Below are 144,179 nucleotides of genomic sequence, written 5' to 3'. Positions count from 1 at the left end.
CAGAGAGCTTCCTGACCTCTTCTACCATGTGAGGACACAGCAAAAAGGCAGTCTATGAACCAGAAAGTGGACTCTCAGTAGACATCAAATCTGCCAGCACCTTCCTCTGGGACTTCTCAGGCTCCAGAACTGTGATAAATAAATGTATGTTGTCTATAAGGCAACCAGTTTGAGGTATTCTGCTGTAGCAGCCTTTTTTTTTTTTTTTAAGAGACGGGGTTTCACCATGTTGGCCAGGATGGTCTCGATCTCTTGACTTCGTGATCCGCCCACCTCGGCCTCCCAAAGTGCTGGGATTACAGGCATGAGCCACCGCATCCGGCCCTATAGCAGCCTTAATGGACTCAGGATATTCACTATTATTGAATTTGATTTTGCCTCTGGTCTTTTACCATTATCTTTCTTTGATATCTAAATCTAAAAAAGACCAGAAAGAAAAATAAACTTTAGAGATCATCTTTCCTAGTGGTTCTCAACCCTGGCTGTTTAATAGAAATCACCTGACATGCTTTAAAAACATAGATATCCAACTGACATCTCCTAATCTGACTTCATTGTTCTAAAATAGGGAGCAAGAATAATATCATGTAAACGTCCCCAGGCAATTCCACGCATAGCCCAGGTTGTGGACTGATTTACGTAAACACATTTGCTATGAAGGTAAAGGGACAAAATCAGTCATCTAGAAAGTGGAAGTAGGATTGGGACCCAGGTCTCCTGATTGTCAGTCTGTAAGTCTGGTGTTTATTTCTCTGTATCATGTTGCTTTGACCCAGTGACTTGCCCTCTCTCCTGGTTTTACTTGGCTCTTTACCCAACTGTAAAGCAACAATCAAAGATATCAAAATGTGAGCAGCATGACTCTCATGTTGTCCACCTCCCAACACCTGTATAAGCCTAGCCATCTACTTCTGTTTCATTTGTAAGCTTCTGTGCATTGCTTGAGAAAGTCATTAATGGTACCTGCTGGCATCACTATGAATGCATGCTATTTACCCTCAGCGTGTCCTCATTCTGTAGGGCCATCTTTATTTCACTCTTCTTTGTTTTTCGTCACGTCACCCAGAAAGTCTGTTAGAAACCTTTTCTATGCTCCTTGAATCACCTGTCTTACTCTGTATTCCACTCTCAGCAGATAAAATTATTGAAAATTAATGCATCTATTTCCTAGCCTCTCCTCTGCTTGAATTGTTTCTGTATTTTTCACCTATCCTCTTTCCAAGTCTAATTTTTGCCTGTGATTGGATTTACCTCCTCTTTTTGTTTTCTAGGACATATTCTGTCTGTCCTCCTCTCTTCTGTCTCTTTTCTTCTTCACTAGAGTATTTTTGCTACTTGGGAGGCTGAGGCGAGAGAATCGCTTGAACCCGAGAGGTGAAGGTTGTGGTGAGCTGAGATTGTGCCAACCATTGCATTCCAGCCTGGGCAACAAGAGCAAAAGCCCGTCTCAAAAAAAAAAGCAATACTTCTCTTAAAGTTACTACCCTATTAAGCTACCAACCACTACCATCTTTCTCTGCTGAAATTTTCCACTGGATGGTTTACAATCACTGTTCAGTTTTTCTACCTGCTATCTGTAATCAGACCTCCATTATTCATCTACTTAAACTATTCTCTCATTTATACCTTTTGGCTTAATTGTCAAAATTAACAGCCTCAATTATTGTCCTTGCACTAAAAAGTCCTCTCTCTCTCTCTCTCTGTCTCTCTTTGGAGACTCTCTTCTGCATTTATTAATCATATTGCATTCTCAATTTCCATTTACCCCTATTCCACCCCGACCCTGAATTTTCTAGTCATGCCTTAGTACACCAGGTTGGAGGGCCTTGCTACTCCATGGCCATGGACCAACAATAAAGCAGTGGTCTGGGAACTTGTCAGAAATATGGCATCTCAGGCCCTTTCTCAGACCTGCTGAATCAGAATCCCAGGATCTGCATTTTAAGTATCTGCTCAGGTGATTCATGTACATGTAAAGCTTGAGACACATAGTTCTAAGGGAGGAAGCATAGTCCTGCTTTCTCTCTATTCTTGACAGTCTGATCCTGATCCAAAACTTCAACTAACCAGGCTGAGCATGGCCACTCACACCTGTAATCCCCACACTTTGAAAGGCCAAGGTGGGAGGATCACTTGAGCCCAGGAGTTTGAGACTAGCTTGGGCAACCTAGGAAGACCTCATCTCTGCCAAAAAAAAAAATTAGCTGTATGTGGTCAGGCACTCTGTGTTATAATTTTTAGTTAACCTTGATTCTTTCTTCTCTGCAAATGACCTTCATATAATAAAGCATATAATCTTGATTGGTTTCATTTTTAAATGTCTTTTGCATGTCTATTACTTAGCAAACATAGGCAGGTAGATAGATGGATGTGTATATATAATCACTTATTTTGAGTTGTCAGCCAGGTTATCTTCTAAGAGCTTTATGAATACAAACCTGATATGGTTTGGGTCTGTATCCCTGCCCAAACCTCATGTCAAATTGAAGGCCCTCCATCCAGGTGGGGCCTGGTGGGAGGTCACTGAATCATGGGGGTGGTTTCTCATGAGTGGTTTTGCACCATCCTACTAGTGCTGTTCTCATAATATAGAGTGAGTTCTCACGAGATCTGATTGTTTAGAAGTATATAGCACCTCCCCACTCTCTAACCTCCTTCTGCTGGGCTATGTAAGGTGTGCCTGCTTCTCCTTCACCTTCTGCCATGGTTGTAAATTTCCTGAGGCCTCCCCAGGAGCATAGGCCACTAGGCTTCCCAGACAGCCTGCAGTACCGTAGCCAAGTAAACCTCTTTTCTTCATAAATTACCCAGTCTCAGGTATTTCTTTATAGCAGCACAAGAACAGACTAATACAGAAAATTGGAACTATGGAATGGGGCATTGCTATAAAGATATCTGAAAATGTGGAAGCAGCTTTAGAATTGGGTAATGGGCAGAGGTTGGAACAGTTTGCAGGGCTCAGAAGAAGACAGGAAGATGAGGGAAAGTTTGGAACTTCCTAGAGACTTGTTAGATTGTTGTAATCAAAATGCCAGTAGTGATATGGACATAAAATCCAGGTTAAGGATGTCTCAGATGGAAATAATGAACTTATTGGGAACTGGAGTAAAGATCCCTCTTGCTATACTTTAGTAAAGAGCTTGGTTGGACCGTGCCCTGCCTGGGGATCAGTGGAACTTTGAACTTGAGAATGATGATTTAGTGTATCTGGTGGAAGAAATTTCTAAGCAGCAAAGCATTCAAGATGGGGCCTGGTTGCTTTTAGCAGCCTTTGCTTATATTTGTAAGCAAATAAATGACCTGAAATTAGAACTTATATTTAAAAGGGAAGCAGAACATAACAATTTGGAAAATTTGCAGCCTGACCACGTGGTAGAAAAGGAAAGCTCATTTTCAGGGGAGGAATTCCAGCAAGCTACAGAAATTTGCATAAGTAAAAAAGAGCCAAGTGCTGTTAGCCAAAACACTGGGGAAAAGGCCTCAAAGGCATTTCAGAGACCTTCACAGCAGATCCTCCCATCACAGGCCTACAGGTCTAGAAGGGAAGAATTATTTCCTGGGCCAGGCCCAAGGCCCCGTTCCCCTACACAGCCTTGGGACACTGCTCCCCTTAAATCCCTGATGCTCCAGCTCCAGCCGTACCTAAAAGAGGCTAAGATACAGCTTGGGTCACTGCTTCAGAGGGTGGAAACCATAAGTCTTGGTGGCTTCCACATGGTGCTAAGCCTGCGGGAGCACAGAGGGCAGGAATTGAAGCTTGAGATCCTCTGCCTAGATTTCAGAGGATGTACAAAAATGCCTGGATGTCCGGGCTGAAGCATGCAGCAGCCTGGGCTCCAGCCCTCACAGAGATCCTCTACTAGAGCAATGCAGAAGGGAAATGTGGGGTTGTAGCCCCCAGTGTCCCCACTGGAGCACTGCCTAGTGGAGCTGTGATAAGAAGGCTATTTTCCTCCAGAGCCCAGAATGGTAGAGCCATTAACAGCTTTCTCTGTGTGCCTGGAAAAGCTCAGGCACTCAATGCCAGCCCATGAGAGCAGCTGCAGGGGCTGAACTCTGTAAGGCCACAGGAGCAGGGATGCCCAAGGCTTTGGGAGTTCACCCCTTGCACCAGTGTAACCTGAATGTGAGACATGGAGTCAAAGAAGATTATTTTGGAGCTTTGAGGTTTAATTACTGTTCTGCTGGGTTTTGGAATTTCATGGGGCCTGTAGCCACTTTCTTTTGGCCAATTTCTCCCTTTTGGAACAGCAGTATTTACCCAATACTGGTACCCTCATTGTATCGTGGAAGTAACTAACTTGTTTTTTATTTTACAGGCTCATATGTGGAAGGGATTTGCCTGGTCCCAGATGAAATTTTGGATTTGGGACTTTTGAGTTAATGCTGAAATGAGTTAAGACTTTGGGGAGCCTGTAGGGAAGCCATGATTGTATTTTGCAATGTGAGAAGAACATGAGATTTGGGAGGGGGCAAGGGAGGAGTAATATGGTTTGGATCTGTGTCCCCACCCAAATCTTATGTCAATTGTAATCCCCAATTTTGGAGGTGGGATATGGTGGCAGGTGATTGAATCATGGGGGTGGTTTCTCATAAATGGTTTAGCACCATCCCCCTAGTACTGTTCTTATGATAGTGAGTTCTCATGAGATCTGGTTGTTTAAATGTGGAAAGCACCTACCCCTTCTCTCTTCCTCCTACTCAGGGCATGTAAGATGTGCCTGCTTCCCTTTCACCTTCTGCCATGATTGTGAATTTCTTGAGGCCTCTCCAGAAGCAGAAGTTGCTATGCTTCCTGTACAGCCTGCAAAACTGTGTGTCAATTAAAGTTCTTTTATTTATAAATTACCTAGCCTCAGACGTTTCTTCTTCTTTTTTTTTTTTTTTAAGATGGGGTTTCACCTGATGGCCAGGCTGGTCTTGAACTCCTGACCTCAGGCAATCCACCCACCTCAGCCTCCCAAAGTGCTAGGATTACAGGCATGAGCCACCTCGCCCGGCTCCAAATGTTTCTTTATAGCAGTGCAAGAATGGACTAATACAACCTATTTAAACTTGATTTTGTTGGACAACGATATCTTATTATCTTACCCTCTTTTAGACTTTGGTCACATTTTACCTGGATCTCTGCCATTACCCAGCTACTCTGGTTATGTGCCTACTTGTATACTCTCTCTACCTCAGGACCACCCATAACACTTATGACAGAAATACTAACTAATATTTGTGTAGTGCTTTATAGTTTGCAAAGTACTTTCACATAATCATCTTATTTAACCCTCACCAAAAACTATGAACATGATGTTATTTATATTCTCATCTTTTTTTTTTTTCTTAGAGATGGGGTTTCACCATGTTGGCCAGGCTGGTCTTGAACTCCTGACCTCAGGTGATCCAACCACCTCGGCCTCCCAAAGTGCTGGGATTACAGGCGTGAGCCACCTCGCCTGGCCTATATATATATATATATTTTTTTTTTTCTTTTTTTTGAGACGGAGTTTCGCTCTTGTTACCCAGGCTGGAGTGCAATGGCGCGATCTCGGCTCACCGCAACCTCCGCCTCCTGGGTTCAGGCAATTCTGCCTCAGCCTCCTGAGTAGCTGGGATTACAGGCACGCGCCACCGTGCCCAGTTAATTTTTTGTATTTTTAGTAGAGACGGGGTTTCACCGTGTTGACCAGGATGGTCTCGATCTCTTGACCTCGTGATCCACCCTCCTCTAATCTTTTAAATTGTATTTATTTTTTACTTTTTGTGAGAAAGGGGCTCACTCTGTTGCCTAGGCTAGTCTCAAAATCCTAGCCTCAATCAATCCTCACATGTCAGCCTCCCAAAGAGCTGGGATTACAGTTGAGAGCCATTGTACTCAGCTTCCATTTTATAAATAAGTAAAATGATACTCTAAGTATATATATGATTTGTTCAAGACCAACATCTGACTCCTTACACTTTGCCTGTGCAGCTTTAGCTTTCTAAAGCACAGATGGAGCCTCCTCTTAACAAAACAAAAAAATGTTAATGTCTTCTAATTACCTACAGAATGATGCAACCTACCTTTCCAGTTTTAACTCTTCCACACCCTATTCTACAATTACTCACTATTCTTAGACTGTACATGTGCTTTTTCAACTCTGTTTCTGTTCACACTGTTCCCACCACCTGTAATACCCTTTTTTCTATCACCATCTGACAAAATTGTACACATCACTCAAGGCCCTGCTCAAGTAGCCTTGCCTTTATGGAGTCTTTTCCCAATGAACTATGATAGATCCAATCAATGCATCCTTTCTCTCTTTTGCTAAATCATTCAGATCAGGGTGAATAAGAGTATTGCTTCTGGAGTCCAAGAACCTGGGTTCCAGTGTGGCTATGCCATTTATGAGCCTTGGGCTTCAGTTCCTATTAATAAAATAGGAATTATAACAGTAACTCGTTCAGATTTTGTTGAAATGCCAAACATACTACTAATAGATATACAATAGTTACCAAACTGGCAAGGTTTCTGTAGCTGTGAAACTTTATTTCAGAGGGGGAAATAATAAATTAGTAAACATAAATGTTGATATGTAATGTCTTAGCTGGTCACCTATCAAAAGGTCCCCTGAGAATGGAGGAATGAGCAGGGGCTGGCCCATTCAAAGTGCTGGAGGAAGTGTTCCAAGAAGAACAAAGAGCACGTGCAAAGGACAAGAATAAAAGAAGCAGATATGTTTGCAGAGCTGCCATGTCCAGTAACAGAAGCACAGCAAAGAAAGGGCAGAATAAAATAAGATTAAGATAAAATTGGAGTGATAAACCAGGCCTTACAAACTGTCATTAAAAAAAAAAAAAAATCATTGTATTTGATTTATTTCTATTTATTTATTTTTAGGATGGAGTCTCACTCTGTCGTGTAGGCTGGAGTGCAGTCATGAGATCTCGGCTCACTACAACCTATGCCTCCAAGTTCAAGCGATTCTCCTGCCTCAGCATCCTGAGTTGCTGAGTTGCTGGGACTACAGGCCCACACCACCAAGCCCAGCTAATTTTTGTATTTTTTAGTATTTCACCATATTGGCCAGGCTGTTTTTGAACTCCTGGCCTCAGGAAATCCACCTGCCTTGGCCTCCCAAAGTGCTGGGATTACAGGTGTGAGCCATGATGCCCGGCCATATTTGATTTATAATGGGAAGTATTTTAACATTTTAAGTGAGCAAATGACATGGCCCAATTTTTTTTTTTTTTAATTCTCTGGGAAAAGGGAAGGAAGGAAGGAAGGAAAGAAGGGAAGGAGGGAGGGAGGGAGGAAGTGAGAGAGGGAGGGAGGGAGGGAGAGAAAAGGAGTGCTATGGCTTATGTTTGTAGAAGTGAAATAAACTCGTTCAGACATGAGCTCATGGGCAAGTATGTGATTTTGGGCAAATTATATCTGGCATTCTACTGTCAAGAAGTGGGGTCTGGGCTGGGCACAGTGGCTTACACCTATAATCCCAGCACTTTGGGAGGTTGAGGTGGGCGGATCACGAGGTCAGGAGTTCAAGACCAGACTGGCCAATATGGTGAAACCCCATCTCTACTAAAAATACAAAAATTATCTGGGCATGGTCCGGGTGCCTGTAATCCCAGCTACTCAGGAGGCTGAGGCAAAAGAGTCACTTGAACTCTGGAGGCAGTTTGCAGTGAGCGGAAATAGGGCTACTGCACTTCAGCCTGGGTGACAGAGCAAGACTCCATCTCAAAAAAAAAAAAAAAAAAAAAGTGGAGTCTGATCAGGGGTGATGGCTCGGGCCTGTAATGCCAGCATTTGGGGAGGCCCAGGCAAGTGGATCACCTGAGGTCAGGAGTTTGAGATCAGCCTGGTCAACGTGATGAAATCTTGTCTCTACTAAAAATACCAAAAAAAAAAAAAAAGGATTAGCAGGGCATGGTGGCAGGAGCCTTTAATCCCAGCTGTTCAGGAGGCTGAGGCAGAAGAATCACTTGAACCTGGGAGGCGGAGATTGCAGTGAGCCAAGATCGCATCACTGCACTGCAGCCTGGGTGACAGTGTGAGACTCAAATAACAAACAAAAAAAGTGAATTTCATTAGGTTTTGGGAGAATTAAAGAAAAAATTTGGGGTCAGGTCCTCTCCCCTTGAATAGAGGTAAGCCTATGACTACAGTAACAGTAACACCATGTGACATCCAAGGCTGAGTCATAAAAAACAACACAGCCACCATTCTGTGCAGATGCCAAGAAGCTACAGAGAGGAGCCAGTGAAGGCGTTGCAGGCACTGCCCCCGTGGAGGGACCAGCTAACAGCCAAAATCAACTCCCAGACATGTGAGTAAACAAGATTTCAAATTATTCCAGCCTTAGTCTTTGAGCCACTGCAGCTGATCCCTGCCACAACGCAGACCTAAGCAAATTAAATGTCGTCATTGTTTTAAGTAACTAGACTTTGCAATGTTTTGTTGCACAGCATTAGATAAATGAAACAGCAAGTGTTAGTGTTAATATCATGTCTGCTAATTACCCAATAACCTCTCTCCTACCTTCTAAACCTCAGTTTTCTTTGATGCAGCAAAATACCCAGTTACAAAAACTTATTTCCCCGGATACCTCACAACATGACATGTTAGTTGACATGTAATTCATTTCTGACTAATGAAATGTAAATGAACATTTACTGGTTAGATCTTCCAGGAAAGCTATTTTATTCCTGACAAAAAGGGACAGAATCAGTTAGTATATACCTTTTGCCTTCAGCTTTTGATCTTCCTGCCCAAAAACAGGATTCAAAGTCTGGAGCCATCTTGCAACACTGCATCCTTTGGAAGCAACCTAAGTGTCCATTAACAGATGAACGCTTAAAGAAATGTGATACATGTACACAATGCAGTAGTATTCAGCCATGAAAAAGAATGAGATCTTGTCATTTGCAACAACATGGATGGAACTAGAGGACATTATGTTATGTGAAATAAGCCAGGCACAGAAAGACAAACTTTGCATGTTCTCACTCATTTGTGGGAGCTAGAAATTAAAACAATTGAACCATGGCAATAGAGAGTAGAATGCTTTTTACCAGAGGCTTGGGAAGGATGGTGGGGAGGCAGGGTAGGGATGGTTAATGCATACAAAAATATAGTTAGACAGAATAAACTTATTGTACATTTTTAAGTAACCAAAAGAGGAATGGGCACAGTGGCTCACCCCTGTAATCCCAGCACTTTGGGAGGCAGAGGCAGGTGGATTGCTTGAACCTAGGAGTTTGAGATCAGCATGGGCAACATGGCAAAATCCTATCTCTACAAAAAATACAAAAATTAGCCAGGGGTGTTGGTGCACACCTGTAGTCCCAGTTACTCGGGAGGCTGAGATGGGAGCATTGCTTGAGCCTTGCAGGCAGAGGTTGGAGTGAGCTGAGATCGTGTCACTGCACTCCAGCCCGGGTGACAGAGTGAGATTCCGTCCCAAGAAAAATAAAATAACTAAAAGAGTATCATTGGATTGTTTGTAACACAAAGAAAGGACAAATGATCGAGATGATGGACACCTCATTTACGCTGATGTGATTACTACACATTGTCATGTCTATATCAAAATACCTCACATATCCCATAATTATATATACAAAATGTGTATGTACCCACAAAAATTAAAATTTAAAATTAAAAAATTAAACATAAAAATATACTATACATCAAAGTGAAGAACATAACTGAGATATATTTTAATTACTCATAATTATACCAACTTGATGGTTATTTTTACAGTTCGCATATTATCTCACAAATAGGAATAAAAGGGAACTTCCTCAACCTAATAAGAGGTGTATAAGAAATTCTATCTCGCTCCAGTTAAAATGACTTATAACTTAGCCATTAGTGTCAACTTAGGTAGTGTCTGTCATATTAACGGTACAAGACTGAATACATTCCTTCTAAAATGGTGAACAAAGCAGGGATGTTGTATTAGTCAGGGTTCTGCAGAGAAGCAGAAACAAAAGGATATATATATATAAATAGATAGATAGATTTATTATGAGGAATTGGCTCATGAAATTACAAAGATGAGAAGTCTTACAGTCTACTGTCTGCAAGCTGGAGAACCAGAAAAGCCAGTGGTATAATTTAGTTCCAGTCTGAAGGTCTGAGAATCAGGGTAGCTGGTGGTGTAAAGTACCATCTAAGGCAGGAGAAAATGAGATGAGATGTCCCTGCTAAAGCAATGAGACAGAAAAAAAGAAATGAAGTTCTTCTTCTTCCACATTTTGTTTTGTTTGGGCCTTTAGTGGATTGTATAATGTCCACCCACATTAAGGAGGACAATCTATTTTATTGAGTTCATTGATTCAAATGCTAATCTCATTCAGGAAAAAAAAACCCACAGACACACTCAGAAATATTTAATCTGGAGACCCTATGGCCCTGTCAAGTTGACATAAAATTAACCAACAGCCCAAGGTGTTGGCTCACACCTGTAATCCCAGCACTCTGAAAGGCCAAGGCAGGTGGATTGCTTAAGCCCAGGAATTTGAGACAGGACAACATGATGAGACCCTGTCTCTACCAAAAACAAACAAAATTAATTAATTACTTTAAAAAATTAGCCATAGGCTGGGTGCGGTGGCTCATGCCTATAATCTCAGCATTTTGGGAGGCCAAGGAGGGTGGATCACGAGGTCAAGAGATCCAGACCATCCTGGTCAAAACAGTGAAACCCTGTTTCAACTAAAAATACAAAAAAAATTAGCTGGGCATGGTGGCGCACACCTCCAGCTACTCAGGAGGCTGAGGCAGGAGAATTGCCTGAACCCAGGAGGCGGAGGTTGCAGTGAGCCGAGATCGCACCATTGCACTCCAGCCTGGGTAACAAGAGTGAAACTCCGTCTCAAAAAAAAAAAAAAAAAAAAAATTAGCCATTACAGATGGTCACTCCCACTATTTCTATTCAACATTATCCTGGAGGTTCTAACTATACTAAGGAAAGAGAAATAAATAAAAGCAAATAGATTGGAAAGGGAGATATAACTCTCTGTTTATTCACAGATATTATCATCCATCAAAAAACCCTAAAGAATCTGCAAATAAGCTATTAGAACTGAAAGTGAGTTTAGTTAGGTGGCAGAGTACAAAGTCAATATCCAAAACCAATTGTATTACTTCATATTAGCAATAAACAATCAGAAATTAAAATTCATGTACAGTAGCATCAAAACTGTAAAATGCTTAAGAATAAATTTGACAAAAGATGATCAAGACCTGTACACTGAAAACTATAAAACATTGCTGAGTAAAATTAAAGAAGACCTAAGTCAATGAAGAAATATACCATGTTCCTAAATTAAATAACTCTATGTTGCTAAGATGTCAGTTCTTTCCAAATTGATCTGTAGATTCAAAGCGTCCTAATAGAAATCCCAGAAGTAGCAAGCTGAATCTAAAGTTTAAATTAAAGTGCAAAAGATCTAGAATAGATAAAACAACTTAGAAGAAAAAGAACAAAGTTAGAGGATATTTTGTGTGTGTTTGTGGTTTTTTTAAAAAGCATTTTCTTAGGAAGTAATTTTTTTTTTTTTTTTTTTTTGAGACGGAGTTTCGCTCTTGTTACCCAGGCTGGAGTGCAATGGCACGACCTCGGCTCACCGCAACCTCCGCCTCCTGGGTTCAGGCAATTCTCCTGCCTCAGCCTCCTGAGTAGCTGGGATTACAGGCATGTGCCACCGTGCCCAGCTAATTTTTTGTATTTTTTAGTAGAGACGGGGTTTCACCATATTGACCAGGATGGTCTCGATCTCTTGACCTCATGATCCACCCACCTCGGCCTCCCAAAGTGCTGGGATTACAGGCGTGAGCCACCGCGCCCGGTTTAGGAAGTAATTTCTAAAAGTAGAATTAATGTATAAAAGGCTAGAAGAAAGCTCAATTATCTTATTAAAATAAATGTCATAGCTCAAAAACTTTTTGATTTGAAATATTTTAAAAATAAATTTGAAGATCTCATGAGCTTGAGCAATGCCCAGGTGATTCCCCTGTTTAGAGACCAGGTGATAATGAAATGGGATGTGGCAGGAGGATGGAGTAGGATTATCTGCTGGTGACATATATGATGAATGAGAAAGAAAAATACTAATTTACTAACTAAATTAATATTGTGGTAAATTTACTAATAAATAAAAGGAGAAACATCCTATCGCATAGAAGATATTTTACAAATATTTGATGTTTATAATTATGCTTCAAGACAGTAAAGACTAACAGCATTAATTTTTCGAAACTCTAGAAAATATACTGAACTGGGAACCTGCTGATGTAAACTTTAGTGCTCTGCCTGCCAATAACCAGCCAATTGACTTTGAGCAGGACTTTTCATCTCTAGGTCCTAACCTTGATATTTCAAAAGGAGGTTATGAAAGGACTGTTTTGAGAGTTATACCACAGATTCTATTTAGGCTTCTCTATTAATATTTCAGTATTATTACATTTTGACATAACTTCCATTTATTTCTTCCCTATAGAATCCAATTCCTGATAATTTATCTTTATGAAAGAGCAGCACCATGAGATTATGTCCAAGGAATCAAGGGCTCCAAAATGGTCTTCCCTTTACCATCAAGGATCAGTAAAGAAGGCATTTAAGCCCAGCATGGTGGCATGCACCTGTAGTGCTAACAACTCGAGATGAACCCAGGAGTTCAGGGTTGCAGAGTACTATGATTGCACTATATATCCTGGGCAATATAGCAATATCCCATCTCTAAAAAATATTAAAAATTAAAATTTGAAAAAGAAAACATTTAGCATGTCTCTACCACTGGTTATGGAAACTTCTGTTTTTGCTTCTTTCTGAAGTCCTCCAAATGTAGTCCGATATATCACAGGCATGGAATACCACCACTATTTCTCTCTAGTGATTTCTAGAACAGTCTAGAGTATTGGAGAATACATAAATAAACTAAAAACAAGTTTAAGTCCACCAACTGATCTTTCTCTAGCTACAACTGCAAAGCTCTGTCTTATATTTTTAAGTTTGTATTGCTTACTTATTGGGAAAACTACTGGGCTCATAATAATTTTACTCCAAAAAGAGCCCTGTTTAGGCTATCTTATTTTAGTGTATAGAGTCAGACTTTAAAAAGATATGCAACATGAACAAAATTTTGCAAAGTCTTAAAAAGTACTTTGTTTTTTAGCTATGATAGAATGAGGTACACCTACATTAGTCTGCCCAAGGTAGGCCCCAGATGAAAGATCCCCCCATATTAAGTCTTGACTATTTACATAGAATTTAAGAGATAGAAAATCTCTCCTTTGAATATCATACTCTTGGATTCAGGAGCTTTTAAAACTTTATTTCCTCCCATGTTATTCCAGAGTATGCCATCAGCCCAAATGACCTGCTAATCTTTACTAGCATATGTGAGGCCATTTTGAGATATAAGCTTCATATAGTTAGTAAAAACTTCAGGGGTAGTCTCATGTTGTTGTAAGGGTAAAAGAATCTTTCTTTTCACCTCCTGAAGGTTTGAGAATTTGAATCTATAAACAAACTTACAATAGACAGATTAAAAGGAGAACAGGCATACAAATTTATAAATGTACGAGCACATGGAAGTCAGACAAACTATAAAACTCAAAGAAGAACCAGATTATTGAAGGTTAAATACCTTCCTTCTTTATAGGGCAGAGGGAAGAAGGGAATGTAGGTAATTTTAGAGGAAGAGTAGATAATTTTTAGGGGAGATGAACTGGCCCAAAGAACAGACAACAGCCTGGGACAAAGTTCATCTGGGCTCTGAGATAGATGGTGACGATTTATGAGAATGTGAGTGGCAGAATTGCACTGTGAACAAAGGCTTTATGCAGATAAAGTCTCTCAGGCAACAGTGCTCAGAAGAATAGATGAAAAGTGTGTCTGGGACTATGTGATGACAATCTTTTAATTTTTTTTGAGGGGTCTTGCTTTGTTGCCCTGGCTGAAGTGCAGTGGCACAATCACAGCTCACTGCAGCCTCTTCCTAGCTCAAGTGATTCTCCTGTCTCAGCCTCCTGAATAGTTGGGACTACAGATATGCACCAACTCACCCAGTTTTTGTTTGTTTGTTTGTTTGTTTGTTTGTTTGTTTGTTTGTTTTTGAGAGAGAGTCTCGCTGGGTCACCAGGCACCAGGCTGGAGTGCAGTGGCGCGATCTCTGCTCACTGCAACCCCCGCTTCCCCAGTTCAAGCAATTCTTCTGCCTCAGCCTCCCGAGTAGCTGGGACCTAAGGCGCACGCTACCAAGCCCAGCTAATTTTTGTATTTTTTTTTTAGTAGAGATGGGGTTTCACCATGGTCTCCATCTCTTGACCTCATGATCCACCCGCCTTGGCCTCCCAAAGTGCTGGGATTACAGGCGTGAGCCACCGCGCCCAGCCTATTTTTTTTTTTATTTGGAGAGATGGAGTCTCACTATATTGCCTAGGCTGGTTTCAGACTCAAAGTGCTGCGCTTATAGGCATGAGCCACTGTGCCCAGCTGATAATCTTTAATTTCTTCTTTGGTGATTAATCTTTCCTGGTTAGTGAGATTTCAGACAGGAGATTGAAGGCAATTGTGTTTCTTTTGGAAGGAATTCCCTCAGTCAGAACTTCAGGGAGAGCTCTCTCTGTGTGTGGGGGAAGAATACAAAGGAAGATCAGAGAGACCTTGATTCTGAGGCAGCTTCTCGGGCCTTCCAATTTTCTTTATTTTCTTTCTTTCTTTCTTTCTTTCTTTTTGAGACGGAGTTTCGCTCTTGTTACCCAGGCTGGAGTGCAATGGCGCGATCTCGGCTCACTGCAACCTCCGCCTCCTGGGTTCAGGCAATTCTCCTGCCTCAGCCTCCTGAGTAGCTAGGATTACAGGCGCGCGCCACCGTGCCCAGCTAATTTTTTTGTATTTTTTTTTTTTAAATGAAAATGATTTACAAATTTTATTTAATCTAAAAAAAATCATAATGTATAGGCCATACATAGGAGAGAGGGCATCCCCCCAAACTCTTATGTTTAATGAATAAAATCAATGTCATGAAGCAGAATGGTGGTTGTCAGAGGCTGGAGAAAAGAGGGAATAGACAGTTATTGTTTTTTTTTTTTTTTTTTGAGACGGAGTTTCGCTCTTGTTACCCAGGTTGGAGTGCAATGGCGCGATCTCGGCTCACCGCAACCTCCGCCTCCTGGGTTCAGGCAATTCTCCTGCCTCAGCCTCCTGAGTAGCTGGGATTACAGGCACGCGATTTTTTTGTATTTTTAGTAGAGACGGGGTTTCACCGTGTTGACCAGGATGGTCTCGATCTCTTGACCTCGTGATCCACCCGCCTCGGCCTCCCAAAGTGCTGGGATTACAGGCGTGAGCCACCGCGCCCGGCTCCAATTTTCTTTAATTCAATGTGTTCAACATGCTGTAGCACCACACTATGAGACATTGTTTTCTGAGCCCCAACATTATATAACCATCTAAGCACAGGTTTAGAGAATTAGATCACCTAAACTTGGAACCACTGTGATTATTTATACCGCTAGCCAAATCTGAGCACCCTCCTTCAAACCCTTCAGACCCTTCTCTTCAGTTTTAAATACAGATTAATGACCACATGACTTGTCAACTTTGTTTGTGTCTCCTAAATGTTGCCCTTTGGAAACCTTGACCAGCTTATTCTAACCCCCTTTGAGTTGAGCCTCCACATCAATATGCAACTGTTACTCTGAGTGCTTTCCTTATCTGTTCTTTTTAAAGTTCTTGTCCTTGATCTTTCCTAATAGGCTGTTCACTTACATGGTGTTCCTTAAGTTTCCCTTTGAACTCTTAAACTTTCTACTTCACAGGCATTTTCACTCAGACTTCAGTCTTAACAAACCCTTCAAACTCTTGGGGAGAAGTGTGAATTTTGTTAACTTCAAATGATCCACTCTGAATCTTTCACTATGTGGTACTGAAACTGGAAATAAGTAAATTAATAAGTTATTTATACTCAAATTCTCAAACATGTTTGCTGCTTTCTGTTGAAATTTTCAAATTCAGGCCAAGTGCAGTGGGGCTCATGCCTGTGGTCCCAAGCATTTTGAAAGCCAAGGCTGGTGGATCGCTTGAGCCCAGGAGTTCAAGACCAGCCCAGGTAACATGACAAAATCCTGTCTCTAGAAAAATTTGTGGTGCATGCCTGTGGTTCCAGCTGTTCAGGAGGCTGAGGTAGGAAGTGAGGCTGGGAGGTAGAGGTGAGCCATGATCCAAATTCAAACATTTTTTAAGTCTCATCTTCTGGCCAGGTGAGGTGGCTCACACCTGTAATCCCAGCACTTTGGGAGGCCAAGGCGGGTGGATTGCTTGAGGTCAGGAGTTCAAGACCAGCCTGGCCAACATGGTGAAACCCTGTCTCTATAAAAATAAAAATAAAATTAAAATTAAAAGTGTCATCTTCCCTTCATTGTCATCATAATCAAGTGGTATCTAGTCTGCCACACTTAGGGATAGCTGAGCAGAACAAATAATGTCTTTAGCTTAGAGTCTTTCTTAGATGGCAGTAATGTGGAGAAATGTATAAAATGACAGCAATATCAAAAGTGAATATAAAAATCTAAAATTATTAATACTGTCATTGTTAAAATGCGTGCATTGAATGAAGAGACCCCCCCAAACAGGCACTGTGTGAGCAACATGGCTGTTTATTCACCTGGGTACAGGTGGGCTAAGGCCAAAAAGGGCATCAGCGCAGGCCGGTGGGATAGGAGTTGGTTTTATAAGTTGGGGCAAATCTTTTGGGGAGGGGGCAGGGGTGTTATGGAGTAAGATCAGTTACAGTGGTGGGGGTAGGGGCAAGGAGTAGACATTATTATAAGTTCAGTTACAGTGGCTGGTGGGTAAGGCATAATAGTAGTTAAGATGGTAGGGTGGGGTGGAGGGATAGTCACAGAGTAAGAGCAGTTAAGATGGCAGGGTGGGGTGAGGAGTATTCACATTATAATAAGAGTTAAGGTGGCAGGGTGGGTTGACGTCCAGGGGAAGCTCTGCTGGGCGATCAGGGATAATGGCCAAGGCAGGTGGGGGTAAGGGGGAGGTGGGGGGTGGATGGAGAGGTGGTGGGGGATGATCAGCCGAGGCAGGCAGGACTTTAGACTTTCTGGGTCCAGGCTTGCACATGGAGGCCTGACAAGTCATGTTGATCTCACCAGGTCTCTATGAGAACAAGTCTTCGATATATTTGAGGTGTTGCTGGAGTTTGCACTGATTACTAAACCCTGAATTTTCAAAGCTGATTCTAACAATGCTTTAGTATATTTGGAATTCATCAAAATTATTTCATTAAAAAGAATACAAGTTGACATCTGTGAGTGCTATCCACAGTTGAGTAAAAATGAAGTCAGCTGCTGCCTGGCTGCAGCAGTACTTTTATTTGACACTTTGAAATACTTGGCTAAAAACGAACTAGTGTGCTGGCCAACAAAAAGCAAAAGAGCGTGAAAAGCAGTGGGATGATAAAACTGGGTAAGAGCAGACATTTTCAGTTCAACTGTTTTATTTTATAGTCTGACTATAAAAGCAACGAACTGTAAAACTACACTAACCTATTTACCACTGAATTTTACATGATTCTACCATAAGTGTCATAATCTATCTTTTCCTCAAGAAAAAAATTCTAAGTTCTATATTTAGGCTAAAGAATCCACAGTGCTAATGTAACAATCTATTTAGTAGGTTTAATACATTTTACTATTCAAATTTCCATCATTCTCTTAATATAATACTGATCTTTTTACAACTATCTTTAAGAGTCTCAAATTTGGTTCACTTTTTTTGGTAAGTACAGGGGAGCCAGGGAGTTGCCTTATCGCTCTCTGCATCATCTCTCTTTCTCCATTGCTGCTTTCTTTGTGTTCTTGTTCTATACCCTGCATTTCGAATTCTGCACTTCCTTTCTCCTTTCTGTAATCCATTTACCTTCCTGGAAAGCATCTCCTAAATTTCTTTGCTCCCATAAGTACCTTGACTCAAAGCTGAGTAGGGAGCAAAATTTCTGAAAGAATATGATGAAATGTAGATTATAATGTAGAAAAAATAAAAATGAATATTAGAACAAATTCATATGACTATAGATGCATTTTCTTCAACAAATCAATACCATGAGAAACCAAAAAAAATAATAATAATAAAAATAAAGGAAGGAAGTCTTCTCTACATTTAAAAGACAGGAGAGTCAGGTCTTCAGTCCTGGAGAGCTACAAGCCCTGCAGGCTCTCAGGCTGTTGGTCCCTTAAAAAAAAAAAAGACAGGAGAGCCAAACATTTAAATGTAATATGTGGACTTTGAGTTACCATTCAACTAACCAACAGTATAGAGAAGTTTTTGAGACAGTCAGGGATATTTTAATATCCCTGGGCATTCTATAATACCAAAATACCATAAATTACTATTAATTTTGTTAGATGTAAAAATGGCATTATGAATTTTTTAAAGACCATATTTTTTAGAGATGCATCTTGAAGTATGTAGGAGTGAAATGACAGGATTTCTGAGATTTGTTTTCAAATATTTAGCAAAGAAAGAAAAAGCAATTACGCAAGTGTGACACAATCTTGGCAATTCTAAATTTCAATGGATATTGGGCTTCATTGTGCTTTGCTCTCTATTTTTGCATGTGTTTAAAATTTTTCACTTCATACAATTTTCTCATGTAGAAGTAAAAAATAGCATATTCCTGTTCTTAGGTCTCTTGATAAATCCTGAATCTTAGAAACTTTCATTCAAGTGTCTTTTTTTTAAATTCAAGAACCAGCCCAATATATTTTTGGGTAGCCTCTATTTCTTAGAATCGCACTCTTAATCTCTGACTACATCCAACCCCCAGATGCCCATTTGTCTCCCACCTACGGCAGTTTGGAGCTATTCTGGTTTATTCTGGCAATACTGAGAGCTTGATACTCATAAATAAAATGGTCCATCTTCATGTTTTCCTAAACAGAAACTATTTTCTCTGTAAATTTATTGACTTTGCCTTCCTCCACAGGCAGAGTTTATCACTCTCCACTTTATATTTATTTATTCATTCATTCATTCATTCATTCATTTATAGTACCAGGGTCTCACTCTGTTGCCCAAGCTGGTCTCAGACTCCTGGGCTCAAGTGATCTTCCTGCCTCAGCCTCCGAGTAGCTGATATTATAGGCATCAACCACAATGCCCAGCTCCTCCCTTTGGTGTGTTCATAGAATTCAAACAAAGACCTATATTGGAGTATTATTTACAAGTTGTTATTTTACTTGTCTGTTTTGTTGTTTGCTTCTTTTTTCTTTTTTTTGAGACACTGTCTCACTCTGTTCCCAGGCTGGAGTGCAGTGGCACAATCATAGCTCATCATAGCCTCAACCTCCTGGGCACAGGTAATCCTCCGACCTCAGCTTCCTGAATAGCTGGGACTACAGACACATAGCAACATGCCTGGCTAATTTTTTTAATTTTTTTTTTTTTAAGACAGAGTCTCTTTCTGTTGCTCAGGCTTGAGAGCGGTGGTGCCATCTTGGTTCACTGCAATCTCTGCCTTCCAGGTTCAAGCAATCCTCCCACCGCAGCCTCCTGAGTTGCTGGGACTACAGGCATGCACCACCATGTCCAGCTAATTTTTGTATTTTTAGTAGAAATGGGGTTTTGCCATGTTGGCCAGACTGGTCTCAAACTCCTGGCTTCAAGTGATCGGCCTGCCTTGGCCTCCCAAAGTGCTGGGATTTGTTGGCCTCCTTACCTTTTACCCTCAGTAAGTTGTAAGCTCCTTGAGGACAGAGACTGTGATAGTTAATTATATATGACAACTTGACTGGCCATAGGATGCCGAGCTATTTAGCCCAGCTATTTAGTCCAGCATCATTCAGTGTGTGTCTGTGAGGGTGTTTTTGGATGAGATCAACATTTAAATCAGTAGACCTAGTAAAGCAGATTGCCCTTCAAGCTGTAGATGTGACTACTCTAATCAGTTGAAGGTCTCAGTAGAACAAAAAGGCTGATCCTCTCGAAAGCGAGAGAATTCTTGCTGCCTGATTACTTTCTAAGAACTGGGACATTACACTTGTAATCCCAGCACTTTGGGAGGCTGAGGCAGGCAGATTGCCAGAGGTCAGGAGTTCGAGACCGGTCTGACCAATATGGTGAAACCCTGTCTCTACTAAAAATAAAAATAAAAATAAATAGTTGGGCATGGTGGCATGCATCTATAATCTCAGCTACTTGGGAGGCTGAGGCAGGGGAATTGCTTGAACCAGGGAGGTGGAGGTGGCAGTGAGCTGAGATCGAGCCACTGCACTACAACCTGGGTGACAGAGCAACATATCATCTAAAAAAAAAAAAAAAGAACTGGGACGTTGACTTCTTTCTGCCTTTGGACTCCAACTGAAATGCCAGCTTTTTCCTGGGTCTCAAGTCTGCTGGCAATGGGACTGGAACTACACCATGGACTCTCCTGGTTCCCAGGCTTTCAGACTCCGGTGAGAACTACACCATTGGCTCTGCTGGGTCTCCAGCTTCCCAACTCATCTTACAGATCTTGGGATTGACCAGCTTTCATAATCATGGGAGCCAATTACTTAAAATAAGTGTCTTTATATATATCTATACACATCTTCTTGGTTCTGTTTCTCTGGAGAACCCTGACTGAAACAGAGACTATATCTTATGCATTTCTTTTTCTTTTCTTTTTTTTTTTTTTTTGAGACAGAGTCTTGCTCCGTCGCCAGGCGTCAGGCTGGAGTGCAGAGGCACAATCTCGGGTCACTGCAACATCCGCCTTCTGGGTTCAAGTAATTCTCCTGCCTCAGCCTTCCCGAGTAGCTGGGACTACAGGCGTGTGCCACCATGCCCAGCTAATTTTTGTATTTTAGTAGAGACAGTTTCATCATGTTGGCCAGGATGGTCTCGATCTCTTGACCTCATGATCCGCCCGCCTGGGCCTCCCAAAGTGCTGGGATTACAGGCGTGAGCCACCGCGCCCGGCTTTTTATTTACTTTTAAATATTTTGTAGAGACAGACTCTCACCATGTTTCCCAGATGGTCTTGAATGCTTCAGCTCAAGCAATTCTCCTGCCTTAGCCTCCCAAAGTGTTGGGATTACAGGATGGTGAGGCTGAGCACCTGAGGTGCCACACCCGGCCTCACACTCTTAACTTGCCTTTTCCAGCCTGTGTTTCATCAATCTCTCAATCAAGTCCTTTGTCCTATCTCTTCTCAGCCTTTTGGCTAAGATCAAGTGAAGTCCTTTGTCCTTCCTTGTTGGTTAATGACACTCCATTGATTACACATCTAACTAAATTTACTCCAGTTCTTAAAATGCCTTCCCCTTTGCTTGTAGCCAGTCCAAATTCTCTCATGGGATAGTGGAAAAAGCACAAAGCTTGGAGTTAAGAAACCTTGTTTCTAGTCTTTTTCAAAACCACCATGTTGGTTTTGACATGGGGCACTTGTGTCAATTACTTTTCTGGGACTCAATTTCTTTATCTATATGATAATGGGGGAAAACAAAAGGGTTATAAGTTCTTTCTCAATTCAAAATTATGGTTTCTTTACCTTTCAGCACAGCTTTTGTCATTAATTCAACAAACAATTCTTGAGTGTTTTTTATGAGCAATAAACATCTGCTCTATGAAGCCAGCCTTAGCACCTACTACTTTATTCCTAACAGCTGCACTTGCAGACTCAAGTGCACTGATTGTCTATGCCGGTCATTATTTATGTTATTTTTATACCATACCATCTTAAATATAGTATTAGCTCCTTATCAGCAGGGACTTAGGATTCTTCAGATCCTTGACAGATAAATTTCTCAGGCTTTGAAAATTATAACCTGAGAAACTTGCTGAAAAAAATGCTGATTCCTTTGGAAACTTTTCATCAAGTAATAAACAACAAAGAAAAAATGTTGATTCCCAAGTCTCCTATCTACTCCCTTCAAATTCTGATTAATTGGTAATCTACATGGTAACAAATACCATTATCACCACCTCATGATTCAGATTCAGGTGGTCCAGGAACCAAACTTTGAGAAAAAAACTGCTCTGTAGTATATAGCACATTTTCTTGCTTACATTTAGCATGTGCTCAAAAATTATTTTTTAAAAAATCTGTTTTAATTCCAAGGGATAGGTATGCTTGCATTGACAAAGATCTAAAATAGAAAATGGCTCATGAGAAATGGGTGATTCTAAAAGAGTCTGTCCGTATACAAAAAAATAACACCCGTTAAGAAAGAAAAACGGGAAATGCATAGGAAACCAAAAAGACTGCACAAGGTGGACCAGCTGCAAATGAAAAAGTCATTGGCTAAAACCTGTAACAATGGTGAAGGGAAGGCTAAATGTCAAAATGGGCTAATGGTTCTCAAAAAGCTGTTTTGCTAAGTTCAGAGAAAGTGTTCAGACTCCTGCTCAGTGCAGATGAGACAAGAGTAAATCCTTCAGAATCCCATTTTGTTTCATTCTTTATTCCAAGAAAAGCAAGCTTAAATAAAAAAGAACAGAGCTAACATCCTAAGGTGAGGATTAAAGAAAAAGAATAAACAGTAACTTTGAGGAGAGTAATATCTCTGGCTCTAGAATCATTTGTAGATTTAGGGTACACTGTTGATAAGTAATTAAATGAGGAAATGTTTAATATAAGAGAAATATCAAGAATTTGCAAATAGTATATGTCCTGATTTTAAAAGAGGATGAAAAGTGATTCTAAAATCTGTAGACTTCATTTTGAGCTCTTCAAAGAATTTAGCACAGATTAATAAAAAGTTTATCAGCAATTAGAGATGAAAGAGATGAAAACTTTGAGCTAGTTTAGGTATACCAAGGACAATAATGCCAAACTACTTGTTTTCTTTTTTAAAATTAATATATCAATTATATATCATAGTTGTACATATTTTGGGATACATGGTTATTTTGATACATAATGTGTAATGATCAAATCAGGGTAATTGGGATATTTATCACCTCGAGCACTTTTCTTTGTGCTGGCAACATTACAATTCTCCTTTTCTATCTATTTTGAAATATACAATAAATTACTTGTTTTCTCTCAGAGCATCAGAAGATATCTATAGAAGTTGCTATAATTACCTCAGCAAGGCATTTAACAAATTAATGATATTCTTATGAATAAGTTGTTTGAAAAAACAAATAGTTCCTTAGGTAAATTCAGTTAGTGGACTCATATTTTTTCTCAAACATGATTAACGCATTGGGATCTCTGGGGCTTTTTTTTTGTCGTTCAACAAATATTTATTGAACATTTTACTATGTACAAGAAACTGGTCTAGGTAGTGCAAATCCAGGAGCAAATAAGTCAAAGTTGCTGCTCCCAAAGGTCTTAGTAGAGGGAGACATATAATAGATAAATAAATACATTTTGTCAGATGGTGGTTAGAAAAAGAAAACAAAAAGCAGGTTAAGGGGTTTTAAAAAAAGCATAATGGGGTATGTTTCTTTTACAGGCTGGGCAGAGAGGCCAGTAGGATCTGGTGATAACTGGGCAAGGATCTGCTGTGTAATGAGCTGTGTAATTGTCCAGGGGAACAATATTCCAGGTAGCAGGACAGCAAGCTTATGGGACCAGAGATAGAAGCATTTGTGGCTAAGAGACTATATAGTAGGCAGATAGTGGTCCCCCAAAGATGTCCATGCCCACATGCCTGGAACCTGCCAATTTGTTATATTATGTGGCAAAGAAACTGCCAATGGAAATGGTGTTTCAGACCTCAAGATAAAGAGATTATCCTAGATTATCCGGGTGGGTCCAATCTAGTCATATGAGCCTTTAAAAGCAAATAACTTTTTCTGGCTGCAACAAGAGAGGTTCAGCTGAAGGGAAAAATCAGAGAGATTCCAAATATGAGGACAGCAGGCACTGTTGCTGGCGCTGAGATATAAGGACCCATGGGCAAGGATTGTCCTCTGGGAGATAAGGGCGGGCCCTAGCTGACACCAGTGAGGAAACAGGGACCTCAATCCTGCAAACTGAAGGCACTGGATTCCACCAACAGAGGAAACAGCCAAGACAGCTCAGACTTCAAAACTACAGAACTGTGAGATAATAAATTTATGTTGCTTTAAGCTGCTAAGGGTGTGGCAATTTGTGGTCATTTGTTATGGAAGCAATAGAAAACTAATACAGACTATGAGACTGGATTGAAATGAGAGGGGAGTATGGCAGGAGATGAAGCAAGAGAGGGAGAAAGCATGGGCTGGGAGAAGAAAGGAAATGAGCGGTCAGCTACTGTGGGGCTTAGTAGAACATTGTGAGACCTTGGTCTTTTACTGTGGGTGAAATGAGGACCCCATAGAGGTTTGGGGCAGAGGCATGACAAAATCAGTTTTACACGATAAATGGATCATTGTGAACTACCCTGTGTAGAATGCAGTTAGACAAATGTTACAATCATTCATACAACAGCTTGAACTAGAAAAGTTGTAATGGAGATAGGAATGGTCGGATTCTGGATATATTGGGTTGAACCATTTAAAACTGCTACTTGAGTGTCTCAAAAAGAGTTGAAAATCAGGTTGAACCAAGAGGACTCGCTCAGGGATAGCTTATGGGGTGTTGGGGGAAGAGGGGTGTCATTGTTGGCTCCAAAATTTTTGATCCAAGCCATGGGGAAAAAGGATATGAGATAACAAAGAGGAGTAGCAAGTTTAGTGGGAGTTGAGGGATAGGGGCAAACAATTGTTTATCTTGGGACATGTTATGTATGAAATGCCCATCAGCTATCTGAGTGGAGATGTCCATTACATTGTTAGATACACAAGTTTGAAGTTCAGAGGATTATCTGGAGCTGGAATGGATTAATTAGGGAGTCTTCTCACACAGGCAGTACTCAAAACCATGGGATAAGTTCAAACACGGAGGAAATGAATGTAAAGAAGAGAAGAGGCCGAGCATGGTGGCTCACGCCTGTAATCCCAGCACTTTGGGAGGCTGAGGCGGACAGATCTTGAGGTCAGGAGATCGAGATCATCCTGACTAACACGGCGAAATCCTGTCTCTACTAAAAATACCAAAAAAAAAAAAAAAAAAAAATAGCCAGCTGTGGTGGTGTGCACCTGTAGTCCTAGCTACTCAGGAGGCTGAGGCAGGAGAATCACTTGAAACCAGAAGGTGGAGGTTGCAGTGAGCGGAGATCGTGCAACTGCACTCCAGCCTGGGCGACAGAGCAAGACTCTGTTTCAAAAAGAAGAGAGAGAGAGAGAGAGAGAGAGAGAGAGAGGTGCTGCCTCTGGGCTTAACCATTTTTGAAAGTCTCTCTTATATTACTTTTTTTTTCTGATTGGTGAATACGAATATATCAGTAATCACACAAACTAAAATATCACTTAAAACATTTAGTTACGTATTTAATGAATTATCTGCCTATAAAACAATAAAAACTGAATAAAAAAATACATCATAGAAATAAAGAGTCCAGAATAAATCAATACTTCCAAAATAAAGAGTCATCACTTCTGGGTGTAGTAGCTCACACCTGTAATCTCAGCACTTTGGGAGGCCAAGGTGGGTGGATGGCTTGAGCCCAGGTGTTCAGGAACAGCCTAGGCAGCATGGTAAAACCCCATATCTACAAAAAAATAAAAAATAAAATACAAAAATTAACTGTGCATGTTGGCACATGCATGCAGTCCCAGCTACTCAGGAAGCTGAGGTGGGAGGATTGCTTGAGCTGGGCGACATAGTAAGACCCTGTCTCAAAAAAAAAAAAAAGTCATCACTTAATTTTAGATATTCCAAATTAAACAGATTACATACTTGAGAATGCCCAGTGAAATTAGCATAAGCTACACACCCATATTGAAGGACTAGTGAATATATTCTCCCAATAGTTGTTGCTCTGAAACATTTTAGTGTCTTTCTATATTACATTTTTTTCTCCTCCCCCATATTACATTTTTATATTGCACCTTTTTATATTACATTTATGTTGAACATTCAGTGAGAAAAATTATTCTCCCCTTTTGGTTCCTCAGCTCCATGATAGTTCAATATTTACAAGTGTGCAATTACAAACAAAAACAAAACAAAACAAAACAAAATCACCAACCTAACAAGTTCATTCTACTCTCTCTTTCATTCCATACATAATAACTCCATTGTGTTTTGGTTGTTGCTAATGATACAGGTCATGGTTAGTTTATTAGTCTCACCTTTCCTTCTGAAAAAAAAGTTACTTGTGAGCACATTAAACTAGGATAAAAACACTGGCAAAAAATTTTCTGTTATAAATCTCTTTTCATGTTCCCCTGAAATAAAGCATATACATATATGCATTATGTATAGGTATAGATATGTCGTTTTGTGTCACAAAAACACTTGTAACTTCCTACAAGGTAAAGAAAAACCTGACCTGCTGCAATTACCTCCTACCACTTTTATAAGCACATAATTACAAACTATTTTGCCAACCACATCACAAACATTATTAATGTACTAACTATAGTCCAAGTTTTAGCTCCTCCTGGGCTGGGGTGGGGTGGGGTGGGAACATGATCTTTATGGTAACATTTTATTGGATCATCTGCTGACAAAGCAGAATTTAAAAGCCTACCTATAATCACCCTAATTAAGCCATCAAGTGTCAGGACTTGCTGTGTGAATCTGATTAATTCTAGCCATCTCTGTGGTGCAACTGATGTTGTCTGCATTAAAGGAATGACTCTGCCTCAAAAGCAATTACTTTATGTTTATGCCTTCTCCCTTTCCACCAGCCTGCATCAGAAAATTCTAAAGAAGGTTTGCAATGATGCCCTCATAAGTCTGTGAAACTTCCTTTCAGCTGGGGCCTCAATCACATACAAACCCTTTTATATACCTACACCATTATTGCCTTTATACTTTTATGTGGTATTTAATTCATAATACAACTTGTAATGTGTAAAGTAGATTGCTCACATATGTGTTAGTCTGTTTGTGCTGCCACAAGAAAATATTTGGAACTGGGTCATTTATAAAGAGCAGAAATTTATTTCTCACATTTCTGGAGACTGGGAAGTCCAAGATCAAGGCGCGAGCAGGTTGTATTATCTGGTGAGAGGTGCATCCTCCAGAGAAGAGGAGTGATGTGTCCTCACATGGCAGAAGGCAAGTGGGATGAACAGACTCTATCAAGCCCTTTTATAAGGGCACCTAATCCTGTTCACCAGAGAGGAGCCCTCATGGCCTAATTACCTTCTAAAGGTCCCATCTCTTGGTACTATTGATCTCATCAGCAACACCTGAATTTTGCAGGGGTCACATTAATTTATAGCAGTATCTTTGACTGGATTGTGAGCAATTTATTGTTCCTCTTTTGATCCTTTCTAATGTGTGCACTGTTCCCAGTGCTCTAGCACAAATATTTGACATGGTTATGCAGCAAATGCTCCTGAAAACAGACCTCAAATCCTCCTTCCTCCGACCCACCCCATCCTCACTACCACACAATTGACTGAAAAGAGCAAAGAAAAAATAAAAGCAAGGTAATTTGTTCTCTTAATAACAACATGCTTCATGTTGTTCACTAGGGGATTTATGTTTTTAAACCTGTTTATCATCATGCCTGTAAGAAAATGCTATTAAGTGAAGGTTGTTGTGATGGTTGATTTGATGTGTCAAATAGTTTAGCTTGGCTAAACTATGGTGCCCACATCCAGACTGCTAGATGGGGATGTGCTTAATATTTATGCTCAGTTGACTTTAAGTAAAGGAGATTACCCTGAATAACGTGGATGGATTTCAATCAGTTGAACAGTTTAAGAGCAAAAACTGAGGTTTCTTGGAGAAGAAATTCTGCCTCAAACCGTAACATGAAAATCTTGCCAACGGATTTTGGGTTTAAGACTGTAACTTCAACTCTTGCCTGAGTTTCCAGCCAGCCAGCTTGCCCTATAGATTTCGAACTTGCTAGCTCCCACAATTGCATTAGCCAATTGTTTAAAATAAATCTCTCCTCTCTCTCTTTTTAAAAAAAAATTTATTTATTTTTTTTCCTCTCTGTGCCTCCTATTGGTTCTGACTCCAGAGGACCCTGATTAATGCAGTTGTATTTCAAGCACTTCTTTCTTTTACAATATTTCTGAATCTTTTGCTAATTGAATACAGGCATACCTCGTTTTATTGCCCATCACTTAATTGCAACTAGCAAATATTGCATGTCTTTTTTTATAAATTGAAGATTTTGGCAACCTCGTGTCAAGCAAGTGTATAAGCATGATTTTTCCAACAGTTTGTGATCACTTTGTGTCTCTGTGCCACATTTTGGTAATTACAATATTTCGAACTTTTTCAAAATTAATATATCTGTTAGGGTGATTTGTGATAGTGATCTTTGATGTTACTATTTTAATTGTTATGAGGTGCCATGAACCACACCCATATAAGACAGTGAACTTAATTGATAAATGTTGCATGTGTTCTGACTGCTCTACTGACCTTGCCATTCCACTGTCTCTCTCTCTTTCCTTGGGCTTCTCTATACTGAAACACAACAACATTGAAATTAGGCCAATTAATAACCCTACAATGGCCTCCAAGTGTTCAAGTGAAAAGAGTCACACATCTCTCATTTTAAATCAAGAGCTAGAAATGGGCCGGGCATGCAGGGCATGGTGGCTCACGCCTGTAATCCCAGCACTTTGGGAGTTCAAGGCAGGTGGATCACAAGGCCAGGAGTTCGAGACCAGCCTGGCCAATATGGTGAAAACCCCTCTATACTAAAAATATAAAAATTATCTGGGCTTGGTGGCAGGTGCCTGTAATCCTAGCTACCCAGGAGACTGCGACAGGAGAATCGCTTGAACCCGAGAGGCAGAGGTTGCAGTGAGCTGAGATTGCGCCATTGCACTCCTGCCTGGGTGACAGAGCAAGACTCCATCTCAGAAAAAAAAAATAATAAAAAAAAAATAAATAAAGAGCTAGAGATGATTAAGCTTAGTGAGGACGGCAAAAGTCAGTTGATACAGGCTAAAAGGTAGGGCTCTTGTGCCAAACAGTCAGCCAAGTTGTGAATACAAAAGAAAAGTTCCTGAAGGAAATTAAAAGTGCTACTCCAGGGAATATACAAATGATAAGATAGCATGATATTGCTGATATGGAGAAAGTTTTAGTTTCTGGATAGAAAATCAAACTAGTCACAACATTCCCTTAAGCCAAAGCCTAATCCAGAGAAAGGCCCTAACTCTCTTCAAATCTACCAAGGTTGAGAGAGGTGAGGCAGCTGCAGAAGAAAAGTTGGAAGCTTGGCCGGGCGCGGTGGCTCATGCCTGTAATCCTAGCACTCTGGGAGGCCAAGGTGGGCAGATCACCTGAGGTTGGGAGTTCAAGACCAGCCTGACCAACATGGTGAAACCCCGTCTTAGAAAAAAAAAAAGAAAAGTTGGAAGCTATCAGAGGCTGGTCCATGAGGTTTAGGGAAAAAGGCCATCTCCATAACATAAAAGTGCAAGGTAAACCTGCAAATGTTGATGGAGAAACTAAAGCAATTTATGCAGAAGATCTAGCTAAGAACATGGATGAAGGTGACTACACTAAACAACATTACAGATTTTCAATGGAAACAAAGCAACCTTATAATGGAAGGAGATGCCATCTAGGCCTTCATAGCTAGAGAGGAGAAGTCAAAGTCAATGCCTAGCTTCAGAAAGTATAGCCTGACTCTCTGACTCTCTCTCTCTCTCTTTTTTTTTTTTTTTTTGAGACAGAACCTTGCTCTGTCGCCCAGGCTGCCAGACTAGAATGCAATGGCGCCAGCTTGGCTCATTGCAACCTCTGCCTCCCAGGCTCAAGCGAATCTCCTGCCTCAGCCTCCTGAGTAGCTGGGATTACAGGCATGCACCACCACGCCCAGCTAATTTTTATATTTTTAGTATAGATGGGGTTTCACCATGTTGGTCAGGCTGGTCTTGAACTCTTGGCTTCAAGTGATCCACCCACTTTGGCCTCCCAAAGTGCTGGGATTACAGGCTTAAGCCATTGCGCCCAGCCTGGCTGACTCTCTTAACGGGATAATGCAGCTGGTGACTTTAAGTTGAAGTCAGTGGTCATTTATCATTCTGAAAACCCTAGGGCTCTTAAGAATTATGTTAAATATTCTCTGCATTATATTCTAGAAATAAAACAACAAAGCCTAGATGACAGCACATCCGTTTACAGCTTGGTTTACTGAATATTTTAGGCCTACTGTTGTGACTTATTGTTCAGAAAAAAAGTTTCCTCTTAAAATATTATTACTCACTGACAATTTACCTAGTCACCCAAGAGCTCTGATGGATATGTACAAGGAGATTAATGTTGTTTCATGCCCTCTAACACAACATCCATTGTGCAGCCCATGGATTAAGGGATAATTTAGAATTTCAAGTCTTATTATTTAGGAAATACATTCATGGCCAGGTGCAGTAGCTTATGACTGTAATCCTAGTACTTTGTGAGGCTGAGGTGGGCAGATCATAAGGTCAGGAGTTCGAGACCAGCATGGCCAACATGATGAAACCCCGTCTCTACTAAAAATACAAAAATTAGCCGGGCGTGGTGGCTCACACCTGTAATCCTAGCACTTTGGGAGGCTAAGGCAGTTGGATCACCTGAGGTCAGGAGTTCAAGACCAGCCTGGCCAACATGGTGAAACCCTGTCTCTTTAAAAAAAAAAAAATACAAAAATTAGCCAGGCGTGGTGGTGCATGCCTGTAGTCCTGGCTACTCAGTAGGCTGAGGCAGAAGAATCACTTGAACTCGGGAGGCTGAGGTTGCAGTGAGACGAGATTGCACCACTGCACTCCAGCCTGGGCGACAGAGTGAGACTCCATCTCAAAAAAAACAACAAAAAACAAAACAAAACAAAAAAAAACGCCAGGCACTTTTTTTTGGAGAAAAAAAGGAATACATGTATAAGGCTATAGCTGCCATAGATAGTGATTTCTCCGATGGCTCTGAGCAAAGTAAATAGAAAACCTATGGAAAGGGTTTACTATTCTTGATGCCATTAAGAACATAAGCAATTCATAGGAGAAAGTCAAAATATCAACATTAATAGAAGTTTGGAAGAAGCTGATTCCAACCATCATGAATGACTTTGAGGGATTCAAGAATTCAGTGGAGGAAGAAACTGCAGATGGGGTAGACATAGCAAGAGAATTAGAAGTGGACCCTGAAGATGTGGCTGAATTGGTGCAATTTAATGATAAAATTTGAACGAATGAGGAGTGTCTCCTGTTGTCCAGGCTGAAGTGCAGTGCTGTGATCATGGCTTACTGCAGCCTTTAACTCCTTGGACTCAAGCCATCCCTCCCAAGTTGCTGGGATCACAGGTGTGAACCACAGTGCCTGGCTACAAAATGGTGTTTTGGGATGGAATCTACTCTTGGTGAAGATGCTGTGAACGTTGTTGAAATGACAACATAGAATTTAGAATATTACATAAACTTAGTTGATAAAGCAGCAGCAGGGTTTGAGAAGATGGACTCCCATTTTGAAAGAAGTTCTACTGTGAGTAAAATGCTACCAAACAGCATCACAAGCTACCAGAGAAATCTTTCATGAAAAGAAAAGAAGAGTCAATCAATGCAGCAAACTTCGTGACTGTCCTATTTTTAAAAATTGCCACAGCCACCTTAACCTTCATCACCCGCCACACTGATCAGTTAGCAGTCACCAACACTGAGGCAAGACCCTCCACTAGCAGAGAGATTAGGACTCCCTGAAGGCTCAGATTATTATTATCAGCATTTTTTAGCAATAATGCATTTTTAAATTAAATACTTTTTAGACACAATGCTACTGCACACTTAATAGACTACAAGTAGTGTAAACATAACTTTAATATGCATAGGAAATCAAAAAGTGTGGGACTTGCGTTATTGCAATATTCAGTTAATCGCGGTGGTTCAGCACTAAACCCGTAATATCTTTGAGGTTTGCCTGAATACCATATTTTTAATTTTGTTGCACTACAATAAAGATAGGAGTTTATACATTACTCACTAATAAAAGTAAGTTTCTCTGCTGGCATGGAGAATAGGAGAGTAGTTTCAAAGAAATCCAACAACAATGGCACCTCTCCTGCCAAGCAGGGAAATTTTACACCAGGGATCTCCAATATGAAGCTCTACCTAAGCCTAGAGTGTCTGGCCCACTGAGAGTTATAATGTATACATCACCCTAACCTAGTTCACATAAGTCTTAACCAATCAATAATATGAAAAGTTTGATCAAAACATTTTCTTCTGAAAAAGATGAGCCATGTTTGAGGCCTCTTTGAGGCAGGGAAGAGAGTTTCCACAGTTAACGCAACTCAAAATAGGAGGTTGGTATGCCCAGTTTCCATTGCCTCATTTATCAAGAGAGTTTGTGTTTTGACTTTTGGAAGTCAGTTTTATTGCATGATGTAATTCAGAAAATAATAAAGATTGCAAATTTTCTTTATGCTTATTTTTTTAACCACTGCTGCTTTATGGATAGTTAAGAAGCTAACACAACAGAAGTAGATTTAGTTTATTTTAATTTAGTTACGTGGCTAAGTCCTGGAAATTTTTGAAGAAATGTGTTGAAGTTTTCTTAAAATTACAGAGTCTTAGCTCCTACTTGCTGGACCTCCAAAGGCCCCAAAAGGCTGCACATACTTTTCTTTGATGTTACATAACATAATGTAACATCCTCTATGTCACATACCAGTTTCTCTACATAGCTAATGCAACTAACATAACACAAAATCCTCTGTGTCCATTATAAAACTAATTGTTTTGTATTCAGATTCAAACTTGACAAGTGAATTGAGAAGATGGTACCCAAGACTCGTTTTTTTTTTTTTCATTTCTTTTTTAGATAGTGTCTTGCTCTGCTGCTCAGGCTGAAGTGCAGTGGCACAATGATCTCAGCTCACTGCAACCTCCACCTCCCAGGTTCAAGCCATTCTCCTGCCTCAGCCTCCTAAGCAGCTGGGATTACAGGTGCGCACCACCACACCTGGCTAATTGTATTTTTAGTAGAGATAGGGTTTCACCATTTTGGGCAGGCTGGTTTCAAACTCCTGACCTCAGGTGATCCACTTGCCTCGGCCTCCCAAAGAGCTGGAATTACAGGTGTGAGCCACCATGCCCCACCGACTATTTTGTTTTTAATGCTGAACTCTTGAGCTCAAAGGATTTTAAAGAGTCACATAGTTATTTAGAGAAAATAAGTCCTGATTTTGAAAGCTATTTCACAGATTTTGTTGACTCTAAGTTGCATTCTCTGCAACTTTGAGATAAAACCACAGGATGTGTGTGATGATTCCTGTGATTATAAAGCCCCAGGCCTATTAGAATGGCCCATTTTCATAAGAAACCACTTGTGCTAAAACAAACTACACCATTAACACACAATAGAAGTGAATATCTTAAGATTAGCTGTGAAACGGAAATACATATTAATCTGTATACTAGTTCCCTCTTATCCCTGGTTTCATTTTCCCCAGTTTTAGTTACCAGTGATTTGGTACAATAAGATATTTTGAGAGAGCGAGAGCATACATTCACATAACTTTCATTACTGTAATAATTGTTCTGTTATTATAATTATTGTTAATCTCTTACTGTTTCTAATTTATAAATTATATATAGGGTTTGGCCAGGCCTGGTGGCTTACGCCTGTAATCCCAGCACTTTGGGAGGCTGAGGCCGGCAGTCTCTACTAAAAATACAAACATTAGCTGGGTGTGGTGATGGGCGCCTGTAATCCCAGGTACTCGGGAGGCTGAGGCGGGAGAATTGCTTGAACCCAGGAGGTGGAGGTTGCAGTGAGCTGAGATCACGCCATTGCACTCCAGCCTGGGCGACAAGAGCAAAACCCCGTTTCAAAAAAAAAAAAATTATATATAGGGTTTGGTACCATGTGCAGTTTCAGACATCCACTAGGGGTGGATACTACCATGGATAAGGTGGAACTACTGTAATTATTTACATCAGTTCTGCTCCTGTCTTATTCCAGAATGCTATTACAGAATACTATAGACTGTGCCTTAAACAACATAAATTTCTTACAGTTTGGAGATGGGGAGTTAAAGATCAAGGTGCCAGCCGATCCGGTGTCTGGTGAGGGTATGCTTTGTGGTTTGCTGTCTTCTCCTTGTATCCTCACCTGGCAAGAGAGCAGAGAGAATGATCATCTCTTTCTTGTGTCTCTACTTATAAGGGCGCTAATCCCATTCATGAAGGTTCCACCCTCATGACCTATCTCCCAAAGCCCCACCTCCAGATACTATCACATTGGGGATTTAGTCTCCAACGTAGGAATATTTCGAGGGACACAAACATTGAGTTCATAGTAACTCTCCTCTTCCAGTCCCATAAAGAGGAGGGCTCTGCCTTGCCAGACCGATTCATTTGTGATTTTGTGATTCCAACTCAGAAGGAAAGAGAGCTGGGGCAAAGCATCTGAAGCACACAGCCAGGGCTGGAGAAGAGTAGGGCAAGTTTTAAAAGAGGCACAAAAACAACTACTGTGTGTGCAAGAGAAGTGGATGACAGAAAAAGTGTTCAAGATACACTGTTTGCTTTGTATCTATTTCACTGTGTTCAGCTATGAACACTGTCTTGCTGTGTTGCCCAGGCTGGAGTGCCATGATGTCATCATAGCTCTCTGCAGCCTCAATTTCCTGGGCTCAGGTGATCCTCTCACCCCAGCCTCCAGAGTATGAGACTGCAAGTGTGTGCCACCACGCCTGGCTAATTTGTGGATTTTTTGTAGAAATGGGGTTTCATGATGTTGGCTGGATTGGTCTTGAACTTCTGGGCTCAAGTGATCTTCCCTCCTCGGTCTCCTGAAGTGCCAGGATTATAAGCATGAGCTACAGTGCCCAGCCTGAGAATTTTTTAAAAGTCATTTTGAAATTGGGTTTCAAGTTCTTGCCTGTGTTTTTTGAATATGGTACTGCTTTAAGACTGGAAAATGTGGATCACAGATTTATAACTACTACACAAAATACTAATCACAAACTACAGAAATTTCTGGATGAATTTTGAGTAATGTGGGTGGTTACCTAGCTATTTTACGAAACTGCAGAATTAAAGGCCTTGATTTGTAAAAATAACCTCATCAGATTGTTATGATTTTAAAATAAAAACAGCTTCACACCTCCTAGAAGACTCCAAGGTGTAAATATTCTCTTTAAATGTACCAGTAAGTAGACTTAGTCCTAGAACAGTAGTTTTTTTTAACAAATAAAGTTTATTGTACTGTTTTCGGGATGGTATATTTATTACTGCTAAAAAATTATTTTGAATTGCTAATGGGCTATAATAACAAACATCAGTAATAAAAATTTAAAACATTCATAAAACTGAGCTGAAAACATGCTCCCAGTCCTAGTGGGCAGTAAGAAATCTGGCCGATATACTGTATAACTTGAACATTCAGTTCTTAAGTAATTTACAACATGTTTTAGCCCTCTTTTAATAATAATTAAAAGGTAGGAATATCTTGTATTCCTCCAGCCAGTCTGATGTACTAAAGTGCTTTCACAAAACTAAGACCATGGTGCTAATTCAATATAAAAGGTTGAAAAAGATGTTCCTTCTTTTCTTCAGAAAGTTAACGTTCCCTCTCCATAGCTGTATTTGCTCAAAGATTAAACTTTGCATCTGGGAAGTCCTTGAGTAGAAGTGTCTCAGAAATAGAAAGCCTGGACTCTCAAGGCTTCATTCCTTTGGCCAACATCCCTGGAGCCTCTCCTTTGTGCAAAACACAGGAGCCAGTGCCAGGGCAGCACACAACGGTCTGCAGAAGGCAGTCACTGCTGTGAGGGGCCAGGGAAGGGCCCAACTAGGAGTGCCAACAACCGCCTAAAATACAGCAGGGCAGCTGCACGGTTAACAAGCCTGTAATTAACTGCAGCAAGAAGGATGAGGATCTGTTCATAAATGCAAAGTTCCCCTTCCCGTCGAGTCTGTGTCCCCCATGAAGCCCCGGGTCTAGAGAGCTGGTTCTAGAACTTGTCATTTCGCCCTGAGGGTGTCAAGTGCAGCGTGGAGACACCTGAGGGGGAAACAAAGGCCGAGACAGCCGAAAGGACGGAGCCCGCGCGACCCCTGAAGGCGCTGACGCACATAGGGCAGCCGGGCGGGGGTCCCACAGATCCTCAGCGCGGCTCTTCGCCGGGTAGGGAAACCCGCGGTGCTACGGGCCGCGCCGTCGCAGAAGAGGGTCTGAGCCTGGCTCTCGGCTAGGCGAGGGTGTGTCGTCGCCCGCGCGGCGAGGCCCGGGGCTTGGGGGAGGTCTCGAGGCGAAGCCCCGCCCACGGCACCGCCCCTCAGGCGCGCGAGCCGATCCCGCGCGGCGCCAACCCTTTCCCGGGTCATCGCCCCTCCCCTCTTCCGGGCCGCAAGACCCCTGCGCGCCGCTTTGGGGCTGCGCTCTTTCGTGTGCGCGCTCGCTCGCCCGCCAGTCCTCTCAGCGCGCGCTCGGCTGCCCGACGACGCGGGAGTCGCACGCGCTGGACCAAGCTATCTCCGCTCCCTTTGCCGAGCGCGGGCCCGTTGAGGCGGAGCCCTCGGTTCCCGGCCAGGACAAGGTCTGGGCCGCCGAATCTCCGGCCGGAGAGCGGCGGCGGCGGCGGCAGCGGCGGTGAGGAGACTGGGCTGGGAGAAGGTAGACATGGCGGGGCTGAGGGTATCGGGGGAGGGTGGTCCCGGCGCCCCTGCGGCCACGTCGAAGGCTCGCTGGCGGGCGGCGCACCGGGGACAGGGGAGGGGCGGGGGATGGAACCAAGCTGCATGGGCTCCGGCTCGGCGCCAGAGCAGGGCTGGGGTCGGCGAGGGCGGCCAGCGAGGGTTTCCGCGGGACCCTTGGCGGGCGCCTGAGGAAAAAGACGCCGCTTCAGGGCTCTTGCCACGTTTCCACAGCGCGTTACCTTCCCCCTCGGGTTGGGCAACAGCCCCGCAGCTTCCCACCCTCTACCCACCCCCTTCGCGTCGGTGGGTTTTCTGCAGCCCGGCTTGTTTGGAGAGTCACTCCTCTACGAAGCTGGATATTCGAACCCAGGGCCACCTGCCGGGGACAGCGGACTCGCGGGCCGGCGGGGCTGGGGCACGCTGGCGAGGATGTTGTCGGGGAGGCCGGGCATTGGGCGCCAGGGCCCTTCCGCTTGAACTTGGGGAAAACCGGGATTGCAGAAGTTGGGCGCAGCTCAAGGCCGTTCTTTCACGAGTGGGTGGAAATGTCTGATGCCTCCTCATCTACCTCTCTCAAAACCCCAGCGGGAGTGCCTAGCGGCGGTTTTCGATGGCTTCACAAAGTCCAACTCCCGGTCCCTTGGAAAATTATTTCCCCGCTTAATGATTTAGAGCCCGCTTTGTGGCGCCACTGAGGCCGGCAGGGGCGCCTCAGCCCCACGGGCCAGTCCTGTCGCGCCCTCCACCTTGGGAACGTCTATCAGGAGAAAAATGTGTTCCTAGAAACGATTGTGATGAGGTTTTCGTTACAAGAGAGGGAAAAGTACAAAGTTATAAACTCTTGCCAGGCCGAGCTTGGTTCCCTTTGGGTTTTGTCCACGCAGCCGTGAGCAGAGGTGCCTTGTGGAACAAAGTAGAACTTGAGGAGCAGCCGCCGCGGTGACGAGGTCCCAGGATGACGTCACCGTGCGATATTTAAAATGGGAGCCTTTTGCTCTGAGTGTGGGTGGAGGACGCCTACTTACTCAAGATGCCTGAGGTCTTGTGGCCCTGCTTGCCTCTAGTGGTCCTGTCCCTCCCTGACTGTAACTCTCCCTCTTTCACCTTGTGGTATTCGTAGAATACTGGTGGGAGTGGGCTTATTTTTTAGCTGTTCCGGCCATCATTTCTTCAAACGGGGAAAACAAAGTCCATATGAGTCATCTTGTGTTACAACCAAAAACAACCACTAAGTGGTTCTTTCCTTCCTTCCTTCCTATTTATTTATTTATTTGATATGAAGCAGAGCAAACAGATACAAAACTCAGATTTGTGGCACATAGTTGGCAAATGTAATGAATGAGGAGAATGATCTAGTTAAAGATTCAGTAAATTTCTTTAGTGTGGTTCCTTGTTTGCTTTGCTGGAGTGGAGGCTAATGTAGTTCCATCAGCAAAACTTTCTTCCCAACCCGTATGTTAAATTGCCTTGTTTCCCCCCCCCCCCCCCCGCCCATTATATCGTGGTGGAATATAAATGTAGCTTTATAAACTGGAAATGGCTCACATCTTTCAGGGGGAGGCTGCGCAGCAGTCGTGGTGGGCTGGGGTTACGTGTATTCGCACACTCCTGTGTGGACCCACGCCCAGTGCCTGGTAGCTGGTTGTAGAAGGTGAATTTGGTATTCTAAGGTTCTGGAAGAAAGATTTGAGTGCCTTCCCTTCCAGGATCAGGCTATCTGTGGCTGCCAGCACACCTCTCAGATAACTGTGTAGAATTTATTAACAGTGAGGTTTCTTGTTTGAATTTGCACTTTGAATAAAGGAGTCACATTCTGAAGTGAGACTTAAAGAGCAGTTCGAGAAAAGCTAACAGTCAGCTTTATTTTTTTGGAAATGTGGGAACACAAACTATTGCTAGGTTAGTCGATTTTTATGCTAAACATAGCAGAGACTGTATGTCTTTAATACGTAATTGGCTCCCACAAAGGTGATGTTGCTTACTAAATGCAGCATCTTAATAACTCCCAAGTTACAGGAGCCAGATGAATGAGCTCACTGAGTAAAGACAGAACGTACATCAAAACAATCTTAGGACAAGGGTTTGCCTTTAAGGATTAATCAATGATAAATCAGATATGCCATTTTTAAAGTCATTTGAGGCAATCCAACATGCAGCTAAATCTCTGATTATTTCTTTTAGTTTGTTTTTCTGTGGGTGACCCTGAATTTCCATTCTCTTAAATATGTCCTGATAGAGCCACCATTTTTTGTGTCTCTTAACTTCTGGATAAATGTATCTCTCTTCCTGAAAGAGTACTTACAGAAACTCAATGCTGAAATTTTTTATGTATAACAGCTTTGAGATTTATATACCATACAGTTCACCCATTTAATATGTACAATTCAATGGTTTTAATATAGTCACAAAGTTGTACAACCATCACTATAGTGAAATTTAGTGTATATTTTAATCATCCCAAAAAGTAACCCTGTACTTGCTAGCAATACTCCCTTTCTCAGCTTCCCACTTCCCACTAGGCCACTAATCTGTTTTCTGTCTATATAGATTTGCTTATTCTGGATATTTCATATCAGTGGAATCATACAATATGTGGTCATTTGTGAATAGCTTCTTTACCTTAGTGTGATGTATTCAGGGTTCACCCATGTTGTAGCTTGTATTAGTACTCATTCCTTTTGACTGCTGAATAATATCCCATTACATGTATATACCACAGTATTTGTCCATTCCTTAGTTGGTAGATGTACTGTTTTTCCTTTTTAGCGATTATGAATACTGCTATGGGTATTTCTGTATTCAAGGTTCACCTATATTGTAGCTTGTATTAGCAGTCATTCCTTTTCATTGCTGAATAATATTCCACTACATGTATATACCACAGTATTTGTCCATTCCTTAGTTGGTAAACGTTGATTGTTTTTATTTTTTAGCTATTATGAATACTGCTATTGGCATTTCTATACAAGGTTTTGGTGTGGACATACGTTTTCATTTCTCTTGGGCAAATAGCTAGAAGTAGAATTGGCCAGGTCGTATGATAACTCTGTTTAACCTTTTTAGGAACTGCCAAACTTTTCTGTTATAAAATGTCTCTACAGTACTAGATTTTAAAGTAAACTTTTTTATGTTTTAAAATTCAAATCATTTCACAGAATTTTAAATGCATTGCAGCTAAATATTGACACATACAGTAAAAACTGTGTCATAGTATCATTTATTATAGTGCTTTTCTTTTACTGATAGCTCTGGTTTTATTTTAACCAACAGGAGCACTGTGCTCTCTTTACTGAACTTCTTCATGAAGCTAAGTGATACAATTTTAAAGTAGTATTTTATAATAAGGCCTTTATGGCATAAAGATAAGTAGATTGTTCTCTACCCCAGATATGAGCCAAAGAAATACCAGATAAAATTAGAAGGAGGAAGGGGAGAGCTGTAAAGGAGGTATATCTTACAGAGCTTTATCTTCCCAGTTTTTGTATTTTGGTTTTTTGAGAAAACATGTTTTATCTTTGCAGGAGAAAAAATGAAGAACGAAATTGCTGCTGTTGTCTTCTTTTTCACAAGGCTAGTTCGAAAACACGATAAGTTGAAAAAAGAGGCAGTTGAGAGGTTTGCTGAGAAACTGACTCTAATACTTCAAGAAAAATATAAAAATCACTGGTATCCAGAAAAACCATCAAAAGGACAGGCCTACAGGTAAAGGATTAGATTGGACTAAGCAGAGGCTGATCAACCCCTGAGGTGTGTTCAAGGCCAAATGACTGAAGGGTGTGCAGACCATGCCTACAAGTGTTTTATCGGCAAAATACAGAACTCGGGGGTGTTTGTATATTTTCTCCTTACTCGTTTTAAAACAAGTATTTGTTGGTGGAATCCCACTGCCTAGACACAGGAGGCCAGTGCTATGGGGTCATAGAAGTTAGTTTTTGTGGTTATAGCCTGGCTCCTGACAGTGCATTTCTGTTTATCACAGGTACTTAAGGATTTTCACAATTCTAGAGGACCCCTAATAACCCATTAATCGTCATGGTAGGAGTTGAAAGAAGAGAATCTTGTATCTAAAAGTAAATTACATGTTACGAGTTTTTTGGAAAAAAAAAGTTTTATGGACAAAGGGAACCAAGGTTATTATACACCTGATATGTTCTTAATACAAGAATAATCTCATTTATATATTTGCGGTAGAAACCAGAGTAACTGTGTAGATGAATGTAACTCACGTGTGATCCACAACTAGTAAATACTGGCTCTGGAATTTGTTGTTGTTGTTGTTGTTGTTTTGGTATTGTTTTTGCTCTGTCACCCAGGCTACAGTACAATGGTATAACCATAGCTCACTGTAGCCTCAAACTCCTGGGTTCAAGCAATCCTACTGCCTCAAACTCCCAGGTAGCTAGGATTGTAGACACGTGCTAACATACCTGGCTAATTAAAAAAAAAAAAAAAACTTTTTTTTTTTTTTTTTTTTGTAGAGATGGGGTCTCCCTATGTTACCCATGGTCAAATTCCTGACCTCATGTGATCTTTTGCCTTTGCCTCCCAGAGTGTTAGGATTACAGGTGTGAGCCACAGTGCCCGGCCAAGGTTCTGGGATTTGAACTCAGGTCTAAGTGACCCCATGTTTTCATGGGCTTTCTGCATACCCCAGTGCTACCACTGTTTTGGCACTGAGAAGGAAGATAATTCTCACTTGCTGTACTCTGCTTTATAAGGTACATTTATAGCTTAAAGTGAAGAAGAGCAGACTCCTATAAAACATGCCCTGGCATGCGTACTCTAGTATTTATGTGACTGCTCAGGAACCTCAGTAGAGACTGTTCTGCTAAACTCAGCTGTCAAACATTGTCCCATTTGTGGATGTGGCCACAAGAAATAAAAGTGGAACAGTGACTATAGTGATAACTACAGAAATTCTCTTTTATTTGTATATATTGTTGTCCTCAAAGTTTCTTCCACAAGTCAACACTCTGTGCTTTGGTGTAAGAAGGGCTTCCTTTATGACACTGAGCTCTTGCAAGTACAGGACATTCAAGGAGTCTAGAAAGGAGGCAAACATATTATTTGCTAATTTCTCATGTACTGAAAGTCAAGTGAGCTTGTGTTCTATTGACAAGAGAATCAAGATAGTATATTTTCCTTTTCATTTTTAATCCAAAGATGTTTCCAGTAAATTGGAAAATGTGGTGAATTAAAATAGAAATGTGCATGCTAATACAGGCTCAAGTCATTTTTTTATCTTATTACTTGATTCTCTTAATTTTTTCTTCATAATTTCATTTCTAATTGAATGAACAGCTTTTGTAAGTTAGAACTGTTGAGGCTTTTTACTCTGATTTAATTGACATTGGATGAAGGCTGAGCTACCATACTATTACTGAAAAAGGAGGCACTGTCAAGTAAATACTTAAAGGTTAGTGTACAGTTTCATTTCCATTAATTCTGAAAACTTGAGAAAAAAAGTTAGTGAAACAAGATTAAATTGGCATGTGATCAGAAGTATCACTACTGAGTCATTTTAAAGCTGTATTTGAAGTAGAAAACTCTTAAGACTTAATAGTGGGTTGTTACTGTTATAAAAATGAATAGAATATAAGATTAACCGGAGTTAGTGAGACTTCAGTCCATAGAATAGGTGGAAACTCGTCAGTCCTTAGAGTAGGTGGAGTGTTCTTTCGCTTACAAAATGTTTTGTTTTTCTACAATATAAAAAGATAATTGTAAAGAACAATTTGGCAATATTACCAAGATCTGTAAAAATATTCATACCTTTTGAACAGTAAATCTCCTAAGAATCTATTCTACAAGTGTAATTAGAGATGCAGACAAATATGTATGAATATGGATGTTTCTTATAGTTTGTAATTGCAAAAATTGGAAAGAACTGACATTAAGTAAATGATAGAATATTTTTATGCAACTTGTAAAATTTTGTTTTTGAAGAGTAGCTAACGGATAAGTAGTCAGTATATAGAGTGAAAAAACAGTACAAAATATGTAAGGTATGCAGATTTTGTTGAAGCATAGTCTGTTTAAGCATCTATATTTATATATAATTTTTAAGCTTAGAGCCTGCATCACCTTCATTATAGATTAAAAAAACACATACATCTAAGATACATCTTTTTATATCCTTAACTGCTTTTGGTCCCAGGACACATGGGATCTTTTGAATTACCCTATACAATATTAGAATCTATAGCATAAGACCATGTTTTTAAAAGGACCAAGCAGTATTTTATATACTAGAAAACAGTTTTTCTCACTTTGCCTTTGCTATATTGTTAATGGTGATGCTAAAATAAGTACATATAAACAGGATTGAATATTAAGGAAATAACATGCTCTTTGGAGTCCAGTGGCCTGGATTTGAACCCTAGATCCATCACTTATTAGCTGTGTAGTCTTGGGGAAGTTACTCAAACTCTCTCTGCCTCCTTTTTCCTTACGTTGAGGAAAAAAGTATGTAACTCACAGGATGGTCATAAGAATTAAGAGTTAATACTTGCAAAGCATTTAGGAAATTGCCCATTGCATAATAAACTTTCAAAAAGGGTTCTTATTGTTAATATTATTATGTAGAAACACTTACTCCTAGCTATTACCTATTAAGAACTTTTTCATTTTTTAGATAAAAATTAAAAACAACTAATAATTTAACTTTTACAAAAACTTGAAATAGCACATTACTCTTTATATCATTGTATTTTATGGCATAATTACTATTTACCAATTAACTTGTATTTCCATGTTTTATAGCTTTAGGTCTGAGGAAGAGGTTACAGTGACTTAACTAAGCTCACCCAGTAAATACTAGGATTAGTGCTAAAACCCAAGTTCTCTTGATTAATTATTTGTTGTAGGCAGTAATACTTTTCCTTCATAGGCCCTGTTGCCCTACTTAATCAGAATGCTTATTTAACATTTAACAGAATGCATGTTTTTGTATTTACTCTAATAGCCACCTTTAAATATTCCATTAGGTAGATGTGGTATTTCATAGGTTAAAAAAAGAGGGGACAGAGGCTCTATTGGTTTCGACATTTTCCTCATTTAATTTTTTTTTTTTGAGACGGAGTTTCGCTTTTGTTACCCAGGCTGGAGTGCAATGGCGCGATCTCGGCTCACCGCAACCTCCGCTTCCTGGGTTCAGGCAATTCTCCTGCCTCAGCCTCCTGAGTAGCTGCGCTTACAGGCACGCGCCACCATGCCCAGCTAATTTTTTGTATTAGTAGAGACGGGGTTTCACCATGTTTACTAGGATGGTCTCGATCTCTTGACCTCGTGATCCACCCGCCTTGGCCTCCCAAAGTGCTGGGATTACAGGCTTGAGCCACCGCGCCCGGCCTTTCCTCATTTAATTTTGACAACTATTTAAGTAAAAGTCCTTGGGTAAATAGAAGTTTAATGAAATAAGCCAGTAACATGTTAGTTAGGTATTTTGATCATAAGTATATGATACGAATGAATCTGTGTCCTTCACTTATTCTGTATTTATAGAACAATTATAGGTAAAACAAAGATGCCCTTTTAACACTTTATTATCTAAGATACAAAGGCAAGTTGATGACAGATCAAAACTTGTCATAAGCATTCCCAAATATTCTTTGAAACATAGATGAGGCCTTTTGTTAGAGATTTTTTTGTATTGGAACATGGCCTCTAGAAACTTTTACCTTCAGAGTTCTAAAATTTCCTACTCCTTTCTCAATTAATGTACATGGGTGGTCAAGTCTTTGGGTAGACTGAGGTAGACCCAGTACTAGTAATTTCCTAGGGCTCACATAGGTGCCATCTTTTTTTTCACCAGACAGAGTAGTCTTGATGCTGCCTCTATGCCCAGAGTTCACATTTATTATCTATTTAGGATAGATATACTCCTAGGTTCTCTACCAGGGTATTTTTTATTACTATTTTATTACTCACCTTGGCAAGTATGAATAGATATTATGATGTTTATCATTAAATTTATTTAAATGCATTAATGTAACTCCACTCTGTTGTAGATGTATTCGTGTCAATAAATTTCAGAGAGTTGATCCCGATGTCCTGAAAGCCTGTGAAAACAGCTGCATCTTGTATAGTGACCTGGGCTTGCCAAAGGAGCTCACTCTCTGGGTGGACCCATGTGAGGTGTGCTGTCGGTGAGTTCTCGAGTCTGGAGGCTGAACTGATTATCATACTGGAACTAATTTTATGGCATTCTGTCATGTACAGCCTGCCTGTGTGTCTTTATGGCCAGGAGCTGGTAGTTTAACTTTCTCAGATGTAAATGTTATGAAATACTTTTCTGGAGGTGATGGTGAAGGACTAGTTATATTCCTGCTTTAGAGCTGAAAAAAGAAACTGATGAGGTGGAGTTTTTCTAGTAATGCTTTGCCAGGAAGTTTATTGTAGACCAAGAAATAGACACCTAGCTTTTGCTGGAGTGCAATGGTGTAATCTTGGCTCACTGCAACCTCTGCCTACCAGGTTTGAGTGATTCTCCGGCTTCAGCCTCCTGAGTAGCTGGAATTACAGGCGCCTGCCACCGCACCCAACTAATTTTTTTTTTTTTTTTTTTTTTTTTTTTGTATTTTTAGTAGAGACGGGGTTTTACCGTGTTGGCCAGACTGGCCTCGAACTCCTGACCTCGTGATCCACCCTTCTCAGCCTCCCAAAGTGCTGGGATTACAGACATGAGCCACTGCGCCTGGCCTCTTCCTTTTTGATTATATAAGTGACTGAGTGATACTTGGGTTTTATTTTCATAATGGAAGTTACTTTTCTCATATCCTAATAAATAGAGTTGTGAAAGATCAGTGCTAGGTATGAAATATTTTTGAACTCCACTCACTCAGAAACCATTCTTTGTGGACCAGGCACTCTTAGTTGTGGGGTTTCAAAACTGAAAGCAACATTCTGCTTTTAGGTAGTTCAGTTTGGAATTAAGGAGAAGAAAATAAGCAAATTACATCATCATCTGATTGTGCTATAATGGAAATGTGTACAAAATGCTGTGGTAGGTTGCACAAAGTAGAAAGTTACTGCATCTGCTGAGGAGTCAGGAGACTACTGAGTTGGTGATACTTGAGCTCGGAGGGGAAGGATGAGCCATGGTTGACCAGGTGACAAGTTGGGAAGGATGTTCTAGGTAGCAGGAACAAGATGAACAGAGGCATGGAACTCCTGCAATAATTTTCTTGTGGCTATACCTTTAGGGTGTTTCTCTTTGGTTTTGAGGTACAATTCACCTGACCACTTGGCCTCTTGTAGTAAAGGTACTTTTTGAAGGAACCCTAACTATATGTTTCCAAGGTGGTCACAGACTGACCTGATTTCCATCAATGAAGGTGGAGGTGAAGACATGAGAGCTGAATTACATGGTTATTCTGCATTAAATTTTGTCAGGACCACCGCTTGAGGTTACTACCTGATTTGCCAGTGGTTGGTGTAAGTTTATTGCTTGGGGAAACCAGGTGTAGGTGGTAGAGGTTTATGATAAAGATTTCCCAGTACTACTATCTTGGGTAGAAAAGGAGAGCAAGCTATCTCAAATTTAGGTCTGAGAAAATAAACGTTTTTAGATTCTGGGACTAATAAAGGATTTGCCTTAGGCTAGTCTCAGACTTGGAAAACTTTGGCCACTGAACCTGCAGAGACCTCCATTTATAAGAAATAGCTGTCAAAAAGCTACTATATTGAATTGCTTACTTTTTAATTTGACCTGCACTTAGATACTAGTTGGCTCTTACATAACACACAGTTCTTTAAGTTAGTCGTGTAGTTTCTCAGCCCATAAAAAGTGAGAAGCAACATTGGAAAGACGGTTGATCAGTCAGATGCCACCAAAAAATATCATATGGCCTGACGTAGAGGCGAGAGTGAAAAAGCTACAGCACAAGTATGTTATCACGGTCAAATAGTTTATGTTCGATATAATGATCCTGAACCATCAGGGAAATGTTTTTATGTCCACGGATGTTTACCAAGTTACGTAATTATATAAACATTTTGGACCTTTGTATTTAAATAAATCTCGGCACCCGAACATAAAAATTTTAGTTATTTGGACACGTTTTTGTAGAATGAAAAAAAAAATTAGTTATACGGACATTCTACTTCAGTAGACATTTCATTACTTGATGATCCCTGGTAGGAAAAACTACTTTGCTTTCACTTTATTAATTTAAGAAACTCTTTTCATTCAGTAGGCTTCTAATAATTTTACATGTAAAATTTTGCCAAAACTTGACTCTGATGTGATTTTTATTCCAGCTAATAGAAATCACCTGCAGAATGTAAGGCGTTCATTCAGTAACAGAACCCCAAAAAGAGGTATTAGCAGTTGAGTAGAGGTGGTTGATATAAACTAACAGAAGAAAAAGAGACATTGAGAAGTGCTTTTTCCATTGAAACTGGAAAGATAGATATTTTGAAAATTAAAACAAAGCTGATCTAGCAAGTATACAATTGATCAAATATCTGAAAATCTTTAAAAATAACTCATTGATACACTGGAGACTAAGACTGTAAAAAAAATAATTGAGATGCACTCAGCATTCTTCATAGTCTTCACTTACTCTGACAGAGTAAAATGTTGCAAGACTACAGAGTGCGCCAAATAGTTAGAAAGGTTATCACTTAGTAATATAGAATGGAAAATAAATCTTTCCTATCATTAGAAGTTCTGAGAATAAATGGCAGCTTCATTATCTACTCAACATATTTTATAACTTTTTTTCCCAATACAGAGTGTTAGATACTATTGATTGTTTAAGAATAACTAAATTAGCCTTGATGTTTTACCAGTGATGATTGAAAAATGGAAAGTTTAAAAGTTGTCCAGCTGTTACTAATTCTCCTAAGGGATTGACTGCACATTATAATGTTACAGTAGTATAGTCAGCAGCTTCTCTTACTGTGAAGAAAGTCCTCATACCAAAATACTGCAGAGGGAAAAATGAAGAACCTAAATGGGTGTCAAAGAAATCTTGAGTTAATAAAGCTAACCTTCAATCATTAGATATTTGCCCTTGATAGAAGTTTGTATTTCTACAAAGGCAGGAATTTTTCTGAAATTTCTTGCCTTTGTGTTTTTGAATTTCGATTCCATTAATGGGCAAAACTGAAGATAGGCCTAAGCCATTGCTATATTACTGTCATTAACACATGAATTAACTCTTGATTATCTTGAAATTTGTTGAGTCTTTCAGCCATGAAGAGGATATTGAGTGAATGTGTATTGCTAAAACCTTATGCTAAGTAAACTTGAAATTAGAGAACACAAATCTTATGTTGTGAGAAACTCACTCAGTTGTTAAGGAATTTTTTGTTGAGTTTTTTTCTTTTGTTTATTTTAGAAATAGGGTCTTGCTCTGCTGTCCAGGCTGGAATGCAGTGGCATGATCATAGCTCACTGTAATCATGAACTCTTGGGCTCAAGCAATTCTCCTTCCTTGGCCTCCTAAACTACTGGGATTACAGGTGTAAGCTACCATGTCCAGTTTCTGTTTAGGCATTTTATACTATGAAGAGTCACAAGCCGTAGATCAACCACTATCTAGCCAGCTCCAGCTTCCTCATCCAGCATATAGGAAACTAAGGTCTAGGGAAATTAAGTGACTTGCCTCTGGTGAACAGAGCTAGTTAGTGTCAGAATCAGAATGAGAAACTAGTCTAATGCCCTTTCTACCAACTTGTAGCAACTTTAATCAGGTAAACTAAAAAAGAATAGAAGGCTGGGCGTGGTGGCTCATGCCTGTAATCCCAGTACTTTGGGAGGCTGAGGTGGGCGGATCACAGGTCAGGAGTTCGAGACCAACCTGACCAACATGGTAAAACCCCTTCTCTACTAAAAATACAAAAATTAGCTGGGCGTGCATGGTGGCACACGCCTGTAATCCCAGCTACTCAGGAGGCTGGGGCAGGAGAATTGCTTGAACCCGGGAGGCGGAGGTTGCAGTGAGCCAAGATCGTGCCACTGCACTCCAGCCTGGGTGACAGTGAAATTCTTGTCTCCAAAAAAAAAAAAAAAGAATAGAAAAGGGAAGCTATGTATTATATCAAAGTAGTATGTATAGTTTGATTTGGCCTATGGGAATGGAAGACAGCATAGCTACATAGAACTCATCTATCTGCGATCTGAGACTTGATTTCCACATTTTCTTTTCTTTTTAGCAGGGTCTTGCCATGTTGCCCAGACTGGTCACAAACTTCTGGGCTCAAGCAATCTGCCCACCTAGGCCTCCCGAAGTACTGGGATTACAGGCATGAGCCACTGCACCTAGCCTTACATACATTTTCAAAGACTTTATAGCAGTTAAGCCTTTTACTTTATCACAGATTAACCATTCTGATTCCGAAATAATTTGAGACAAGTGCTATCTTGAAATGAATTAACATCAGCTATTTTTATTGAATCAAAAGCTTGACATTATTTCTACTTGGAGTTACTTGTTTTTATCTTTTATCAAACTTAGAATTACTTTAATTGCATTTCTAACTTTATGTGTTTTGTAAGAACTGCTTAACAATATCATTTGTCCTGACACTAAAAATTGTTTCGTAGTGTTTACATTGCGCAGTCTATTTAAATAGATTTGTGGATTTCTCCTTTGTCCAGTGAATAAAAACTCTTGGTTTTACTGTTTATTACACTATTTTCCTTCATTTCAGAATTTTTCTTTTTTTCTTTTAAGTAATCAGCAGTGTAGGTTGCATATTTTGACAGCTTTTTTTTTTTTTTAATCAAGCCTTCAAAAATGTTTTGGAAGAATAACAAGACTTTTCATCTTACCTTAAAAAAAATTGTGAGAGGTGAGCAGTTATCCTAGGAAGCTCTGAAGTAAGCGATATAATTTAACCAAAACTTCTTTATACAAAGAGGTTTATGAAAAGATTAACAACAATCTTTTTTCTTTAATCTCAATAACTGCCTCAGTTCTCATTTTTGTGAGTATAAATATGAGAAACACAGGCCCCTTTTAATTAGGGTTAAAGTCAATTTTATAGGAAATTTCTAGTTGATCTCTGACTTGAATCATTAGGATATACATAACATTTAAAAATACAGCTGGGGCTCGGCACAGTGGGTCACACCTGTAATCCCAGCACTTTGGGAGGCTGAGGTGGATGGATCACCTGAGGTCAGGAGTTCAAGACCAGCCTGGCCAACATGGGGAAACCTCGTCTTTACCAAAAATACAAAAATTAACTGGGCATAGTGGCGGACACCTGTAATCCCAGCTACTTGGGAAGGTAAGGCAGGAGAATCACTTGAACCTGGGAGGTTGCATTGAGCCGAGATTGTGACGCTGGACTCCAGCCTGGGCAACAGAGCAAAACTCTGTCTCCAAAAAAAAAATCTGGATGTAGTGGTGGTGTACGCCTGTGATCCCAGCTCTTTGGGAGGCTGAGGTCCTAGGTATTTGAGATCGGCCTCAGCAACATAGTAAAACCTTATCTCTAAAAATAATTAGCTGGGCATGGTGGTAAACTCCTGTAATCCTAGCCTCTTGGGAAGTTTCAGGTCGGGGGATCACCTGAGCCCAGGAAGTAGAGGCTGCAGTGAGCTGTGGTTATGCCCTGCACTCCAGCCTGGGCAACAGAGTGAAACCTGTCTCAATAAAAAAATTAAAATACATCAGAATTTTTTGTTTGTTTGTTTTTTAAAGAGACAGGGTTTCATCATGTTGGTCAGGCTGGTCTCGAACTCCTGACGTCGTGATCCACCCATCTCGGCCTCCCAAAGTGCTGGGATTACAGGCATGAGCCACCTCACCTGGCCTCAGAATGTTTTATTGTACAACCACTTTCATTGGTGCATACAAAAATGTAATCAAAACAATGGACTTTTTTGATATTTTAAACATTTTTTTTAGGAATTAGTAGAAAAGAAAGTAATTAAGGAAAGAAAACGGAGTTACTTTTATGAATACTTAAATAGACCAGAAGTAGAAAACTGGTTTGTTTGCTGACATTGAGCTGTATTAGGATATTAAATGTGTAGGGTCAAGTTCTGCGATGATTCCTTCTTTGCTTGGATTGATGACATGTCCAGATCTGTTTAATTGTTTTTATGGACATTTTTTTGCTTTGCTGATGTGACTTCAAGATTTATAAGTTTTTAATTTTATTCTTAGGTACGGAGAGAAAAACAATGCATTCATTGTTGCCAGCTTTGAAAATGAAGATGAGAACAAAGATGAGATCTCCAGGAAAGTTACCAGGGCCTTTGATAAGGTTACCTCTGATTATCATTCAGGATCCTCCTCTTCAGATGAAGAAACAAGTAAGGAAATGGAAGTGAAGCCCAATTTGGTGACTGCAGCTGCAAGCCCTGTGTACCAGGTAACCGTGAAACAGCTCAGTCTTGAAGGCATGAGCAGGGGTTGCCAGGACCTTTCAGGTAGTCCTGCTTGGCATTGATTTGAGATTCTGGGTAATAGTTCTTGCCTTTCCCCATGCTAAGGGAAAGCTGTTTCTCTGGCATGTAAATAGGTATCCTGAGGCATTTTATCAAAGGTCAGCTCCACTATACAATAACTGGGATATATTTTTAAAAAACGGCAAAAAGTAGAAAATTTTTGATGGTACAACATTTCCGATATTTTTAAATTATTCAGAAGTTACCACACTAAGTATGTAACACTGTTTTGTACCTTTGGTTTAACTTTCTATTCTCTCCCTTTCCATGATTAAAGAGAAATCTCTCTAAATTTACTCTATTATCATTAATTTATTACTCAAGCTGAAACATTGTCTCTCTTTTTGCTTTACTAGTTGAAAAGTCATATAGCTAATGTGTCTGCATTTACAGATCCATTTGCTTATTTACTACTTATATCTACATACCAAAGAACTTTTTGTCAACTTTAAAAAATTACTGACCAAACAGCATTCTTCAACACGAAAGACATTTTAAAGTCAGAACAATTTAAAGAGATCTTTTGAGTTGAGCCTTATTCTGTACGTGTACTTAGTGTTAATTTTTAAAGGTACCTATTTTTATTTATTTGCCTTAATGTAATGAAACATACTAGGTTTATGGTAAGGTTGAGCTAAAAATGAAAATTTGACCTAATGAGTAAGAAGCAGAATATTGGAGCTTTTAGTATGAGAAGCTAAGCTTTTAAATTCAGCATACATTTACATAATGAACATTATTTCAGTGTAACTTAATTTTTGGCTTCTCATTTTGTTTTTCAGTTGTTGAATTATTCTTTCTAGACTTGAGGGGAAGATTCTTCCTAGACTTGATAATCTGAAGATTATCATAATTTAGGGATATATGCATATGTATAATAATACGCACCTGGCTTTATGAAACTTCAAACAGTACAAGAGAGTATAATAGTGAGAAGTCCTCTTTCTTCCCAGCCAGCAGTCCTATGCACTTCCACAGAGGCATTCGTCACCAGGTTTTTTTTTTTTTTTAAATATCCTTCCAGAGATTTCCTATATAAATAAGTAAACATAGTATTTTTACTTCAGGGTTGTTTTTAAAACTTTTACCATAAATATTTGAGGTATTTTTTTTCTCCGTGTGATGGATTATATATTGCAAATTAGCTTTATTAAATTCTCTGGAATTCATTCAAATGTGTGGCAATTTTACCTCAGAATTTTATTTGTTGTTACTCAGCCAAGCAAGAATATAAGTCTCAAATTAAATTGATTGCTTTGATTTTTTTTTTTTTTTTTTTTTTTTGAGACAGAGTTTCGCTCTTGTTGCCCAAGCTAGAGTGCAATGGCGGGATCTCAGCTCACTGCGACCTCCGCCTGCTAGGTTCAAGCAGTTCTCTTGCCTTGGTCTCCCGAGTAGCTGGGATTATAGATATGTACCACTACGCCTGGCTAATTTTGTATTTTTAGTAGAGACAGGGTTTCTCCATGTTGGTCAGGCTGGTCTCTCAAACTCCTGACGTCAGGTGATTTGCCCACCTCAGCCTCCCAAAGTGCTGGTATTACAGGGTGAGCCACCGCGCACGACTGATTGCTGTTAATTTTTTACAAGCAAACCTTTAATTTTTAGGATTTCTTTTAAAATTAAATTCCATTTATTTCCCCTCATGTTGAAAGACTATTAGGATAACAAAAAGGTATGAAAATTGAGGTGTCTCTTATGTGCTTTTTAAGGAAAATATTTCTCCTTGGCATTATACTCATTAGCAAAACATTTTATAATAGAGAACCACTACTACTGTGAGTTCTTGTGTGAAAAGCTAATGCAAATGGCCCACTTTGATTTTTTTTTCTTTCTAACTTGTATTTTTATCTTGAATCTGGCATTGCCACAAGCTTTAAAAAAGACTATCAAATAAGGACAAAAATAATTCTACCTTGGAATCTTTGCTCTCTACTGTTTTCTATAAGATATCCCAAGAGACGGGTCTCCACAAATTAAGAAGTGAAGATTGCGTGAGTTCTCCTGAAATAGATCTGTAGATCCAATTCAGTATCAATGAAAATCTTAAAAGACTTTTTCTAGAAAATGACAAATTGATTCTAATTTTTTAAAAAGGAATATCAGTTAGAGGGCTCATACTAATTCAAAGCTATTATATATTCATCAAGACAGTGTGGTAATAGTTTAGAAATATACAAATATATTGATGACACAGGATAGAAAGTCCAGAAAAGTAGACTCACATACATACAATTGGTCTTTTTTTTTTCATTTTAACAAAAGTTCAAAAACTTGTGCTGAAACAACTGGATGATCTGCATAGGAAAAAAAAAAAGCCACAAACCTAACTTAGCTGACACCATACACAAAAGCATTGATTTTAGATGTATCCTGTACCTAAATCTCTGACACTTTTAAGAGAAAACATAGGGAAATACCTTCTTTATTATCTTGTGACAGGCAAAGATTTCTTCTAGAGGGTCACAAAAAGTACTAAAAGGGAAAAAACTGATAAACTGGACTTCATCAAAATTAATCATCTTTTTGCTCATCAAAGAAACCATTAAGAAAATGGGCAAACCATAGACTAGGACAAAATAAAATACCCTCATTACATATATCCATAAAGAACTTATTTCCAGAATATACTTTTTTAAAAATCACCCACAAATCACTAGTAAAAGGCAAATGACCCAGTGAAAAATGATGGGCATATGCTGCTGTAATCTCAAAAAAAGGGCAGGGGAGCAAAAGATGTGAATAAACACTTTACAAAAGGAGTTATGTGAATGGCCTCATTTATCATCAGAGGAATGCAGATTAAAACCACATGAAACACTAGTTCTTCCAGAACTGCTCAATTTAAAAGTCTGACAACATCAAATGTTAGCAAGGATATGAAGCAGCTAGATTCATAAAGTGTTGGTGGTGCTGTAAAATGGTACCACCACTTTGGAAAACTGGCAATTTTTAAAGTTAAATGTGTATCTCTTCTGTTACTCAGCAGTTCCACTCCTAAGTATTAAATATTTACCAAAAGAAACAAAATTATGTCTAGAAAGCCTTATATTAGAATTTACTGTGCTGTTATTTATTGCAGCATTGTTTTATTCATTATGTATCATTTTTTTTAATAGTAAAAGACTGAAAGCAGCCTCGATGTCACATTAACAGGAGACCCTTTAATTTATAGTCATTGCAATACTATCTAGCTGTAGAACAAGAAGAAAGTGAGAAAGGATTTTTTTTTTTTTTGAGACAGAGTCTCTGTCGGCCAGACGAGTGCAGTGAGAAAAGGTTTTATGTATTGCTATGCTTCTGAAATGTATTATTATCAAATGTAAAAAGCAGGATACATATACATTTTAAAAATATGTAGCGATGTGCATAGAATATCTCTAAAGGTATATTTAAAAAAAAAGTTTACTGTCAGTTGCCCCTGAGAAGAGTAAGATGAAGATAAAGGGTCAGGTAAAAAAAGAGGAATTTTCCACAGTATACCCTTTTGTACCTTTTGAATTTTCTATCATATGAATGCGATGATACACGGAATTTATATATATACATTTTTAAATCCTATGCTTAGAAATGCAGATTACAGATCAGAGAAATCGGAAATTTAAGAAGGTGCAGCATTCTGAGCAGAGAGGTCTAAAATTGCTGATAAGAACACTTTAAATAATATGAACCTGATGTGCCCAACTGATTTATGGGATAATCTAAAACTTCCCAAATACTAAACAGGCTATATCAGAATCACCTGGGGAGCTTTGTCAAAATACCTGGCCTCTAGTTCTGAGATTTTATTATTGTTCAGTAGACCAATGCTAGGGCATGAACATTTTGTGTTCATTTTTATTTTTGTTTTTTTAACTTTTATTTTAGGCTTAGGGGTACACATGAAGGTTTGTTAACATAGGTAAACATGTATCACAGGGGTTTGTTGTACATATTATTTTGTCACCCAGCTATGAAGCCCAGTACCCAATAGTTAACTTTTCTGCTCCTTTTCCTCCTCCCACCCTCACCTCTCAAATAGACTCCAGTGTCTGTTATTTCCTTCTTTGTGTTCATACGTTCCTATCATTACCTCCCACCTAAGTAAGAACATGCGGTAGTTGATTTTCTGTTTCTGCATTAGTTTGCCAAGGATAATTGCCTCCATCTCCAATGGTTTGTGTTTAAAAGCTTCCAAGTGACTCCTGGCTAGCCAGCTGTGGAAACAACTGGACTAAAGCAAGACATGTCCTTACAAGCTTCCATTTGTTCCGTGTTTTGGTCTTTTCTAGTTGAAGTTGTTAAGGAAGTACTGTGTTTGAGCTTGCTTTATGCATGCAGAAAACATTGGTCACCTGTTTTATACATTATACGTCTGTTACATATGAGGTTTTTAATATATTTAGATCTGACCACAAGAATGTCACTTAGATGTGCCCTTAGGGTTGTGGGTAACTTTGTCTTTGAGAGATCTGGAACACAGATGATGAAGTTTTCCTTTGAATTAACTGAATGTTTTCTCTTCCCTACAGATTTCAGAACTTATATTTCCACCTCTTCCAATGTGGCACCCTTTGCCCAGAAAAAAACCAGGAATGTATCGAGGGAATGGCCATCAGAATCACTACCCTCCTCCTGTTCCATTTGGTTATCCAAATCAGGGAAGGAAAAATAAACCATATCGCCCAATTCCAGTGACATGGGTACCTCCCCCTGGAATGCATTGTGACCGGAATCACTGGATTAATCCTCACATGTTAGCACCTCACTAGCTTCTTTTTTGATTGTGTTGGTGTCATGTTGAGAAAAAGGTAGAATAAACCTTACTACACATTCAAAGTTAAAAGTTCATACTAATAGTAGTGAAGTTAGATGGACCAAACCATCAAACTTATTTTTATAGAAGTTATTGAGAATAATCTTTCTTAAAAAATATATGCACTTTAGATATATTGATATAGTTTGAGAAACTTTATTAAAGTTAGTCAAGTGCCTAAGTTTTTAATATTGGACTTGAGTATTTATATATTGTGCATCAACTCTGTTGGATACGAGAACACTGTAGAAGTGGACGATCTGTTCTAGCACCTTTGAGCATTTACTTTATGGAGCGTATGTAAGTTATTTATACACAAGGAAATCTATTTTATGTCGTTGTTTAAAAGAATTGTGTGAAATCATGTAGTTGCAAATAAAAAGTAGTTTGAAGCATGACAATGCATGTTCTGTTGTGTGCATAAAAAGAAAAAGAACAGATGAGGTGTTTCCCTTCAGTGTATTTAACCAAATAACAAAAACATTAAACAGAACGTAAGAATTTCAGAATTTCCTTTGAAAAAATCAACTGTATTAATCATACTTTCCCTAAAATACCACATATCAAAATATGCATATGAAAAGTTAAAAAATTATTAGTGGTAGCTATAGAAAATACAATAAAACATCTTTTAACTATCAGTGTCACTATGCATAGGGTTTTTTAAATCAAGAATTTGGTTGATATGACATCTGACTTCCATGTCTAATGCCATTGCATAAAGTAGATGTGTTCTTACAGCTGCTCAAATCTCTGTGCCTTGTGCTTTTTTTTAAAAAAAGACAACATTTAAGTCTTTACTAGAGGCCTAAAAGTCAAATAGTACAGTACTTCAGATTCTTCAGTAGTTCTTCATATTTATACAACTGTAATTCCATCAGTCTTGTAAGGGTGCTTGAACTACAAAAAGAAAAAAAGAGGGATATAAGAGTTTTGTTTTTTTTCCCAAAGGTAAATTTAAAAAAACTAAGATCAGCAATGCTTTTCCATCATCCTTATCTTTAAATTTACAGTTTGACTTACCAGAAAAATCACAACTTGCTAATAAATCATTGGATGGCCATGGCTAGTCCACAAATTATTGTTATTTTTTAGGAAGATAAATTCTATTGAAATACAAAATTGCAAAATCATGAAGGTATAGTTCAATAGTATACCTTTGTAAAGTCAGTTTTTAAAGTGTTTACAACTTCAGAAAACTCATTTTTAAACCTTAAAGACTTTTCTTTTTAATATTATTGTACTCTTTGACTGAAGCTATACATTTTTTCCTGAAATCTATAGTGACTGCCTATTCAAACGAGCATGTTTATTAATGTCACAAGGGAGATGTGTTTTATCAAGTTAATTTTTTTTAACCAAAGTTATTAAAAGAGAAAGGAAAAAAAAATGCTTTCAAAGTCATCACACTGCTTCCTTATGGATACTTGAGAGTTTTGTGGTGGTGATGACAGATTTGTAGGTGATAATGACAGATTTTTGTAAAGTTGGAAAGTTTCAAGTATTTTTATCATGAAGTTAGCAGATAGCATTTTTTGTTGCTTTGCTTATGTTACAAGTAAATCGGTCCTCATCTGCAGGTTTCTTACCTGTGTATTCAAACATGGATGGAAAATATTCAAAATAAAAGTAAACAAAATACAAATTTTAAAATATAACTATTTACATAACGTTTACATTGCATTAGGTATCATAATCTAGATTTAAAGGATGTGCATAGGCTATATACAAATACAGGACCATTTTATATAAGGCATTTGAGCATCTGAGGATTTTGGTATCCAAGAAGATCCTGGAACCAATCTTCCAAGGATACTCAGGGATGACTCTATATAGGCTTGTTGGGAAAATCAGGAGCATAATAGTGTCAAGAAGGGAGTGTTATTTTTGGCACATACTTAGTAACCAGAACATTCCACACTACTACAAAATCATCATTAGTTGTGACAACTAAATGACAGGGCCTGTTGGGGAAACTACTAGTTTTGAATTTGACTGCATACAGGGAGATGTACTACTACTTGTAGAAGATTCTACGAATGTTTCAACTACCCATCTTCCACCTTGTTCTGAAACGTATTTAGAGCAAAAGAATGCTCTCATGGCTTTTCCAATCCATTGCTAATGAAATAAAACTGTCACTCAGCAACTGGGTATTAAATTCCAGCAAGCATGGGGTACAAAAGTTTGCCAAACCCTTTTTTAGTGGTAATTATGACTAGGCGCTTTGCCTCTTAAGTTTGTCTCCCTTAGACAACTCCAAGATGGCTCTTAAGACAAAACATGGCTACATAATTTCAGCTTGAAAGCCTTATCAGGCTGTTTCAAGCAGGAATGGTTTGTCATTGAACAATAAAGATAATTTGTTTAAATTTTCCATTTTATTTTATATTTGTAGGCATAACTGCAAAGCTCTAAATTTTATAGATTACACTTGGACATGGATGTTTGAAAAAAAAAACTTGTAAGTTCTATCACATTAATACTAAAGTGCTTATTTCTGTTTTTTAGTATAATCCTTATCTCAAAGTATTTAACTTTTTAGTAAACTTCTATGGTTCCAAGCTGAGATAATAAAGCATTTATGTTGACTTTCACTCAGTTACATCAATTTGACGATTTAACACAGTGTACAACATTAGTAAACTTTGTGCCAAATTTCTCCATATAGTCTGGAATCTGTACTCCAGTGGGTGAAGCAATAACATTGTGAGGCTCCTTAAGGAAACAATATCCCTGCATTGCATGTGGCACCATATGGCATTGACTGATCATACTGGGAAGTTGTCACACAAGCACTAGTTAGAAGGAAGCCTCATGCAATTCTACAATATGTACACTTTGCTGGATGTGGTGGCTTACACCTGTAATCACAACACTTTGGGAGGCTGAGGCAGGCAGATGACCTGAGGTCAGGAGTTCCAAGACCTGCCTGACCAACATAGAGAAACTCCGTCTTTACTAAAAATACAAAAAGATTAGCCAGGCATGGTGTCGCATGCCTGTAATCTCAGCTACTCAGGAGGCTGAGGCAGGAGAATTGCTTGAACCCAGGGGGCAGAGGTTGTGGTGAGCTGAGATCGTGCTATTGCACTCCAATCTGGGCAACAAGAGTGATACTCCATCTCAAAAAATAAATTTTAAAATATATGTACACTTTATTCATTGCAGAAACCATCACCCACTTCCATATTTAAATAGGTCATCTTCCACATTCCATTGTTCTTTCATATATAATTTTAAGGATAACATAAGGACAAAAGTGGAAGCATGTTTAACCCTTAACAAAAACAAATTCACCATTAAGACTTGTAGCAGATATATCACTGCAATTAGGGTGGTTTGGTGTTTATTCTGTAAAGCACACAATCAATACAAATAAAAGTACTGATTTTGTTTCTCCTATCAAAAGAAATGCCTAGCTACAAAAATAACTTCCATAAAAGTTAAGAAACATAATCATGGTCCCTGGTGGTCTAGTGGTTAGAAAAAATAAACATGATCATGGAAGACTTTGTGCTTAAATTTCATCGGACTTAAAAATACTAATTATGATTTTGACTAAAAAACTTACGTATATATGTATGTATAAAATGTATAAAATATAAATCTATAGGGAATATGGGTAAAACATTTCTATCTAGACAAGGTTTAATAGGTCATTTCTGTATATGATATTAGCATTTTGACCAATAAATATATGATCACTAAATACAAATTAAAACATTTATTTTGGAAATCAAAATTAATAGTACCCAATATTGGTGAGGGTGTGGGGGGAAACAGTCTCATAATGTTAATAGAGGTCTAAAGAGGGCAGGGCCGGGTGCAGTGGCTCACACCTATAATCCCATCACTTTGGGAGGCTGAGGAGGGTGGATCATGAGGTCGGTAGTTCGAGACCAGCCTGGCCAACATGCTGAAACCCTGTCTCTCCTAAAAAAAAAAAAAAAAAAATTAGCCAGGTGTGGTGACGGGCACCTGTAATCCCAGCTACTTGGGAGGCTGAGGCAGGAGAATAGCTTGAACCCAGGAGGCAGAGGTTGTAGTGAGCTGAGATTTCTCCATTGTACTCTGGCCTGGGCAACAAGAACGAAACTCCGTTTAAAAAAAAAGGCTGGGTGCTGTGGCTCATACCTGTAACCCCAGCACTTTGGGAGGCTGAGGCAGGCAGATCACCTGAGGTCGGGAGTTCGAGACCAGCCTGACCAACATGGAGAAACCCTGTCAAAAAAAAAAAAAAAAACCAAATATATTAAAGAAATCATATAAGTTATGAAATATGTAAGTACTGAGAGGAGGCCGACTCACACCTGTAATCCCAGCACTTTGGAGGCCGAGGTAGGAGAAATGCGTGAGGCTAGAAATTTGAGACCACCTTAGGCAACAAAGGGAGACCCCATCTCTACCAAAAATAAAAATAAAAGAACTGAGAGAAATATGGAAGGATATATATAGATATATCAACGTTAGCTTTGGGAAATGTTCCCCACAATTGGAAGACAAGCCCTTTAGAATGTGGAAAAAATTTAAAATTTTCACAAAATGTGTAAAAGAAAATGAATTAATGTCACTATATACAAAAAGGGTCTGTATATAATTAAAGTAAATCATTTAGTGGAGCCAAATCAATAAAGAAATACAAATGGCTAAAAACATTAAATGATGTGATGACACATTAATGATAAGGGAACTATAAATTGAGACCATATTTAGAGCAGATGAAAAGGAGTAAATAGTCTATAAAATTATTGGCCACAAGAGGGCATCAGATTTCCTTTTCCAACTTCAAAGCTAAAGGTTGTATTTGCAAATAATCTAGCTTCTACATGAAAAGTGTTAGTGGTTTTAGCTTAAGTCTTTCCTATGGGTCTACATGCAGAAATTGTCACTGATAATGGAGAATTTTAATAAAGTATGTCATAGTTATACAAAACAAACATTTCTTTATTATAATTATTTTTCTGTTAATAAAAGTAGTATTGGGCCGGGCGCGGTGGCTCACGCCTGTAATCCCTACACTTTGGGAGGCCGAGGCGGGTGGATCACGAGGTCAAGAGATGGAGACCATCCTGGTCAACATGGTGAAACCTCGTCTCTACTAAAAATACAAAAAATTAGCTGGGCATGGTGGCGCGTGCCTGTAATCCCAGCTACTCAGGAGGCTGAGGCAGGAGAATTGTCTGAACCCAGGAGGCGGAGGTTGCGGTGAGCCAAGATCGCGCTATTGCACTCCAGCCTGGGTAACAAGAGCGAAACTCCGTCTCAAAAAATAAAAAAAATAATAAAAATTAAAAAAAATAAAAGTAGTATTGTACATTTAAGAAAAGAAATAATGGCCAGGAGCGGTGGCTGATGCCTGGAATCCCAGCACTTTGGGAGGCCGAGGTGGGTGGATCACAAGGTCAAGAGATCGAGACCATCTTGGCCAACATGGTGAAACTTCATCTCTACTAAAAATATAAAAACTAGCCAGGCATGGTGGTGCGCACCTGTAGTCCCAGCTACTTGGGAGGCTGAGGCAGGGGAATCACTTGAACCCGGGAGGTGGAGGTTGCAGTGAGCTGAGATTGCGCCACTGCACTCCAACCTGGTGACAAAGTGAGACTCTGTCTCAAAAAAGAAGAAATAGATACCTAGAAGCACAAAGATAATCAAAATCACCTATCATCCCTCCAGCAGAGATAATCACTGTTAATATTTTAACGCATGGGGGAGCTATACTCCTATACTGTTATATTATGATATGAAATATATTCATTTTATGGTCACACAATTCGAAACCATGGAATGTTTTCTTATGTAATTGATTTTTTCCCCTAAAACATGATTTTTTATAGTTTCATGGTATTCATATGTATGTGCCGTAATTGATTTGACAAATCTTTATTACTAGATTTTAAACTACAGATCTCTTTCAGAAATATCTTTTCAATCATATATCTCAATGCATACCAATGTCGGTGGTGTTGAAATAGACAAGTTAATCTCAGAACTTCCAACTTTGTGAATTCACACATAAAAAATATAGACAATAAGGCTGGGCGCGGTGGCTCACGCCTGTTATCCCAGCACTTTGGGAGGCCGAGGCGGGCGGATCAGGAGGTCAAGAGATCGAGACCATCCTGGCCAACATGGTGAAACCCCGTCCTACTAAAAATACAAAAAATAGCCGGGCATGGTGGCACGTGCCTGTGGTCTCAGCTACTTGGGAGGCTGAGGTGGAAGAATCGCTTGAATCCAGGAGGCGGAGGTTGCAGTGAGCCCAGATTGTGCCACCGCACTCCAGCCTGGCGATAGAGCAAGACTCCGTCTCAAAAAAAAAAAAAAAAAAAATATATATATATATATATATATATATATATACATTTTTCAGAGTCAATTTAATAAAGCCACAAATTTCGAAGGAAAATAGTGTGATTTTGTTTTACTAAACGATGGGAAAAGCAAACATTGCTTTTGCATCTTACACATCATCCATCAACCACTTCTAAAGCAGTGATAAAATACACTGATTGAAAATGAAAATGTGTTTAACATTTTTGAATTTTGTCTAAAGTGACTGTAACATGAAAATATAAAGTCAATTTTGTTATTCGAGTTTTTTTGTTTGTTTGTTTGAGACGTTGTCTCTGTCACCCCCGCTGGAGTGCAGTGATATGATCTCGGCTCACTGCAACCTCTGCCTCCCGGGTTCAAGCGATTCTCCTGCGCCTCAGCCTCCCAAGTAGCTGGGATTACAGGCTCCCACTGTGGGTCAAGATGGCCGGGGGAGACCTATGTTAATTCTAGCTAAGTAATTATAAGCTTGATTGGCTTACAGTGCACGGAAGTTTATACACCGAACTAAACTATATTATTGGTGCAGTTAATTAGAAATCGAAATGGCGACAGGAGGCCTAAGGTAAAGACCATACGAGAGTTCAGTAACACCGCAGAACACTTCGGGGTGGTTGCAGAGCAGGAAATACTGCTCTGGTCCCACAAATGCCTTCTCAACATAGCGACTGTAAGAACCTCGTAAAGAGGGCTTATGCAAAGACCTCTGAGAAGGGAGGTGACCTCTGCTCACAAGATCTGGGAGGGTCTTTGCAGATGGGAGCCGGCAAAGAGGAGAAAAGCCTTGCAGGACAGAGATCACGGAAGGCCTCAGGCTCTGCCTAGGTTCTCGGAATATGGAGTGATTTTAATTGCTCTATGTCCTCAATGCTCGGGAGATAAAAGCCCCTTGATGCATTGGGAGTGGTCAGACCACGTGGCTCCTAATTGGCTATACTTCTGATGCAGCCGCACCCTGATAACAATGAGTGGTAAACTCAGAGTACTAGTTTAGCATGTCTTAGAAGGCTCTCAAGTGCTGTTAAATGATCAGAGATGTAGTTTAGGGTGTTTTAGAAGGATCTCAAGTGCTCTCCCCACCCTGGCTATCTCATCTACTCCTTTACCCTTGCTTTCCACAAACGCCCATAAGATTAATGAGATTGTGCACATAATAAAAGTGTTTAGAGCTCAGAGCTCGGGCCAACGAGGTAGCCACACGTTCGTTGGTCCCCTGGACCCCTGCTGTAACTTTTACTCTTGTGTCTCAGTCTTTGTTTTCTTTTCTCAATCCCTCGTCACCGCCGGGACTAAGGGCACTCACGTACGAGGTTGGGCTGGTTCGCAACACCCGCCACCACACCCAGCTAATTTTTTTGTATTTTTAGTAGAGACGGTGTTCACCATGTTGACCAGGATGGTCTCGATTTCTTGACCTCGTGATCCACCCGCCTCGGCCTCCCAAAGTGCAGGGATTACAGGCGTGAGCCACCGCGCCCAGCCCATTTATCTTAAATTACGAGTAAGCACAAATATTTCCACCTGAGTTGTCTGCACACAAACCAAAAAACCCAGGAATAAGCATGTCCTACACATGCAAGCCTCAAAAGCACTAACTTGTGGCTATAACGGATCCCTTTCTAGCACAGCAACAAAAGGGAGAAAGGGGGTTAAGATCCATTCTGTGTGAGGTACTACACCCATGAGCAGCCCTGTAGATCCATTACAAGGTAATTTTAACAGAGATGGGACCAGATCATAATGAGGTCTTTCTGGTAAATTGTCCTCAAAGAAAGGATCCAAAAAGGAATCCCATGTGATAACTGCAATAATGCTGAATTTTAAAAATCTCTTTAAGATATTTCTCTCTTTGGGAGGCCGAGGCGGGTGGATCACGAGGTCAAGAGATCAAGACCATCCTGGTCAACATGGTGAAACCCCGTCTCTACTAAAAATACAAAAATTAGCTGGGCACGGTGGCGCGTGCCTGTAATCCCAGCTACTCAGGAGGCTGAGGCAGGAGAATTGCCTGAACCCAGGAGGCGGAGGTTGCGGTGAGCCGAGATCGCGCCATTGCACTCCAGCCTGGGTAACAAGAGCGAAACTCCGTCTCAAAAAAAAAAAAAAAAAAAAAAAAAAGATATTTCTCTCTTCTTCTTCAGCCTTTGAGCAAACTCAAAGAGAGGATTATACATGTATTTCTTAGTTAACATTTGAGTATTTAATCATCAAAATGTTTGTTCACTGATAACCAGGGGGAACAGAGTGGATTTTAGAGTGTGTGTGTCAGCATGGCCAAATCTGATGGCTATTTTGGATGAGATGATGTTGTATTTCAAGTATTGCTCTGGTGCCAAAATGGATGATGTACAAAAGTAATACATGGATGTTGGAGAAAAACTGAAAACAATCACCCCAAGTTAATCTCTTAAAATGTGGCATATCTTTCCTATAATTACTATAGATGTTTAAAACATTTTTAACATTTAAAATAGCCTATGGACATTTCTTTCTTTTCTTTTTTTTGTGGAACTTTAACTGCTATTTAAATTTCTTCACTTAACTGTACCACAAATCTTTTGCACCTAACATTACAAGAAGTTTAAATCAAATCTATATATACATACACTCATAAAGCTCTCTTGGTCTACTATAGAGTGGATCTTTACTTTGTCCTGAACACAGCAGATAGTCTCTTTTAATTGACAAGGCAGAGATTACGTTTCCTTTCATGTAATTATTTAGTTTTACTTTGTGTTCTCTTGTTACTGTGAACACATAAAATCTTCCCTCGTCAGATTAAAAGACTGGTGAACGTTGGAGGACTATGATTTTCCAACAGGTCACAAATTGCAGTCACTGATCTCTTTTTTACCATGTTCTCTCATCCCAGAATCTCAAGGTCATTCTCCTGTTCCCAAAAAATTCTCTCACTGTTGACAGTTCTGGGACTATGCAAGAAGAAAAATGTCTTACTTAGCAACATTAAAAGAGCATAGTGCCAGCAGCCAACATTGAACTTGGGATAATGTGTGACAGCTGACCTAACATATAACCTAGACACATCTTTTCAAATGCAAGATAACTCATTTCTTCATTAGTTCGTGCTGATTCCATAAAACTGCTCTTGGCAAAAACTCCAGCAATTTGAAAGAAACCAAAGATAAATCAAGGAGACATACTGTTATGGGGATACATGTGGCAATGGCTTGATCTGAACATAGCCAGAGCTGCTACAATTATTATCATCAACAAAGATTATCTGGCCGGGTGCCTGTAATCCCAGCACTTTGGGAGCCTGAGGCAGGCAGATCACCTGAGATTCGGAGTTCAAGACCAGCCTGGCCAACATGGTGAAACGCCATCTCTACTGAAAATACAAAATTAGCTGGGTATGGTGGCGGGTGCCTGTAATCTCAGCTACTCAGGAGGCTGAGACAGATTACTGGTGTGAGCCCCTGTGTCTGTCTTTTTTTTGAGACGGAGTTACCCAGGCTGGAGTGCAATGGCACGATCTCGGCTCACCGCAACCTCCGCCTCCTGGGTTCAGGCAATTCTCCTGCCTCAGCCTCCTGAGTAGCTGGGATTACAGGCACGCGCCACCATGCCCAGCTAAGTTTTTGTATTTTTAGTAGAGATGGGGTTTCACCTTGTTGACCAGGATGGTCTCGATCTCTTGACCTCGTGATCCACCCGCCTCGGCCTCCCAAAGTGCTGGGATTACAGGTGTGAGCCACTGTGCCCGGCCTAAGGTAGATACTATTATCCTATTTTATTCATGAGATAAAGGAGTATAGAGAGGTTAAGTGGTTTGTCTAAGGTCACTTGGTGAATTTGCACCAAATTAAATTTGTTCAATCAATGGACCAATGGAACCCTGTTGGCCATTTTCTTTTTCCTCCTTTCCAAAGCCCTTAAAAACTTTTTTTTTTTTTTTTTCATGGAGACTCGCTCTGTTGCCCAGGCTGGAGTGCAGGGGTGCGATCTCAGCTCACTGCAACCTCTGCCTCCTGGGTTCAAGCGATTCTGCTGCCTGCCTCAGCCTCCCGAGGTCCTAATTCAATATGACTGGTGTCCTTAAAAAAATGGAAACGTATACACAGTGACAGACATGCATAGAGAGAAGAGAGATGAAGGAAATGACCACCCACAAGCCAAAGACAGAGGTCTGGAGCAGATCCTTCCCTCACAGCCCTCAGGAAGAAGCAATCTTGCCAACACCTTGATTTTGGACTTCCAGCTCCAGAACGATAACAAATTTTTATTCTTTAAGCAGTTTGTAGCAATTTGTTATGGCTAATACAATCACATGTAGAAATTACTTGTAAATGACTATGCATTTCAGAAGACTACTCATTTAAAGACTTTGACATAATACTCTCCAGGTTTTCTGGAAAGCTAAAATCTAAGACATCGTTTTAGGTATTTTAGCAGATCACCTCAAATTCTGATACTAAGAAATATTAGTATACCAAAATTAAACAACAATTTTTAAGCAGGTATTTTTTTTTTCAACCACACTAAAAGTCTGCAATTTTGTGAAGCCCAAGGGAAAAAAAACAACATGAGTGCCTTAGCATGGAAACCTGCAAAGGGTTTCCTGAGCGTTCAGAGGCTCCCAAAGTTGGTTAATTATTGAAATAATCTGGAAGAGAACAATCACAATCAGTGATTTCACCCTAGACCTACTCAGCGGGAATCCCTAAGGAGGGCTTTAGAAATAGATTTCTAAAATGCTTCTTATCATAATGAATTTTGTTTATGTGTTCACTCCTATTGAGTCAGGTAACTCAATGCTGTATTTGGGCCAGTTAACTCTTTAAGCCAAGTGCAGCCTTTCCCCTCACTACACATACTCATCCTTTTTCTCATGAGACTGCCTCCTTTTTTTTTTGAGACGAAGTCTCGCTCTTGTTGCCCAGGCTGGAGTGAAATGGCACGATCTCAGCTCACCACAACCTCAACCTCCACCTCCCATGTTCAAGCAATTCTGCCTCGGCCTCCCCAGTGGCTGGGATTACAGGCATGTGCCACCACGCCCAGCTAAGTTTGTATTTTTAGTAGAGACAGGGTTTCTCCATGTTGGTCAGGCTGGTCTCAAACTCCCGACCTCAGGTGATCTGCCCTCCTTGGCCTCCCAAAGTACTGGGATTATAGGAGTAAGCCACCGCGCCCAGCTGATATTGCCTTTTTGAAGAGATCAGGCCAGGTGCTTTGCAGAATACGTGATGCATAGTTAATCAACACATATTTGCTCCTAGTGTTCATAGTTTTCTTACTAAATATCCACTCAGCATTTACTGAGCAATTTGGAAGTCAGAGTTAGGCAGTGGGGACTGAGGTAGGTAAATCACCTTCAGACTCCTAAAGGAGGCATATCAAGCATGTGAAACAATCAGAATGCAAAGGTTTTGTGCCATAAAACACCTGTACTGACACTGAGGAGGACACAGAAGCACCTCTCATTCAGGAGAACCTAACAGCTTCTTTTTGTATAGTTACCTTAGAGTAGCAACTTTTTTCCCTCTATATTAACACAATTTAAAAATCATCTAAGTAACAAAGTTTGTTTTATACTTTGGAAATACCAGCAAAAAAACTGAGCTTAGTTTCTCGGACTAGCTTCTTTATTTTTTTCACTGCTGGTGTTGTTGCATCTTGAAATTATCTTTGATTATACCTTAGACTTACACTATTTTTATTGAATAATAAATTACTTCATACCCAATGTTGTCTCAACTGAATCAGCTTTACCATGTTATTTAATTAACCAGAAATATGATCTGGCCATGAGAGCTGTAAGATCAAAATATGGTCTAAATTAAAGGCATTTAATTATTCTCAGTTTCACTTAGCATATTTTACTGTAATCTCGATTCCTTGAAAGTTTGTGTATCATTATCAGCATCCCAGCTATTAGCGATAAATACAAACTTTTGTTATTATACCGATTTTATCTCTTTGTAATCTTCCAACATCCCCTGTGAAGTAGGTACTTTGTACCATTTTAAGCACTAGGAAACCGAAGCAAGTGAAGCAACTAGTAATAAGTGGTATTTAAACATGCCTGACTCTAAGTCCTGTGCTCTTTACCTTTTAATCTCCGAGTAGGGTATTTCACATTAGTATAAACCAGTGGTTCTCAAAAGGAGGCGATTTGCTTCTGACCCCACGGTAGATATTTGGTAATGTCTGGAAATACTTTTTATTGTCACAATTGTGGTGGGGATAGTGGAGTGGGGCCAGGGTGCTACTGATATCCAGTGGGTGGAGGCCAGGGGTGCTGCCAAACATCTTACAATGCACGGGACAGTCCCCTACAACAAAGAATTATCCAGCCCAGAACGTTAATAGTGTTGAGGCTGAGAAACCCTAGTACAAACAAAATACTCCTCAACATGCTTCTTACAGTAGCATCAATAGTCCCTTTTGGTTTTTCCTGAAATCAACATTTACAGTCAATGAAAATACTTTAAACCATAACAAGATGTTACTTTGGGCCGAATATCTCTGCCTCTCTAAGATTCTTATGTTGATATATATTAGCCAGAAGACCACATCTCACCATTATATTGAAATCTTAATACCCAATGTGATAGCACTCAGACGTGGAGCCCCTTTGGGAAATGATCAAGTCATAAGGACTCTACTCTCATAAACAGCATTAATGTCTTGGGAAAGAGGCTAGAGCAAGCTCCCTTTCCTCCTTTCTGTCATGTGAGAATACAGCAAGAGGCGCCATCTTTGAAATAGAAGACAAGCCCTCGGCAGACACCAAATCTGCCAGTGTCTTGATCTTCGACTTCCTAGCCTCATATGTGTGTATATATGTACACACATTCTACAATGCATCTGAAAAATGTTTGAGTTTATACTATAAATTCTGAAATGATCACAGAACTTTGGAGGTTTCAACCCCAAATATTATACACTGTTATATAAGTACACAGGAATGGGAGATATTTGTATGCATGTTTGACATGTTTTCAATGATGTATTAATATGATTGTAGCAATCTTTATTCTTTCTATTTAAAGGATGCACAGGGGAAAAGGAAACCTTGATACAGGCAAGCAGGGAGGAATAAAATATTGAAGCTTTAGTGGACATTTATAAAAGGTACAATAAAGCCACACCATGAGGCAGGGAACTGCTTTCTTGATTTTATTTCAAAAGTACACAAGGTCACAAAACTAGAGCAAGTTGTTTTTCTTAACAAATTTTGTTCTTACAAATTTTAAAATCTGCACCATTGGATATATAAGCCAGAAATCGTAAATACAAAATCTGAAACTGACACTATCAATTCTATACTTTGCACACATGAAGTGTCAAAATATTTTTCTCAGTAGTACAAGTGTATTTATCACTAAAATTCAAAGTTAGGGACAAAAATAAGTGAATCAATGAATTGTGGTTCTCTTAAAACTTGTGTCATTAAATAAGTTAGCAGAAAACATAAAGCTCTTCTTTGATGGAACTTTTAGTGCTGATGACCAAAACCAAACCCAACTGATGTGTACTGTGTTCTTAAATTATAAAATAATTTATAAAACTTGATTTTAATGAATAAGAGGCTGGTGTTCTCTGCAATAAGATAAATGATCAGCCTTCCCTAAAGATAAATAAACAGAACCACAATTCACAAATTTGTTTATTATTTTTCCCTGCTTATCTAACATTTATAAAAGAAATTTGTGCTCAGTTATGGCCTATTTTAGTGTTAAAATAGGCAAATGAGTAAGAAATCCTATTGCAGAACATAATGCCTTTATTGCTGGAATATCCAAAGGCATTCAATATATTAAAACTTGCCCAGAACATTTACACTACTAAACACAGAAATGTTATAAAGATATATGTACATATATATAATATATAATGCCACAAGCCACTAAGAAGTTAAAATTGTGCCAACATTTTCTACAAACTACTTTATGTGACACATCAAAGCATTAACCACATAAAATATGGACTTTTTCTGTTCACACTGGAATAAGGCATCTGAAAGCCCTAAACACTGCTGAAGTGAAAATTAGAAGAAAAAACTTGTAACACTCACATAACATCAAATGTACATGCTGCACACACACAAAAGACACTGAGAATATTTTTAAGAAGCCACACATCACAGAATTTGATAGTCAACTTCATGCAATGAGTTCCTTTTATATTTAATCAAAATGTTTACTTGCCCCTTTACTTGTTCCAGATTTCCAAGATAAACTCTTAAATTCAAAAATTATCTTTTTAATAAAAATCATGTATCTCTTTATATCCATAATCTATATGGATAGTGATTTGGATTTTTTCAAACTCTCCCTAAGATACACTGAGGCCGTGTTTCCATTTTAGAAAGCCCATGGCAGATAGCACAAATTAAAAGGAAACAATTTGTCCAGAATAATTGGTTACTGTAATGAATAACAGACTTTTGGGGGGATGGGGGAGTGAGAGGCTCTCTAATAAGGGAGTAATATTAGTTAAGATTGCCAGTAAGAAAAACAGCTGTAAACCACTCCATATTCAAAGTATAGAACTGGCTGGATGCTGTGGCTTACACCTGTAATCTCAGCACTTTGGGAGGCTGAGGAAGGAGGATCTCTTGAGGCCGGTAATTTGAGACCAGCTTGGGCAACATAGTGAAATCTTATCTCTTTAGAAAAAAAAAAAGTACGGAACTATACATTCTACAGTAACACTTCTCTTCAAATTACCCCGTGTAATCTAAAGAAATGATATCAAGTCTCTCAGTTACAAAGTAGAACCAAATGGCTTTGCTGTTAAGATGCAGTACTAGGCTGGGGGCGGTGGCTCACGCCTGTAATCCTAGCACTTTGGGAGGCCGAGATGGGTGGATCACCTGAGGTCAGAGTTCAAGACAAGCCTGGCCATCATGGTGAAATCCCATCTTTAAAAAAAAAAAAAGATGCAGTACTGTCCTTGACTGATGTTATTTGGCTATTTAACTGAAATGCTTTAGTAATTTTTTATTTAACTACTTGATTACCAATAGTAATTTGGGAGCAAATATTTGATCTCTGGTCCAACTGAAATTACCCATGAGAACTACTTGAAAATTTAGCAGTACTATTTGGCTGACAGAATTTTATAGTGAAACATAAGCCTATAAAACAATGTCCTCTAAAATATGAAGTATAAGGGAAGAAAATCTTGTTCTTCATGTATTCTTATTAAAAAAAATAAAAAGGAAGGAAAGTCTTTTTTTTTTTATTTTAATTTTTTTGAGACAGAGTCTTGCTCTGTTACTCAGGCTGGAGTGCAGTGGTGCGATCTCAGCTCACTGCAACCTCCACCTCCCAGCTTCAAGTGATTCTACTGCCTCAGCCTCCCGAGTAGCTGGGACTACAGGCACGTACCACCACGCCCAGCTAATTTATGTATACATATATATATACATTTTTTTTTTAGTAGAGATGGGGGTTTCACCTTATTGGACAGGCTGGTGTCAAACTCCTGACCTCGTGATCCGCCCACCTTGGCCTCCCAAAGTGCTGGGATTATAGGCGTGAGCCACCGCGCCCAGCTATACATGTCCACTTTCTAAGGTAACTTCTACTTAGATCAATAGGATAATATTCATTATATGAAAGTCAGGAATAGGAAGAACCAAAACTTCATCATTAGTGTTCTGTTTACTTATTTTTATAGTATTTTTAAATAAACTTTATTCATATAAAACAGGTCAAACATCTGACATTCAAAAATAGCTACTGTTATAAAATCAGAAACATAGCCAGAGTGTTGGAGATATTGAAATTTCTAAATCTTTATGAATAACACAATCATTTAAGTTACATCCACAAAGAACAGAAAAGGGGCAAGTTTGAAAATGTGAGGATAGAAAGGTGTCACAGTGATGTGTTTTTAGAAACAGTACCTTCACCTCTAAGCACCTTTCAGGTAGGTGATAGCTAGCTCATAGGCACCAGAAATTCATAATAGAAATTAAATCACCCAAAAGGCACAGATGAAAATGTTAACATAAGTATAAAAGCAATTTTATGTAAGGTTAAAACGTATTTTTAAAATGCTTCCAAATATGTAAAAGTATACACAAATCTATTACACATTCAGCTTAAGTTTCCCATTAAAAAGTATACACACAATACTCTAATTGTAAATACATGCCACTGTTTATAATGTAGCATTTACCACCACAGCACCCAAAGATATTAACAGAAACCAACTCCCTACTAAAATCTAGGGAAAGGTTTTAGAGCTAGTGAAATAATTTATTGCAGACCATATTTATTATAAAGAAACTGTTGGCTCATTCTACTGTATCCACACTCCCTCACAATCTTAAGGGAAATACAATAAATCCACTTTCTTCTCCTAAAATGATATTTAACACATTTGGCAGGTAGGAGTATTCCCTTTACTCTTTTTTCTTTCTTTTCTTTTTATCTTTTTTTTTTTTTTTGAAGAATAAATCACTTTCACAAAACTAAGACTCAAACTTTTTCGAAGCTCAACTTGGTTTGCTGGAACTATACAAAGACATGTTTGGTCACACAACAGCAACTGGACATCCTCCCAAGTCTGGAATACAGAATTGACAGAGGACCCTTACTTGCTTAAAATGTATTTGATTATTCTGCATTTATGAAAAAAATACCGTCCAGGGATTGTATTCAGGAGAGTAAATTTAGGATTACATTTCTAGAACACATCATATGTAACATCACCCAAAAACAACGACAAACAACGTAAAGCACTGAAACCGAAGAACCACTTAAAATTTAGAATAAATTAGGAAATTTCAATCTATAATTGTCAAATGATAAATGAGTTACAATATTTTTCTAATAAGAAAAATATCACCTAAAGTGGAAAGCCAGTTATTTAGTTGGGAACTATGAAATACTACATCTTCGATCTGGTTGGCCACCATTTTGAAGACCACCACAGATCTCAAGGCATGGGATCACTCACCAACCAAATCTATCCCTGCTATTGCACCTAGTGTCATCTCCTATGGGGCTGACAGCAAATGTTCCATCCAACTCAATCTGATAGATGCTCCTTTAGCATATAAAAGAGCTTGCTAAGTCCCTATTGCCTGTAGCAGTCTATCAACTAAATATTTAAGAAATCATTTCATAGACAAGGTTTATGAATGACTTAAAAGTAAAACTAGTAATTTCTAAACACTGTAGTGTTTTCTGTGTTTTATTCCAAACATATTTAGAATTTTCAAAGGAACTATAAAAACAAGCACAAACATACATAAGTAATTTTGTTATGGATGTTTCCTTACTAATTTGGGGGAGACTGCTGGGCCATAAATAAATGAGATACACATCCTAAAAATAATGGCAAAAATTATAAAGTACCACTTTCAGATGGTCATTCAAGTATCAACTTGATACGCAAGTAAGTTAACCAATTTCTTCACCTATGATTTCATAATCAAAGTGCTACATCTTACTTAGGTACTGATATTCAGAAACCTTTAAAATTAACCTCTTACAGAAAATTCACCTTTTTCAGATGGTAAACTTGTCTTTACTAACTTTAATGTCTGTAACTATTTCAGTATAACCAAAGAAAAATTTTTAAAAATATATTTCTTACAGTTCCTGTTTTTTGATATATTTTGAGGCTAGTAACAAAATTTAGACCAGAATAGGTTTTCATATAAAACAAAAGAAAGAAAAAAAAAAGAGGAAAGAAACATGGAGAGCACAGATGAGACATACAGAGGCTCTATACTATAGACCCATCCTTGCTCTGTGCTGGAATCATCACAGGAACCGCTCCCATTCGACTTAGATTAGGGGCAGCTACCTTAGCAGGTGGGAGAGTCGGACTCTGAGGAGTGCGTTCAAAGTCTTCACTTGGTACTTGGTTATACTGAGTCTTGGAATATCCTTCCATGTTGGAAGGAGACATGGATCCCAGGGATGAATGATTACTGCCTATATAGCTTCTGGCAGTGGACGTACGGCTCTTTGGAGGCGGCACATCTTCCCTGGAAAACAGAATCCCCAATACATGTCAAGAGAATACGTTTCTAAAAACCTACAATTATGCAAGCTATGAATCGTGGATAAGGGCCTATATTTAAATACTAAGCATATAAAAGTGTGTGTGTGTTGTCACAAAAAAGCAAAAAGAACAAGCCATAACATCATAAATTGTGTATGCGTCCCCAATTCGTCATTCTGATTAAAGAGTTACAACTTCACATTTAATGAAATATGGTATTTACACAAATGTAGCTGATTCTAGAATGTTGTCTTACAAAGCATAAATCTCAAATAGTTTCATATTCTAGTATCACTGGTCTAGATAATCTAGTTACAGCCACATAACACTTTACAGTTGATAAAACACTAACACCTACAGATATATTTGTATCTTAATCACGCCTGTAATCCCAGCACTTTGGGCAGATGAGGCGGGAGTATCACCTAAAGTCAGGAGTTTGAGGCCAGCCTGGCCAACATGGTGAAACCCTGTCTCTACGGAAAATACAAAAATTGGCCAGGCTCAGTGGCTTACACCTGTAAGCCACTTTGAGAGGCCGAGGTGGGCAGATCACGAGGTCAAGAGATCAAGACCATCTGGCTAACAAGTGAAACCCGATCTCTACTAAAAATATAAAAATTAGCCAGGCATGGTGGCACACGCCTGTAGTCCCAGCTACTCAGGAGCCTGAGGCAGGAAAATCAGTTGAATCTGGAAGGCGGAGGTTTCAGTGAGCTGAGATCATACCATTGCACCCCAGCCTGGGCAACAGAGTAAAACTTTGTCTCAAACAAAACAAAACAAAACAAAACATTAGCCGAGCGTGGTAGTAGGCGCCTGTAATCCTAGTACTCGGGAGGCTGAAGCAGGAGAATTGCTTGAACCTAGGAGGCAGAGGTTGCAGTGAGCTGAGATCACACCACAACACTCCAGCCTAAGCGACAGAATGAGACTCTGTCTCAAAAAAAACAAAAAATTTTAAATTTAAAAAATTTAAAAAAAAAAGAAAAAATTCTTTTTCTATTAAAGTTATCTAAAACCTTAGCTGAAAACACTAGAGATTTAAGTTTGCTGTGAATTTAAGCATAAGAATTTTCATTCCAAACACTGACAAAGAGCTCAATTGGCTCTCCATATCCATGGGCTCCACATCTGGGAAGTCAACAAATGACACATAGAAAATTTTTTTTAAGTAACCTCTGTACCTAAAATGTACAGATTTGTTATTATCCCCTAAATAATACATTATAACAACCATTTACATGGTATTTACATTATAATAGGTATTATAAATAAACTAGAGATAACTCAAAGTATACAGAGGAATATGTGCAGGTTATATACAAATAGTATGCCATTTTATATTCTTTTTCTTTCTTTTTTTAATAGAGACAGGGTCTTGCCATCTTCCTCAGGTGACTTGAACTCCTTCCTGGCCTCAAATGATCCTCCCATCTTGGCCTCCCAAAGTGCTGGGATTATAGGCTAAGTCACTGCATCTGGCCACCATTTTATATCAGGAACTTCAGCATCCTTGGATTTTGGTATCCACAGGAGGTCCTCCACAGATACCGAAGGATAACTGTGTATCTGAGTTATGTTTGGTCAATTTAAAAAATACAGGTATATTCATTTCATTGTGCCTTGGTTTTATTACACTTCATAGATATGGATTGCATTTTTTTATTTTTATTTTTATTTATTTATTTTTTTTTTTTGGTGGAGCCCAGCACTTTCTAGTCATTGTTTGGAGCTGAGTCTTCAAGCACTTTCCTTTTTTTTTTTTTTTCTTTTTAAAGAGAAAGAGAGAGAGAGAATAGGAAGGAGGAAAAAGGAAGAGAAAGAGAGAGAGAGAATGGGGAGGAGGGAGAAAGAAAAGAAAGAGGGAGAGAGAATGGGAGTATTGCTTTCTTGCCCAGGCTAGAATGCAATTTAGTAATGGGTACTGAAAACCTCTTTTATACTGATAATTATACTTAATGATGTAGTCAGGAAGGAATAAGGGAAGAAGATAACAAACAAATAGCCAACCAATATTTCATTTAAACCTGTGAAATGCTATGCGATTACTGAGGAGTTATTTACTTCCAATTATATAGTCACCTTTGGAATAGGTGTGAGGTGGTAATGTATGTTTTGTGTATTTGAAGTGGAGAGTTCTATAAATGTTTATTAAGTTTACTTGTTCCGGGTCTGAGTTCAAGTTCTGAATATCCTTGTTAATTTTCTGTCTCGTTGATCTATAGAATCGTTAGCTCTTCTTGTTGCATTGATCCTTTTGCCATTATGTAATGTCATTCCTCACCTCTTTTGATCTTTGTTGCTTTAAAGTCTACTTTATCAGAGGCGAGAATTGCATCTCCTGCTTTTTGTTTATTAGTTTATTTTTACTCTCTGTTTGATTGGTAAATCTTCCTCCTTCTCTCTGAGTCTTTGTGTATTGTTGCATGTAAGATGGGCCCGGATGCAGCATACCGATGGGTTTTGGCTTTTTATCCAATTAAAATATATATAAGTTTAATACCGGCGTTAGATGCTAGCTGGCTGTTTTGCCTATTAGTTGATGTAAATTTTTTATTGTGTTAAAGTTCTTTGCTTTTTGATATATTTTTGGAAAGGCTGATATTGGTTGTTCCTTTATATGTATAGTGCTTCTTTCAGAAGCTCTTGTAAAGCAGGCCTGGTGGTGGTGAACTCTCTAAGTACTTGTTTGTTAGCAAAAGATTTAATTTTTCCTTTGCTCATAAAGCTTAGTTTGGCTGGATATGAAATTCTGGGTTGAAAGTTCTTTTCTTTAAGGATGTTAAATATTGGTCCCCACTCTTTTCTGGCTTGTAGGGTTTCTGCTGAGAGATCTGCTGTAAGTCTGATAGGTTTCCCTTTATGGGTAACCTGACCTTTCTCTCTGGCTGCCCTTAGTATTTTCTCCTTCATTTCAACCCTAATAAATCTGGCGATTATGTGCCTTGGGGTTGGTCTTCTTGAAGAATATCTTTGTGGTGTTCTCTGTATTACCTGGAGTTGAATATTACCCTGCCTTGCCAGGTTGGGAAAATTTTCCTGAATGATATCCTGAAGAGTATTTTCCAGCTTGGATTCATTCTCTTCATCACATTCAGGTACACCTATCAAACGTAAATTAGGTCTTTTCACATAGTCCCATATTTCCTGGAGACTTTGCTCATTCCTTTTCATCCTTTTTTCTGCATTCTTGTCTTCTCGTTTCATTTCACTGAGCTGGTCCTCGACTTCTGATATCCTTCCTTCTGCTTGATCAATTTGACTGCTTAAACTTGTGCATGCTTCGCGAAGTTCTCGTGTTGTGTTTTTCAGCTCCATCAATTCACTTATATTCTTCTCTAAATTGTCCATTCTCGTTAACATTTCGTCAAACCTTTTTTCAAGGTTCTTAGTTTCTTTGCATTGGGTTAGAACAAGTTCTTTTAATTCACAGAAGTTTCTTATCACCCACGTTTTGAAACCTGCTTCTGTTATTGGAACACACGTGTAATCTATTAAGCCTTGTTCCGTTACTGATGAGGAATTGCGATCCCCTGTAGAGGGAGAGGCATTCTGATTTTGAGTATTCTCTACCTTTTTACGCTGGTTTCTTCCCTTCATTATATATTTGTCTGTCTGTCGTCTTTATAATTACCGACTTTCTAACTGGGTCTCTGACGTCCAACTTGTTGATTCCCTGCGCCGAAATCTGAGCAATCCACTGAGCCGGCCAAAACAGCGGTGTTAAGATTGATGGTGCTTTTCTGCCCGGGAATCTCCGGACTCTGCACCAAGAACTGGCGTGCTAAGGCACCAGCAAAACCGCCACGCCGGCCACAAGAGTCGCCCTGGTGACCCGTGGAGCTCCTCCACTGGGAATCTCCTGGTCCGTGAGCAACTAATAATCGTCTGAAAGTGTGGCGTCCTCTCGTTCTTTGCGCTTTCACTGGGAGGTACGTGCCCGAGCTGCTAATCATCAGCCCGGATTGCATTTTTTTAAATAACAAATTGAAGGTTTGTGGTAATCCTGTGCCAAGCAAATCTACCAGTACCATTTTTCCAACAGCACGTGCTCACTTCATGTCTGTGTTGCATTTTGGAAATTCTCACAATAGTTCAAGCTTTCTCATTATCATAATAACTGTTAGGGTGATCTGTGATCAGTCATCTCTGATGTTACTATTTTAATTGTTCTGGAGCGCCATGAACTATGCCCACATAAGACAACAAACTTAATAAATGTTATGTGTATTCTGGCCATTCCCCCACTCTACCCCACCCCCGTCACTCACCTCTCCCTCAGGCCTCTCTATTCCCTGAGACACAACAATATTAAAACTAGGCCACTTAATAACCCTGCAATAATCTCTAAGTGTTCAAGTAAAAGGAACAGTTAGCATAGCTCTCACTTTAAAAAATATATATTTTATCTATTTATTTTGAGACAGTCTTAATCTGTCACCCAGGCTAGAGTGCAGTGATGTGATCATAGCTCACTGCAAGCTCAAACTCCTGGACTCAAGCAATCATCAGCATGGCTCTCTTTAAATCAAAACCCAAAAATAATTAACCTTAGTGAGGACAGCATGCTGAAAATCAAGTCTGGTTGAAAGCTAGTTGCTTGCACCAAACAGCCAAGCCAAATTGTAAATGCAATGAAAAAGTTCTTAAAGTCAAAGTACTATTCCAGTGAACATGTGAACAATAAGAAAGTGAAACAGTCTTATTGCTGATATAGAGAAAGTTTACTGGTCTGGATAGAGGGTCAAAAGAGTCCTAACACTCCCTTAAACCAAAGCCCAATCCAGAGCAAGGCCCTAACTCTCTTCAATTCTATCAAAGCTGAGAGAGCTAAGGCAGCTGCAGAAAAAAAGCTGGAAGCTAGCTAGCAGAGGCTGGTTCATGAGTTTAGGGAAACAAGCCATTTCCATAACATAAAAGTACAAGGTGATGCAACAAAGTGGTGATGAAGAAGCTACAGAAAGTTATCCAGAAGATCTAGCTAAAAGATCGTTGATGAAGGTAACTACACTAAGTAACAGATTTTCAACAGACAAAACAGACTTCTACTGCAAGAAGACACCATCTAGGCCTTTCATAGCTAAAGAAGTTGGTGTCTGGCTTCAAAGCTTTAAAGGACAGGTTGACATTCTTGGTAGGAGCTAATGAAGCCCAGGAGTTAGAGACCAGCCTTGGCAATGTGGCGAAACCCCATCTCTACAAAAAATACAAAAATTAGTCAGGTGTGGTGGCTCATGCCTGTAGTCCTAGCTACTACTTGGGAAGCTGAAGTGGGAAGATTACTTGAACCAAGGGGGCAGAGGTTGCAGTGGGCCATAACTGTACCACTGTACTTCAGCCTGGGCAATCAAGACCTTGTCTTAACAAACAAACAAACAAACAAACAAAACCAACAACCAAAGAAAGAAAGAAATTGCCACAGCCACTCCAACCTTCGGCAACTACCATCCTGATCAGCCAGTAGTCATCAACACTGAGGCAAAACCTTCCACCAGCAGAGACATTAAGACTCATTGAAGGCTTGGCCGGGTATGGTGGCTCACACTTGTAATCCCAGCACTTTGGGAGGCCAAGGTGGGTGGATCATGAGGTCAAGAGACCGAGACCATCCTGGCCAACATGGTGAAAACCCGTCTCTACTAAAAAATACAAAAATTAGCTGGGTGTGGTGGCACAAGCCTGTTGTCCCAGCTACTCAGGAGGCTGAGGCAAGAGAACTGCTTGAATCCGGGAGATGGAGGTTGCAGTGAGCCGAGATGACGCCACTGCACTCCTGCCTGGGTGACAGAGTGAGACTCCATCTCAAAAAACAAACAAACAAACAAAAAACAGTAAATGTATTGAGGAGAAGGGAGCCAAAGCTTTTATCCATTCTCCTAAGAAAGCTGCTTTGGATGGTTAATAAGAGAACTAATGCTTTAAAGACATGACACATACTTGGTATATATCATCAGTCAGCTCCTGTCTCACATAATTACCTGATATCATGATGAACTTCTTTTTCATATTTTTCTTCTCTGCGCTTTTTATGACAGCAAAAGATGATAAGACCAATGAGCACTAGAGCAAGCAAAATTCCTATAATGGCTCCTGCAATTAGTCCAGCTTTATTTGAAGCTAAAAATAAGAAGTTAATAAGAATTAATAGTAAAAAAAAAACAACACATGTATAGATATTGAAGGTAGGCTACACCTTTATAGATTGATTTCATCACATGTATTAACTTTAAGAGACAAATAATTTAGTCTTTTTGATCCAGGGGAAAAACTCATAAAAAGAACTTTCTTCTGAACTGTATAATCTATTTCAAACATAAAAATGATAAAACTTGTCTGAAAGATTTTAATATTCAAAGCTATCTTGGTTAGCATAGCAGAATGTGCTGAGCTACCACACTTAGAAGTATGGTACAAGGGTTGATCTGATAATTCTTACCTTCTTAATATATCATTGCAATTATGAAGTTTTTTATTTTTTTATTTATTTTATTTTTATTTTTTTGTTGCAGAAATGAAAGTTTTTTAAATAAAATATCTTTTTCTAGAAAAGCTAATAATCAAACCAGTGTTCTGATCAAAGTCTGTGTCCCCTTGCCCTTAATACACACTTGTTAACTGAACTAAAGGAGATGGTATAAAGATAACAGAAAGAAAGCCAAGTGAAAGAAGATACTTACGAGGAACAACGTTTAAACGCAACAGGCACTGATCAGAGCCCACTCTGTTTTTGACTGTACAGCTGTATGTCCCAGAGTACTCAGAAGAGGCATTTTTTACAGATATAACAGATGAAGTCATTTCTACGGAAGGAGGAAAAAGAAACTCAGTTTTATAGTATGCATTACTCTCAGTTGTTAGTAAACATAGCCCCTACCAAGTTTGACAATGCAGTTAAAAGCAAGATGGATCAAAGCTGGCTGCAAACAAACTAGCACTGAGCCACACGGATGTCTCCAGAATTCAAAGAATCATGTTTCCAGTTCACATGTATCAAGGTGAAAATAATCATGATCCCCTGCACCACAGAGCCTCAGAGCTGAAGCAGGGGTGTTGGTCTACTGTGTTGCTGCTGCAAACTCACTTTGGGGCAGATCAGACTATAAAAACTATCCTGTTCCACAAAGGACCTTTCATGCAGCAGGAAAACTTACAAAACCTATTTTATCCCCCTAGATGGAAGAAACATACAAAAAGAAGTCAAAGGGGGTCTCCCAGATCGGTCTCTTAGCTTGAAAAAAAGAAAGGCAGAGAGAAAGCCCACTAAAGTCCAGAATGCAGTGAATGGTGGGGTGGAGCCTGATAATCAGTTTAAACTAAGAAGTCAATTACAGCAAATAGGTGAACAGATTCAGCCAATTTGTAACTTTCTAGTTTAGTGTCACACAGATTTTCTTTTATAGACACACCATGGATAAATTACCGTATTTTCAATCTAGGCAAAACACTAAAGATCCAACTCTTATTATACTTCGGCCACTAAGTTATAACCATAAACATTTCTCATCAATTAAAAAAAAATCAGCCAGGTGCAATGGTTCATGCCTATAATTTACCCGGCACTTTGGGAGGCTGAGGTGGGCGGAGAGCTTGAGCCCAGGAGTTTGAGACCAACGTGGGCAACATGGAGAAACTCCATCTCTACTAAAAATACAAAAATTAGCAGGGTGTAGTGACACATGCCTGTAGTCTCAGCTACTCTGGAGGCTGAAGTGGGAGGATCACTTGAGCCTGGGAGGTGAACACTGCAGGGAGCCGAGATCCTGCTACTGCACTCCAGCCTGGGTGACAGAGCGACACTCCTTGTCTCAGGGAAAAACAAAAAACAAAAAACAAAAACTGCCGAAGTAACTAATTATAATATCCTAAAAAATGAAATCATAGAATAGCTCTTCATTTATAATACATGGCACTAAATTGATATTAAAAAATACTGAATAATTCCCATGGAAATCATGATTGTTCTATGTAGAAGAGGGAAAGCATTTGGGAATCTAAAATATATAAGCAGGCTGGGCACATACCTGGGCTCATGCCTGTAATCCCAGCACTTTGGGAGGCCAAGGAAGGACTGCTTGAGCCCAGGACTTTGAGACCAGCACAGGCAACACAGGGGGATCCTATCTCTACAATTTTTTTTTTTAATTAGCGGGGCATGATGGCATGCACCTGTAGTTCCAGGAGGATGACTTGAACCTGGGAGGTCGAAGCTGCAGTAAGCCATGATTGCAGTGAGCCTGGAAGAGAGAGCAAGGCCCTATCTCAAATTACACACACACGCCCTACTAGATTTTAGTCCAGATCAATGGCACATGGTACAAATACTATTATCAGCAGTACCTGATAACCATGAAGTGGGCAATTTCTGTGAGTCGGACAATTTTTGCCATTCATACTGTAATGGAAGTGAACCTTCTTTTGGTTCACATTTTAGTTTAAAGTCATTTCCAATTTCTTCTGATCCATCAACGTAACATCTTGTACCTGAAGGCTTAACTGAAAAAGAAAACAAATTGTAAGTTTACATAAGAGAATGGAACTTACTTTTATGATTACAGCATTGTGCACAACCACTGACTCATTATCAGTTGGTTCTGGGTTCAGAATTCACAAAAAAATGAAAGACCATAAGTGATCAACATCAGTTTATTCAGCTTTGTCTGAGACAAAACAGCAAAGAATAAGCTCAGAGACAAGCAGCCACTGCATTAGTAGATACGGCAATATTTCAGGCATAGCTCGGTGCCTATCCATTCCACGAGGCATACCTGAAAAAACCAAGGATGATACACTTGCTCTTTTCAGCAAGACCACTTGAGAATCAAGGAAGCTCCCCCTTCCATTCCTTAGCTATTCTTCCCCATGCTTGACATGTAGCTCCCTGGCAGTATGTCCCAAGTCACACTCCTCTAGTGCCATAACCCTGACAATCAGGCAGTTTATAATCAATACTAACAGGGATAATTCATTTAGTGTAGCAAGGACCAACTAACACTCTGCATTTATATCAACTCAAATCCATCCAAAGAGCAGGTTATAAAAAAAAATCTGGGCTGGGCATGGTGTAATCCCAGCACTTTGGGAGGCCAAGGCGGTAGGGGATCACTTGAGGTCAGGAGTCTGAGACCAGGCTGGGTAACACAGCAAGACCCTTTCTCTACAAAAACTTTGAAAAATTAGCTGAATGTGGTGATATGTGGCCTGTTGTCCTAGCTACCTGGGTGGCTGAGGTAGGAGGACTGCTTGAGACCAAGACTTTGTGGCTGCAGTGAAGCTATAATCATGTCACTGCACTCCAGCCTAGGTGACAGAACCAGACCCTGAGTCAAAAGATATTCACAATCTGGAAATTCATATGTAAAAAAGAACATTAAAAAAAAGGAAATCTGATATTATATTCCAGGTGTTTCTGGGTAACTGTTTAGGACAGCGACTACCTCCATTATCTGCAACTCATCCCAATCCTGGATTAATACCTTCGCATTGCATGCTCTTCTGCTCAACTTTAATAAGGCATAATATTCACACAATAAAGTTAAGGTGTCAATCATGTGCATTGATTACTTTTAATAAATGGGTCTATATCCATTAAGCACCACTCCAACCCTCTCCGAAGAAAGTTCCCTCATGCTAGTTACAACAGATGTGACTCCAAAACCCTGGCCCAAGAAGAAACTGATCAGATTTCTACTGCTATAGATTAGTTCTTCTGGAATTACATGAATGGAATAATACAGTACATACTGTTTGTCTTCTTTTATCCAGCATACCGTTTCTGAGATTGATCCATGCTATTTTATATGTAGTTATTTTAGTATTTCAATGAATGATTATAACACAAGTTTGCTTATTCAGTCACTTGTTAATGAATACTGTGTTTCCAGTTTGGGGGCTACTATTAAAGCCTTGTTAGCCAAACTGACAAGCAGCAAGGGTTTAGTCTTTCAAAATCATATGGAACAGTGAGGAAGGCATTATAAGGAACCACAGAATGCCATTAGACAAGAGCAGGGATGCTGAAGGATTCTGAGGAGGTTCTAAGGAAGTAGCCACCAGCTCTCAATCAGCTGTTTCTGAGGCGATATGAGGAGAAATGGGGATTAAACAGGAAGTGGGAGCTGTCAGGAGGCAGGGCCATTTAGTAATTGAGTATTCCAGTAGAGGATGGGCAGCAGTGTAGGTCTGGGAGCACCATTAGGAAGACAGCAATAGTCTATGCTTTGCTACTGCTCTACAGGCTTGGGAGAGACAATGTTTTCCATATACTCTGCAGCTGACTTTATCTGTATCTGTCCTTCCAGGCTGATAAATGTCAAGACTGCTTTCTTTCATTTTTAGTTTAAGCTTATTTTCCTTTTTTCAGTCCTGAATGGGTTTTTATTCTTTCATTACTATGAATAAAGGTAAATGCATTTTAGTTTTGCACTATTAAGAACACTGCTTGAACACTCATGTGAACATTGGCATATGCTTTCCTTTTTCGTAGTAACTGCTGGATCATATGGTGAGTGTAAATGTTTTAACTGTGTAAGAAATTGTCAAATTGTTTCCCAAAACTGGCTCAACACGATTTGTCATATCCAGTGGGGTATCTTCAACTAAGGCTGACAACCATGATCCTACTCCTTAGTAATTCCTTAACAAATTGAACTGTATTCCCCTTCATCTGTTACTACTTAACACTTTTAAAATAAGGGTCAACAGACATATTTAACTGCATTGTTGATTTTTCCAAACAAATCTGTTTACTTTTCAAACTGACCAGGTGCTCTGGAGACTATATCAGTTGGACTTTTAAATAAGTTTTGCAAATTATTTCATCCTGAAAGTCTTCAATGAAATAAGCCTTGTTCTCTTCCATTTCTTCAAACTACCAATAAATCCTTTATTAGAATAAATTAGCAGCAAATGAGTAACTGATGCAATGCTTTGTGCATCAAACGTCTATGGGTAATATGGTATTCTAACTCTAACCCTTATCCTTTCTGTATCCCTTTTCTCCCACATAACCAACATATCTAAACATATCTAATAATGGAGAGTTATTTAAAGCTGCTGCTAGGAAGTTCAGGTCCTCACTATAACCATCCACAATAAAACAAAATTCTACCAACATGGGTTTCTGAGTGACACTTTGGAGCGGCCCACCTACTTTCCACTGGGAAGAGAAAGTACAAGTGTTTTACATGCCAACATCCAGCCATTATACCACGGGGAAGATTAATCCTTTTTTTTTAAAATTTCCAGTAATGGCTATACGCAAGGAAGATTAATTCTTAACCTATGGTACCCTGCTGGAACAGAAGAAAACCACAAAGAGAGCACAAATAAAGTCTTGTCCCTAAATGTTTGGTCTGGGCTTCCCACATACCTGACCACTGTCCTCAGAACATCTGCCTACATGATCATTAACAGAACCAATCGCCCTTCTCAGATAAGGGTAAGTGACTATCGAGTTGAAGTTGGACATGGTATCCCATCAATTTAGTAATGCTCTGCTCTATACATGTATTACTGCATCATCTTTCCATGCTAGTGGCCTATACCGTCTACGGGAAGTACACTCTAAATCTCTACATGAGACAAGAAATGCTTTTATCATGATGTCATCCTTCCAAGAAATACAATTTCTGACTAGTTCAAAAATACCCTGACTCCAGGAAAAATCTATCAATAGATGCTAAAATCAAAAGGCAAATGTTTAAATGAGAAACAACATAGTCTCAAAGTATTTCCCCCAAGAAAGTTTTTAATTACAGAGGGAAAAATAATAACTCTAGAGTGGAGAAACCCATCAGATAAAACCTAAAGTAAATGATTACGATTAATAATAAGACATGATATCATGTGCCCCCGAACATGACGGGAGGAGATTAAGGAGATATAAATGCAGTGTGGATTCTAGATGCAATCCTAGTACAAAAAGGACATTACTGGAAAACAGTAAAATTCAAATCCAGTCTGTAATTTAGTTAATAGTATTCTATCAATGTTAATTTATTTGTTTTGATAATTATGATTTTGTAAGATGTTAACATTAGGGGAAATGAGATGATGGGTCTACTCTCAGAAGCTTCCTAGTATTTTTGCAACGTTTCTATAAAACTAAAAATTATTTCAAAATAAAAAGTAGTGAGGGGACCTGCCCTGAATCAGTGGTTTGCAAATCCCTTAGGACCTTTAAAGGCAGTGATGACTGAGCCGCTACACTTACTGTTGCCACTGTGATCTGGTGGCACGCTGCAGTGTGAGTAGCCACATATGTCCAGGAATGTTAACTGTGCATGTTCTGTTCTTCAAAACAACTCTGTCTCTTTATATCAAAAGGTTTCAATAAACAGGCCCTTTCAGAGCTCCAGGGTGATATGTGGCCACAATAGTAACCTTCTATCAATTCTCTTTGTTATCATTTCCCACTTCCGCTGCTTCTTTACTGAGCTGCATCCACATACGCTTTTGCTGTGTCTGAAAGAGCAAGGCAGGCATGGCAATGGAGCAAGCTATAGCAACATGCTTCCCCTCACATCCAGAAGACTAACAGTCATCTGTCTGGGTGAATGGCCATATAACACACAAGCTCAATGAATGAACTGGCATTACATTGTGAATGCCATGATGGCAACTACTTCAGATTTCCCACAAAATAACCAAAGCATTAGGCAGAGCCACTACCAGTGAATCGAATGAGCTCCAATGACCACCACTCAGTTGGGTCACTAGAGGGCACTTCATCTTATCTTTTGCCCCAGATTATCCAGGCAGAATTTCCAGGCAAAACTAATAGATAAGCTTCATCCCATTCTCACCTTCAAGAGAATACAATTCTGGTGGTTTCTCCCAGCAGCAGTCATGACTCATCTAAAAACATGGAAAAAAGGGCTACAAGAAATCCTCTGGCTCTGACACAACCTTGCCCAGATCAGAGTACCAGTCATCCTTACTTCTCTTCAGCAATGACTTCCCTGCTTTCTCCTCTCATCCCCAATTTATCCCTTTTCTCTCTCCCTGGTTTGAATTCGAGGCTCACTTGGCTATAAAAGGAGTGACTCAGGATGAACTATGTCAATGCTTCACACTTATCCATTCTAAGGAATGAGATGCTGGGGTTGGAAGTTTTATGTAAAAAGGCCATTCCTACTGCTGGGCAGTCATGGCTCCTGACATGAGTGCACTGAGCCACATTATGTGCTATCCCTGCCACCCAACTCAGGTTCCTTTTGGGATATGTGCTGCTGTATGCTGTAATGATCTCTTCAGTCGAGAACTGCAAATGTGACCCTGAAGCTGGTCCCACAGGATCCAGACAATACACAAACACACAAATATGCTTGCCACAACTCTTCTGGGAATATGTGCCAACCCCATTCATCCCAGTGTACCTGTCCCATCAAACAGGGGTTTCACAATAAATAATTCTGATAATCAAGTATCTTCTGCTTCATATATCATGGACCAGTTAATATTGTGTATACATCTTCCAACTCAATACTTTCTGGAGAGCAGTGTTAGAAGAAAGTATAGTCAGGGTTATAATCTCAGGAATTCCTGGGTCTGTGGTAAGAATTCAGACCAGGTGTTAATCTTTTATTGGCTTATACATTTATAAAAAAGGAAAGCTACTCCATGTTTACTCAATGAAGTCACAGAAAGTTCGAATTTCCAATATTACCATATATCTTTTTCTGGTTCCTTATTGTTTAGATTCCCTTCTACACCACAAGAAATATTTTTAGTTAGTGTGATTCAGAATGATGCATTTCACCAGGATCCCTTCAGGTGCTCACTCGATGCTGCCGGCAGATGACTGTCTCATCTACCAAGACAACCCATGAATTTACCATTAAGGTACACAAAAATCCCCACTCTTGTTCCTAGTTTCTAGGAAAAGTAGTTAAGTGCTAGGTCTACTCCTAGGAGGAGTAGTTAAGTGTTGGGTGCCCAAGCCATCTTGAACATTGCTCTTTAAACAGTATTCTTATAATCCCAGCACTTTGGGTGGCCAAGGTGGGTGGATCACCTGAGGTCAGGAGTTCAAGACCAGCCTGGCCAACATGGTGAAATCCTATCTCTACTAAAAATACAAAAATTAGCCAGACGTGATGGTGCATGCCTGTAATCCCAGCTACATGGGAGGCTGAGGCAGGAGAATTGCTTGAACTCAGGAGGAGGAGGCTGTAGTGAGCAGAGATTGTGACACGGCACTCCAGCCTGGGCAACAAGGACTCCATCTCAGATAAGATAAAATAAGACAAAAATAAAGAGTATTCTTTAGAATATTCTACCCTACCCCTAATCAGTTCTCTAAACAGAAGGAATGAGGTAAATGTTGATATGGGAGGCCTGCCCTAATCAGTTATTTCCAGTCATGCTAGACAATTCTAGGAATCAGCTTTTCCTATGAAAAGTCAATCCCCAAGTGTCCCCTAAAACATGAGAACAGGGGAATTTACTGTCATAAAATAGCTACACAGCTGTGTTTTTCTGCATGGTAGCCATTTGTGTAAAGTTCACCACAGTATGGTTTTAGAAGTATATTTACCAACTATTAGCTTTCAGTTTCTCAATTTAAAGGGATTAAGAGTGCTTGTAGACATCACAGAATCTAAAGAAGGATAATAAAGTGGCAGTCTGACAGTTTACAAAGCAGTTTACACTATCTCCCTCTTAACTATCATAGAGAGAGCTAAAAGATATCACAGTGAATGTCTCATCTACTCACTTTGATGATAAAAAAACAATGATGCCAAGAAGTTTAAATAACTATGTGATGACTAATGGCCTTAACTTGAATTCAATATTCCTTCTTCCGTATTTCTTTACCTCCATTCAAAGTGCTCAAATTATTCATCATAAAAACAGTATTTATTGTTTGGGTAATATGGGTAAAAGCTATAGCACACATAACAAACATTTTTTTAATTGAATGGGATCTGATAGGTTTAATGCCAAATGGTAGGCTGAGGCCCAAGGAAATAAACCCTAGATCTAACTCCTGGCTTAGGGTTCTTCCTCCATACCACAATACTCCTTCACTGATTTTCAAACTCTTATGAATTTCACAAAGAAGCTGATCACTTCTTACTTTTCTTATCCAAAAACAAAAGCTAGTTTTATATTTGATGTTACCCAACATAGAAGTACTTCAAGTGTTTAAAATTGTTATTCTAAAAAATTAAGCTTTGTCTTATACAAATGCTGCTACTATAGTACTATGACTAATCAACCTCTTACTCAGTAACCCATTAACACAAATAAAAATAACTTACCAAGAACTACCAGCTGAAACTTCTTATTCGCAACACCAGGAGCTTTTTTCACTTTGCACTGATATGTGCCAATATCTGACAGTTGTAAATTCGTTACATTTATTGATGCATCACCAGATTTGAGATCATTACTCGTAAAATGCACTCGTCCTTTCAGATCTGGATAGTAGTCATCATACATTTTGTCTCCAGAATATAAAATAATCTAAAAGAAAGCCAAAATTAGACAGGAGGAAAAACTGACAGACTTAAAAAAATTGTCTCTTAAAGGAGCTCTGGATACACCTACTGCTACACAATCCTCCCCTCAAAAAGAAAAAGAACACAGTATTATGGGGAAACCTAAAAGTATCCAAATCACAGAATGAAATAAATGGAAAGGAATCAATGTGATCCTTGGGTACAGTCCCAAACTTCCATTTTTAATGGGGAAACAAAGACCCAGCAGGATAAAGTAGAAAAGCCCTATACTGTACTAGAGAGCAATTTAATAAGATTGGGAAGAACACAGATATGTTCATTCATTTTGTTTTGTTTTGTTTTTGAGACAGAGTCTGGCTCTGTGGCCCAGGCTAGAGTGCAATGAATGGTGCAATCTCGGCTCCCTCCACCTCCCGGATTCATGCACTTCTCTCCCTCTGCCTTCCTAGTAGCTGAGACTACAGGCATGTGCCACCACGCCCAGCAATTTTTGTATTTTTAGTAGAGACAAGATTTCACCATGTTGGCCAGGCTGGTCTCGAACTCCTGACCTCAAGTGATCCACCCTCCTCGGCCTCCCAAAGTGCTGTGATTACAGGTGTGAGCCACCGTGCCTGGCTTGCTGATTCTGATAGACTATTTTTCAACTGCCTCTGAGGCTGCAGCTTGCCAATGAGCTGTAACAAAATCAAGTACCTACTGCTCCCTGCCCCCAAAAAAAGGCTTATCATAATTTGTCTGTGGAACCTAACAAAAAAAAACTTTGTTTGGTCATAATACTAAGTTAAGAGTTACTTAAGGGTTCTAGACTCTAACAGATAAAATCATACAATAAACCTCTTAAGATATGTGTACCCAGATTAACAAGAACTTTGAAGAATATTCTGTAACTAAAGCAAAGACCCTTGCCTAATCCACTGAGTTTTCTGAACCATGCTTATAGCCTTTGATGGCAATTACTAAAGGCTGGATGATTTAGAGGGAAAACAAAATCTGTGTTTGGAATATTTTCTTGGAAGAGAACTGTAGTAATAATCTCTAACAATCTCTAACATTAATTTAACACATTTTATAATGTTTCGTATTTGCTAATCTCTTCATTCTGGTTATGAGACCCATGGTCCAAAGAGCAGTGATGCCAAAACTCAAATAATAATCAGGAAACACGACTACGGCCTGTATCCTACAGATAATTTATTTTACCTGAGTGCTAATTACGGGCAGTATAATCAGAATAAATGTCATCCAAGAATACAGTTTTCTAGGTTTATTCTGTGGAAACTTCCTGAGTGGAGGAACTTGGGTTCTCTTCTGTGTTATCTCCTTCCCAACCACACTGACCCCATCCTAACCCACCAAAGATCTTTAATTTATATATGAACTGTGTGCATCTAGGTTGTGCTTAATACCAGTTTGTTAAATAAATAAAAAAAGTAGTTGATTCATCTGTTGTGAAAGGTCATAGAGTTCAATCTGTTGTACTTCCAGTAGCTCATTATGCTCCACACACACCTTAAGAGTCTTTTAAGGGGGGCTTGAGAAATAAGCTACATTGCCACTGTTGGTTATTATTTTTTTTGACACGGAGTTTCCCTCTTGTTATCCAGGCTGGAGTGCAATGGTGCGATCTCGGCTCACCGCAACCTCCGCCTCCTGGGTTCAGGCAATTCTCCTGCCTCAGCCTCCTGAATAGCTGGAATTACGGGCACGCACCACCATGCCCGGCTAATTTTTTGTATTTTTAGTAGAGGCGGGGTTTCACCATGTTGACCACGATGGTCTCGATCTCTTGACCTCGTGATCCACCCGCCTCGGCCTCCCAAAGTGCTAGGATTACAGGTGTGAGCCACCGCACCTGGCCACTGTTGGTTATTTTATAAGCTATCTTCATATCTTCCCAGAAAACAATGTTATAAATATTAGTTAAGAAATGGGGAATTTACCATGCAGTTTTACATGTCTTCACTGACTCCCCTTCACAATCCCGCAAGGATGATGGCATCGTCCACATTGAACATTTAGGCTGAGGAAAGCAGAGGCTCTCACTGATCAGCATTTGCCAAGTCACACAACAAAGGTGCAAACCAGATCCATTTAACTTGGCACAGTACATAACTATCATCTCAATATCACTTACAAGCTTAGAAAATGCTCGTGCATACAGTATTTCGCTGAATTCTTATAATGACCCTGGGTTGTTAGGTATATCTGTTCCTACTTTGCATATGAGGAAACAGGTTTATGAAACATGGGAAGCAGCACAGGACAATTCAGGTGTGAGAGTCAGTGAACTGGGTTTAAATCCCAACTGCATTTGTTGCTAGCTATGTGACTCTGGGCATGAAAATCTCTGGGCCTCTCTTTCCTCCTTTCATGTGTATAATAATTCTCAACTTACTACGCTATTTTAAGTATATAAAATTAAAGTATATAAAATACTGCCCAAGCACACAGTGTACAGTAACTGCTGATTAAAGAGATCACAAGGAATAACAATGCAAATTTCTCCAGCTCAGTCTTTCAATTCCTAGTTTTTAACCATTCTGTCTACTAGCTGAAATATATTGAAATAGGGGCTCAGTTAACATATGTAGCTTAAATTGTACATATGCATACATCCTCTTCTGCATCAAACTCTCCCTAACCCTTTTACCTTTCTTTTGGCCTGATATGACTGTGTTTTAAGTCAGAAGCTAGATTTTTAACACAGAAATGGCCACTCAAAGTCCAGTCCTAGTTTCACATTTATTTTAAAACTCCTGTAGACAGCAAAGCCATGCCTCTCACTCAGCATGGAAGACTTGAGGTTCTCTTCTCATTAACAGACACACTAATGGCTCAGGGCACACTGTGCTCTGGGTCTCTACATGCACCTTGTCACAAGCTTCACTCACCAGAAGCACTAAAAACCCATGCTCTCCATATGCATCCAAGGCTTTCCCTATCTTAAGCAGGGGATCAAAGTCCTAGGCTCTAAAAGGGGACAGGCATTGCACTGGCACAAGAACGGGGAACTGCAGGACCTCAGATAGGAGCTTGTACTCTAGGTGCCAGCACCTCCAGAGAGAGAAGGGAGAGAAGGTGGGAAGGGCGGGGGTTCGGGGGAGGTAAGAGAGACAGCGAACGGGGTAACAGGGCTGAGTGATAAAATGAGTCAGGCTCGATTTATTTTGCTTAGGGAACCAGAAGGAAATTCTGGTAGCAGAATCAGGGAAGAGGTTACATCCTTGCAGGGGGTGGCTCTAGTTACTCACAACTTGAGGAATCACCTTAATTATTTCCTTCAGATAAACTTTAAGGGCAAACTGACTGGATTTGCCAAAAATATGAATTACCTAACTGCACTGATTCAGCCATTAAATGGAAGAATGTAACTTGCCACTTTTAAATATCCCCTTCTCTTACATGAATAAATACATATAAAATTTCTCTTCCAAATATATGTATTACTATATTTACCTAAATATTTGGACTTGTTTTCCTCTGTCCCTATCTAATATAATGTATTAACATTTTTTTAAGTTAAATGTGACAGACAAAGCCAATGTGCAACATTCTAAATAAAGTATTCTGGAATAATTTAAAAGGCAAAATATGACGTATATATTAAGAGATGAGATCACTAGGCACGTTTCCTCCTCTGTGCTACTTTTGGCTTTCCAAGTTTTCCACATTAAACTCTTATTACTTTGATTAGGGAAAATACTGAAACAATATTTTAATTTTTTTTAAGTATTTTATAGATGATTTTTGCTCTAAAGACTTCATTTTTATGCTAGGAAGTTTTAAAGTCAAAGAAAAAAATTAATTTAAAAAGACTTGATTTTGTTTTTTAAGAAATGCATTGTACAGGATATTTAACTTGAAAAAATAAGGAAAATAGATGGTAATACTATGTACTTATTACACTATAGCTAATGACCCTTCTACTGCTGACAGAATCCTTGTGTAAAAATGTCAATTCTGTCTAACATTTAATAACAAAGCACAGTTAGTTATTTGCCATCTCTTAACACATGACACACATTCCTGTCTCAGCATCATGCCTGTTCCGTCTAGGCCTCTGCTATTCCCTGTCTCAAATCCAGATTGTCAGAATTTTCATAAGTTCCTCTTCCTCCCTGAACCTTCTCTAAGAACTCCAGTGACCTTTTCCTCTTCTGTAACCTTAGGCCACTCATTATCCATTTCCCTCCATTACATATGTGTCCTCAATTTCTACCAGATGAATTGCCTTCCTCACCCAGACCATAAGCCTAAGAAGTAGGGGGCTTCCTTCCTAGTTCCCTGCAGCCCATTCATGTGACTGGCAAGGTGATGGACACATCAGATAGTTGCACAGACAGCTGCTAAGTGAGCAAGGATATATCAAACTTACCACTTGATCCACCACCTGATTATCAGCTGGTGATATCAGCCACTCGATGTCCAGTGGTCCCTGGTCTTCAGGACTAAGCGTAAATTTGCATGGCAGATAGGCAGTTTCCCCTCTGGCTTTTTCAATCATCTGTTCAGGAGTAGTGATACTCAAACTTCTGGTGAAATCTAGAGAAAGAAATGTACATGGGACTAAGCATTTGCTATTATAATGGCAGCACACACAGCGCCCTGCAGCCATTCAGAAGCACCACACAGATGCGAGGGATACAGGACAGGGTTTGGGTCCAGAGGAATGGAGTCCACACTCAGAGATGCCCAGTTTTTAATTTGTGTGTTTGTCAAAGTACAATGACACAATGAGTATCATCATTTTTGTTTTTTTTTTTGAGACAGAGTATTACACTGTTGCTTGGGCTGGAGTGCAATGGCGTGATCTCAGCTCACTGCAACTTCAGCCTCCCAGGTTCAAGTGATTCTCCTGACTCAGTCTCCTGAGTAGCTGGGAGTACAGGTGCATACCACCATGCCCAGCTAATTTTTTATATTTTTAGTAGAGACAGGGTTTCACTGTGTTAGCCAGGATGGTCTCGATCTCCTGACCTCGTGATCCGCCCACCTCGGCCTCTCAAAGTGGTGGGATTACAGGCATGAGCCACTGTGCCCAGCCACTGTATCATCTTATTTGATACAATTCCATTAAAGAACACTGAACTTCCTGACATTATATAAGTTTCTACTAGTGGAGGGTTTCTAGATGCAAACAGATGTTTAAACCGAATTCGGCTAGAATCTCTGAAAGGTGAGTGATATATTTTAGATTTGTGACCTTGCTCAAATTTCATGTTGAGTTGTAATCCCTAATGTTGGAAGAGAGGCCTGGTGGGAGGTGACTGGATCATGGGGACAGAATTCCCCCTTGCTGTTCTCATGATATTGAGTGAGTTCTCAAGAGATCTGGTTGTTTAAAAGTTTGTAGCACCTCCCCATTCTCCACTCTGGCCATGTAAGATGTGCCTGCTTCCCCTTCGCCTTCTGCCATGATTGTAAGTTTCCTGAGGACTCCCAGCCATGCTTTCTGTACAGCCTGCGGAGCCAATTAAGCCTCTTTTCTTTATAAATTATCAGTTTTACGTATTTCTTTGCAGCAGTGTGAGAATGGACTAATACGGTCAGTCATGTCATACAAATTCAAGGCTACACTAATTCATGCTTACCACAAACACTGGGAACTAAGTCACTGTCAGCAGGGTATATGCTGATCAATTGTGACAGTTTCTGCCAAGGCTTCTTTAAATTTGTATTAGATTTAATTCTATAACCTTCTATTGAATGCTTAAAAATATTTCTAAGCGATAAGTTTTGATAAGGATAATTCAAAAAGAAAGAAACACTGTCAATTTACGTATCTTTTAAAAATTTTACTCCAAGAATGTTATGAAAAAAAAAGAAAATTAAAAAAAAAATTTACAGCCGGGCATGGTGGCTCACACCTGTAATCCCAGCACTTTGGGAGGCCAAGGTGGGTGGATCACCTGAGGTCAGGAGTTCAAGACCAGTCTGACCAACATGGTGTAACCCCATCTCTACAAAAAATACAAAATTAGCAGGACATGGTGGTATATGCCTGTAATGCGAGCTACTCGTGAGGCTGAGGCAGGAGAATTGCTTGAACCTGGGAGGTGGAGGTTTCACTGAGCCAAGATCATGCCATTGCACTCCAGCCTGGACAACAAAAGCAAAACTCCATCTCAAAAAAAAAAAAAAATTTTTTTTTTTTTTCCCAAATAGTTGACTTCATAGCACCTACCCAGCTACTTGGGAGGCTGAGGCAGGAGGATCGCTTAAATCGAAGAGGTGTAGGCTACAGTGAACCAAGATCATGCCCCCCAGCCTGGGTGACAAAGCAAGACTTCGTCTCAAAAAATAAAAAATAAAATGCAAATTTAGTCTGTAAGTGAAAAATCACATAAAACTTTTTTCCTATTCATACTATAAAAGTATGTGCAGCACTAGTTTGTCACATCTATGGTTTACTTGTGATTACTCAATATTTTCTTAAGTATAAACTCAAACATCTAAAGTATGCATAACTGTAAGTTTCATCACTTTCTGTTGAAGAGTAGCTCTACTATTTGGACCTATGTCACCTGACTCTGACAGCCTTCAGAGCTGGATGATGACCTGGAAGAGGCCCTAAGCACTAAGATATGGTTGGTGCATGGGGCCTGCTTCTCTCTTCCTCTCCCTTTCCCCTGCTCCCACCAAAAAAATAAACACATTAAAACAAAATTAAGAGTAAATCAACCCAAAGTCCTGATTCTCCACAGTGACTATCTTGATGCTGTTTTTCAATAAATTTTGATAGAACAAACCAAAATTAAGAGTTATTAGTCACTGCATGATTCTTTCCATTAGTCCTAAAATAAGCTTAATATACACAGACTCTCAGTTGTAATAAAATTTTAATAAAGTCAAAGCCAATAGATTGAGAACTAAAGAAAATTCTGGTTATATTAAAAACCATTTACATTTAGGTACCATTGTAAGATTTCAATCACATGTAAATGCCCTCCTGAAATAAATTTAAATTGGGATACAAATTATCTGCACCTCCTCCCTTAAACGTTAGGCTGGCCCAGTTTTGACTAACAGAATGTGGCAGGAATAACCGCTACAGTCCCAGGGTGAGGCCTCAAGAACCCCTGCTGCACCCACTGTTCCTCCTTGGTCACCTGCCACTGTGTGAACAAACCACATGGGCAACAGAGGTTTCTGGCCAACCCTAGAACACTCAGCCCTAGTCCAGACCAGCTCTCTGCAGCCCCACTGTTGAGCCCGTAATTTTCCATCCTAGCCTAGTCTAACCAGCAACCCACGGGATCATGAATATATGATTTTGTTTTAAGCCTCTGAAGTCTGAGTTGGTTTGTTACCCAGCAAATACTGAAGAGACAGCATCCAAACCTACCGATCCAGCCCGAAAGTCCAACTAGTCTGGCCTCCATTTCATGCCCACGTTTCTATTTAAAAGGATATGATTTGGTATTTATGTGTATAACTTCAAATGTTTCTCCTATTTAACCTAAATAAACTCTATTATTTCTAATAATTTCATTCTTACCTCATTCATTAAGGCATTTCTGCCTCTCTACCCTACCATAATTTTTCTTTCCTTCTCTATGAATGCTGATTGTACTTTACTTTCTACCCTCTGTATCACTTACTCAGCATATGTTGCCTTGGAATTTTTTTTTCTAAATAAATTTTATTGACTTAGTAGCATCCAGAGTTGTGTCGCACCTTCTATTTCATTTTTCTTTTATTTTTTTTTGAGAGATGGGGTCTCACTATGTTACCTAGTCTGGTCTCTAACTCCTGAGGCTCAAGTAATCCTCCTGTCTCAGCCTCCCAAAGTCCTGGGATTATAGAACTGAGCAACTGTGCCTGGCTTGTCACATCTTCTAGATGTTCAGAAACTTTTCTTCTTCCTATACTACCTTGTATTTCTAGGACCTTTTAAAATGCATGTTCTGATTTACTATTGAATCATTAGCTCTATTAGGGCTGGAAGAAATTCCGGCTACCTCTATCTCTGCTGTAGTTCTTTGCACATAGTAGAAAAGAACTGGTGAGTGCATTATAAATTTGATCAATTTTATAAATTTAGTTTGGTTAGTAATACTTCATGCATCAAATAAGATTAAGAATAACCTAAGTACACTTAAAAATGAAAATCTCATTCCAAAACAAATCAAGAAATAGTTCAAATATGGAGCTAAGAATATATAAGTGAGAATGAAAAACTGCAAATAATAACAATGAAAACTTCCTGGTTACTGTGTGCTTTTAGAGTTTTCATTTTGTAGAAATCAACTAGAAATGTAAAATAAGGCCAGGCTCAGTGGCTCACACCTGTAATCTCAGCACTTCAGGAAGCGAAGCAGGTGGATCATGAGGTCAAGAGCTCAAGACCATCCTGGCCAACATGGTGAAACCCCGTCTCTAATAAAAATAGAAAAATTAGCCAAGTGTGGTGGCATGTGTCTGTAGTCCCAGCTACTCGGGAGGCTAACGCAGGAGAATCACTTGAACTAGGAGGTGGAGGTTGCAGTAAGCTGAGATCGCACCACTGTATTCCACCCCGGCAACAGAGTGAGACTCTGTCTCAAAAAAATAGTTAAATAACTTCAATTAGACATCTAAATTTGTAAAAGCTGACAACCCCCAAATTCATGCTCTTAGTACATATACTATACAAAGTGATCAAAATAAAATACAACTTAGTTTTCATATTATCTTTCTTTATGGTTTGATACATAAAAACTAATTTTAAAAGACTGCCATAAAATAGTTATATATGTGTAACAAAATAAAAAGATATATGTCAAACTGTTAACAACAATTACTTTTGAGAATTAAGATTTTAAGGATTTTCTGCTTTATTCTGCTTTATTCTGAGATTTTTAAAATGAGCGCACTGCTAATGGTATTTTTAAATGATTTTTTAATGACTTTCAGGTTTTTTTTTTCCCAAAAAATGGTTAAAACCTTCAATTCCTCTTCATTGTGTTGCACTAGAAATAAATTAAAATCTTGAGATCATATAAAACACTTCCTGGGTTTCCTAGCAACACTGAAGGGCCTCTTTTCACAGAGGCATAGTTTTTCAAGTGCTGAAGTATGCAACAGACACAAATTATATAAGACAAAAGACAGACACTTGGTCTCATGCAGCGTCCCTGGGCATCTTTCCTAATACTGCCCAATTTTATTAATGCAGCAAATAGATTTATAATTTAACTTGCAAACTATTTGCAGGTTCAAATGCTGTTTAAAAAGTAAATCAAATATCAAATCTTATGATTTTATCCAAATTTATATTCAGGATGTGATAAAATATGCAGCACATTATTAAGTTACAAGTATTTGCAGAGTCTAGTTAATAAGCACACAGCACTGGATCCTATTATATAAATAAACAGACTGAACCACATCCCATATTGGCAGTGACTGAAATAACATTTCCCAGTTTTCTGCTTGCTTTTCTTAGCTCCAGTTTCTAAATCACTTGGTCCTTTAGAACTTCTCTTCTGCACAGTCTGACTTATATCTGAGCATCAAAGTGACATGAGTTCATCAAAGAGTATTTTTTTAGCCCTTGATGTCACCTCCTACTAAGGCCTTAAAAGATCTGTTTCCACTATAACACTGGAAACAAACTGGAGATAATGAAAGAAGCTATTCTTCTAGAAGGCTGGCAATGTTATGAACTTCACAATGAAGAAATCTGGTAGACATCACCTTAATCAAATAATCAAAATTACCTTCACTAGAACAAATGGGCATCAAGTACCTCCTGTTTAGAAAAGAACACAGTATTACTTCTGTAGGATTGCATACCAAGTCAAAAATGCATACTCTAGTCATGAAAAGACATGGGGGAAACTTAAATGCAAATGCATATTACCGAGTGAAAAAAACCACGCTCAAAAGGCTACACACTGTATGATTACAACAATATGATATTCTGGAAAAGGCTAAACTATGGAGACAGTAAAAAAATCAATGGCTGCAGGGGAAAGAGGGAAGGGTAGATAGAATAGGTGGAACACAGGATTTTTAGGGCAGGGAAACGCTTCTGTATAATACTACAATGGTGGCTACATGTCATAAATTTGTTCAAACCCAGAGAGTGAACCCTGATGTAAACTATGAACTCTAGGTGATAATGATATGTCAATACAGGTTCACCCATTCTAACAAAGGTACACTCTGGTGGGGAACGTGTTGACAAGTAAAGGAGACTGTGGTATGTGGTGGAAGGGGGTATAGGGGAACTCTGTGCTTTCTACTCAATTTTGCTATAAATCTAAAACTGCTGTACAAAATAAAGTCTATTTTTTTTTTTTTGAGACGGAGTTTCGCTCTTGTTACCCAGGCTGGAGTGCAATGGCGCGATCTCGGCTCACCGCAACCTCTGCCTCTTGGGTTCAGGCAATTCTCCTGCCTCAGCCTCCTGAGTAGCTGGGATTACAGGCACGAGCCACCGTACCCAGCTAATTTTTTTTGTATTTTTAGTAGAGACGGGGTTTCACCATGTTGACCAGGATGGTCTCGATCTCTTGACCTCGTGATCCACCCGCCTCGGCCTCCCAAAGTGCTGGGATTACAGGCGTGAGCCACCGCGCCCGGCCATAAAGTCTATTTTTTAAAAAGACTAACAAGAGCATACCCAACCACATTTGTAATTAAAGAAATAAAAATTAAAATAATGTAACATCATATTTCAAATATAAAACTGACAATGATTAAAAAGATTCAATAAAGCCAATGTTGGCAAAAGTGCTGGAAACCGTGGCAACATGGAAAGTAAATCAGTACAACCTATTGCCAGCACAGTAGAAGACCTGTGAAAAGTCAATGTGCTAACCCACTTTTAGGAACTGCAGCTGAACTCTCATAAGTGAACAGCTCCTATGTACAAGGATATTATTCACTGATGCACTCTGAAACAAAAAACATCTGAAAACAACCTAGATGTCCAACAACAGGCAGGAAAATCAGAGTAAGAAATTCAAGCTCATCTACCTCAGAAAAAGAGTGAGGGCAAATATAACAGGTAGAACCAGTCCTCTCCAGCAAAAAAGATGTGACTAAAATTTGGCTTCTGGGTAGTAACACTGACTTTCTCTCATATAAATAGAAGTATGACTAAACATTGCCACCTTCAGGTTTAGTTCCATTCACCTGACAGCAAATACAATCACAGAATCCAATTAGGTTTTTCAAAAATAACGTAACATTCAACATATAATAATGTATACTAATAAATATACTAATATAATAAAAATAATTTTGGGGGGACAGTGGTGGACTAAATCATGTCCCTTCCAAAATTCATATGTTGAATCCCTAACCCCCATGTGACTGTATTAGAGGTAGGGCTTTTAAGAAGTGATTAAGGTTAAATGAGGCCATAGGGTGGAGCCCAGAACAGATGGAATTAACACCTTTATAAGAGAAGGAAACACTGGAGCACTCTCTCTGCCACGTGAGGACAGAGGGAGAAGCCAGCTGTCTGCCAACCAGGAAGAGGGCCCTCACGAGAAACCAAATTTGCTGGCACCTTAATCTTGGACTGCCCAGACTCCAGAACTGTGAAAAAACAAGTTTCTATTGTTTAAGGCATCTATGGTATTTTGTTATGGCAGTCTGAGCAGGCTAATACAGACTGCATTCAGTTTTCCAGAGCAATGAAGTTTCCCAATATGGATAAGGTATATTGTTCAACTGGACATGAAGTTAATGAATTCAGCAAAAATTCTCAAGAAGATTTAGACATACTGGGAATTCACAAAACAATGGAAAAATGTAATTTTCAATCCATAGCCAATAAAGACACAAGAGAACTGCTTGGCTGGTCCTTCTCAGGAGAAAAAAAAATGTATGCACATTAAAGTATAGAGGTGCACAGGAATTTAAATTTACTGCTTATCTGTAAGTCAAGCATTATGCAAAGGGCTTTACATTTATTATTTCATTTGATCCTTACAAAACCTGTGGAACAGGCATTCCAGGCAATGACATCAAAGAACTGCTTCTTATGTGAAATACAAGTAAATGCTGAATAACACTAGTTACTTAATCCAGACTAATGTGGAAGAAGAGGGAAGTAAAATATCATAAAGGCACTGAAATTAGAAAAATGAGGAAATGAGACAAGAAAATTCAAGAGCAGGAAGAAATCTGTTTAGGTAATAAGGATATCCTATTTACTTCTTGGGCCACTAACAATGCTTTCATCACAGGCACTTTTCTCACTTTACTGAAATTGCGCTTTATTCTGTGTCCTTCTCTCACCCGCTGCCCCCAGTGACTATTTCACATTTGACTTTAGAGGCAAAGATTATGCTGTTCTTGATCATCACTAGCTTTCTTTAACAGAGCAAAATTTTGGGTACTTGGCGTTCAACAAACATTTGTTGAATGAAGGTTTTCTTTTTTCTATCACTGAGGAAACAAAACAAAAGGAACATTTTGAAACATATTTTCTGTGTTTTTAATCTATCCCAGAAAGATACTAGATGAAAAGCCTGACCAGTGACGGCATATGCACAGAGATTTTAAACATCATGTCTCACTGCAGAATTCAGTGACAGAGAGGAGCTAAGAATTATGAGTTAGGCAACCGCATAATCTGTCTTGAGATTTAAGCAGTCAACAAAACACTTTGTTGCAACAATAAAACAGCAGTCAGCAATTTTGGATGCCTGGAGATAAGCAGATAACAATTTTGGGATCTTCGAGGGAAGAGGCAGGCAAAGCAAGGTTTACAGGCACAAGTATGTAAGAGAAGGGAAACTGCACTAGGAATGAATGATGGTATATTTCAAAGTAGTGAAAAAAAATTGACAAAATTAACTACAACAGTGAAATTGATTTGATCTGGGGCCAATCATAAAATCAACAAATCAAGACAAATCAGTCTACATTTGTGGAACACTGTTGGTACATGCTTTTCCTTCTATGTCTAAAAGTCCCTTTTCTCTCTTGTTCCACCTTCTCCCCAGAGAGCACCTCCAGCCATTTATCAAAATACATTTTAGGCCTGGCAGGGTGGCTCACGCCTGTAATCCCAGCACTGTGGGAGGCTAAGGCGGGTGGATCATTTGAGGTCAAGAAGAGTTCAAGACCAGCCTGGCCAACAAGGTGAACCCCTGTCTCTACTAAAAATACAAAAATTAGCTGGGTGTGGTGACACGCGCCCGTAGTCCCAGCTACTTGGGAGGCTGAGGCAGGAGAATCGCTTGAACCAGGGAGGCAGAGGTTGCAGTGAGCTGAGATCACACCACTGCACTCCAGCCTAGAAGACAGAGTGAGACTGTCTCAAAAAGAAAAAATAAATAAAAGCACATTTTACTTGTCAGCTCATCTCGGAAGTTCCCCTGATACCCACAGGCAGTGTTAATTGCTTCTTCCTCTCTTTTATACAACATTTCCTCTACTATAGATATTTACATGTCCCTATTCTGAAGCACACACTAACTTAACCAGAAGTGTCAGTGCTTTCTCTCTGGAGGGTGTGTCCCAAGACTTATTCAGTCAGCCCTTTCCCTTCCAGCCTTGGACAAGTAGAAGGAGGGAGCTCAGAGCAGAGGGAAAGTGAAATGAAGGAACTTTCTGAAAGAGGAATGGTGATGGGAGAGAGGGCCATAGGCATGGGAAGGGAGCCCTGGGATGACTGTCCATCCAGGGAAGCAAAGCAATCGAACAATGAAGTCTAGGTGGGAGAAATAGCTCAGAGGGAAATGAGCAAGCCTGGTCACATGCTGATAGAAGGAAAGGCAGGATACTTATTTTTTAATGAGAAATATTAGCAAATCTGATAAGAAACTAACATTGATGCTACCCTATATATAGTTGTTAACATAAGACAGCTATGCTAAGAAAAACTTTTATTGGGGATGTTCTAAAATCACAACTACAGATTCTTCATTCTATAGATGAAAAAAGCTGTGTTCTTCCAGCTATCTCTCTAGGACAAAATGAAGGAAAAAAATACACACTGATACATGATTCTTCTCAAAATATCTAGAGCTATTCCAAAGAAATTAACAAAAAATGAAAAATTTTACAAATAAAAATAAGAGGAATTTTTTTTTGGAGACAGACTCTAGCTCTGTCACCCAGGCTAGAGTGCAGTGGCACAATCTTGGCTTACTGCAGCCTCCACCTCCTGGGCTCAAGCCATCCTCCCACCTTAGCCTCTCCAGGAGCTGAGACTACAGGTGCATGCCACCATGCCCCACAAATTTTTGTATGTTTTTGTAAAGATGGGGTCTCACTGTGTTATTCAGGCTGATCTTGAACTCCCAAGCTCAAGTGATCTACCTGCCTGGGCCTCCCAAAGTGCTGGAATTACAGTTGTAAGCCAACGTGCCTGGCCAATAAGAGGAATCTTGATGTATATTTCAAAGTCTTACATGCTTGTTTGGTTGCTTGGAAAGAGGACATGACCTTAATACCAAACGTTATGAAGAATTTATTTAATATTGAGCTTTGTGAAAAATGTCAAAACACGTCATAAGGGTTACTAAAGAGAGGACACATTCAGTAGTATTGCTGAATTTGGCTCACAGAAATTAGAAGACTTACTATAAAAACACAATAATATGGCTCACCCCTCTAACAATCCCAGCGCTTTGGGAGGTGCTGAAGAGGGAAGATCACTTGGGCCCAGGAGTTCAAGACAAACCTGGGCAACACAGTGAGAATTCATATCTACAAAAAATCAAAAAATTAGCCAGGTATGGTAGATCTAAGCAGGGTAGATCACAGTGAGAGCTGTTATCTACAAAAAATCAAAAAATTAGTCAGGTGTGGTAGCACATGCCTATGGTCCCAGCTACCAGGGAGGCTGAATTGGAGGCTCACTTGAGCCTGTGAAGTTGAGGCTGCAATGAGCCATAATTGCACCTCTGATGCCAGCCTGAGTGACAGAACAAGACCCTGTCTCAACACACCCAATAATAGTCAAAAAATAATTCACTTTAAGAAATAAGTTATACAAACCAGGAACCAGTATTTTTTTTGGTGGTGGGGGTGGGGATGGAGTCTTGCTCTGTCGCCCAGGCTTGACAGCAGTGGCACGATCTTGGCTCACTGCAACCTCCGCCTCTCAAGTTCAAGCGATTCTCCTGCCTCAGCCTTCAGAGTTGCTGGGACTACAGGCACATACCACCATGACCGGCTGATTTTTGTATTTTTAGTAGAGACAGGGTTTCACCATATTGGTCAGGCTGGCCTTGAACTCCTGACCTCATGATCTGCTTGCCTTGGCCTCCCAAAGTGCTAGTTTTACATATATTTGAAATTTTCCATAACAAAAAGAATAAGAAAAGAAAATCACAATGAGATGGCACTACCACATCCACCAGAATAGTCAAAATGAAAGAAGGCCATGATGAGGATGTAGACCAACTGGAAGTTTAACTTTCTTTTTTTTTTTTTTGAGATGGAGTCTCCCTCCATCGCCCAGGCTGGAGTGCAGTGACACAATCTCAGCTCACTGCAACCTCCAACTCCCGGATTCAAGCGATTCTCCCTGCCTCAGCCTCGTGAGTAGCTGGGATTACAGGCGCCTGCCACCACGACCGACTAATTTTTGTATTTTTAGTAGAGACAAGGTTTTGCCATATTAGTCAGGCTGGTCTCAAACTCCTGATCTCAGGTGATGTGCCCACCTTGGCATCTGAAAGTGCTGGGATTACAGGCATCAACCACCATATCTGGCCACAACTAGAACTTTCATACTCAATTAAAGTGTCAACTGGTACAGTTAGCTTTGGAAAACTGATTAGCAGTACCAACTAAAGCAAAACTTATGTATAAGGATAATGTCTCAGTAGTATTTTCATAATGGCAAAAAAGCTGGGATAAAGGGAGTATCCACTAAAGTGATATTTATGTATAACCTACAGGACTCAGAAATTCCATTGATAAGTAGAAATTTATGTGCACATGCATGAAAACATATGAAGGATAATGTCACAATAGTATTTTCATAATGGCAAAAAAGCTGGGAAAAGGGGTTCAATAGAATAAATAAATCAATTGTGGTACAGTCACATAATACCACACAGCAATGCAAATGAATAAACCAGAGCTACAAAACATGAATAATCTTACAAACATGAGAAGTAAAAGAAATTAGACAAAAAAGACAAACTGTAAAATTCTATTTACATAAAACATTAACACTAATCTACATGGTTAGAAATCAGAAAAGAGTGGAAAAAAAGGTGAAGGGGGCTGGGTGTGGTAGCTCATGCCTTTAATCCCAGCACTTTGGGAGGTCAAGGTGTGTGATCACTTGAGGTCAAGAGTCCAAGACCAGCGTGGCCAATATGGTGAAACCCTGTCTCTATTTTAAAAACACAAAAAAATTAGCCTGGTGTGGTGGCATGCGCCTGTAGTCCCAGCTACTCAGGAGGCTGAGACAGGAGAATCACATGAACCTAGGAAGCAGAGGTTGCAGTGAGCTGAGATTGTACCACTGCACTCCAGCATGAGCAACAGAGCAAGACTCCATCTCAAAAAAATACACACACAAAAAAAGAAAAAAATACTGAAGGAAGGGACTGGAAGGGGCATGACAGGGCTTCTGAGACGTGGGTTGGGTTCTATTTCTGGATGAGGTTGCTAGGTATGTAGGTGTGTCCACTTTGTGACAATGCTCTACCCCATACACTTATAAAAATTAATGCTCTAAACTGTGTGGTCTTCTGTGTATGTCATAACTTCAATTAAAAGCTTTACTTAAAAATAAATTTTAGAATGCCTGAAGGAATAAGAAACAAGCAAATTTAAATTGTCTTTGTTAAATATATAATGTTCTAATGCTTTATCAATGTACTTAAAATTGAGAAAAAAAGGGGGCTGGGCGCAGTGGCTCACATCTGTAATACCAGCACTCTGAGAGGCCAAGGCCGGTGGATCACCTGAGGTCGGGAGTTTGAGACCAGCCTGACCAACATAGAGAAACCCGTCTCTATTGAAAACACAATAAATTAGCCGGGCGTAGTGGTGCACACCTATAATCCCAACTACTCAGGAGGCTGAGGCAGGAGAATCACTTAAACATGGAAGGCGGAGGTTGCAGCGAGTCGAGATCGCGCCACTGCACTCCAGCCTGGGAAGCAGAGTGAAACTGTGTCTCCAAAAAAAAAAAAAGACAAAGACAAAAAGACTAGTCAATTGGACAATAAAAAGTACCTCCCCAATTCACACAGCTGTGCATCACAGTCTGTGAGCAGGAGCAAAGAAACTGTAGAACTGATGCATATCAGGAATGGGGGCTGGAGTCTAACCAGGATTAATAAAGAAAACTCTGGTTTTAAAGTAGTCAGAAGACCAGTGTGAGGGTTGGGGAAGGGTCTGGAGGTCTCACTGATATTAAGGAGAAGGTGTGATGCAGAGTGAGAAAACTGGGAGGCATGACATTAGAGTTCACGGTTTTAGAAGTGAAGAGCTAAGCATTAAAGGGTCTCTGGTTAAGTTTGGAAAAAAAAAAAAAACCTAAGCATAAGGAGAGGGTTGCCTAAGTAAAATGGCTAAAAAAATCACCGTATTTGAAAGGTCAAGAAAATGTGGTGTAAGGATGTTAGAAAAACACACTGTAAAATGTAAATACTAAAATGCCAGATAATGCTGGGGGAGGGGGCGGATATGAAGCTGAGTATTTCTTGTCAACAAAGAGAAGCAACTCCAAGTTAGGTACAAGCAGAGGCGGAAGTCTCAAAGGATCAGAGGTTCCCAAGGTGGAGGGAAAAATGGTTTAGAGATGCCAGTTAAGGGCACAGAAGGAATAATCAGAATACCTTACATTTTTTTAGCTAGCATATCTGCTATGATCCCTGCCTGGCTCTGCCTGGTACCATAGCTGCATGAATAATTGTCTGATTCCTCCCTCCGGATTTAAGCTTGCCAAGAGTACTGGAAGTGTTACTCATTTATATCTCCTGAAGCAACTATTACAATGCCTTGCCTGTAAGTACACATTATATTATTTATTTACTCTCAAACTTCCACAGGAATTGAGCCTGCCTATAAGAAATATTTAATACAAAATATACAAAGCAGGACCAGAGAAAATGTAAATTACAATGGAAAAATCAGATAAGGGGAGGTAAAAAGTAAACATCCTGGTAGAGATTTGCTGAACTGGATTGTGATTCAACTCTTCCCCACTCTCCTTGCACACAGACATACTCATCTTGGGGGAGCGTTCAAATTCCAATTCTGGTCAAAATTATTCTTCTTCTTGGCTGGTCCAAAAGTAGTAAATTATTTCAATCAATTGTTCACAGCCAGTTACAGATCAAATCCTTTATTCTTCTCTTTCTCTCCTTCTTAATACTGCACTTGACTAGTCAAAAGAAAAATTAAACTATTCTCCTTTTCAACTGAAATACTACATTACCTTCCCCATATTCTTTACTATATAGATCCTAATTTCAAAATTCTCTGGCAAAATAAATGCAAATAGGGTATTTTGCATTACGGGTAAGGCAGATTGGTTGCCATGGTGAATATTTTCATCACCTTCATAGAATATGTGTCACTCCATAAAAGGAAATCTTCCTTTGCCTCCCTGCTCAGAGAAAACCTCAAGCTCGCTTCTCTTCCTTTTCAATTAACATGAGACAGGAAAAGTGACCATTTAGCAAAACGAAACAAAAAAACCCAAAACTCACCCAGATGAAATGTCTTATAAAGATGAAATCACAGAAAATAAGAAATTCAAGAAATAGACACAGATGTTATTAGCAAAATGAACAAATAGTGTATTTCCTTATAGAAAAATCCCAAAGTTAATGAAGGTTAACTCCAACAAGAAAATTATCCCTGTTGTGAGCATGTCTAACTTGATTGCCTCAATCTTGGCTTAAGTTCCTTTTTAATACCACTAAGCGACTTCAAATTTCCCCAGCAACCATTACCTGGGGCCATTCTTTCCTGCTTATTTTGCACCTCTCCATAAATGCATTTATTTCCCCTGAAGGCAAGTTAAAACTATAATCTTTATGCATATACTTCTCTGGTTTATACTCAAAATGTGATTGCCTTTAACTATGGAATAAGGACAGCTGATATAATTTTGTGTGACTCTAACAAATGTTCGAATGATTACAAGAGATTAAGAAATAAACTTTATTTTAGCTCATTGCTAACAAAAAATAAACACTATGTGACCAAAAAAATAATAACTATTTTAGAAGTAAAATCTCATGAGAACAATTCCAAAGGCATGTTCCATTTGAGAAAGCTGTTCTGATGGCACACTACACCCATGCCTTTTTGGGTTAGACGTTTGAGGACTATGGTGGAAGGTGACTGGAACTAAAGCTCCAAGTGCTGACCAATACGGTAGCTGCTGGCACTTGAAACGAGGCTAGTGCAAATGAGATGTGCTGTAAGTCAAACACTGACCAGATTCAGGCAAAGCATGAAAAACATTTTAACATCTCAGTATTTTTCATTTGATTATGTATGGAAATAAGCATATTTGGTATGTATTGTGCTAAACAAAATATATTCAATTTCACTTCACATTTTTCTTTTTGCCTTTTAATGTGGCTACTAGCAAATTTTAAATTACATATGTGGCTTGCATTATATTTCTGCTGGACAGCACTGTTCTACACCAGTGCCACAACTGCCTCGGCTTTAGGACTTGTTTCCTATGAATGAGAATAGAATGTGTCCTTTCTATCCCAAGGTTAAGAGAGTGGCTCTAAATGAGATGGGTGTGGAATTGTCTTTAAAAGTAAGATATGATCACTTTGCTAGTCCAGATTTACAAGTTCATTCTAGAAGTATCTGCTTTCACACTGTACAACCGGGTAAGTTAAGAGTCTTCTCAATACTTCCTACAGAACTACCCTGGCACAAAACAGAGTCAGAAGTTTGTGTCTGGTCTTTAGAGAAATCTCAACTGTCCTGTCTTCAAGAGTTTAAAATACTTGTAAGAAAGACTGAAGAGAGTAACAGTCACTCTAACAACTGAACAAAGGTGGGGCTAAACAAATTTGGTTCATTGTCTCTGCATGTTCCTTGAGAGAAGTATAGTCAAACCACACTTCCTCTGAAAAATGTATAAAACTCACATAGAATACACATCTAACTGTGGGAAAGAGAAAAAGTAACTGCAATTAGTTATACTGTTTCTTTGTAAAATCTTAACACACTTTTATTTCTTTTCTTTTCTTTCTTTTTTTTTAAGATGGAGTCTCACTCTGCAGCCCAGGCTGGAGTGCAGTGGTGCAATCTCGGCTCACTGCAACCTCCACCTCCCGGTTCCCAGTTCAAGCAATTCTCCTACCCCAGCCTCCCAAGTCGCTGGGATTACAGACATGAGCCACCATGCCCAGCTAATTTTTGTATTTTTTAGTAGAGACAAGGTTTCACCATGTTAGCCAGTCTGGTCTTGAACTCCTGACCTCATGATCCACCCACCTCGGCCTCCCAAAGTGCCAGGATTACAGGCGTGAGCTACCGAGCTCAGCCAACACACACTTTTTTTGTTTGTTTTTTCCAACACACTTTTATTTCTTAGAAGTAAATTAAATTAAAATCATTCCCATTCCACTTCGTAAGAAATATCTTTGAGATGGACATGGTGACTTGTGCCTGTAGTTCCAGCTACTCGGGAGGCTGAGGCAGGAGAATTGCTTGAGATGGAGGTTGCAGTGAGCCGAGATTGTGCCACTGCACTCCAGCTTGGGCAACAGAGTGAGACTTCATCTCAAAAAAAAAAAATAGTTACTATTATCTCCTTCCTTTTTCCTATCTTCCCTTTATCAATAGATCAAGAAACAGTCTTCTGTTTTTCTGCAACCACCCTGCCAATTGAAATAAACTGCAAATACTGCTGAGTCAAGTTAAACTCAAAAGCTTAATTAAACGCTAATTGGCTAATTTGTTTTGGACACAGGGTTTCACTGTTGCCCAGGCTGGAGTGCAGTGGTATAATCATAGCTCACTGCATCCTTGACTCCTGGGCTCAGGTGATCCTCCTCCCTCAGCCTTCTGAATAGCTGAGACTACAACAGGCACATGACACCACACCCAGCTAATTTTTGTATTTTTTTGTAGAGACAAGGTCTTGTTATGTTGCCCAGCCTGGTCTTGAACTCAAGTGATTCTCCTACCTCGGCCATCTAAAGTGCTGGAATTACAGGCGTGTACCACCATTCCTAGCCTCTAACTGGCTCTTTATAAAAAAAAGAATGGGTGAGGCAACAAAGTAAGGGAAGAAAAACAAGTGGGAAGGCACAGAAGAGATAAATATAGGCCAGGCGCAGTGGCTCACACATGTAATCCCAGTACTTCAGGAGGCTGAGATGGGTGGATCACTTGAGGATGGGAGTTTGAGACCAGCCTGGCCAACATGGTAAAACCCCACCTCTACTAAAAATACAAAAATTAGCCTAGCATGGTAGCATATACCTATACTTAGCTACTGAGCAGACTAAGCGGGAGAATGCTTGAACCTGGGAGGCGGAGGTTGCAGTGAGCTGAATCTTGATACTGCACTCTAGCCTAGGCAATAGGGCGAGACCCTGTCTCAAAAAATAGAAGAGCTCCAAGAGATCACCAAAGCAAACCACGAACTTGGTTCTGGTTTTCTGAATCATGTCACCTCATCAAGGTGACATTCTTCCATACTCCTCATGCTCCACCATTTGTAACTGCTGCCCCACTGAAGAAATCAAGTAGAAAAGATAGGAAACCAGAGCTAGAAAATGTTATTTATTCCACTAACCTCCTTATTTCCACTTAGCATTACACTCTTAATAGAAATCAACTGGCTGGGCGTGATGGCTCACGCCTGTAATCCCAGCACTTTGGGAGGCAGAGGTGGGTGGATCACGAGGTCAGGAGTTCAAGACCAGCCTGGCCAACATGGTGAAAACCCATCTTCACTAAAAATACAAAAATTTGCCAGGTGTGGTGGTGCATGCCTATAATCCCAGCTACTCGGGAGGCTGAGGCAGGAGAATCCCTTGAACCCAGAAGGTGGAGGCTGTAGTGAGCCAAGATCATACCACTGCACTCCAGCTGGGGCAACAGAGTGAGATTTTGTCTTGGGGCGGGGGGAGAAAAATCAACCGGCTAGGCGAGGTGGCTATGCCTGCAATCCCAGCACTTTGGGATCCCACGAGTAGATCACCTGAGGTCAGGAATTCAAGACCAGGCTGGCCAACATGGCAAAACCCCATCTCTACTAAAAATAGAAAAAAAAAAAATTAGCTGGGCGTGGTAATGGATGCCTGTAATCCTAGCTACTCGGGAGGCTGAGGCAAGAGAACTGCTTGAACCCAGGAGGCAGAGGTTGCAGTGAGTCGAGATCACATCACTGCACTCCAGTCTGCGACAGAGCAAGATTCTGTCTCAAAAAATAAAAAGAAACCAGCCTAAATCCAAACCCAATCAAACAATTATTATTCTAGATTATTAGGTTTTCTTTTCTTTCTTTTTTTTTGAGGGGGGATGGAGTTTTCACTCTTGTTGCCCAGGCTGGAGCACAATGGCGTGATCTTGGCTCACCGCAACCTCCCCCTCCCCAGTTCAAGTGAGCTGGGATTATAGGCATATACCACCACGCCCAGCTAATTTTGTATTCACGCCCAGCTAATTTTGTATTTTTAGGAGAGGCAGGGTTTCTCCATGTTGATCAGGCTGGTCTCAAACTCCCAACCTCAGGTGATCTGCCTGCCTTGGCCTCCCAAAGTGCTGGGATTACAGGGGTGAGCTACCAGGCCCAGCTTGGTTTGTTTTCCTAAGAAACAGAAGTTAGATCAAAGTAAGATAAAACAATAAGGTCATTCATGTTAGATAATCTTTAATTGCTTTCTGGGTTACTTTAATAATTATCTTAATAATTAATTTAATAATTATCTTTACATCCACTACTTGCTAGCCACCAAATCAACCAAATCCAAAGTTCCCAGCCTCAATTATTTCCTTTATTTAATGACCGAAAGCATCAACTCTCACCTGCTGATGACTTCCATGACAGACGAAAGGTGGAAAGGGAAGGGGAGAAAACTGGCTGCACGCAGGAGAACTAAATGTGAGTGGTGATACAAACTCCATTCCTGAACAAGTGGCAAAGCTGAAGCAAAGCTGACGTTTGCAGGACACACGGTCCAGCCCTGCTCACTTCTATGATGCAGCTATTTTTAATCTTCAAATGCTCTTTCCCCTCTAGGTCCTTCCCAAGCCTACAAACATGAATTCCTGTCTAGAACACCTGTCCCCATTTATGCAACCAACATGCACTGTGCCATATACTGGGAATACAATGTAAACAGTCCCTGATCTATGAAATGTACAGCCTGGCAAGAGAAAACAATGACAATATAGGCATGCTTGATATGGGTTAGAACATGCTGCAGTAAGTAACAGGATATGCCTGGAGGGCAGGGTAAAGTTCCCTCAATCCGAGGCCAATTATGAAAGCATCTCAACAAGCTGAAGAGATAACGATATAACCTAGGTTACAAGTAGTGGCTGGAGGGACATAGTGACTTAGAAATTGGATATGAGCAGGTGGGAAAATAGGAAGGGCCAAGTAAGATATTCATATTTTTGCCTGGGCATTTTCGTGGCTGAAAATGCCAATTAATGTGAGAGAGAAGAGTGTGAAACAGAATCAGCTAGAGATGCCTGTGGGAAGTCTGTGTAGAGACGTTAAGTGGAGGGTTTGATATGGGTAAAGCTGGAAAAGGGAGACTAGCAATGGACTGGAGGCTTTAAGCAAATAAACAGTAACTGCACCCAGAACCTGAGAACCCTTGGCATCTGTGGTACAAGAAGGAAATGGACCACACAAAGGGAAATGAGGAATAGCTGCAGAGCAGGAATAAACTGTTCAATAGAGCTATTTGTGCTGAGGTTTAAGAGGCTGAAGGTGTGATGTGACCACCAGACCAACTGCAGTTTCTTAGGAGTAGAAGGGGAAGAAAATTAGATTGCAAAGGATGGAAGAATTAGTGGACATGAAGGAAAATAGTCAGTACCTGTAGGTCATTTTTTCCAGAAATCTGGTTAAGAAAGAAAAATAAGGCTGGGTGCCTGTAGTCCCAGCTACTTGGGAGGCTGAGGCAGAAAAATCACCTCAGCCCACTGTACTCCAGCCTGGGCAGAGAGATGGAGATGCTGTCTAAAAATAATTAATAATTTAAAGATAAAAAATAAAGGAAAAGAAGAGACAATGGTAGTGAAAAGCTATAAAGAAGGTAAAATAAGCTAGTTTAAAGTTGATGGAATCCAGATATAACAGATGAGACAACAGAGTGACATCCCTGAGAAGCCAAACGGTTCAAAGTTCGGGAATCGGCGTTAAGGAGAAATACCATGTTTTGCGGAAGAATGATGATGTGGACAAGCTTGTAGGTCTAGATGGAGGGAAGTTAAGAGAGTCTTTATCTGCTAGCATCTACCTTCTCCCCTGGGATATGCTACTGCCTTCTGGAATTAAGGCCATGTTTGCAAAGCTTCACTGTCAAATCACCTGCAAATGCGAAGTTATTTTTCACTCTCCACTTACCTGATGCCCATTCCTCTATTAAAATGTGGCTTCACTCTCACCGCTACACAACTGTCCCCCCCACGGGAACTTTCTGAACGTTCTCAACAGTCTCCCAATGCTAAAACCCACTAGCCTCACTTTTGCATCAGTCTCTAGGACATCTTCATCTTCTAGGTCTCCTGTATCCTCTATCACTCCTTCTTGCTCCCAGCTGCTTTCCCACATACTCATTAGAAGTTGATGTTTCCTTTGGGAGGCTGAGGTGGACGGATCATGAGGTCAGGAGATTGAGACAATCCTGGCTAACATGGTGAAACCCCATCTCTATTAAAAATCAGCGGAGCATGGTGACATGCATCTGTAGTCCCAGCTACTAGGGAGGCTGAGGCAGGAGAATCACTTGAATCCGGGAGGCGGAGGTTGCAGTGAGCTGACATCGAGCCACTGCACTCCAGCCTAGGCAACAGAGCAAGACTCCATCTCAAAAAAAAAAAAAAAAGAAGTTGATGTTTCCCCTGCCTCACATTTCACCTTCTCTTCTAGTCCTATCTGCATTTCCTCCTTAACCTTACACAGACGCCACCTATCAGCAGTGAGTTCTCAAGTCTGTATCACCAATGTTTGTCTCTTTCCTGAAATCCAGTCCTTTGTTGTAATCTTCCTACCAGATATTTTTTTACCTCCATCTCCCTCAGGTACCTCAAATACTACCTGTTTAAACTTAAGCTCATTGTCATTCCCGAAAACCTGCTCCTTTTTATTTCCTGTAAGTTAGTGACATCATCATACACTCAAGCCAGAAACCTCTCCAATGTTTTCGTGCCACTCATTCAAGCAACCAGACATCAGGTTCCACTATATCTTCTTCAGAAAAGTTTTCCAGATCAAAGTGGAAGCCCCACACTGTCCTGTTGTGTTTCAACAGGGACTGCGTAGGTCCAGGTCATCCCAGAGGATACCTGTGTTAGCTTTAGCAGCTCTACCTTCCTTGAGAGGTGCTACATGACTACCATTCGACAGAATAAACCTCAGTGTATAACCTCATTTCTCGACACTTCCGGTGTCTTAGTACTGTGGGGTTAGGGTGCATAACCTGACAGACCTGTCAGCTCCCACCAAGCTCTCAGTACAGCCTTCAGATCTTTACCCACACAAAACGTGGTCAGCAGTGACATCATGTAAAAATATATATATTTTTTGAGATGGAGTCTTGCTCTGTCACTGAGGCTGGAGTACAGTGGCACGATCTTGGCTCTCAAAACCTCAACCTCCCAGATTCAAGCAATTCTTCTGCCTCAGCCTCCTGAATAGCTGGGATTACAGACGCGCATCACCACTCCTGGCTAATTTTTGTATTTTTAGTAGAGACAGGGTTTTACCATGCTGGTCAGGCTGGGAGTTGAAAATATTTTTAATTTACTAGCAACTACTTGAGAGAGTACTATGATGGATACAAGAGGTCTGCAGGATTAAAATCAAGATTGGCTATGGGCTAAACCATACGAAAGGCTGACATTTAAGGGACCTGTTTTAGAAGGCAGTAAAGGGCAGGTCAACAGGGTGGGAAAGAAACAAAACAGGTGTCAAGGAGCTCCAAAGAGATAAACCAACTTGGCACATGCATTACTGTAACCTTTGGCAACTGAAGCAGGAGAAAAAATAGAACAAGGTCAGAGATAAAGCAGAAGCTCAACTTCTTTAGATTAAAAACTGAGTAAGACATGACTAGTGGAATAATTACTACAAGGATCATCTTTACTAGATGAGAAGGAAGAGAGAGATGAACTGAAGAGAGTGCTACCATATACACAGGCCTAGTGGCAACGAAGTTGAAACTGTTAGACATGCAAAAAGGACTTGCTGAACACTAGCTGTCTGCCAGGAGCCACAAGATCATGCAGAGACAGCAACAGTGAATACAGGCAATGGCCCTGTCCTCTGATCTAGTGCAATGAGTTAAGCTGGTAATCAATGGAGACCCCACAACAGACAGGATAAGGAGTTTGCCTGAAGGAGAGGCATCCTTCCTCTGATGGTGGTATAATCACAGGAATGAAATGGTTAAGACTGGGCAAAGGGAGAGGATAAAGATCACATCTTATCTTTTTTCTTTTTTAATGTAAAGTAAAGGCTACCGGTAAAACAAAACGATGCGCATCTCACTTTACTCCTCAACAACTCTCAGATAGTAAAGTCCCTATTTGGTTTTGTTTTTTGTTTGTTTGTTTTGCTATTTGTTTTTCAGACAAAAAATGTGCATGTTTATCTATATATAACACATTATTTTGAACTATGTGTGCCTTGTGAAATGGCTAAATCAAGGGAATTAACATATGCATTACCTCACATACTTTCTGTGGTGAGAACATTTAAAATCTACTCAGTGATTTTCAAAAATATAATACATTGATATTAACTACAGTCACCATGTTGGACAATGGATTTAATTTTGTATCCCTTGACCAACATCTATCCAACCCTCCCACCTCCAACCCTCATCACCTGCCCCAGGATCCCCATTTTCTTGACACATAAGGCAACAGACACACAGTGAGGCTTGACCACCATCAAATAGCTAAGAAGGGGTTGGGAGACCAGACTTTTTTAGTTCTATTCATGTTGGCAATGTGAAGAACACCACCCCAAACCAAGATCCCTAAGTAATGCTGATGCTGCAGGTCCATAGGCCACGTGTCGACCCAAGCTCTGGAGGATCCTAGTATCCTGATCATGCCTCAAAGTATTCGACTAAGCCTATGACATTAAGGAGTTAATAATAAAAGCCTGAGGGAGGGAGGGAGGAGAAAAAAAATAAAATAAATAAAAGGCTTGGGTATTTGACACACAGTCAAACCAACAGTATGTTCTTTTTTTTTTTTTTTTTTTTTTGAGACGTAGTTTCGCTCATTACCCAGGCTGGAGTGCAATGTGCAATGGCGCGATCTCGGCTCACCGCAACCTCCGCCTCCTGGGTTCAGGCAATTCTCCTGCCTCAGCCTCCTGAGTAGCTGGGATTACAGGCACGCGCCACCATGCCCAGCTAATTTTTTGTATTAGTAGAGACGGAGTTTCACCATGTTGACCAGGATGGTCTCGATCTCTTGACCTCGTGATCCGCCCGCCTCTGCCTCCCAAAGTGCTGGGATTACAGGCTTGAGCCACCGCGCCCGGCCCAACAGTATGTTCTTAATAAATGACAGATGACCAGCGGTACTAAGAGGAAGTGGCTGCTGTAGAGGCAGAAGAGCAGCGTGATGACAGCACAGATTCAAGAGCAAATCTGTGACCGGGGCAAGTTATATAACCCCTCTGTGCCTCCGTTTCTCTATTTGTACAACAGGGATAATTATAATAAATACCCTCTCGGGTTGCTTGGTACATTGAGTACCTAGGTATGTAAAGCCCTTAGAACAGTCTCTGGCATTTAGTAATTGATCAGGGGTTTAATTTTACTACTACTGCTACTGCCACTGCTTACTACTGCGGCTACTATGGATTACTAGTAGTATGACTCACTAGCAGGGAGGCAATAAAAATGCATCAAAAGGAGTCCCATCTGCAGCCAGAGTATACCACAAAACTCTTTCAGAGCTAGAGGAGTATCTATCACTGATAGTATAATTTAAATATGAAAGTCTTTTCCTTGTTTTGCTAATGTAGGAGTCAGATCATGTTAACAGTGAACTTGAGTTCATAACAATGCATTTCTCAATAGTCAGAAATATCTGAAGAAATAAAGCCATAAAGCCACCCATCAATTAGTTTGACCTGTTTCTTTCTTTTTTTTTCTGAGACAAGAGTCTTGCTCTGTTGCCCAGGTTGGAGTGCAATGACACAATCTCAGGTCACTGCAACCTTCGCCTCCTGGGTTCAAGCAATTCTCTGTCTTAGCCTCAGAATTAGCTGAGATTACAGGCACACACCACGACGCTCAGCTAATTTTTGTATTTTAAGTAGAGACAAGGTTTCACCATGTTGGCCAGGCTGGTCTCAAACTGCTGACCTCAAGTAATCCACCCACCTCGGCCTCCCAAAGTGCTGGGATTACAGGCGTTGGCCATCGAGCGTGGCCTTTTTTTTTCTTTTTTGAGACAGGGTCTCACTGTCACCCAGGCTGGAGTGCAGTGTCATGATCAGGGCTCACTGTAGCTTCGACCTCCCACGCTCAGGCAATCTTCCCATCTCAGCCTCCCAAGTAGCTGGGACTATGGTAAGCATCACTGCATCTAGCTAGTTCTTTTTGGGTTTTGTTTTGTTATTTTCTGTAGAAGTGGGATCTTGCCATGTGGCCTGGGCTGGTCTCAACCTCCAAAATTGCTGGGATTAAGTCCACCATGCCTGGCCTTAGCTGTTTCTTAAACTGAAAAATTGGAATAGAAATAGTTGTCTTGTTTAGCTGAAGATATTGGTCCTTCGAGTAGATGTTCACTGTACCATAGTGTATATCTTATGAGCACAATGACTCTATGTATCAAAATATTATGTCTTTGGATTGTGCCTATCAAAGTGAGGCATTCCAAAAAATAAAAAATAAAATAAATCCAATTTTCTAAATATTCCCATAAAAATAGTTCCCCCACATAATTTATCTTCTTCCACTTTTCTGCTTTAGATGTGAGCTAAAACATTTTTCCCCCAGAAAACACAAAAACTGTGTTCTCAACTTGAATTTCAGGTTCAGCCTAGACCAAAAAAAAAAAAAAAAAAAAAAAAAAGGTGGGAATGTACCATGTAAACTGGCTCTACGACCCTTCGTCTTCTCCGGAAGCGTTACTTTCGACATTTCAGCCAGCCAAGTCTAAACGATATATATCAAAAAGGTGGAGGTAGTGCTATATGGCTCAGATAGATTAGACTTGTTAATAGAATGCCGATCCCATGAGTAATGCTCACAGCTGTGGCACCCAACAATGGAATTAACATTTCAACAGGAAGCAGAGAGCCATCCCCACAGAAAGGGCCACCCGATCCCGCTTCAGAGCACTTAACCAAAAAAAAAAAAAAAAAATTATCCTTACAGAGGCTACACTAAGTGTGCCTCCTAGGATCCTACCTAGGATTTTTTTAAATGAATTATTTGGTTACAAAAAGCAGCAAGTGCTTAATTTGACAAGATCAAACAAGAAACACTGACATGGAAACATCCGTTTTTTGAAATGTCGAAAAACCGCATGTAAATGGCATGTAAAAATGCCTCCCAGAGAAAGGAACAGTCGCAATTACCCTGTACAACTCAGTCCGTCTTATCTCCAAAATGAACCGACTCATTACAAACTTAAAAGCGAGGTCACTGAAATTCTCCTTTGCACTCGCCTCGGGGCTGCAGAAACCAATGCTGCATTTTGCAGGCACCCACTTTTGATTTCCCACGGTCTACTTCACAGTGTGCGTCGGGTTAGCTCTTGCCCGGGCCCGCTGCTTTCGGGAGACTAAGCACGTCCAGGCTGGCGTTCGCTCAGCGCCTCTTTCCTAGAGGTAGCCTGGCCGATCCGAGGCGCCGGACAGCTCCAGGCCATTAAATAATGGCGTTTCAATTCAGCCTCTCCGCCTGGGCGACTCGACACCTGAAAACTCGCCGCCCAAGGCTTTTGAAATCGGGTAACGCGGGATAGAACCGACACGGAGGCTGACAAGGGAGAGGGCCAGAGTAAAGAAAGGCAAGCCCGCACCGGGGCAGAGAATGCTACGGAAGACCTGCGAGGCGCACCTGACGCGCCGCGCCCGAGCCCCTCCGCCCCGGCTCCACCCTGCCAGGCTGGGGCGCCCGGCCCCGCAAAAGCGCCCCTGCGCAATCCTGCCCGCCCCGCCGCCGCTGCAGCAGCGCCCCCAAATCGCGCCCGCCCCCTCCCCCACGCCCCATTGTTCCTGGGTGGCTGCGGGCAGCGAGCGCTCCCGGGCTGGGCGGGGGCTGAGGACCCCAAGGCCCCTACTCACCCGCGACTCCGCACAGGAGCACGAAGCGCAGCAGGAGCGCCATGTTGGCTGCCGTCGGCGGGCGGCGGCTGCAGGTAGGTAGCTTTCGCTCCGGGTCCCAGGCTCCCCGGGCCTCGCGCGCTCCCGACTGGCTCGCGGCAGCGGCGGCACCTCTGCACCCTCCGCCCCTCCTCCCCACCCGGCTCTGCAGGTGAATTCGCGTCACTTCCGGAAACGGCCCGGGCCGGGCGGCGAGCGCCGGCTTCTCCAGCCTCGCGGGGTTGCCTTGACAACCGAGCGGGGCGCTCCTCGGTTCCCCGGACCCTCCCGGCGCGGAACTCTTAGCCTCGCTGCGCGCGGCGTCTGAGGGCGCGGGCAGTAGCCTCCCACGCCGCGAGCCTGAGCCGGGGTCCCGCCTCCATCCCTTAAGCTAAATCAGGGTTTTGCGCGCGGGGGTGGGGCAGCCTGTCTCCCAGATACTGAAATTGCGTTGGCGCCCTCCTTTAAGGCGAGGCGCGGGACACCCAGAGGGGCCGCCGCTAGGGCGGCTCGAGCCTCCGCCCCCCCTGCACCCGCCCAGCGCACCCCTGGTGGCGCCACCCGCCCCACCCCTCGTCGTCTGCCCCAGGGGCAGGGTCTCTGACCTCAGGCTCTCGGGAAGCGACCTGGGCAGCCCCCTGGGGTTCGCTATCTTAATGAGTTTCGTGGGCTGACAAAAAAGGCTCGAGAAGGCTTTTCATCATCTCCAGTAGGGATCGAGCCCCTCTGCCGCTACCGATTTGGGAAATACCTGTTTTTTCCCCCTTGCACAGAAAGGCTATCCTAGCCCTGAAGCTGGCTAGTAAGGACGCGTGAGTGAGCTTTGAAAGTGGGTCTCGGCCGGGAGCGGTGACTCACGCCTGTAATCCAGCTCTTTGGAAGGCCGACCTGCAGTATCGGGTCTCCGCCAACCCTGCAGTATCATTTCTGCCTCTGGTGCCCACTACATTTGGGTTATTTTGCGGCTTGTTCTCGGCTCCTCTTCCAGATAACGTTTATTTATAACTACATAGAGACGTTGGAGTGTCACGACAGTTCCATATCAGGAGTGAATTGAAGAAGAGAAGCAGTGGGTAAGAGCTTGGGCTGCGGAGTGGGGCATTAACTGGTCAGGTTTCATAGAAATGGCACCTACCGGACAGGCGCGGTGGCTCCCGCCTCTAATCCCAGCACTTTGGGAGGCCGAGGCTGGCGGATCACGAGGTCAGGAGATCCAGACCATCCTGGCTAACATGGTGAAACTCTGTCTCTACTGAAAATACAAAAAAATTAGCCGGGCGTTGTGGCACGCGCCTCTAGTCCCAGCTACTCTGGAGGCTGAGGCAGGAGAATCGCTTGAACCTGGGAGGCGAAGGTTGCAGTGAACCGAGATCGCGCCACTGCACTCCAGCCTGGGCGACAGAGCAAGACTCCGTTCCTCGCCCCCGTCCCCCAAAAAAGAAACGGCTTCTACCTCGAGGTTGCTATGAAAGTTAAATGAGATAATGCACAAAAAATGCTGCCACCCTGCCTGGCATATAGTTTTAATTAGCTTCCATATACTGAGTTCTTGCTTACAGGGTTCCTGCTTACGGAGTCTATCAGCTTACGTAGTCTGTCAACTTATATAGTAAGTTCCTGTTTACTATCTAGACTAAGCAAGAACCTGTAAGCAGAATTTAGTAAGTGGAAGCTAATAAAACTAATATTGGAAAACTTTTATGCATTGAACCAGAAAAGAGAAAGGGCAAAGAAATCAGTTATCAGGAAGACCAAATTTGCGCAACTGCAATTTAGCCTGGTGAGTTGGAATTCTGGCTGCACATTGTAATTACTTGGAGAACGTTTTAAAAATACTAGTGCCTGAGCCTTACTTCTGTGATTCTAATTTAACTTGATTTGAGTGGAATCCAACTTTATGGCAGCTTAAATGACAGATGACCAGTGGTACTGAGAGGAAGTGGCTTTGCAAAATGATCTGATTCTAAAGTTCTATATGATCTGATTCTAAAGTTCTGCCAAAGCTTTTGCAACCTATTAAGAGTTCAATACAGACGGAGGACAACATGAGTAACGGCTAGGGACTTCCTATTTGAGCAAACAGGAATTCTATTGGATATAATTGCGTGTAAATAATATTTTAAATTTTTACTCACCACATTATACTTAATGAAATCAAGGAGAAAAGAACAAGTATTGAAGTTATTCATCTGTTTAACACTGTTCTATAAGAACTTTTCTTAGTATTCACCGCTGCTTTAAAGTAGCACGCATTTGTTATAAAGTTAACTACCCTTAGCACTTCCTGCAATAAAAATAAAACCCACGCTTCAGGAATTATTTCAAACACTAGAGTAAAACTTAGAAATTACTCAAAAGGTTCAAGCCAGCAACAGTGTGTTAAAATTTAAAAAAAAAAAAAAAAAAAGACGTGCGTGGTAGCCCAGCATGTTGGGAGGCTGAGGTGGACGATCGCCTGAGCCCAGGAATTCGAGACCAGCCTGGGTTGGGCAAGACCGCATCTCTACTAAAAAAATTAGCCGGGTGTGGTGGCGCGTGCCTGTAGTCCCAGCTACTCCTGAGGCGGAGGTGGGAGGACAAATATCCAATATTAATTTTGTTAACTTCCACTTACTATGTGCAGGAACCCCGTAAGCAGATCTCAGTAAGAGGAGCTAATAAAGTGAGCCCGGGAGTCTGAGGTAGAGGAGAGCCATGATCATGCCCCTGCACTCCAGCATGGGCGATAGAGCCAGACCCTGTCGCGGAAAGTAAGAAGAGGGAGAGGAGGAGGAATCAACCCAAAAGGATTTTCCTGGTACTTTTTCTTATATTCGTGGCTTTTGCTTCCCTCTGTGTTAGGCATTTGCAGGCCTATTAATTACTTTCCTTGTTCTAAATACTTCTATAAGGATGAAAAAGCGCATTTTTTTTTTGTCTTCCTCACTCCTGAAAGCACATAGTAGGTTCTCAAGTGTTTCTCAAGCTGAGTCAAATGCTTATTTTCTATGGCAATATGTTAATGAAATTTAAATATCAGTGCAGTAACAAATCATTACACCTTAAATAGATATTTTCAGAATATCACCTTAAATAGATCTTTTCAGAATATATCTTTTTGTCTGTTTTTTGAGACAAAATCTCGCTCTGTTGCCCAGGCTGGGTTGCAGTGGAGCAATCTCTGCTCACTGCAACTTCCACCTCCCAGGTTCAGGCGATTCTCCTGACTCCTTCTCCTGAGTAGCTGGAATTACAAGCACGTGCCACCACGCCCGGCTAATTTTTGTATTTTTAGTAGAGACGGGGTTTCACCATTTTGGCCAGGATGGTCTCAATCTCCTGACCTCATGATCCTACTGCCGCAGCCTACCAAAGTACTGGAATTACAGGCGTGAGCTACTACTGCACCTGGCCCAGAATGTGCTTTTTAAAATGTAAGTTTTACAGGCTTAACTTTTTCTGCTTTTTTAGATTACTGAACACAGATTTTTTTTTAAATTTACCTACCATTCTAAGATTTAAATAATCTTGAAAGAAACAGTCTGTCTTATTTGGGGAACCATTGTTCTTTAAAAAGTTACATGAAGTCATTTTTAGACTTTGGTTTGTGACTAAATTATTTCATAAACAGTAGGTAAAATTACGCAGTTATGTGAAATATATTAAAGACAACTTAAAATGCGTTTGTGGTTGTTGTCAACTTGGAAATTATGTTTTCTAGAAGGTATAATAAGATAATCTCATTTATTCTGGAATATATAAATTATTCTTTTGTGTCTTCAAACCAAGCTAAGAAATCGTGCACAGCAATTAAGTGAATGCCCTTAGTAAAAAGCACCAAGCACTCCACATTATATAGTCTCTAAACCAGCTTAAAGGTGATGATCCCTGGTCCATCAAGAAGGTAGTAATTACAGATACACAAATAACTGTGGTTAATAAAGCATCCATCCTTGCAAAAATGTCTCAGCACTAATCGATTTACCAACACATCCACAGATTATTTAAATCCTACAATCCCATTCATTCAAAGGTTAATTTATACTTAAGTATTAAAGGATTTTCACCTCTTCTCAGCTTGAAATATGAAGACATGTGACTCAAGAAACTTTCTATTACATATGACACTGCTAATTTTTATGTTTTCTGAAAAATGATAATACTATTCTTAAGAAATGAAGGTTTCCTTCTAGTGTGTTTTATTTACATTACCAGGAACATTAGTTTTATGGGTCAATACCATCCAAAAGTTATCTATTTACCCCTAAGCAATGAATGTATAAATATATACCTTTTAGTTTTATGCCATGTATATTATAGGTCAGGCTAGGTGTGATGGTTCTCCCCTGTAATCCCAGCACTTTGGGAGGCCAAGGTGGGTGGATCACTTAAGCTCAAGAGTTCGAGACCAGCCTTGGCAACATGGAGAAACCCCATCAGTACAAAAATTAGCCGGGCATAGTGGCTGTCAAGCCTGTAGACTACAAGCCTGTAGTCCCAGCTACTTGAGAGGCTGAGGCAGGAGGATTCTTTGAGCCCAGGAGGTTGAGGCTGCAGTGAGCTGAGATCGCGCCACTGTACTCCAGCCTGGGTGACAAAGTGAGACCCTGTCTCAAAATAAGTAAATCAACCCTTAGCCAGTCACCTCAAATTTTTATTTATTTATTTCATGAGACAGAGGTCTGCTATGTTCTCAAGCTGGTCTTCAATTACTGGCCTCAAGGGATCCTCCTGCCTCAGCCTCCCAAGTAGCTGGGATTTATAGGCATTAGTCGCTGTGTCGGGCCAGATTTTTTTTTTTAGATTCCTAATACAGATTCCAAAAATAAATACATAAAAGCAGTACATTTATATAATACAGACAAACATTGACGATTTTATTGATGGGCTTTTAAAATATTATCCAAAGGCTAGGCATGGTGGGTCACACTTGTAATCCCAGTGCTTTGGGAATCAGAGGCAGGAGGATTGCTTGAGCCCAGGTGTTTGAAGTTGCATTGCAACCACCACTGCCTCTAGACTGGGCCACAAAAAGACTCTGTCTCTAAAAATATACAATAAAATGTTCTTATCCAAGAAGAATCTGTTTCTTTCAGTTGCTTACTTCTCTTTGTTTTGGTCTCTTCATGCTGGTTTGGTTTCTTTCCTCTAGTGTCTGGTAATTCCTGGTTTTCTGCTTAAAGGTTGAAATAGAGCAGAAAAAAAAAAGTATAGAAAATAGAGGAAAAAAAAGTCTGTGCCTATAGTTGATGCTTTTTTATTGTGCTCTCTGATTGAGTCAAATTGGGAATGCCAATAAAACTACTTTTAGAAAGGACTGCTAATCATCAACACTCAATGTAAACACAGGGTGGTCAGCTTTCTGGGAGGATGGCTGGAAGAAGACTGGGGGCATCAACTTTAGCAAATGAATTTTCATTTAATCCCTCTGTATACAATATAGTATTCACACCCTAGACCTCCTCTATGTTCCTTCTTCCAAAGACTGTCCTTTTACTAACTCCATAGAATAAGTGTACAGTCTTATGCCAGAGTACATAGGGGCAAAGATGGGATCTCAGTGTTGAACATTTTTTCGTTTTTTTTTTTTTAAAGACAGGGTCTTGCTCTGTTGCACGAGCTGGAGTGCAGTGGAGCAAACAGAGCTCACTGCAGTTTCAACCTTCTGGGCTCAAGGGATCCTCCCACCTCAGCCTTCCAGGTAGCTCGGACTACAGGCACCTACCACACCTGGCTATTTTTTTTTTTTGAGATGGAGTTTTGCTCTTGTTGCTCACCCAGGCTTGAGCACAATGGGGCGATCTCAGCCACCACAACCTCCGCCTCCCAGGTTCAAGCAATTCTCCTGCCTCAGCCTCCCAAGCAGCTGGGACTGTAGGTGCGTGCCACCAGGCCCAGCTAATTTTTGCATTTTTAGTAGATACGGGGTTTCACCATGTTGACTAGGATGGTCTCGATCTCTTGACCACGTGATCCGCCTGCCTCAGCCTGCTAAAGTGTTGGGATTACAGGCGTGAGCCACTGTGCCTGGCCATTTTTAAATTTTTATGGAGATGAGGTCTTGCCATGTTGCGCAGTCTAGTCTCAAACTCCTGGGCTCAAGCAATCCTCCTGCCTAGGCTTAACTTCTTTTTAAACTAACCTTAAACCAATCCCTCTGTTTTTAGCCCCACCTTCATTTCATTCTCAAATATCCTAATACCATCAAATCCTGGAAGGGGACCCGAGTAGGCTGCCATTACTGGCCAGGGCTGCCTGGGCTTATATCCCCAAGTAATTCTGAGTTGCTGAGTGTTGTCCCCTAGTCCTTAATTAAACAACTTAATTCTGAGTTGCTGAGTGTTGTCCCCTAGTCCTGTGTGGGGAGGGGGGCTTGTGACCATGATTCACCTCATCTCTCCTTCTGGTGGCTGTTTCCTAGTTTCTCTTGAACTTGCACGCAGTATTGGAATGTGGTTGAACAGCTAACTAATACTTTGAACACAGCCTCCTGATATGGTTGAAGTACCCATGTTGACCTTTTCCCATGCTAGGATTTCCAAAAGGTTCCCCATTGACCCAAAAGGTTTTATTCCCTCACTGTCCTTTATATCTTATTCTCTTGTATTTTCAATGTATTTGATATTCTGAGCTGAATTCTGGGTGATATTTTTCAGTTTTATCTACCTATTAATAACTTTGCTCTTCAGTTGTGTTGAATCTATTTTCAGTTCTCCTGAAGAGTTGTTATTTAAGTTATGTGTTTTTATTCATAATATTTAAGCTTTAAAATATATATATCTGCTTGGTTTCTTATTCCTACCCATACTTCCAGTTATCTCTTTTATTTCTTTAAACATGTTAAATATATATTATGTACGCAATAATTACATGATCTGAAATCATTGTGTGCCTCTCATTTTGGTTTGTTTTCTTTTGTTTTTCCTCACTGCAACCTCCACCTCCTGGGTTCAAGCAATTCTCAACCTCCACCTCCTGAGTAGCTGGGCTTACAGGCGCCTGCCACCACGCCCAGCTGATTTTTTTGTATTTTGGTAGAGATGGGGTTTCACCAGGCTGGTCTCAAACTCCTGAGCTTAAGCAATCTGCCTGCTTCAGCTTCCCAAAGTGCTAGGATTACAGGCACGAGCCACTGCGATTGGCCCAGGCTTTTTTTTTTTTATTTTTTTCATACTTAGCTTGCTCCATTCAGTTTATTGAATTACTTCTCAAATACTGTATTCAGTTGCTTTTGTGGAATTCTCTAGTATCCAGGTAGAATAAAATAAATTGTCAAGGATGTACTCAGTAAGTTTTCCTCAAATATCTAAGATAGGGCATTTCCAGAACCACATTCTGACTCTCAGGGGCCTTATGTACTTTTATCTTTGTGAACCCCTCCTACCGTTAAAAATAATAATAATTGTTTTTATAACAGTGTGGCTATAAAGGCAAATATAATTAAAGTTGGATCATATCATTATTTCTTCTGATTTTATTTTATTTTGTTTATTTTTTAAAGATGGGGTTTCACCATCATGGCCAGGCTGGTCTTGAACTCCTGACCTCAGGTGATCCACCTGAGGGGATCCTCCATCTGGGGCCTTGGTGGATGGGGTGCTGTCCCAGGCTGTGAAGGAGCTCATTAAGGAATCCAAGAAGTCTCTGGAGGAGAGAGAGAATGCGTGTGTCAACCCCACGCTTGCTATCCCCATGATCCGGAAAGGCTGCACCCCCAGCGGGGAAGGGGCAGACAGCAAACGCCGGGCTGAGACAGTGCCAGAGGAGGCCAATTATGAGGTGGTCCCTGTGGAGGCCTATGGGCTGGCCATGCTGCGGGGCATGGGCTGGAAACCTGGCGAGGGCATTGGTCGCATCTTTAATCAAGTAGTGAAGCCCCGTGTCAACTCACTGAGGCCTAAGGGATTAGGACTGGGTGCCAACCTGACCGAGGCCCAGGACTTGACCCCTACTGGCCCCTCCCGCATGCCAAGGCCAGATGAGCAAGGGAAGGATAAGGAAGATCAGCCTCAAGGGCTGGTGCCTGGAGGAGCTGTAATGGTTCTTTCTGGCCCTCACCGAGGCTTCTATGGGAAGGTGGAAGGTCTCGATCCTGACAATGTTAGGGCCATGATTCGTCTGGCTGTAGGGAGCCAGATGGTGACTGTTAGTGAGTACTGCCTACGGCCCGTCTCCCAGCAGGAATTTGACAAGAAAGCCTTGGATCTCAGGCAACAGAACAGAACTGCCTCATTACGGAAGACCCTCCGGAATCAAGAACTCCACATCCAGCAGGACAACTCAGAGAGGAAGCGGAAACACCTTCCAGACCGACAGAATGGGCCTGCAGCCAAGATTGAGAAAGCAGCCCCCAGGAGTCAGCACTGGTTGCACAGGGACCTGCGCGTGCGGTTTGTGGACAAGATGTACAAAGGCGGCCAGTATTATAACACCAAGATGATAATTGAAGATGTCCTAAGCCCAGATACCTGTGTATGTCAGACAGATGAAGGCCGAGTCCTGGAAGGCCTGAGGGAAGACATGTTGGAGACACTGGTTCCCAAGGCAGAGGGCGACCGTGTGATGGTGGTGCTGGGCCCACAGGCTGGAAGGGTGGGACATTTGCTGAGCCGGGACAGAGCACGGAGCCAGGCTTTGGTGCAACTGCCAAGAGAGAATCAGGTGGTGGAGCTTCACTACGATGCCGTCTGCCAGTACACGGGCCCTAGTGACACAGATGAAGACTGACCCATGGGACTCTTCCCATCCCCTAGGCTGTTACCAGTTCTGTACAGTATGAGGAAGTTGCCTTCAAGAAGGTGGAAAGATCATTGTTCCATCCTCTACTTCTGGTGCAGTCCTGGGACAAGGACAAGGGACATGGATGGATGAACCAGTAGGGAAGCTAGAAACAAACCCAGTATTTGCCAGAATTTAGGGTATAATAAAAACCATTTCAGATACTTAAAAAAAAAAAAAAAAAAATCCTGAGCCTCCCAAAGTGCTGGGATTACAGGCGTGAGCCACCGTGCCCAGCTTTCTTCTGATTTTAAAAGAAATTAAAACATTTTCATGGTCCCTGGGTTTTGCATGTTCCACCCTCCCTCCATCTGTACTGTAAGCTGTATTGGTGAAAGGAAAGAAAAGGAGTGAACTACCGGGCGCAGTGGCTCACGCCTGTAATTCTAGCACTTTGGGAGGCTGAGGTAGGTGGATCACCTGAGGTCAGGAGTTTGAGATCAGCCTGGCCAACATGGTATTTTTAGTCTCTACTAAAAATACAAAACTTAGCCAGGCATGGTGGGGCATACCTCTAACCCCAATTACTCAGGAGGCTGAGGCAGAAGAATTGTTTGAACCTGGGAGGCAGAAGTTGCAGTGAGCTGAGATCGCACCACTGCACTCCAGCCTGGGTGACAGAGCAAGACTCTGTCTTAAAAAAAAAAAAAAAGAAAAAGAATGAACCTGTATAAATTTTTGTCCAATCCTGGTTTCCATTTCCCCTCTTTTGCCAAAGTTCCCATTCTTATAGTATCCTCATCTCTAGTCCTTTTTCTCTACTTTCCTTCTTAGGCCAGAACAGTTCACAAAGTACCAAATCTGCCCTGTATTAAAAATAAGAAAAAGACAAGATGTTTACCCAGCAATAAAAATCTATTGCTTGTTTTGTTTTTTTGTTTTTTTTTTTTTTTTTGAGACAGACTCTTGGTCTGTCGCCAGGCGCCAGGCTGGAGTACAGTGGCGCAATCTCGGCTCACTGCAATCTCCGCCTCCTGGGTTCAAGCAATTCTCCTGCCTCAGCCTCCCTAGTAGCTGGGACTACAGGTGCACGCCACCACGCCCAGCTAATTTTTGTATTTTTTTTTTTTAGTAGAGACGAGGTTTCACCATGTTGGTCGGGATGGTCTCGATCTCTTGACCTCGTGATCCGCCCTCCTTGGCCTCCCAAAGTGCTGAGATTACAGGTGTGAGCCACTGCACCCAGCTGCTTGGTTTTTTTTTGTTGTTTTTTTGTTTTTTTTTTTTAATGAATGAGAGGTTCTTATGTTGCTCAGGCTGGCCTCGAATGCGTAGCCTTACCTCCTCAAGGGCCAAGATGACTGGCCTGAGCCAATGTGGCTCCCATATTTCTTGTTTTATTTAAGCTTTTCTTCATCTTTGTGATCATGTTTGTATTTGGCATACAGATGCTTTTGGTTGTGTATTTGAATAAAAAGAAAGAAGACTAGCAGAATAATGACTAATTTGTATTCTTTTTCTGAGAGTTTACACTAACGTTGGTGGTGTACTTTAGGGAAAAAAAATCAAAGCAATAATTATAATGGTTGGTGTTTGTGACATATACAGCAACAGGGAATTTTGAGATTAGATGATTCAATGTTTGCATAGTGCTGTGGGCATTATAGATCAAAGATTCTGGGCTTAACCCAATGTTAAACCCATTTAATTTATACCCAGATTATAAATTTAAATATTACAGAAGTGGATGGTGCCTCATATACTTTATGTTTTGCTGGTTTCTTTTTGGCTGGAGACAGCTTTTTGTCTGATAGATAATAACAATGCTTTATGTTTATAGGCAGTGTAACATCTTTCATCCAAGGGGTTCAAAGAACTCAGCAATTATGACTCATTGTTCCTTAAAATACCTTTATAAAACTGGAGGTGACAAACATTGAGGTAAACTTGTTACAGGTAAGGAAACTAGAGTCATGGAACATTAAAGCATTAACAGATATTTTGGGAGTCAGAGATGGAATTCAGAATAAGTCCCCCTTTTTTTGATTAGAATGAAACCAGTAGCACCTATTTCCTCCTCATGAAGGTATTGATTCAAGGACTGCAGCTGCATTTATGATAAAGATAATACTTAACTCTGAAGGGTTCACACTTACCTACCTCTCTAAGTTCATCTCAACCTCCCCATCCCCACTCTGACTATTTCCTTTGCAGATGCTGTTCCCTTTGCCTGGAATGCTTGACCTTCCCAAGTGGGTGTTTCCTAGTCATCCTAACTCTTTCAGATTCAGTCTCCTTTTTTAAGGGACACCTCTGACTACATTTGATTTTATTTGCATTATAGCTCTTTCTTCCTTTCTTCACCATCATGGCGTGTGTCTGACTCCACTTCTTGCCATGTCTTCTCACAGGACTGTCCAGATTAAGCGATTCCTGGCAAAGAAACAAAAGCAAAATTGTCCTGTTCCCCAGTGGATATGGATTCAAACTGGAAATAAAATTAGGTACAACTCCAAAAGGAGACATTGGAGAAGAACTAAGCTGGGTCTATAAGGAATTGCATATGAAATGGCACACATATTTATGCTGTCTCAAGGTCATGACCATGTTACCATATCAAGCTGAAAATGTCACTACTATCTGGATAGTTGGACATGTTCTATTGGGAATATATTTTTTCTCTCTGAATCTTATGAACATGCTGGTTGGCTGGGTTCGATAATAAATATGTGAGACCTTTCATTTCAAAAAATAATAATTTGCATTAAATTTCTCAAAGCACCAGTCACCTCCCCTTCAGAGCACTTTCTACAGTTGCAGTTGCAAACTTGAATGTGTTATTTGTTTGATTCATGCCTGTCCCACTCACCCATTTCTAGGCTCTGTGAGGGCAGGGAGCGTGTCGGTTTTTCCTTACTGTTATAGCTCCGGCATCTCATTTAGTGTTTGGTGCTAAATATAGGCTCAAACGTATTTGTTGGCTGAATGCATCTATATTTCAGAAAAAGTGTGCTTTCTTTAAAAAAACAAAATGGGAGAGAGAGAGAGAGACAGGGACTTGCTTTGTCGCCCAGGTTGGTCTTGAACTGCTGACTTCAAGTTATCCTTCTCCCACCTTGGCCTCCCACAGTGTTGGGATTACAAGCATGAGCCCGCCCAGCCACAAGTGTTCTTTAAAAATTTGCACCAAATCCTGCAACTTCAACTCAGAATTATAATTAGGGAGAAAATGATTGGCATTGTAAATTATTATTCTAAAATCTGTTTGAACAGAACATTTATAGAATGCCTTAACAACTTAAAATATAGCCATTAAACTTGAGTAAGATAAGAGGCAAATTAGGAAGGCAGTGAAAGGGGGAGAGCTCAGAAAAACTGTGATTAAGGGGATTTACCACAATTAATGCAAAATTTAACTTTGGTTATTGGAAATCTGAGATTAGACAGAAAAGCCAAGGGATTATTTCTGTAGCAGAAGTCCCCACTTGAATCCAAGAGGCAGACTCCTTTCCATGCATCTTTTTGGCTCCAGGTGATGGGGGACTCACTGAAGATTTTTCTAGGGCACCTGAAGAGAGAGAAGACTGAATGCATTAGAGCTGTCTATTCCCTGGCCTCATTGAGGGGCTCACATCTGAGACTCCCGGAGAAGTGCTGCCAGAAAAATCCTTGTTTTACTGCCTAGGTGTTCAAATGTGACAGAATGGACAAGAATCCCTCTTCTTCTGAAGTCAGGCTTTTTGATTTAGCAGGGAGAATAATCTAAAGTTGGCTTTTTTTTTTTCCTTTCCTTTTAAACAGGGGCCTATCATAATCCTATCTGTGTTTTGGAAAGAAAACTCTTGAGGCAGTGCCAAGGATGGATCTGAAGAGGGCGGAAAAAAACAAAGGGAAATTATTGAAGAAATTGTTTTCATAGTCACAGTAAAAACTGATGGGGTCCGAAGTCAAGTTGTGACAGCAATCTGAGAGGCTTAGGAGATATTTTGGAGGGATGACTAGCAAAATTTGAGCCCAGCTGGATATGGGCAGTGAGGAACAAGAAACAAAACTGTTTCAGGTTTCTAGGTTTGGCAATCAATGTAAAAAGGTGCTACTAATTAAACAGGGAATAGTGGACAAGCAGGTTTAGTGGCGTACAAATGTTAGGTTTTCAGTGCCTGAGGGACATCCAAGTGAAGATGCCAGAAAGAGAGCCGACCTGGCCGGAGATCTAGATTTCGGAAGCTAGATTATACTCCTTTGAGGAATTTGTTTTTTATATCGGATGTAAAACTAAATGCATCTTCTCATAGCAACTATGCTGTAAATGAATGTAGTTAATTTCCCAAGGCAGCCTCCAAACTCTCATTTAGCCTATAGTGTTCTTGATAGAGCATGGTGAAATATTTATAAGAATGTTTCTGGAGGGACTTGGATTCACCACGCCAAGTCAGTACTCCAGTAAAGTATCTTTTCTTGCTCCGACACAGAATTAGGAGTCAGACCTTATTCTCCTTAACAAAAGAGCATAGATGGCTTAAGGGCTAAGTGTAGATTCTTTGGTGTTGAACTAATATTGTTTGTAGTTTTAGGGAGACAGGGCTACATTTTCATTTCACAAAGTGAGAGGGAGAATTGGCAGATGTTTCAGGAAAGGATAAGTGTCTAGCTTAGGTAGTGGCTGATAGTAATGGAGTGGAAAGTTGGAGGGAAGGACCCTGATTAGGGTTGAAAGAGTGAGTAGCAGGAGTGGTAATTCAGCAAGAACAGAATGCCTGGGAACCACAGATCGCAGGCAGCTTTGGTGACCTTATTAATGAGCTTGGGACGATATCAGCCACACATTTTACTAATCAGTAATGAAGAAGAGAAGGAAGGGGAAGTGGAGTGGGTATCTGGGAGCAATAAGAGTCGACAGGGAAAGGTGGTTCTTTGGATGCTAGATGACTCACTGTTGGGACAGGCCATTTGTAGGTATGGTGATTTAATTTAGGATTCCTAGTAGCAAGAACATATTATCTCAGCTCACAACTCAAACGCTAAAGGACAAGGAAACTGGTACATAACTGGTAAAGGAGGAACTCTACTATCATGTAAATGGACATGCTGTCCAGGTGATCTTACTATCTCTACTTTTTTAGCTTTAAAAGTCAGTTAAATGGCCGGGTGCGGTGGCTCACGCCTGTAATCCCAGCACTTTGGGAGGCTGAGGTGGGTGGATCATGAGGTCAAGAGATCGAGACCATCCTGGTCAACATGGTGAAACCCAGTCTCTACTAAAAATAGAAAAAATTAGCTGGGCACGGTGGTGTGTGCCTGTAATCCCAGCTACTCAGGAGGCTGAGGCAGGAGAATTGCCTGAACCCAGGAGGTGGAAGTTGCGGTGAACCGAGATCGCGTCATTGCACTCCAGCCTGGGTAACAAGAGCGAAACTCCGTCTCAAAAAAAAAAAAAAAAAAAAGTCAATTAAGCAAAGCTGAAAGGTCTGTGCCTTTAGTCCTAGCTACTAGGGAGTCTGAGACAGAAGGATTGCTTGAGCCTAGGAGTTCAGTTCAACTTCATCGTGGGCAACACAGCAAGACCCCATCTCTTAAAAAAAAAAAAAAGTCAGTTAAATGGGCCAGGCATGGTGGCTCACGCCTGTAATCCTAGCACTTTGGGAGGCCGAGGCGAGCAGATCATTAGGTCAGGAGTTCGAGCCCAGCCTGGCCAATATGGTGAAACCCCGTCTCTACTAAAAATACAAAAATTAGTCGGGCGTGTTGGCATGCACCTGTAGTCCCAGCTACTGGGAAGGCTATGGCAGAAGAATTGCTTGAACCTGGGAGACCGAGGTTGCAGTGAGCCAAGATCACACTGCTGCACTCCAGCCTGGCGACAGAGGGAAACTCCATCTCAAAAAATTTAAAAAAGCCAGTTAAATGTTTCTTATTCAAAAACACTTGACAGGTACAGTAAGATAGAATAAGTTGTAGTATACAATAGTACAATAGGGAAATTATAGTTAACAATAATCTATTGTCTATTTCAAAATAGCTAGAAGAGAAGAGCTGTTATGTTCCCAACACAAAGAAAAGATTTATATTTGAAGTGATGGATACCCCATTACCCTATTTTGATCAATTCACATAGTATACATGTATCAAAATATCACATGTACCCCCAAAATAGGTACAGCTATTATACAAAGTTTTTTAAAGCACTGGAAAGGTTTATGAAGTCTCATTAAAAAGCTTTCTTGTCACCATTAAGCATTATGGTGTTGCTTTTATGAAAACTTTATTGCATATAAAAATAAACTGTGGTTGATTTTGTCCTTTTTTGTTGCCATTTCCCTGGCAGTGCTATTGCTAAGGAATGAAGAAACGGAAGGAATATAGGGGGCATCGCTCAAGAGACACTAATTTCTGTTGGGTCAGTGAGTTGCCCAAACTTCAGATATGGCAGGAGATGCTGTGTGCGGGTGGCAGTTGACCCTTTGTAGAAACAAGAAAAATGAGAAAAGAACACTTAAACATATTTGGTATGTATTGATTCAAAAAATATTTAGGTAGTTGCAATTTATAGCATTTTCATTTTTATGTTATTCAGATGGAGATTAAATATTCTCTGGCTTGACCAAGTAGAAATGCATTCAGTACATATGTTGTACTGTTAACATGATAGGAATTTCCCACACTGTCTTGTAGATGTGTTAGGTCACATCTTTTTTGAGTTCTTTATTCTAGTATTATATATTTCCTACTTGCTTGCCTAAGGAGAGAAAGGGACTTTGTGTGAATAATCTCAGCATCTCCCCTATGGGTCTCAACACATGGCTGCTGGTTTTCTGAAATTCTTTTTGTGTAGATGCTCTATCATGCGGGAAAATTGCTTAATGGACAGGAGAAAAATCCAATGGACAAACATTGGCAACTCAAACAGAAACTCAGATGACAACTCAAAATGGATAATTAGGTTTGGTCTGTAGAACTGCAGAAATCCATCTGCCAGACAACATGCCTGCTGTTTCCAGAGTCCAGCTACTAAAACCCAAATAGTCTCTTAAGTCCAGTTACTAAAAGCCAAAAGAAGGACAGATCTCAAACCAAAGCAAAAAACAAACCAAACCAGAGTGTAATCTTCAACAAAACAGAATCAGTGAAACATTTAGCCTCCATGATATCCCAGGTCAGCTCCTTTTTCACTCATTTTATTTTTCCCCCAAGGCTTCAAAGAGCTGCTGAAATTTTTAAAGAAACTATGCTGGGCACAAAAGCCTAAAATGTTAGGAAGAGTACTGTGTTTTTTTTATAAGCTACCTCTAGTTTGGTGTAGAGTATAGTGAGTTTAAATACAGAGTAGGGTCTGATTTACCGTTAAAGAAGGGATCAGTGAAATACAGGTAGATTTCCAAAGACAGATATAAAACTGGTCTCCCTTAGCAGGCATTGTGAATTTAGTATTGATTGGTTTAAGTAGATAGAGATGAACCAATTGATAGCCACAATGGATAATCTATAAGAGATCCAATAGGATAGTCATTTAACTTTGGCTGAGAACTTTCCCCAGAAGCTGACCCTAAGGTACAGATTTGAGTACAGAGTAGAAAGTGATCTCAAGCACAAGTAGGGGAATAGGGAAGTAAGACGACCCATGGAAAAAAGCCAGTAGAGGGTATGTTGATGAGCAGGTTGACCTTGTGGATATTGGGTCAATCCCAAAGGGAGATCTTGAAAGATTGTGTAAGTAGGTCTTGGAGTTGTCCCATCTGAGGGGTGAGGAGCTGGGGTATTTATTCACCAACTTCCATCTGTCAATGGGTTAAAAGCTTTTCCTGGAGGCATTAACTCCCAAATTTTCTCCATCTGTCCCTTAGAGGTTTAGCACACCCCTGCAGCTAAAGAAAGTCCTCAGGCAGTCAGTCACTGGGGCTTGTTATCATAGGAAATATGATAACAGTAAATGCAGAATGGATATGGACCAGGCACTGCTACATGGCATCAGCTACATGGTTAAGTTTTTTTCGTGGCTATCTATCACTTGGAGAATTTTATTAAAGTTAATTTTTATCTTTAGGTAGCCACTGACTGAAAAAAAAAAAATGGTAAACTTAAGAATCTCCTTACTAGGAAAAATAAGTGCATATATGTTGTTATTGCTGCTGCTGTTGTCTTGTTTTGTTTTTTGAGAAGCGCCTCACTCTGTTGCCCAGGCTGGAGTGCAGTGGCATGATTTCAGCTCACTGCAGCTTTGACCTCCCAGTCTCACGTGATCCTCCCACTTCAGCCTCCTGAGTAGCCAGGACTACAGGCATGTGCCACCACACCCAAATAATTTTTGTAGAAACAAGGTTTCGCTGTTTCCCAGGCTGGTCTCAAACTCCTGGGCCCAAGTGATCTGCCTACTCAGCCCTGCAAAGTGCTGGGATTACAGCCGTGAGCCACCGCACCCAGCCTATAAATGCATATGTGTACGTGATTTTGTATTCAATTTGCTGGGATTGCCACCTGAAGTGGCAGAGAGTGTGTTGTTGAGGATTTATGGTTATCGTTGGAAAAATTTTATTTATGCTGATCTATGGAAAAATTTTACTTTGTCTAAGCATATTAGAAGGTGATATGGTTTGGATGACTCTCTTGCAAATCTCGTGTTGAGATGTAATCGCCAGTGTTGAAGGTGGTGCCTAGTGGGTGGAGATTGGATCCTGGGGGAAGATCCCTCATGAATGGCTTAATGCCCTCCCCTTGGTGATGAGTGAGTTCTCACTCAGTTCAAGCGAGAGCTGGTTCAAAAGAGCCTGGTTCCTCCTCCACTCGCTCTCTTTCTCCCTCTCTCATCATGTGATGTACCGCCTCTGCCTTCGCCTTTGGTCATAATTGTAAGCTTCCTGGGGCCCTCACCTGAAGCAGATGTTGGCACCATTCTCCCCGAATAGCCTGCAGAGCCATAAGCCAAAACAAACCACCTTCCTTTATGAATTACCCCGCCTCAGGTATTTTTTTATAGCAATACAAAAACAGGCTAATACAGAAGGTGAATGCAAGGTGGTTGGGGCAAGCCAGGAAATTATCAATCTTGGATAGAAGGTATTATGAGATCCAAATGATAGACTCCATGGTTACATTGAAACACTATGTTTTTGATGGAAGAATGGATGGTGTTTTCAACGGGACCCAGAGGTGTGAAGGAGAGAGACCCAGGTGTTCATGTGGCAGGTGGTAGAAAACTACAGTATCATTGGAAAAGTTTTGTGCCAGAGAAAGACCTAGAGACTGGAGAATAGTATCATTCCAAATTGTGTAAGTTGTGAACCCTGCTTTCATACTGGTAAGGCCATGTAAAATTTCTGTATGAATAGCACAACCTCTATTTTATTTTAGTTTATTTATTTCTTGAGTGGGTGATGCAATTATGTAGCTCCAACTTCAGTAGATATAAAGGATTTAAAAGTAAAAAACTGTAGCCGGGCACGGTGGCTGATGCCTGTAATCCCAGCACTGGGAAGCCAAGGCAGGTGGATCATTTGAGGCCAGGAGTTCCAGACCCGCTTGGGCAACATAGTAAAACTCTGTCTCTACTTTAAAAAAAAAAAAAATTAGCTAGGCATGATGGTGTATGCCTGTAATCCCAGCTACTTGGAAGACTGAGGGACAAGAATCACTTGAACCCAGGAGGCAGAGATTGCAGTGAGTTGAGATCACATCACTGTACTCTAGCCTGGGGAACAGAGTTAAACTTTGTCTCAAAAAAAAAAAAAAAAGAAGAGGAAAAAATTTTGTCTTATGCCTGATTGCCAGTCACCTTGACTTTTTCTAGAAGCAATAATGGTTATCAGTTTGTAGCATAGTAGTGTGGATGGCCATGGGAGGGAGAGTCCCAGTACCTAGTAAAATGAACCATTATTGAAACAATGCCTGCAAGTGCTATGATGTCATTATAACCTTGAAACAAAGGCAACATCATAAAACCAGTAAATACAGTCCACTGTGCCTGCCCAGGTAAAGCAGGAGGCTTTTTAGTTTACCGGTAAGATTTCTGGGCTGGCATACACCTGGCCTGTTGCAGCATGCAGATGTTCTCTGTGTGGTGGCTCCGGAATCACTGGACATCATTTGTGGCTTGACTGTGTCTTAGAGAACACCTAGTGACCCACTGCTGGGGATTATGGTACCAGGTCCCTGGGTTCTGGTATATCCTCATGGGCTAGACAGGCAAGAGTCTGGTTCAACTGCTTAGATAAAACCTTTTTTAAATCAGGAGTTGGTTAAGGAAGATAAAACAACCCTTGAAGATGTAAGAATTCTGTGTTTTTGTTTCTCAAGAGGACCTGCTAATCCTCTTGGAGATCAATTAGTGGTAAATAAGTGAAGGAGAATAGCTCACTCTTTTGAAGGAGAATTCTTCACTCACTTAGAGTAAGTGGTGGCAAAGTGTTTGGCCTGTGTGGTTCCCATGTGGTGCCTGAGTCACCAGAGGTGAGCGGTGGGCGATGGGAGCTGTGGCTAGTGCACCAGGGTTCAAGGAATCTAGGTGTTTCAGAAAATTAAGCTAGAAAATACTTGAAATTTTTTCTATTTCTTAATAAGTTACAGTTAAAAAAAAAAAAAAAAAAGAAAAAAGAAAAGCCCATACAAGAATCGGGAGGAATAACTGTCCACGATTCAGCTTCTTGATAATCTGCCATCTTGTGGTTCCTGGTAAGTCTGTTTTAACCGCAGCCCAACTTCCCCTAAGTACCACCACCAAGTGCCTAAGGCTGACGTGATGGCCAAGGAGTTTTAGCCTTTGGTTAGGAACATAAGTGTGTGTGCTTGTGTGTGTGTAACAAGTTTGATAGTTCTGAATTATTTGGGAAGAAATGTACACACAGGAATAAAAAGAGAGTTTATGAATAAATGTTACTTATGTTCTTTCTAGAAACTGATGTCAAGACAGGATTTGAAGTGTAAGAAATTTCTTGGAGAAAACACTTGTGAGGGAAAATTGAGCTGAGAAAAGGAGGATTAAGAGAGCCTCGAATCCAACACTGATCTGATCCCTGGGAAGGAAGAGTGAGTAGGAAGATTCTTAGAGTGCAGTGCAGTTCTAAGAAAGTTTTGTCCAGGTTGATGGGGAGTCCTCAAGCCTAAGTCACCAGGTAAAAAATGAGTCTGCCTTTTTTCTCTGCCACACTTGGTGACTGGCCAGGAACAGCCCATGAGAAGCTTAACGTCAGTACCCACGCATATGGGATGTGGAACACTGCACATGGGGTCATCCCATGGGATCTCTGTAGACAGGGCTGCTTTTACAATTTTGTATAGCTGCAATAAATTTTATAGGCGTTTGGAGTATTTTAGGATGGTAGAGGCAGTGAAATGAAATTGCAATAACAATAGCCATAATAATCTGCGTGTATACATGCACCAAGCCCTTCCTAAATACTACACATGTATGACATCAGGTAATGCTTACAATAGCATTGGGAAATGATACTTTAAGCAGGACTTTCTCAATTTCAAATCACAGAAACCCAGCTAAAATTAACTTGAGTAAAAAAAAAAGTGTAGAAATTATCTGCCCAATGATAGACTGGATAAAGAAAATGTGGTGCATATATATCATAGAATACTATGCAGCCATAAAAATAAACGAGATCATGTCCTTTGCAGGGATGTGGGTGAAACTGGAAGCCTCCTCGTCAGCAAGTTAACACAGGAATAGAAAACCAAACACCGCATGTTCTCACTTATGAGTGGGAGCTGAACAATGAGAACACATGCATACAGGAAGGAAACTACACCACAGGAGCCTGTCAAGGGAGGGCGAGTTTGGGGGAAGAATATTGGGGAAAAGAGCTAATGCATGCTGGGCTTAATACCTAGGCGATGGGTGATTAGGTGCTGCAGACCACCATGGCACATGTTTACCAAGAAGATACAAAACTGTTTATCATATAACACAATTTGTGTGAAACATGTGTGTGTGTGTGTGTGTGTGTACATATATATATCTTAAAATGCACATGATTTTTCCTGGAAAGATACAGACAAAAACCTGTACATATACCCCGGAACTTAAAAAATAATAATAATTTTTTTTAAAAATTATTTTTTTTTTCTCGTGGAGTTTTTGGGCATTAATTTTGATTCTTAAAAGTATTATTGAAAATATTTTCTATATTCATGCTCTGACAAATAAGAGGGAATAATATATTTTATTGAAATAAAGAATTAAAATATTTTTATTAAAAAAAGAAAATATTTTCTTTTGTTACTGAGGTTTCCTTGCATCTCTTTAAAATTTGACCCCAAAATTAATGCCTCACTTACTTCATCCTAGTCCTGGCCCTGCTTCAGGCCTAGCTGAATCCAGAGGTTCAAATGATCGCATCGTGACTCAGCTCCTTTGGCTCTGCTTTTATTTGGTTTGGCTTTATGTTAGGCAGGTGCTTTGTACATGTGGCTTTTAATACTCACAGTCTTAGATGGAGAGAGGCTGTTTCTCTTCTAAGCGTGCTTATTGATCTTTGAAAAATATTCTACTTGAATCCTACAATACTCTGGAAGTTTTGAATGATAGGGTACCCTCTAATCCAGGAAGATGTAGAGTTTCTGGATTAATCCTATTCGTTTCTTTTTGGAAACTCAATTTAAAAAAAAAAACGTGTTTGCAATTTTAAAAATTCCTATTAGAAGGTAGAAATAGTTTTATTAATAACTTAGTTAAGTTGTCATATTTACTAGGCAAAAAATACAAAATGTCCTTCATTGAGGCAGCTTTTTATGAAATGTTAATATTTTTCTCTTTGTGAAATAATAGGTCAACATCTTGTTAAATGGGAAAAAAGGAAGATACAAAACTGTGTTTATCATATAGCACAATTTGTCGAAAATGTGTGTGTGTGTGTGTGTGTGTGTGTGTGTGTATGTGTGTGTGTATGTTAAAATGCATATGATGCTTTCTGGAAACATATAGAAAAAAACTGATAACAGTGATTGTTTCTTTCTTTCTTTTTTTTTTTTGAGACAGAGTCTTGCTCTGTCACCCAGGCTGGAGTACAGTGGCACGATCTCGGCCCACTGCACCCTTCACCTCCCGGGTTTAAGCAATTCTTTGCCTCAGCCTCCTGAGTAGCTGGGATTACAGGCACGCGCCACCATGCTCGGCTAATTTTTGTATTTTTAGTAGAGATGGGGTTTCACCATCTTGATCAGACTGGTTTTGAACTCCTGACCTTGTGATCCACCCACCTCAGCCTCCCAGAGTGCTAGGATTACAGGCATGAGCCACTGTGCCCGGTCAACAGTGGTTGTTTCTGAGGAAGAGAGTTGTGTGGCTGGGAGACCAGGAGTTGAAAACTAAATTTTCACTATATATCCTTTTCTATCTTTTGAATTTTGTATGTGCATGAATTACCTATTTGAAAAGCAAGTAACTTTTTATATAATTACTCTGTTTTTCACAACAAATATGTGATAGACACTATTATAGATATTAGGGAACAATACATACATGTTTTTCGTGCTCCTGGAGTAAATCACCAGGGCTTAATTTAATAGATTTAGTAGAAAATGAAATTCATTATAAGATCCCTACGATCAAATAATGCAACTACATTTGAGTGATCAGTATTGACACTGAAGGTAGTTTTCATTTTTTCACTTCTGACTTCCCTTATTCAAAATGAGACCTAGCAAAGGTACAGACTCAGGCATGCTGGAGTTTTTTTTTTTTTAATTAATTAATTTCTTTTTTTTTCTTTTTTTTATTGCATTTTAGGTTTTGGGGTACATGTGAAGAACATGCAAGATTGTTGCATAGGTATACACATGGCAGCGTGATTTGCTGCCTTCCTCCCCATCACCTACATCTGGCATTTCTCCCCATGCTCTCTCTCCCCAACTCCCCACCCCCCGCTGTCCCTCCCCTATTTTCCCTCAACAGACCCCAGTGTGTGATGCTCCCCTCCCTGTGTCCATGTGTTCTCATTGTTCAACACCCACCTATAAGTGAGAACATGCAGTGTTTGATTTTCTGTTCTTATGTCAGTTTGCTGAGAATGATGATTTCCAGGTTCATCTATGTCCCTACAAAGGACATGAACTCATCATTTTTGATGGCTGCATAATATTCCATGGTGTATATGTGCCACATTTTCCCTGTCCAGTCTATCATCGATGGGCATTTGGGTTGGTTCCAGGTCTTTGCTGTTGTGAACAGTGCTGCAATGAACATTCGTGTGCATGTGTCCTTATAGTAGAATGATTTATAATCCTTTGGCAAGATGATGGCAATGTATGCTCTTCCAATTAGGAGACATGAAGAAGCATTAGAACAGTGACTCAGTGATAGGAGCAAACCTCTTGTTTGCTCTTATGCTAAACCCCAGAGTCTGAAGAGCTTCCAAGTCAATATTAGTAGCCAATGGAAGGATATATGGGTGCACAGGAACCATGGGGCCAAATAGTTATCCCATTACCAGAGGTAAGAGAAGGAACCCATTCACAAAATAAAGAACTGAGCTGCTGCTAATGTGGCTAGATTTGCTTCTAATAATTTCTTCCCTAGACTGTTTATCTTAGAAGTCTGGAAGAAACAGCTTCTCTACCTTAGTTTTTATCTTTTTTAATATCTTGGGCTTTACTAGTATGAAAACAATTACCATTGGTAGGTTGGTTATTCAAGTCTTTCTGGACTAGTTAGGTAAAATTCTTAATTGGTATATTTACATCAGTGTTTCCCCCTCTTTATGGTTTTAAATCACCATAGATGATTTTCTAACATCTCGATTCTAAGTCATAGAACTTAAGACACAGACAAGAGCCAAAAAACAAATCTTTCTCATTTGTTTTGCAAATAATGCTAAAAGTAAGGGGTAAAAAGAGCTACTAATCTATCCCTATTCAAAGACAAATGATTTTGCTAAAATTAGTTGACAATTTGAAAAATAAATTTAGTTAGTTCACATTACAAGAGCATAACCAAATGGATTAAAGAATTTAAAAATGAAGTAATAGAATAAGTAGAATGTGTGTGTGTGTGTGTGTGTGTGTGTTTGACATTTGATCATATTTATATGACCAAATGTGAAGGTTTGAGTGTATGCTGCTGCCAATGTCAGAAAAATATGTTGTTTCCAAGTGCAGGGGGACTCTGTAGGGCAGGAATGCCTTGGTCAAAAAGAAAGGACAAATGGTTATACACACACTCAAACACACACACTATGCCAGAACAAACCTTTACTATTTTTGGTAAATTTTATTGAAATATAACATACTTGTGGAAATGTACACAAATCATGAGTGTGGATAGATTTTCAGCAAGTGAACTTTCCTGTGTAATTACATAAAACAAAATGAAGAAAACATAAAGAAAACAATGGATAAGTTTAACAGTATAAACAATTTAAAACATCTGTATGTCAAAAAATGTCAAACACAATTTGCAAATACATGACATAGGATAATTACCTTAATCTTTATT

The 144,179-nt window shown here is 40.2% G+C and overlaps 4 protein-coding genes across 8 annotated transcripts; 2 read left to right on the top strand and 2 right to left on the bottom strand.

Moving 5' to 3' along the window:
- Positions 1-35,164: 35,164 nt before the first annotated feature.
- LOC135276388 (uncharacterized) lies at positions 35,165-37,590 on the bottom strand. Its single transcript, XM_064380050.1, has one exon. It carries the CDS (start codon positions 36,719-36,721, stop codon positions 36,302-36,304), a length of 420 nt encoding a protein of 139 aa, XP_064236120.1. The 5' UTR covers positions 36,722-37,590; the 3' UTR covers positions 35,165-36,301.
- BTG3 (BTG anti-proliferation factor 3) lies at positions 36,365-56,223 on the top strand. 3 transcript variants are annotated; one of them, XM_012444761.2, is made up of 5 exons: positions 36,365-36,570; positions 40,139-40,319; positions 44,627-44,764; positions 50,744-50,951; positions 55,539-56,223. In XM_012444761.2, the coding sequence occupies exons 2-5, from the start codon at positions 40,147-40,149 to the stop codon at positions 55,776-55,778; spliced, it is 759 nt and encodes a 252-aa protein (XP_012300184.1). In that variant the 5' UTR covers positions 36,365-36,570; positions 40,139-40,146; the 3' UTR covers positions 55,779-56,223. The 3 variants fall into 3 exon arrangements, with proteins under 3 accessions (XP_012300184.1, XP_012300186.1, XP_012300185.1); XM_012444762.3 differs by having other exon boundaries at positions 36,536-36,594; XM_012444763.3 differs by lacking the exon at positions 44,627-44,764 and having other exon boundaries at positions 36,535-36,594.
- CXADR (CXADR Ig-like cell adhesion molecule) lies at positions 55,756-120,163 on the bottom strand. 2 transcript variants are annotated; one of them, XM_012444759.3, is made up of 8 exons: positions 120,035-120,163; positions 94,001-94,167; positions 89,422-89,626; positions 82,496-82,651; positions 80,836-80,958; positions 80,137-80,275; positions 73,955-74,138; positions 55,756-56,722 (listed from the first exon to the last, which is right to left on the bottom strand). In XM_012444759.3, exons 1-8 carry the CDS (start codon positions 120,075-120,077, stop codon positions 56,681-56,683), a joined length of 1,059 nt encoding a protein of 352 aa, XP_012300182.1. In that variant the 5' UTR covers positions 120,078-120,163; the 3' UTR covers positions 55,756-56,680. The 2 variants fall into 2 exon arrangements, with proteins under 2 accessions (XP_012300182.1, XP_012300181.1); XM_012444758.2 differs by lacking the exon at positions 55,756-56,722 and having other exon boundaries at positions 72,589-74,138; positions 120,035-120,157.
- A 717-nt stretch (positions 120,164-120,880) lies between these two features.
- On the top strand, positions 120,881-129,654 carry LOC105711825 (G-patch domain and KOW motifs-containing protein-like). 2 transcript variants are annotated; one of them, XM_064380048.1, is made up of 3 exons: positions 120,881-121,125; positions 122,676-122,849; positions 127,533-129,654. In XM_064380048.1, exon 3 carries the CDS (start codon positions 127,724-127,726, stop codon positions 128,756-128,758), a length of 1,035 nt encoding a protein of 344 aa, XP_064236118.1. In that variant the 5' UTR covers positions 120,881-121,125; positions 122,676-122,849; positions 127,533-127,723; the 3' UTR covers positions 128,759-129,654. The 2 variants fall into 2 exon arrangements, with proteins under 2 accessions (XP_064236118.1, XP_064236119.1); XM_064380049.1 differs by lacking the exon at positions 120,881-121,125 and having other exon boundaries at positions 122,521-122,849.
- Positions 129,655-144,179: the final 14,525 nt, after the last annotated feature.

Source organism: Aotus nancymaae, unplaced genomic scaffold, assembly GCF_030222135.1.
Source record: "Aotus nancymaae isolate 86718 unplaced genomic scaffold, 86718_ANA_hifiasm-v0.15.2.pri h1tg000022l_1, whole genome shotgun sequence".
NCBI classification, from domain to species: Eukaryota; Metazoa; Chordata; class Mammalia; order Primates; family Aotidae; genus Aotus; species Aotus nancymaae.
This window is presented reverse-complemented; position numbering and strand designations above follow the sequence as displayed.

Excerpts from the sequence above, each read along its gene's own strand:
- LOC135276388 (XM_064380050.1), bottom strand. The coding sequence starts at position 36,721 with ATGCAGCTTGGTTCCATCCCCCGCCCCTCCCCTGTCCCCGGTGCGCCG.
- BTG3 (XM_012444761.2), top strand. The coding sequence starts at position 40,147 with ATGAAGAACGAAATTGCTGCTGTTGTCTTCTTTTTCACAAGGCTAGTT. Across the intron at positions 44,765-50,743 it reads CCATGTGAGGTGTGCTGTCG|GTACGGAGAGAAAAACAATG; the intron begins GTGAGTTCTCGA and ends TTTTATTCTTAG. Across the intron at positions 50,952-55,538 it reads CTGCAAGCCCTGTGTACCAG|ATTTCAGAACTTATATTTCC; the intron begins GTAACCGTGAAA and ends TCTTCCCTACAG.
- LOC105711825 (XM_064380048.1), top strand. The coding sequence starts at position 127,724 with ATGATCCGGAAAGGCTGCACCCCCAGCGGGGAAGGGGCAGACAGCAAA.
- CXADR (XM_012444758.2), bottom strand. The coding sequence starts at position 120,077 with ATGGCGCTCCTGCTGCGCTTCGTGCTCCTGTGCGGAGTCGCGG. Across the intron at positions 82,652-89,421 it reads GTTTCAGCTGGTAGTTCTTG|TTAAGCCTTCAGGTACAAGA; the intron begins GTAAGTTATTTT and ends TTTCTTTTTCAG. Across the intron at positions 74,139-80,136 it reads GAAGTTCATCATGATATCAG|GGAAGATGTGCCGCCTCCAA; the intron begins GTAATTATGTGA and ends TCTGTTTTCCAG.